The sequence below is a fragment of the Megascapheus bottae genome, chromosome 4 (assembly GCF_031878675.1).
Source record: "Megascapheus bottae isolate mThoBot1 chromosome 4, mThoBot2.hap1, whole genome shotgun sequence".
NCBI classification, from domain to species: Eukaryota; Metazoa; Chordata; class Mammalia; order Rodentia; family Geomyidae; genus Megascapheus; species Megascapheus bottae.
This window is the reverse complement of record NC_143512.1, coordinates 62827434-62970298: the sequence shown is the minus strand read 5'-3', so window position 1 is coordinate 62970298 and position 142865 is coordinate 62827434. Positions and strand designations below refer to the sequence as shown.

The 142865-nt window shown below is 38.6% G+C and overlaps 2 protein-coding genes across 6 annotated transcripts; both read right to left on the bottom strand.

The window, feature by feature from the left end:
• Positions 1–22561: 22561 nt before the first annotated feature.
• Positions 22562–58741, bottom strand: C9 (complement C9). The gene is made up of 10 exons (XM_090332018.1): positions 58573–58741; positions 43611–43719; positions 43072–43216; positions 42701–42848; positions 36511–36649; positions 32946–33206; positions 30518–30758; positions 28787–28924; positions 26078–26256; positions 22562–22937 (listed from the first exon to the last, which is right to left on the bottom strand). The coding sequence occupies exons 1-10, from the start codon at positions 58647–58649 to the stop codon at positions 22710–22712; spliced, it is 1665 nt and encodes a 554-aa protein (XP_090188144.1). The 5' UTR covers positions 58650–58741; the 3' UTR covers positions 22562–22709.
• A 7525-nt stretch (positions 58742–66266) lies between these two features.
• On the bottom strand, positions 66267–115461 carry Dab2 (DAB adaptor protein 2). Of its 5 annotated transcripts, XM_090332014.1 has the most exons (16): positions 115259–115459; positions 88120–88312; positions 87096–87235; positions 85934–86032; positions 83427–83558; positions 82818–82898; positions 82405–82431; positions 82105–82158; positions 81387–81449; positions 75410–76048; positions 74214–74376; positions 69572–70195; positions 68920–69029; positions 68399–68465; positions 67923–67958; positions 66267–67102 (listed from the first exon to the last, which is right to left on the bottom strand). In XM_090332014.1, coding segments are annotated over exons 2-15 (2292 nt in total). In that variant the 5' UTR covers positions 88211–88312; positions 115259–115459; the 3' UTR covers positions 66267–67102; positions 67923–67956. The 5 variants fall into 5 exon arrangements, with proteins under 5 accessions (XP_090188140.1, XP_090188139.1, XP_090188141.1 ...); XM_090332013.1 differs by having other exon boundaries at positions 66267–67958; XM_090332015.1 differs by having other exon boundaries at positions 66267–67958; positions 69572–70192.
• Between the last annotated feature and the right edge of the window lie 27404 nt (positions 115462–142865).

The following is a 142865-nucleotide window of genomic DNA, read 5'->3' as shown; positions in this document are numbered from 1 at the left end:
ATGCCCTCATTTCTATCTAGATTGGGAGAATTTTGCTGACATGGTTGGTCCCTTATTAGAAATATGGCTTTGCTTTAATCAAATTAACCTTTTGTAAAATTATGAGTCCCTCAGCAAACGTATTTTGGCCTACCAGATGCAAACTGGGAAAAATGAATTCAGCTTAAAAGTGCTTGATGAGAATTTCAGGGCATTAACCAGAGAAATGCTCAAGAGAGACTAGAGGAGGCCAGGAGCAGACAGAAGGGATTAAAGGAAAGCAGAGTGAGTGGTGAGTTCTATATACAGCAGGAAGTTGTAGCCAAGTATTAAAGGAAGTGTCTGACTTGCTCTACAGTAAGGAAGTAGAGAAGAACAAGAACAAATAAGGGTAGACACATAAAAGTTTTCTGTCTAGTGATGTCTAGAAAAACATTTACAAATTTCTGTTAGAGATTATTTTCAGATACTTGGATTTTACCTTTTCTATATTTTCCTTTTTTTTTTTTGCCAGTCACAGGCTTGAGCTCAGGGCCTGAACACTGTCCTTGGACTTTCTCAAGGTTAGAGAGCTCTACCACTTGAGCCTCAGCACCATTTCTGGCTTTTTTCTATGTATGTGGTACCGAGGAATCGAACCCGGGTCTTCATGCATGCTAGGCAAGCACTCTACCACTAGGCCAAACTCCAGGCCCCTTTCCTATATTTTTTGAAAAAAATTCATCCTCCTGCATCTCACTTGTACTAGAGAAGAAAATGATAAGGCCTTTTACATTGAAAGGGAACAGATTCAAAGTTCACCTTTCATTAAATGATAATTGACAGCTCTCTACACATACAAGTAAAGAATATAGAGCAATCAACAAATTCCCTTCACAGTCTATTAGACATATTCCCCTCTCTCACATTTTATTGCAAGAAATTTCAAGCATATACAAAGGTTGAAATTGAAGTTGAAAGGGAATCTCAATATATTCACATACAAACTCTACCATTGTTCACATTTCTGTACTTAATCACATCTATACATTTATCCATTCATCTTTTTCTTTTTGGAGGGGAGAGAGTATTTCAAAATTGGCTATAGGCCTCAATATCCTTTTAATGGCAAATTTTAATCACCTCAGAATTTCCTGTGTATGCACACACTCAAGACCAGGCCACAATGTTCTACAAGAAATGTACTCATTGCTTTACTTATGTAAGTGTAACCCCTTTGTACTCAACTTTACAATAAAATACATTAAAAAAAGACTAGCCCATTACTACCCATGAGATTGATATACCTTTATGTCTCATTATCTAGAGCAAATTCTACTTGTAATATAAGCATGCTTCCTATTAGCTGCCTATCTAGAAGAAAAAGTTCACCAAGCCTTATTCTTTTTGTTTGTTTGTTTGTTTTTGGTCTGACTTGGAGCTTGAACTCTGGGCCTGGGCGCTGCCCTTGAGCTCTTTATCTTAAGGCTAGTGCTTTACCACTGGAGCCATAGCCTTATTTACCCAAGCCTTATTCTGACTCTCTTGATCCACAACTGTGTATTTCTTTTGACCTTGAATATTAAAGTTGAAAAGGGAAGCTTTTGGGGTCATCAGTTCCAAAGTTTATAGGAAATAAACAGAGAACACAGAGTGACTTGTATAGGATGCTTGAATGAAATGATACAAAACACTGACTCAGCCTTCATTCTGAGGAAGCAAGAGGGGCTTGGGAAAGTTGAGAACTTACCAAGGCGGCAAAGTTCCCTCATTCAACCTGTAGTTCTAAGGAGCCCTGTATTGCCATCAGATCTCTTCCTCACTCTGTACTGAATAGCTAACACAGAACACTGTCAAATGAATTCTTCCTTCATAGATACTTTTCATCCTTAAAAATACTTTTATGGCCACTCGGTTCAAAATAGACCTCCTGAACTCTAGAAAAACAGTTTGAAATTATAGAAGTAATACTGAAAATAATAATATAAAATATTACAAACACAAAGACTGAATGATTTTTCATAGTGGTTTCTAGGTTTACCAGTCTCTTACCCAAGAAGGCATTTTCCCACAGTATCTGCATTAACCACCTGTCTATAATGAAGCCAAAGAAAAAAGAAGCCAGTTTCTTATGGATAAAAGCATCATTTCCTAGAAATGCTCGTTTGTGTGTGAGGGGAGGGGCTGTGTATGACATAAATTACACAGAAGGACTTCCCATATGGAATGAAGAATAGTGAGAAAAACAGAATTTAAAAGACTCAAGTAAGGAATAACATGCCAAACATGCTGTCAAAAATGCTTCTTTGTGCTACTTTTTGAAAATTCCTTTCCTTTCTCCTTGTTCTGCTTATCAAATTCAACAATATCTTGCTCTGATGGTTTAACTGAAACCATCTTAAAAATCAGAAGTTACCATTATTCCTTTTTTTTTTTTTGCCAGTCCTGGACTTGGGACTCAGGGCCTGAGCACTGTCCTTGGTCTTTTTCTCAAGGGTAGAGCTCTACCACTTGCGCCTCATCACCATTTCTGGCTTTTTTCTATGTATGTGGTACCGAATCTAACCCAGGTCTTCATGCGTGCTAGGCAAGCACTCTACCACTAGGCCAAACTCCCGGCCCTCCATTATTCCTTTTCTTTTTCTGCTTGTTAATTGATAGCTCCCGATGTCATCCTCCCTGACCTGCTTGGTGACTGATTTAAGCAGTGAATGTGTTTCACCCGTGGATACCTATGCTCTGTTACCAAAAAGCCCCTCCCAACTCTGAAATGCTATCTCATTCGATTGTGATAAAATTAGTTTCTTTTGGTTTAATGTCCTCTTGTGATAAAGTAAATTCATTCTATCTCTTTTCAAAGTTGTAGTCATCATATTTCTAGTAGGTTTTTTTTGGACTGTGTCCATACATTGACAAATCAAAATATATTCATGTGTACTCAAACTCCCAAATGTCTTATCGTCTTATCAAACTGTTTTTTTTACAAGATTTCTCTCTGAACTTTTTTCATAACAATGTCTGTTATAGATCAATTTCATTGGGTATTTATATCAACTCCACTTCTTTTAGTCTTTGCCAGGAATTTACATAACCATTGAATTTAGGGTTAGCGTATCAGTTTTTGTAGATCAAATCTGAGGACAGAATACATTATTGTGAATTCTGATTTTATATACTCCCTGAGTTTAAAAAGAAACATGTATAAAAACTCTGACAAAATTATGAATAAGGTCATGTTTTTAAAAAGTATATAGCATTTGGTCAGGTGTGGAAAGTATGACTTATAAAGCAAACATAAGGAGATTAAATGATATACTATTGAGAGTGCGTTGGGGAAGTCTACCTCCTTGTGGTATACAATGTCTGGAAGTGCTCTGTTATAGCAACTGAGGAAGAGCACGTGTCATTGATGTCTAGTCTGTAGAGCCCCCATAACGCTGGTAAACACCTTATAGTTCACAAAATGCTTACATTGAGAGACTCTGAATTCGATACAGCCCAGAGCCAAGATATAAGAACCAGACTAGATGCCAGTTGGCTTAATAATGTGCCAAGTACCCTACACTGTTGTGACTGGGAGATCACTTTCCCATCACCACAGCCCCAGCCTCAGGCAGGAGGCCTGAGAAAGAAGCCATGGAGCTCAGTATAGCGCTAGTAAAGGTGGAGCCAAGTCACTGGTAACACAGCAAATGAACATGAGCTTGAAGGGAGATGGTTAACCATTTAAACCCCTCACCAGAGCTCTGGGGTGAAGAAACCCAAAGCTAGCAACCTCTTTTCTCACCCATTCCAGTGTCATTTGTGAGATTCCAATGCAGTGAACAATCTGAAAAATTGCATGTGGCTGTGGCAGAAGCAGCTGTGATAGTTGATATCCAATTCAGCCAGAGATGACAATTTTCTTTTTTATTGTAATTAACAGAATGGTTACAGTTATATTCGCCAGATAGAAGAAGCATTATTTCACACACATTGATATCCCTTCTCATGTTTTTGTCCCCATTTTCCTCCCCCCACCCCACTACTCATCTTGTTTTCCCCCTTCCCTTTTCTATTTCAAATAAACAAATAAAAATGTATACATAATATAACAGATTACAAGGTAAGATACTGTAACAATATGAGGATAACCAAGGGACAACAAAAGAGATGAGAAATAACATAGTATACTAAGAACAACATTCACTCATTATATAACTCTTGTTTCTATATCCTGGAAGTCCTTTCATTTAGCCTCATCTTATATGTTCTTATGTACCTAGGTTTTGAGCTATTATAATGATCTACTAGGAGAGTCCAAGTTTTGTACTAATTATTACAAATGAGAGAAACTAGTGAGCCTATGTTACTTTGGGTCTGGCTTACTTCACTTAACATGATTTTTTCCAAGTCTTTCCATTTCCTTATAAATGGGGCGATGTCATCCTTTCTGATGGCGGCATAGAATTCCATTGTGTATAAATACTACATCTTATCGATCCAATCATCTACTGAGGGGCATCTGGATTGGTCAGAGATGACAATTTTCCACATAACTGCTCATTTCACTATGCAGAATAATGTAGGGAAGTGCAGATTTTGAGAACAGTCAGAACTGAGCTTAAACTTCAGTCCCACTGTTTAGTAGCTGTGTTTGTGGGAGCAAGTTCCACCTAGTCAGCTATAAAATGGGAGACGGCTGTGCATGTCTGTGGAGCTTAGGGGTCTTATTGGGAATGGTGTTTCTTAGATGCCAGTACTGACTGCCAAGATTATCTGCCTCTTGTGTTTTGTGGCAGTTCTATGGCTCCTTAAGAAGCTATACATTTGAGGTTGGAAGGAGACCAACATTCCTCAATACCTGCCCTGTTTTAGATGTTTTGTAGTTGCATCTTACTATGTACAATTTCTACCAACATCGGCATCCTTGGCTCTAAGGACACAAATCAGAGCTTAAGTGAAGTGGTTTTTTTTTTTTGTGTGGGTGGGGGTCATAGGGCTTGAATTTGGCTTGAATTTGGCCTTCAGCTCAAGGCTACCACTCTACCCTTGAGCCAAGCCCCATTTCCCATTTTCTAGAGGTTAATTGGAAATAAGAGTCTCAAGTCCTTTTGTGCCTCGGCTGGCTTTGAACCTTGATCCTCAGATCTTAGCCTTCTGAGTAACTAGGATTACAGGAGTGAGCCACCATGCCCAGCTTAAGTGACTTTTGAAAGAACACAATTGCTGCAGAAAAATCAATGTGTAAGAAACTAGAAAAGAGACCTTTTGATTACATTATGATATATTTAAGGGGAAAAGATGGTCTTTCACTAGTCGCAGAATGCCAAATACAATGTTGAAAAGAGAAAATAAAAAGAAAATATTTCATTTTAAGAAATAACCTTGGCCATCTTCCATATATCCATAAAGGTAAGTGTGTCTATGCCTCCATGCCGGTGATAATAAAAAACGTCACATGTGTTATCAAGAAGGTAACTTGTTTAAGGCCTAGCAGTGGCTTGTTAGAAGTCTTAGCATACCACTCATTGTGTTCACTTATGGGCATATTTATGGGCATATTTTACATATCACAAATGAGGGAAACCATGCAATCTATGTTTCTTTGGGTCTAGCTTATTTCACTTAATATTTTTCCAAGCCTTTCCATTTTCTTATGAATGATTCAATATCATTCTTTGTAACAGATGAGTAAAATTACACTGTTATACATTTTCTCCATCCATTTGTCCATGGAGGGGCATCTGGGCAGATCCCATATCTTAGCAATGGTGAGTAGTACTGCAATGAACATGACTGTGCTGGTAGTCTTACTGTAACCTTGTTTGTAATCAGGTATTTTTATAATAGTTCTATCAATGGTAAATTATCAGGCAATACATGTAAAAGAATTCTGGTGACAATCTTGTATATTAGAATATTCTTTATGCTACTTTAAAAAATAATAAAAATTGATATGTCCAAGTCTGTTACTATAAAAATCTTCAATACTATGGGAAATTTGCATAAACTATAAAATACTAGATATGTATTAAAATGGTTTATCATTAAGTGATATGCCAACAGTTTTCTTTCAGAATATTTGAATAAAAATCAGAAGAAGGAATGGTATAATAATAATGCTAAAACTCAAGTTTATAAAATATATATTCTAAGCTGGGCACTGGTGGTTCATGGCTATGATTGTAGCTATTCAGCAGACTAAGATCTAAGGATTGAAGTTCAAAGCCAGTGTGAGCAGACAAATTTAAATGGCTCTAGTTAACCAGCAAAGCTGAAACTGAAGATGTGGTTCAAGTGAGAAGATGCCAACTGTGAGCAAAAGAGCCAAATAAAGCAAGGGGGTCCTGAGTTCATGTACTAAGACACACACACACACACACACACACATACACACACACACACACACACACACACACACACGATGCAATTTTAGAAGAATATGAATCATTTTCCATCAGGTGGAAAGATTATAGACAAGGCTCATTTATTCATTTCTGTATATCTATATTTCTAAAATATTTTTCTTGGGAATATGTGTTACTTTCACAATAAGAAAAAAGTAACCAGTTAGGAAAAAGCATTACTAATCTATTATACTAACTCTCACTGCCCAGTTAAAGTTTCTTTTCTTCTACTGTCTTGTTTCCTTTTAGAAAATCCGTGTGCTATAGCTCTTTGTAAAGCACAATGCCACTCTGTGGAGGAGGATGTCAATAATTAAGGTCAAATTGTTTTCTAAGAATCCTATACCCAAATATTCTGTGGAAGAGACTACAGGAAATGATAAATTGTATCTCCTCTGGTGGTAGCTTCTTCTACAGGTGGACATAGGGAAGACTGTGTGCCACCATTTTCTCCACCACTGTGTATTTACTTTTCCTAGACACTGCAGCTCTAGCCCCATCTCTCGTCCTCCTCCATCTATCTCCCTGACAAGATAATATTCTCTGTATTTTCCCCAGCCGGGAAAAGAGCTTCCAGTCTACAAAGATGAACCCTTCTGCTCCTCTATTTCATTCTCTTATTTTTGCCTTCTTATTGAGCACCAGCAAAGGAAAAAAACCCTTTCTCTAATACAAGAATGGACAACACATCTGTAGTCTTTGGGGCTGCTGAGATGGGGTAAGAGAATGGTATGGGATTGGTTGTCTTCTAGACTCAAGAAGCATAAATTCACATACATTCTTGGAGCCAAGGTTGTATAGAAAAATAATGGGAAACTGTAAGGCTGAAAATGAGTCCTGTAGTTCAGTTGCTTTTTAGGTTAAAGTTGTGTTTATGGTGCATGGTAACCCATTCACTATTTTAACTACATTTTTTTGTCTTTTCTTTTTTGGTTACAGGTGATCAGACCCAGGATGTGACACTTACTGGGCAAGCACTTTCCCATTTACCTACATCCTAGCCCTCTACTCACTATTTTAATGTGTTTCAAATGACTTCCAATTGACTTTGGACATACAACCGTTCCCTCAGATTGGGACTACTTAGGCACTGTTTTCTTTCAGTAATCAAAATAATGAAATACCTTTTTCAAACAAAATAATTCTCTTTTTTTCTGCAACATCTCCTGTGCTATCTGAGTGGGAACCATCTACCGAACACTGCCCAGTATTTCTTACTGGAACCCTCTTCTGAAATTCAAAGTGATGGTCCTAGAAATGGGACTCTGTTACTGGACTGGCACCTAGCACTCCATAGAGGCAAAGACAGACAATGCAACATTTCTTTCTGTCAAACACTGTTCTTCCTCTTCTGACAGCTAGACATAGAAAAGGGAACTCCTTTCAACCCGTACAATAATGATACAGCAGTTTCCTGTGCCGAGGGAGAAACAATCAGACAAGTGAAAATTCCAGAGGCTCAGAAGACATGGACAAGAAGCATCCCATCCCCTCTTCTTTGCATAGAGAAGCTTAGCAAGTTCACCAGGAGACCAAAGTGAGTCATAAAATCTATAACTTACCATTGTTTTTATCGAACAGAGCAGAGGCGCCTGGCACACAGAGACCCTGAAGATGCTGTCACTCAGGCAGTGAATGTGCAACTTAGTCTGAAGAGTGTACTTCCTTTACTGCGCTGTGAGGTCTGCCCAGCCTTCACACATTGATATGTTAGGCTATATTTGCATGTTATCTCAGTCCTCAGCATTTGTATAACTGGCCAGGTTTATCTTGTTATTTTATTTTAATAACACAAGTACAGAAATAGTTGAAACTTTAAAGTCTGCGAGATAGACATAAAACTTCAATAGAAGTATCTGACTATTGAATTCTGTGTACATTTACTAAACTGTTTTATTTAAAAATCTATATTTTGGGATAGATGTGTGAGTTTGTATGTGTATGGGTATGTGTAGGAAGTTTTGTGTGTCTGTGTATATATGTATGTATGTATGTATGTATCTAATTTATCCATCTAGGACCTACACTAAAATAATAATGGTCTTTTTGGCCAGAGGTAGTATATACTTTTCTCAGATTCTCAAGTTTTCTATTTTAACATCATAGGAAATAATTACAATCTTTAAAAAGAATAAATGAACCATGATTATTTTAATAAACAATTCTAAATATATTAAAACCCATATTATATATAATATATAGATGGTTGACATATTCATAAGCTTTTGTGGAATGCCATTTATTTCATTCAGAAACTAGGTTATATAACAATCTGCATGTTAATTTGGAGATCATTTTTGTCAGCATTTAATGCTTCTATCTCTCATTTTGCTGAATTGGATATGCTTCAGTTAGGAGTTTTCTTACTATGTCTGAGCTGTCCTTTTTCCAAATAATTTATAGTACCTTTACACAATACATGGAATTAGTTCCTATGTTTTAAATACATAGCCTGATAATAAAGTAATTTCAAAGGCAAAGGTCATGATTTCCCTATAAAGAAAAGTAGGCTAGATGATTCCTTAGTTTTGGGTTAAAAATTTCTTGGTCTTTTTAAAATAATTGATTAATTTTACTTTTACTTATTCATTTTTGGAGGTGACGGGGCTTGAACTCAGGGCTTGGGCGCTGTCACTGAGCTTTTCAGCTCAAGGCTAGCACTCTTCCACTTGGAGCCACAGCTCTACTTCTGGTTTTGTAGTGGTTAATTAGAGATAAGAGTCTCATGGACTTTCATGCCCAGGCTGGCTTTGAACCATGATCCTCATTTCTCAGCCTCCTGAGTAGTTAGGATTACAGGTGTGAGTCATTGGCACCTGGCTTTCTAGATCAGGTTTTAAGTCTTTTAATGTGTCTCCAGAGATGACTGCCACATATTTGCACTTGGTGCTGACCTAATATTAATTACTACTGTTTATATAAACTTTTTCTTTGCAAAAGAGAAAAGGTCTACAGTGATGTATTTATTCCTTAAGATGAAACCATTTTCAAAATCAAGTGGGAATTAGAAATATAGACAGTGTCATTGTTGAATCCCTGGTAGGGAGCAAATTCTAAACACTTCAGATATTTTTAAAATTCAATTTTGTTTTTCTTTATTGTAAGAGTGATGGCAGAGCAGTTACAGGTACATAAGTAAGGTAATGAGTACATTTCATATCAATTATCGTTACCAACTCCCTTGTTTTTTTCCCACTTTTCCTCCTGTCCTCTCCCCGACTCCCTAACCACCCTAAGTTGTAAAGTTCATTTCCAACATAGTGTCTTGTGATTATTGCTGTTGCATTGGTTTACCTTTTGTCCTTCGTCTCACCATTTTGTTATTCTCCCTCCCTTTCCCATATCAGAGAAACATATATACAAGACACAGGGCACAAAAATAAAAAAATAATGACAACCGGGGGGAACAAACCAAAGGGGAGGAATGACAGAAAAAAGAAATAACTTCATACATTACATTAAAAACAAAAATAAAAACAAAGAAGAAACAACCTCTTTAGAAAGCTGCTACTTAGGGGCAGAGTCAGAATCTAGCTGGGTAGTCGGGAATCTGAAATTGCACCTTCTCTGGCTCATAATAACAATGAATATATAGGAAAGGAAGATGAAAGCAAGTCAAAAGTATGGAAGCCAAGCTTTAGCTAGAATACATTAGCAGATAATATCCTTGAAAGGGACCCAGGAGCTATTCTTGCACTAGGAATCACATGTTGGAACAGAGTTTAACTATGCAGGTCCAGCTGCAGATTGAAAGCATTGTCCTTAAACCAGCCGCACCTTCAAACCACCCGACATGCTTTTAAAATATCTCAGTTCCTATCCTTCCCCTTAGACTGTGGGATTAAAGTAGGTCCTCCACTTGATTTGGATGTACCTGCTTGATTGATAGCCTGTCCTAAAGTGAAAAGCAGGTGATGCATTAGTAAGTGATAACCAGGCCAGCCTTGCAGAAAGTTCAGGACACCTGATGGTTAACTAAGTTATCAATATGTTTTGATCATGTATCATCACATAATTGTTTATTTGCAGTGGTCCTATAATTATTTTCTCTACGCCAAACAGTGAATCAAAGTGAACACAATAGGGGCTGGGAGAATAGCATAGTGGTAGAATGCCTGCCTAGCAGGCACATATCCTTGGGTTTGATTCTTTGGTACCACATACACAGAAGTGGTGCTGTGGCTCAAGTGGTAGAAAGCTCAAGGACAGTGCCCAGGCCCTGAGTTCAAGTCCCAGTACTGGCCACAATAACTTAACACAATAATAAAAATGTTAGCCAGTACTAGGCAGTATAACCAACTAGATCAGTTTCGCTAGGAGTACTCTGAATTTCCATTCAGACCTCTGAATTCCGCCTAAATGTAAATTCATTGTTAAATGTTGCCAATTCTTTGTTACAGAAATAAATTTAAAAATCTCTCAAACACACTTAAGCAACATATTTTGCTAGAATAAGAAAGCTAGGCCTATTGTTTCCAACTCTTAAAAGTTAACCAGCCTATGTTTCTGTTTACTTTTTGTTTTCTAAATTTTCACCAATATACTTCCACATTTAGTTTTTGGAACATAATTGCTTCGTTTCAAAATCATATCAAATACTCCATATGTTAGTGCATTTCCTGTGAGATCAATTGAATACACGACTCCCCGAGCAGGAAGATGAAACCAGAAGTAGAACAGACATGATGAGTCACACTGAGATGTCAGGTACAGAGATAAAGCCAGCACTGAATGGATTCTGAAATAATTTTTGCTAGTGGAAGGGAGCGTAGTTCAGAAAATGCAAACTGTTTCTAATCCTCAAACAGTGGGGCACACATTCTCCCTTCATACATTTGCATTCCAGGAAAGTCTTTTTGTTCAGGCAATGGTGAAATGAGTCTGTCTCTTGGTGGTCATTCAGGATGCTGGGGGGGATGTAAAAATGGGGGAGGTCTAGACACATTGGTTGGTGACAGGAAACCAACATAATTTAAAAGAATTTATAAATAAAGGATTAACCACAAGTGAAGTTGAGGTAACACGAGTGATCATGACTTCAAAACGTCATCAGACAAGTCAACAACAAAAATTACACCTACAGAGCTAACATGGTAGTGGTCCTCCACTTTAACATTAATTCTAGACACAGAATGTGATTCAGCTTTTGAAAATGAGGCTAAATTCCGAAACTGCAATGATGCTTACTTTACAATTCATACAATTTAATGAAGCCAAGATTTTTATGTAAAAACCATGGACATAATCTCAAACTACTCTACCTATGCTAAGGTGACTTCTTTATAAGTTGAATATGCTTTCAAACCTCAGATAACAACTACACAACGATAACTTGATACTACCTACCTACCCTTCCAGATCCATAGCAGTAACTCTAAGAATTGTTAAAGCTAGGAGCACATACAAAGGCACGGTGTAAATTGCATGAATACTATAGCAACAACTTTCTTCTACTGATGACTGTTAAAAGTCAAGCTTGTATAACAGATCAGTCTTTCAACAGTCCCATATTTAATGTGAAGATGCAGAGGTTGAGAAATATATCTGGATGGTAAAAAGACACTGCAAAAATATTTGGTATTGGGAAAATATCATTCTGTTTTACTCTGGAAATTCTGACATTCATCAGATGTATCCCCGTTCATAGATTACAAAGAACAATGCTAGTTAAATGCCAACAAACTATTTTTACTCTTTTTATATGAAAAGTACAAATATCTGGGGTGATGGTGGCAGTGGAGCCTCTTGATACCTATAATAAAACACTCAAGCATTTTCATCAAGAGTACCATGGTTGTCCAGCAGTCTACTATATTTTCTCATTTGAGTGGAATGACAAAACAAATAAGCAATATTAAGTCTGAATTACAGAAAAAAACATGGTCAATGTTTTTTTTTTATCAGATATGCTTTCCAAGATACATGGTTAAAATCGCTACCATAGAAGGTTAGTAAGCTATTAGTTCTTACACAATTTTCTCTTTCTAACCCGAGTGATTTGCATTTGCAGGAAGAAGCAAGTGAGTGTCTTCCATATATCCCCAGCACATGTCCTCACAGGGAGAAGATAGGGTCTAGGAGAATCAGGGGATCTTGATGACACCACTCTCCAGAAGTCTATGCTGCTAGCCAGCTCCTCATTATTTTTGGACTTCTATAAACTAGTCCCTAAAACGGTAGTCTTCTAATGCATCTGTCTTTCATGACTCCCTGGTTGTATCTGATATGTTGGTTTTGTATCTCCTTCAGTGAGGGTTAATGTTCGTACTAGCTTCTGTTTGTTACCCTATCATCATACAGTAGCATCAACAAAATAAAACAAAACTCTTCTTTGTGCCTACGTTCTTTTTAGAATGTGATTAAAGCAATATGTAGTTTACATACATATATATACATGTAGTTTATCTATACATAGTTATATTGCATCATGCAGCCTCCCTTGAAGCCTGCATGAGAATCCTTGAGTATAACATTGCCAGATGTTGCGAGATATCCTTGGTCATGAAATTGAAACAGAAATGTTAAATGACCCTTTCAATTTTTCTGGCTAGACAGCATGATATCAGTTGAAGTCATTGTTCTATAAGTTTAACTATTTTTTAAAAATCAATGTGCATTTGAACAATGTCAACAAAACACAATTCAGACTGGAGAAGTGGACTTTTAGAAATACAAGGAAATTCTAGTGCTTGGCTAAATATGGAATACCCAAATGGAAGTAACAGGAAGAAAAAGCCACAACCAGAACAGTCATGGTTAAGCAGGCAGTGTGGAGATAACCAGGTACTTCCTTGGTTTGGCCTTTTTTCTTTCACTTTTTGTTCTAAAAACAAAGCTAACCTTCCTACTCCTTTATTTGCTATTGAGGCAAAAAAAAAGTCTTAAATCTTTAAGAGCATCGAAAATTTGGAAGACATAGCTTACTAATCAACTTAAGTGAAAAATTAACTTACCTTTCCTTCCCTTACTATATTTCAAACAGGATGAGCAAATTGCATTTAAACTCAAGACAGATGGTAACAATTTAAATCCCAACAAATGTCTACAAAACTCTCAAAGGACTTCTGAACTAGGACAATGGAAAAACAATCTTTTAGCAATCCAATGTCCACTCAACTTGGAGAGCAGAAACAAAGGTCACAGATTAAAGAATTCCATATTCTCAGTTACTTTTCTTGTTTCTTTTTGCTGTTTTAATCATAATTTCTGTCCTACTCTGTCTTTGGTTCTTTAAGAATGCAAAGCTTTGTGAGTCGTTGAGTCTTATTTTCTTCCCAGTGACTTAATTCTTCCATCTTTACATATTTTTCCCCCTCAGAAACAGAATCTAAATGTAATCCTTTTCTACTGTTGGGTCTCCAAGAAATAATTTAACTGCCACTTGGGAATTAAATAGTTAAGATTGATTATTATAATTTCGTAATGATAATTTATACCTTAATGAGTAGAAGAAAAAAAGTCTCTTTCATATTCTCTTTATTCCCTTCTCTTTTCCTTTTTCCCTGTCTTTCTTTTTACCTGCCCTTTCTGTTTCCTTTCTTCCTATTTTCTTGGTAGTGGGAAGGTTAGAACAGAGAGGTCGGACAATATCCAGGTGTGTATTAAGGTTTAAAAGATTCCGAGAAGGTGATAAAAGTAAAGTGGTCCTGTCTCAATGTCAATTAAGTACAGGTGCAAATAGGCTCAATTGTGCGTTCTTCAGTTAACATTTTAAAACATAATTTGTCAAATGACTCAGTGCCATACCAAGTCTATTTCCTCTAGCCTATTAGAAGTTGACTTTGTCAAGCTACCTCTTAATTTAAAAATCACTAATTGATGAATGATGTTGGAAGGTCTTGATATACAAAAGAATGAATTAGATATTTTTGCTATACCTATAAAAATTCAAAATGGGGCCGGGAGTTTGGCCTGTGGTTGAGTGCTTGCCTAGTATGCACGAAGACCTGGGTTCGATTCCTTGGTACCACATACTTAGAAAAAGCCAGAAGTGGTGCTGAGGCTCAAGTGGTAGAGCTCTAGTCTTGAGAAAAATCCAAGGACTTGCAAAAAAATTCAAAATGGATCCAAGATTTAAAATACGACTTAATAAAGCTATAAAACCCTTAGAGAAAACCTTGGGAAAACCTTGGGTCCAATGATATCTTAGATATAATACCAATAGCTTAGGCACTGCATAGTTAAATTAGACTACATCATATTAAAATATATTTATGCACTTGGTATATTGTATATATGTTTATATGTTTATTTGAAATAGGAAAGGGAAGGGGGGAAAAGATGAGGGGAAATAGTGGGGAGAGGGAAATGGGGACAAAAACATGAGAAGGGGTATCAATGTGTGAGAAGTAATGCACCTCCTGCCTGGCAAATATAACTGTAACCCTTCTACATTAAAATAAAAAAATGATTAACTGCTAACAAAAGATAAAATATATTTATAATCAATGATATTATTAAAATAGAAAAAACATGATATTTATATAAAACATGTGATATATATGATAAGGGACTAGTATCCAGAACATAGAAGAACTTATATAACTAAACATCAACATAACAAATTATTTAGCTTAAAACAGTGAAGAGACTTGAATATATATTATCCCAATAACCAAATGAAAAGATCCCCACTATCACTGATAATTTGGGAAATTTGGATTAATATCATATTAATGTACTACTTTACAACCAGTAGGGCTATCATTCCATACCCATTCATTTAAAAGAACTTAAAACAGAAAATTCCACTTAGCAAGTAAGATAAGAAAAAATTGGAAGCCTGGGGGTATTACTAGCAATAACATAAAGTGGTACACTACTGTTGAAAGAAGTATGGTATTCCTCAACAAACAAATTAAACAACAACTTCATTTCTGGATATATCAAATGGAAACATAAGCAGGTACTCAGAGATAATCCATACCCAGTGTCACAGCAGTATTATTCAGAGGAGAAAAAACAACTCAAGTGTCTTATGATAGATGAGAAAAACAAAACTGTGACTTATTACTATTTGGCTTCAAAAATAAATTACAATCTGATATATGCCACAGCATAGATTATCTTTGATACATTACACTGAATGGAATAGGTCAAATCATGCAAATGTTCTATGGTGCCACTTATTTGAGACACCTGAAATAGATAAATTCATAGAAAGAGATGATAGAGTAGTGGTAAATAGTGGTTCCTGGGATGGAAGGGTGGAGAACAGAGAGTTATTGCTTCACAGGTGGAGACTTTCAGTTTCAGAGTAAGAAAGCGCTCTGGAGGTGGTCACACAACGATGAAAGCATACTTGATGCCAGTGAACAGGACACTGACAAAATGCTTGAAACACTATTGCATTTATATTTCCAATGCTAAACATCAAATGTGTTTATATTTTCAGTGTTTTACATGCAATGTTTGTGGAGATAGAGTCTTACTGTACATATGCCAGGTTGGCCTCAGCGTTGTGATCCTCCTTCTGCGGCCTCGGAAGTCTGCAATTACAATATGTACCACCACCCTTCACCAGAGTAGTACATATTTATGTTATATGGCAGCATTATGTCATGACTTTCTTTCTTCCCCAAATTCATACACTGGAGATCTCATCTCTATGTGATGGGAGATGATGAGTTCCCAAGAGTGGAGGCCTTGTGAATGGAATTAATGCCTTCAGGAAAAGGGCACAAAGAAGCTTATTTGTGTGAGGACACAGCAGGGAGATGCTCTCTGTGAACCAAAGAGCCCTTAGCAGCCTTATTGCTTTTTTCTTGGAGACACAACAGTGACATAAATGATCTCAGTGAATCAACACATCAATTCCCTGGAAATACTGTGATCCTTGTACATGTCTAGGGCTTACAGTTTTAGTAACTTGTCTTTGCTAAATAGCCACACTACTCCCTTCTCATGTTCCATTCTGCTACTCTTAGCAGGATAATAGTTAATGAGAATAAGTTTGGAGTGAAGGGAAGCTCAGAAATATTTATACCATAAATCATGTGCATATATGAAAATCATTTAATTTATGAAAAACTAGACTGAGATAGCTTGCCTGTTTGTCATATATAACTGCTGGGGACTAGCTAAGAAGTTGCTGTTGTTAGATTCCACTGCAGTCAAAGGCCTTTGCCTACCACCTGAAATACTGGTGAGCCAACAGGCATATATCTGCCATCCATAGCAGGAATGAACAGCTTGAATCATGAGTAAAAAGGAGCTAGTTTAAAGAATCAGCAAGACTCTGACAACCTTAACCCTTCAAGTCTTAGGAATACTTCTTTAGCCTCTTTGGCCATTTTGATAATGGCCCCACATGGTAGCGGTTCAGGAGAATGGCTCAGACTGTGTGGTAGGAGTTTCTTCACATGCTTTCCCCTGTACTGGTAAAGTATCACTTCAAAAAGCACCAATGAATGAGGGCAACTCATTCACCTACATTAAGCAGCGTCTTCTTCCTCCACACAACGGATGGAGCACGGGAGCCCTTGTATCTAGGAGAAGCACATCTGTCCCAATTTCTGGTGATGCTCCCTCAGACTCAGTGACTTTGTGCCTTCTATTCATCACTGCTGGGTCCTTTCTGGCACCTCAATGGCGCCCCCTGCTGGAAAACTGCTTCACCGGCTACATGGCCTTTGCTAAGGAGTTGGGAGGATATTACAAATCGGTGAAGCTGAGAGTGGTGCAGCTCAGTGCACACAGCAGGCTCTGGTTTCAGTCATCAGCTTGTGCACTCCCTTCAAATACGTAGTAAAGAGCCTGGGGAGATTCCCCTCTCTACCGGTAGAGATCCTAGGGGTTTGGTCTCAACTCTGCTCTTTCTGCTTTGACCTGTGTAATTCACAGGAGTAAAGGCAATCCTCCATAGTTACCTTATCAACTGTCCCTGGACCCCGAGGTTCCTGTATAAAAACCACTTTCAACAGTGGATTAATGACAGAGTTCACATTTACATCCGTTTGCAAAAATCTTACTTTTTTCTAATTCATCCAGTATTTTGGTGGCAGAGTATTTGCTCTCTGGACTAATTTAATAACTAGGAAGGCTTGGCATTTCCATTTTAAAAAAGACCGTTTTAATATCATGTAACACATATACATGAAAACTATCTCATGTCTGAGCATCTTTCTCGTTTTTTTTTATCTTGAAAATAGTATTTCAGATTTTGCTCTTGAAATTAGTTGTCTGAGTATTTTATATACTGTGCAAACTCAGCGGCCATATGCATTCTTGAAAATTTCTGTGAACTAAAAAAAAATCTAACAAGGTTTATAGATGCATGAAATACTTTATGAGAATAACAGTGATTGATGTTGACTTGCATGTTGTTGGCATTTATTGTATATATATGTATATGTATAAATATGGTTTACTATTTTCCTTTTTGTATTACATGCTTCTTTATTTTTGTCAGTTATGGGACTTGAACTCTGGGCCTGGGCACTGTCCCTGAGTTCTTCAGCTCAAGGCTAACACCCTACCCCTTGAGCCACAGCACCACTTCCAGTTTTCTACTGGTTAAGTGGAGACAAGTCTCATGGACTTTAGTGCCCGGGCTGGTATTGAACTTCGATCCTCAGACCTCAGCCTCCTGAGTAGCTAGGATTACAGGCGTGAGCCACTGCACCCATTTTTTACATGTCTTTTTTCACTACTCATTCTTCCTTTCCCTTCCTGCCTCCCCCCTTCCTTCATATTTCCCTCTGTTTGTCCCTCCCTTTTTTCTTCCTTCTCTTCCATGTTCTCTTTTCTTTCTTTCATTCATACCTTTGATTTCTCTCTGTATGATTTTCTTTCTTTCTCCTCTTTCTTTAGAGTTCTCAGACTTCTTCAAAATTCCTCACGTCCTAAGTATTATGACATCTAATGAATAAGACTGCAGAGCCAATTTGAATCAGCTACTTAGTTGAGTAGCCTACTGTTATACAGTTCATGTGGCTAGGTATTCAATTTGAAGGTAGGTTTTATTTGTAATACAGAGGAAATTGATTTAGACAAACAATTTTTTTGCTCCAAAATAGCACACTTTTCTTCCTGGACATGTAGAGTTACATGGGATAGCTGAGCATAATGAGGACAGAGTGCTGGTCAGAACCTGTCAAGTGCATGTATCCACATACACATAAATCACCAAATGAAACAACTTTGTAAATAAGAGCTAAATCATATGGCATAGGCTTGGGAAGAGAGCTAGCAGAATATATTAATCATACAAAGCAGTCTGGCAATTACTTTAAGGTTGTTTAAACCAACGTTCTGTTTTTAATTTAATTTTGTTTTATTAGCAAGAGATTGGCATTGCCTGTGGGAAAAAAAGCGATCCTGGCATACTTGACTGCTGACTTTTCATGAGAGAATAAAAAATGAGAACATTATAAGAGTTTAAGAGGAGAAAAACAGGCATTGTAGACCTACAAAAGAGAAGACTGAAGAGGGTGGTAGAATTTTCATCAAATGTGTCACTTTTTACTTCCCAGCAAAGATGATATCTGGTGGTAAAACTTAACGTGGCAATTCCTGTTATTATTTTCCTACTCGGGGCCCAGGGAAGCCCACAGCTCCATTTTTTAAAACAAGGAATGACTGGTGATTCTAGAGAAGATAGAACTTTAATGATCAGTAGTACTTCAATTTTGGGTCATCCTCTCTGCCAGGTATCTATTCCTCCATCCTGTTGTACTAAACTTTATTTATCTTCCTGTCTAGATGCTGGGATTAGAATGATGAGGGTTAAAATGGCATCGTAGGTGTATTCCTAGGCTGGAAGTGATAGTCATCTTGAGAAGGGCGAATGTAAAGAGTTCTGGGATAAGCAAAGTGAATAGGTTCATACAGCATCACAAAGAGCTGGTTCTCAGAGAAATCAGTTAAAAATGGTATTTGGTTTGACTTAGGAGAGAAGTTGTTTTGTTTTTATCCCCTGGCTACAGATAATAATAACTAGTGGATGAATGAGGAATGAGAAAGAAGAAAGAAGTAAAAAGAAAGCTGAAGAAGTCAGACAAGTACTAATTTAATTGACTTGAGATGGACATTTGTTTTGCTTTGTGTTTTTCTTTGTTGTTTGTTTCCAGACAGGATCTCATCATATAGCCCAGATTGGTACCAAAAGGACACAATTGTCCTGTATTAGCCTTTTAGATTCTGAAATCGAAGGCATGTATTATCACACCCAGATGCTAACAGCCAGTTTAATAACCACTGATTTAAAACGAATAGAAATACACAAGATAAATGAAGAGTGAGGCTGGAGTAGTCAAGGGATGAGGAATTTATAATTATTTTAGGCTAAATAAGTGCTATGGAGAAAAATAGAAAATATGTTAGGGGTTGTAGTCTCATGATTGATAGAGACAGGCCTCTATTGTATTTTCTAGAGAAACATGGAAGCCTGGAAGGGGTTCTTTGTGGAAAAGAAAAACAAAGCAAGAAAGAGTTCATTGTGGTCTAAATACTTAGCAAGTAATGGATGGGCCATCTTTGGTTAGGTATAAAAAGTCAACTGGAAGACACTAGGACAGTAGTAAAATAACAAATATTGGAGGAGAGAATTCCATTTTTTTACTTAGGAAAACAAAATGTAGAATTTGAGCCAAGAAATTTATGTTAAGAATGAATATAATATCAATTAAATCAATCTGACATCCCAAGAAGCAAATTAATCCTACAAATGTCTTTACTACCCAGGGAAGATAGATTCCCATAAGAAATAATTCCCACCGCCGGGAGTTTGGCCTAGTGGTAGAGTGCTTGCCTAGCATGCACGAAGACCCGGGTTCGATTCCTCGGTACCACATACATAGAAAAAAGCTGGAAGTGGTGCTGAGGCTCAAGTGGTAGAGCTCTAGTCTTGAGAAAGTCCAAGGACAGTGTTCAGGTCCTGAGCTCAAGCCCAGGACTGGCAAAAAATAAAAATAAAAAAATAAATAATTCCCACCAATCACTAACCTTGTAAAAATTACTAAGTACTAAAGAAAAGAATACTTTGATATCAAGCTGATAGACTTAGAGAAATGCAGGACAGAAACATAAATACTGGAAGAATCTTAATGAGATTTCCATATGAATATATCCCACATGGTTGAAGTTACATAGAGGGTGAAAATGCTTGAAGTACATTAAATGAATATATGGAATTGACAGGGTAACAAATACCCTATTGTGTACAATTTAGTATAATCCATTAAATAAACAAAAGGCAGAGTCAGAAAAACCCCGTAGTCTTGGAAAATAAAATAGGATGAAAAAATAACATTTAAAAAAAGGGTTGAAAAAGGACCAAATAGAAACTGTAGAAATGTAATTTTAAAAGATTCTTAAAACTGGAAAATTAGAAGTTCAAACAGAACAAGCATTGAGAAACCATCAGACTCCCAATGGTCCAGAAACAAGGACATTCTAAATCCACTAGCACAACGATGTTCATTGCAGCACTATTTACCATAGCAAAAATATGGCACCAACCCAGATGCCCCTCAGTTGACGAATGGATGAACAAGATGTGGTATTTATACACAATGGAATTCTATGCTGCAGTCAGAAAGAACGACATTGCCCCATTTGTAAAGAAATGGAAAGACTTAGAAAAAGTCATATTAAGTGAAGTAAGCCAGACTCAAAGGAACATAGGCTTGTTTCCCTCATTTGTCATAATCAGTAGAAACCTTAGGCTCTCCTAGCAGAGATTTACAATAGAACAAAACCTAGATACATTAGGCCATATAGGATGACACTAAATGAAAGGACCTCCAGGATATAAAAACAAGCCATATAATGAGTGATTATTGTCTTTAATGTATTATTTATCTCTCATCTCTTTTGTTTTCCCTTGGTTATCACATATTGTTACAGTATTTCACTTTGTTATCTGATACATTGTATATATACATATTTGGTTATTTGATATAGGATAGGGAAGGGGGGAAAAACAAGATGAGGGGCAGGGGTGGGGGGAAGGAAATGGGGACCAAGACATGAATAAGGGTATCAATGTTTGTGAAGTAATGAACCTTCTATCTGGTGAATATAATGTAACCATTCTATTAATTACAACAAAAAATATATGGAAAAAAAGAACAAAGCCATCATGGGTGTATCAACCCAAATAAAGCATATATTTCTCCAAAAAAAACCCCAAAACCCAAACCATCATACTATTCCACATACAGAGAAAAGGAAAGAAAGAAAGAAAAAAACCTAGAGAACCAAAAAGTAGGGATTCTGGGCGAGTGTAAATGCGTCTGGAAATGCCATATGCTGGACTGAATAACACCTTAAGTAAATGAGAGACAGAGTTTACATATTTTGTAAATTAGTCATTTTGAAGCTTAAATTGTAAAAATTGTTCCATTATCAGAGTTTTGAATTGTGTTCACTAGGAAGTACAAAAGAAACTAAAAATTGGGACTGGGAGTTTGGCCTAGTGGCTGAGTGCTTGTCTAGTTCAATTCCTCCATACCATATACACAGAAAAAGCCAGAAATGGTGTGGCTCAAGTGGTAGAGGGTAAGCCTTGAGAAATTCCAAGTACAGTGCCCAGCCCCTGAGTTCAAGCCCCAGGACTGGCAAAAAAAATACTAAAAATTGTTCCATAAGAGATAAACATGTGATAGGTTGATAAATCTGAGGCTGCAAACCTTTATTTTAGGAAACCACATAAGTGTGTCAGACATTTTGTTACAGGAAGTTGTGTTTGCTTAACGATGGGAGTTGTGATGACCCTGGAATTTAAATCACACTAACTAATCTTGAGATGACTAGGGCTAAGTAATAATCATAGATAAATTCATATATCTATCAAGATCCTCTTGGAATGAGATAGCTTTAAAATTCAAGGCAGAATCTTAGCTTTCTTTAGCTGATGTTTAGTGAAGTTTGAAGTAGGGAATAACAACTAGCTTTTTTTTCCCTAGGAGAAAATAAGTGATACAAAGAACTCTTTGGATCAATTACTGCTTCCCTCAAAAACCAAAACAAAATGAGACAATTCTGAAGTACGTATGTATGTCTACTGCTTTGTATGTAACAAATGGGATATAATACCACATGAAGTATTGATGAACAGCTGACATTTCTTAATTCTAGAGACTGAGTAGCTGGATATTTACTTTCATAAGTGTCTTCTTTAAACATTTTACAAGTAGAAGATAATAATTATAATTTGCTTTTCCATACTCCTGTTCAAACATATAAAGACAGAGGTGAAAATGACACATAAGGGTTGATTTATTTATTTTTACCACTCAATTTTTATTTCTTATAGAGATAATCTAGTTTATTACAAATGAATTTCAGAACGAATCTTCAAATTCAATTAATCCAACATGACAATTTTTGTTCTTTATAACATCAAAATAAGTTGTCACCCTAAGACAATTGCTGCTTCCTGGTTTCACAGGCCAGTCCCTTGAAGGCAATTGTGCAGGAACACAGGCACTGTCCATTGAGCAGAATCGCCGTGCCTCCATTCCGGCATGGGACACATTTTCTTGGACTGAATTCATCAACATAGTCTCCAATGGCTCTTTCCAAATTTTGTTTCTTTTGATGTGCGTCTTTTATTTTCGGTGGAATCAGATTATACATAGGAGACAGCTACAAGAAAGCCAAATAGTATATTTGTAGACCTTTTTCTACTGCAGCCCTTGTAAAATGCTCTTTCTTCCATCATTTCCTCACCAACTCAACACAAGCTTATTGAATGCTTACTATTGGCAGATGTGGTATTAACATTTAAGATTATAATAGTCATTAAAACTAGTCATGAGCAGGTAGCTCGTGCCTGTAATCTATTCAGGAGGCTGAGGTTTGAAGAACACAATTTAAAGCCAGTCCAGGAAGACAAATATGAGAAGCTGTTATTTGAAATTATCAGGAAAAAAAAGCTGAATGTGAGGTGAAGCTCAACTGGTGGGGTATCAGCTTTGAGTGACCAAGCCAAGCAAGAGCTCAAGCCCATGAATTCAAACTTCAGGTCTGGCTCCCTCTCCCTCTCCCTCTCCCTCTCCCTCGCTCTTGCTCTCACTCTCTTTCTCTCTCACTCTCTGTCTCTCTCACACACACACAAATCGGAAATGCTGTCATGGAAGTCACACTTTAAAATCAAAGGGAGGGAGGGTCTGGAGCGAGGGAAATGGCGACAAAAACATGAGAAAGGGTGGCCATGTTTGTGAAGTAATGCACCTTCTATCTGGAGAATATAATGTAACCCTTCTATAAATTATAGTAATTATTAAAAATCAAATCAAAGGGATCAAAAGGGAGCAAGTGTTAGCCAAAAATATATCGTTTAAAGAATAAGAAGCTTGATGCTTTAAGCAGGCAAAGTCATGTACAACACTTTGTAGTGAGAATAGTCAACATCCAGGCATATCAAGAACATCTATACAGTTAGCACAACTATCCATGAGTGGAGTCTTCATCGATGAGTACACAGGATTCTGATTTCAACCATATTTCCCATGTCTCCCCAACATGGCCACATCAACAAGAACACCATAAGTGTCTGGTGGAGCTATTTTGATTTTGTGACAAAAGGAAATTATCTTGTTTTATCCTTCAAGGGAAAGTCAAGGCCAGATAATCTGAAATACGGGAATAGAGAGTTGCAGAGGAAACAGAGCTGGGAACATAAACGGCACTCAAAGAGATAAAGATGAAGGACACCCAGTAGCATCAGTAGAGCAGGCTCAAATTCTGAAAGCAAAAATCCCACACCCAAACAAAAGAGGACTAAAATGAATTTCTTGAAATTTTCCTGGGAACTCACATCTTTTTCTAATAAACTTTGGCTTTCTACTAAGAAAAACAGTTTTGAAGTAATGTTTTTGTTCCCTAAGGCTTTTATTGTTCTGCCATTTGTAGATGTTTCCATTGGAGTTAATCTATTATGAAACTTGCAAAAGCACAAATAAGCTGACATAGCTCCATATTGAGTATGTTTAGATTCCTTTCAGATATTCAAAATAATTATACTGTATGCCTCATCTGTAGCTTCTTCATAAAATAAATGCTATTTTTCATCCTCATAGACTGCTAAGGAGGAGGAAGAAGTAGGGAGAGGAGAAGGAGGAGGAAGACGTAATTCTCAACCGTATGGAATTTTTTTATAAGAATGTAAAAAATGGCCCATGGGACTCAGGTTTAATTTTTCACATCATTTCATTGATATGAAAAGGCCACTTTAAAGAAATTTATACCAATCGTATAGGAAAAATGTCTTCTTATCTAAAAATCTGAGGTATAAGCAGTTGCCTCAGAGTGCAAGTCCATCTAGCAGAATGGTGCCAGTTGAGTTGATAAAGTCTTTAAATAGCTTCAGTACATCTAAAACTATGCTTTATTTGCGTGAGATTGAAAATGTCAGCTCTGGACTATTATCATGACTTCCCTTGAGAACAGCCTTTGATGCATCTGGACAAGGACAGTTGGATTTGATTTGTAGAGAGGAGAAAATAAGTCACTTTTGAAATCCATCCAGATGTAAATGTCTACCTGAATCACTATTCCTTCCTTATGTTAAATCTCCCAGAATAGATTTAACTTACTGTGTTCAAGATAATGAATTTAAGGGTTGGAAATGTAGCTCAGAGCACTTGCCCTAATCAGTCCCCAGCTCTGCAAAACAAGGTTGTGAATTTAAATAAAGTTTAATAAGGTAAAAGAAACTTCTTCTGCTCTTACTTTTAATGTAAAGATCTACTAATCTGATCATTTGCTTTCTCCCTTTGTGTCTTACTTTGGGAATATATTTGAAGTCTATAATCTAAAAGAATTTAAGTTTTCATCTTCTGAGCTCTTTCCTCACATAAATGAGTGTTTTGGTGGCTTCACTTACTTCCTAAATAGATTGGATAAATAAGATACATTGGTACTAGCAAAAGTAACATTTCTGAAACTCAGGCCAATCAGACTGAAGTAATGGGTAAAGGTAAAGATTAACCCAGGGGGAAAAAATATGAAGTGGATGTGGAAAACTGAAAGCTACAAAGGGAAGTAGGAAAAAAACATTGTCTAACAATATCAGGGGTCAAAGACAAAATAAAGAAAAGCACACACTATTTGGTAAGATTGGTGAGAGAGATGAAGCTAAGTAACAATGGCATTCATGTCTTTACAATAATAACACACTTTTCTCCCTTAGAACTAAGCACAAGCTCAGGCTTTATAAGTTTAAGACTACTACATTTAGGATGGAAAAGTGGCATAGCTGTAGTTCCACCTACTTAGGTAGCTGAGACATGAGAATTACTTAAGCCCAAGAGTTTGAGACCAACCTGGAAAACATAGCTTAATCTTTAAAACAAGGAGAGAATGAGGAGAAAGAGGAGACGGATGAGGAGGAGGAAGAGAAGAATGAGAAAGCAAAGGAGAAGGAGATGGAGGAGGAAGAGAAGGAAGAGGAGGGGGAGGAGGAGGAGCAAGAGGAAACTTCTCATGATAAGAATGGCTTACTTTTCTTGCTTTCATAGCAACTTTATGAACATTCCTTTTTAAAACAATAAAGAAAAAGATCCTCTTCACTGAGCTTCTTCTGTATTAGAAGTGGTCATGTGATATGTATAGGAAACAAAGGGTAACCAAGGGAAGATATGGTAAACTACCTACTGTAGATTAGTTATAGGCTATAGGCTCTACACAAGCAATGCATTTGAATGTTCACATCTCTTTCATATCATGGTCAACTCTTCATGTGAACCAGTGGTGGCTCTGACAAGAAAATGAATCCTCCTTACCTTTTGACTAATGAGGACGGGAGCATCGCTTAAGGAAGAGGCCCAATTTACGAAGTCAGTCACATCAATTGCCTTGGCTCCTTTGAGAAGCTTTTGCTTCAGTTCAAATGCATATTTTCCCGTTCCTCCTTTTATGAGTGAGATCACATCATCAATGAAGTTACCACTGGTGATGTTTACTGAGAAGAGAAGGAAGACGGGTAGTTCTGTGATCAGTTGCCAAGATGACATTTGGAACACAGGTATTCAGCACTTTGGGTTTAAATTTAGTGCATTTACTGAATTTTAATTAAAAATATTAATCATGTAATTTTCTCTCTCAAGTCTTTTTCTCAGCTGCCAATTGTAGACTTCAATTACCTGTTCTTTTTTTTTTTTTTTTTTTTTGCCAGTATTGGGCTTGAGCTCAGGGCTTGAGTGTTGTAATTGGGTTTGTTCTCAAGGCTAGAGCGCTACCATTTGAGCCACAGCACCACTTCTGGCTTTTTCTATGTATGTGGTACTGAGGAATCGAACCTGGGTCTTCGTGGATGCTAGGCAAGCACTCTACCACTAGGCCAAACTCCCGGCCCCCCAACAAGAATACTATGAAAATAGCCTATTGTGTGAAGTTATTTCTTTTCTCTCTTTTTCTTCTTATGTTTTAGCTCATGTGATTACTGTATCTTACTTTGGTACCTGATTATATATACTTCTATTCATTTATTTGAAATAGGGAGGAAAAGGGGACAAATAAGATGATTGGAAAGGAGAGGGAGAAACTGGGAGAAAATCATAGGAAAGGGTATCAATGTTCAAGTAATGTACCCACTATCTGATGAATATAACTGTAACCTCTCTATACATCACCTTGACAATAAAATACAATTTTTTTTAAAAAAAGAAAATAGAGTGGTGGCACATACCTGTAATCTCAGCACTAAGATGGGCAGATCATAATTTTGAGATCTGCTCGGGCCACATATAAAAATGCTGTCTCAAAAATATGTGCAAATGATGTTCACTGCAGCACTATTTACCATAGCAAAGATATGGAAGCAACCCAGATGCCCCTCAGTAGATGCTTGGATCAAGAAGATGTGGTATTTATACACAATGGAATTCTATGCTGCCATCAGAAAGAATGGCATCACCCCGTTTGTAAGGAAGTAGAAAGGCTTGGAAAAAAACCATATTAAGTGAAGTAAGCCAGACTCAAAGGAACATAGGCCCAATGGTTTCCCTCATTTGTAATAATTAGTACACATCTAGGACTCTCCTAGCAGAGGATTACAATAGCGCAAAACCTAGGTACATAAGGTCATATAGGATGAGACTAAATGAAAGGATCTCTAGGATATGGAAACAAGAGCTTGTGTGATAGTTGTTCTTAATGTACTATGTTATTTCTCTTCTCTTTTTTTTGACCTTTGGTTAATCTCATATTACTACTGTATCTGACTTTGTTACCTGGTATATTGTATATACATTTATTTGTTTGAAATAGGAAAGGAAAGGGGGGAAACAAGATGATTGGGAGTGGGCCGGGGAGGAAAATGGGGACAAAAACATGAGAAGGGGGATCAATGTATGAGAAGTAATGCACCAACTACCTGATGAATGTAAATTTAACCCCTCTATCTATTACCCCAACAATCAAAAATAAAATTTAAAAAATATTTTTAAAAAAGAAGGGAAAAATATGTGCAGTTGCTGCGCGGTGGCTCACACCTGTAATCCTAGCTACTCATGAGGCTGAGATCTGAACATTGTGATTTGAAGCCAGCCTGGGCAGGAGAGACTGTGAGACTCTTAATCTCCAATTTACCATCAACAAGTTGGAGGTGGAGCTATGGCTTAAGTGACAGAGTGCTAGCTAGCTAGGACAAAAGCTTAGGAATAGCTAAAAGGTGCTGAGTTCAAGCCTCAGGACTGGCAACCATACAAAAAAACCCCCCAAATGTACAGTTGGCTTAGGTATGCTGATAATTCATCATTTACCATCATATGTATACATACATATGCATTTTACACCATATGTATACTTTGTGACTTGTAACTTTAGAAATGTATGCAGTAATTTGATATTAAGGAGAGTAGGCCTGTGAAGTCAAAAGAATGTTTGGGCTGAGTAGATGGCCTTGAACTTCTTTGTTAATAGATATGAAATTGCCACCAGGCCGTTTCAAACCCTGGTAAAAATTAAGGAGGAAATAGGAAACTTTTGTCAAGGTTACTTTTCTTCCTTATAATAAATATGTGAGTAAACAAAAACATCCATGCAATATACATTATAAGTACAATTTCCATAATAAACATTGGGATCCAAGATATGCTCCTTGTGAATGCCAGTCTTGAGAGCATTGCCCCACCAACCTGCATGATAATATTATACAAATATTATCTGTAGCTCTGACAAATATATATTTATGGTCTCTCTGTGTTTAGTGTGGTTCAGAAACAGCTGCAACGATAACTTTGGTCTGTTTTGTTGCTGCTTTTTGGACACAACGTCTTGCTATGGGTCCCAGGCTGGCCTTGAATTCTCCATGTTCCTGTCTCTACCTTCTTAATGCTGCGGTAACAGGCATGCATCACCATATACAGCTTCAAAGCAGTCCTTCAGTGCTTTGTCTACTAGAGTAGACAATACAAACACGGCAAGAGGGCTCAAGTGCCTTTTGCATTCATCTCCAGCATTACTAATCTCATAAGTCAGGCTATACTTACCCGTTTTACCCCTACCAGCCTTCATACAATCATTCTTATTCACTTTTCCGTTGACTTGAAGTCCATCAGAGTCTCCAGAATTGAGAGATACATCCAGATTGTACCCAAGACATCTTTTTATATCACTTACTTCAATACCTGTTTCAAGGCATTTATTTGAAAAGAATTAGACAATGTTCAGCAACCTCCCAAATCAATTCCAGTTTTAGCTGTGTTGTCACAAATACACTTGCAGGGATTGTAGACATCATTACTGACTGAATTCAAATGCAGCATTCATGTCTGCTCTGTTTTGTCTGCCTTTATAGAAGAATTTAGAGAACTTCCATTGTAAATTTAGTGGCAAAGATCATGTTAAATTTCTCATTTGATTTAAAAAGTTGTGGATCAGACCAGAGAAGATCACAATGGTGGCTAACTTATATTGAATAATAATTAGCCATATAGCATCACTCAAAGTATTTTGTATGCCTTAGTTAATCAAATCTTCACATCAGGTTTATGAAGCATGTATTATTGTTATTTTCAGTTTACACCTGTAACCTACTCAAGCTAATTACCCCATGGTCATAAGTCAAGTTGGATTTCATATTGCCCAAGTTAGCAAAGAACTTGCTCATTCATACCTCAACCTCCCAAGTCCTGAGAGTCCCAGCTACTTTGTTGTTTTTCACTTCCTGGTTAATTTTTTGTTTATTTGACTTTTTAGGGGATATGGTCTCCTGTGTTGCTCATGCTGGCCTTGAACTCCTGATCTCAAGAAATATTTTTGCCCCCAGGGCTGGTGGCAGGAAAGACCATGGTACTCTAACAGCCAATTAAACACCAAGAAGCTGTAAGAGGAGCTGTGGCTGAAGTAGTAAAATGTTGATCTGCACACACACACACACACACACACACACACACACACACACACACACACAAAGCCCCAGGGCAGTCATTCACATAAACAGACACACACACACACACACACCAGAAAATTCTTAAGATGAACTCCTTTACCCACCACCACATTGCAATTATCATCATATGAGATGCAAGTCATTTTCCACCATAGATTGAAGGTGTAAGATTCATATGATAACATTACCTCTTCTTTCCCTCCTAAGAAAAATGTTATCTAAACATTTTCCTTACAATGCTGAATACTTTCGAAGATAGCCATCATATATAAGTTGAATGAGGCTATTGTTTAAGAAACATGCTGTGTAAATTATAATTCTTGTACCTTCTTGCACCATTTTTTTTTTTTGCCAGTCCTGGGCTTGGGCTCAGGGCCTGAGCCCTGTCCTTGGACTTTCTCAAGGCTAGAGCTCTACCACTTGAGCCTCAGCACCACTTCCAGCTTTTTTCTATGTATGTGGTACCGAGGAATAGAACCCAGGTCTTCATGCATGCTAGACAAGCACTTTAACCACTAGGCCAAACTCCCGGCCCCCTTCTTGCACCTTTTAATATTATTTTGCTCATAGAAGCATCTTCACCTATCAGACGTTAAATTGTACTGCAATGTAGTCAAGTACTGATACTGCCGAGTCAATATACTCGTTCAAGGTAGACCTCAATGCTCTATTTGATTGGGTGATAGGCAACCAGGGACACCAAAAGCTTTTTTCAGAGAAGACATTTAGATTCTGTATTCTAAAGCCTTTAAATATTGGAAGATATGATCAAAGGAATAAAGTTTAGTCAAGACAGCTTTTGTAGTCAGAAGTTGGATTCAAAGCATACCGTTCTCTTTCATGGATGCTTTATCCAAAACATACACTAGTTCGTAGAGTCCTCCTACAGCCCCTGAGCTACTGTAGTGGGTTCCATAGGTTTCCAGAAATGCGAAGTATTCTCCCTTTTCATAGGTGGTTGGTAGAGCTTCTATATCATCCAGGAAAGTTTGTGTCAGCATAACATCACGATTCCTCATTAAAAATTTTCCCAGCTGAACAACTCCTTTCACATGCAGAAACTGTTTCCCCTTTGTTGGAGAAGAGTTGAAAAAGAGGGATGAAGATAATTATCATTATAGAACAACATTTATTTCCAGAGAAATATTCAGTCGTAACCCTGAGATACCACTTTCTCCCACAAGAGAGACTAACCACTCAATTTTGCCGAGGATTGCACAGCAAGTAGAACTCTCAGACATTGCTGGTCCAGTGTGGAAACTGATGTCACTTCTCTGAAGGGCTTCTTGGAAGTTTCTCATGGTGTAAAACACATTTACCCATGATTTCTTCCAGTTAGTAAAAACAAAGTCACAAAAAGACCCATAGAAGACTCAGCAATATTATACAGCATTATCTTAAAAGTGGATAGAGCTCAAATGCCCATCAGCAGGGCAGCTGGTAATACAATGACACACTAGCTAGCAATTAAAAAACAATTTAAACTGATACATGCAACAAAATAAATAAATCTCAGAAATATGCTGAGTGGCAGAAGTAATACACAAAGGGATATATAAAGCTCTAGAACAGGAGGAAAGAAGGGTTCCTCAGTCCTGCTAGAACCTTATTACTGAGTTTGGTCTACTCTTGATTCTCTTTATCACTCTACTTTTCATTTTTTTCCCATGGAAACAATTGCTTTTTAAATTGTTTTTATTGTTGGGATGATGTACATAGGGGATACAGTTATGTTTGTAGGTAATGGTTACATTACTTCTCACACATTGATACCTCTTCTTAGATTTTTGCCCTCTTCCTCTCCCCTACCTCCTCCCAATCATCTTATTTTTCCCTTCCCTTCCCTATTTCAAATACAAAATAAATATATATACAATATACCAGGTAACAAAGTCAGCTATAGTAACCACATGAAATTAACTATAAGGGGAAAAAAGAAAAGAAATAACTTCACAGCTTCTTTGCTACTTTATTCATTGTTTTTGTCTATTTCCCTCCACTGAGTGTTCACAAAGATCTTTGTTCATAGGACTTATAAAAGTATTCTAAATATCCATTGCAGGGCCTGTCTACCTAGTATGATTACAATTACTATTCATTCATTTAAGTGGATAAATAAATGTCTTTTTATTTACTTTACCATTGTGTGGCACTTAAAAAATTTCTTACCATACTGTTTGGGTAGATATGCATATTCATAAAGAAGTAATGCAGGGGTATTTTATTAATATGTTTATTACAAAATAATATTACTTAAAGATATTTGTAGAAATTAAATGATCATTACTTTATGGCCTTGAAATAAATAATCAGATCAGTTTAATTTATCATGATAATTGGGATGATTACATGATTTGAATGGTCTCTACAGTCCCAGTCAAAAGGAACCCATTGAATTCTTCTTTTTTGTGCTTTAAAACTGATATATTTTCAAAGCTTAAGAATCAGAAGTTATTAGTAGTAGCAATTTCTCATAAGCATAATTTGTACAATATGTAATAGAGTACAACAGTGTTTTAACATTATTTAAAGAAGCAATTCAATACATAAAAGTCAATACAGGGCTGGGAGTTTGGCCTAGTGGTAGAGTACTTGCCTAGCATGCACAAAGACCTGGGTTCGGTTCCTTGGTACCACATACATAGAAAAAGTCAGAAGTGGTGCTATGGCTCAAATGGTAGAGCTCTGGCTTTGAGAACACCCAAGGACAGTGCTCAGGCCTGGAGCTCAAGCCCAGGATTGGCAAAAAAAAAAAAAAAAAAAAGCAATACAGGTATATTACAGTATAAATACATTGGAAATAACAATAAACAATTCTTTCAGCACTAAAATACAATACCCATTGTATTGTACCATTCTTTGAAAACATTCTCTGCTCATTATTACTAAACATTATTTTCTAGTCCTAGGGCTTGAACTCAGGGCCTGGGCACTGTCCTTGAGCTTTTTCAAGGCTAGTGCTTCAGCACTTGTACCATAGAACCATTTCTGGTTTTTTTCTGTGTATGTGGAACCGAGGAATAAAAATCTAGGACTTCATGCATGCTAGGCAGGCACTCTACCACTAGGCCACATTCCTCAACCTACTAAATATCTTACTATATATTCTCTAGGATACCATCAGAGTTGTCTCCCTTTGCTCTTTTTCTTCCTGATGCTTGCTCTAGCTATCAACTTGCTCTAAACTACTAAAGAAAAAACTTGGGTAGTATGAAATATATTCCATTATATTCTCTCTATTACATTTTTGCTCTTACCTTCTGTGAAGAATATGACCACAATCGTTCATAAGTTGCATTTTTGAGATACGAAAATCGAAAATCACCGGAGAAATATTCAGAATTCGAGGACTGTGGTTTTGCAGTAGCTTCTTCACTTTTACTCTTTTTTTCTTCAGTGGGTGTTAATTTTATCGCTAAATTTGCATTGAAACTTGATATCTTCTCTTGGATGATACTAGTGAATATTGAAGTCTCTTTTTCATAATTTTCAGTCCTGAAATTTTTATCAACTCTAGTCTAAAAGAATATAATGCACCGTGTTAAACACAAACAAAAATCAGTTACTTAAGAGACAATAGAGTACAGGAATTAGGAATGGAGGTGAAGGCTACACATGTGCCTCAAGCCTATAACTCTTGCTACTTGGGAGAGGCAGAGATCAAGAAGTTTTTTTTTTGTTGTTGTTTGTTTGATTTTGTGAGGCTAGCCCAGGCAGGAAAGTTCATGGGACTTCCTTTCAACCAGTGGGTGGCTTTTGTGGCTACCAGCAGCTGTATTGTCCTAGTATTCCAGCTGTGGGAGATGCGCAATGGCTGGATACAGTGACACTAAATTGTCATCTTCAAAGAAAGCATAGGCAAGAGGATCCCAGCCAGAGCAAAAGGGAAATCCTACTCCGAATGTAAGGAAGAAGGAAAATGATCTCACTGAATCATCCTAAGAACCTAACTCCACACAGAGAGCTTATTAGACGAAGTTGTCAAAGTCACATGTCCTTTCAACCCTCGCAATCTAATTTGACTCCAGCACTTTAATTTATCCATGCAAATGGATGACGTATAATTCCATTTGCAAATCCATGCAAACGGAAAAAAGTAGAGCAGGGTTAGCCTTATTTATACCAGAGAAGGTAAACTTTAAGTCCAAAACTATAAAAGGAGAGAAGCATTCTACTCTATATTAATAGTCATCAATTCATAATCAAGGTTGTAAAAATGTATTTCCTCCAAGTCAGAGTACCTAATATAAAACAAATGTTCATAGATCTAAGGAAAATATAACACTATTGGCTATGCAATAATAGTTTGCTATTATATATACATACATACATATATACACACATATGGAAAGATATATATGGAAACTTAACCACATGTTCTTAAACAATCAAGATTCAGAGTATAAACTAAAAGAGAAACATAAAAATACCTTAACATAAGTAAAAATACAAACACATGTCTAAACTTACAGAATATACCAAATCCAGTTCTAAGAAGAACGTTTTCAGTAATAAATGCTTACATGAAAAGAACAAAGATCTCAAATATTACACCTCAAGAAAATAGTAGAGGAAAAATTAACTGAGCCTAAAGACATTAGAAAAAAGAAAGCCATAAAGAGAAGAAATAAATGAAATAGAAAAGATAAAGAAAACAAGGAGTTAATTTTGTAAAAAGACATATACAATTGCCAAGTGTCTAGCCAGACTCAGTATGAAAAAAAGAAAAAGACTCAAGTAAAATAAAACTGAAAGATGGGACATTACAACTAATATTAAGGAAGATAAAGGATTATAGATTGCTTTGAACAATTATTAGCCAACTAAGATATTCTGGAAGAGGTGAACAAATGTCTAAAAGTATATAACCTATTGAATGAAAAAGAAATAGAAAATCTGTTAGGTCAGTAATGGGTAAAGTAATTGAATTAGCAGTAACATAGAAAAGCCTCTAAGACCCTGGGGTCTCACTGTTAAGTTCTACAAAATATTGAAAGAACCAACACCTGTCTCCATAAATCTTTTCCAAAGAGAAACAGAAGTTTCTATGCAACCAGCATTACTCTCATATCAAGTTGAGGGAAGCATCAGCAGAAAAGATTACAGAGTAAGATTCATGATGGAAATGTGTATAGACACCCAGTAAATCACAAACAGATTCAATTCAGCACTGCAGTAAAAATAATCATTATCATTATCAAGAGGGATTTATTCCTAAGAAGTAAGAATGGTTCAGCATTTGCAAGTCAATAATTTTGTACCTTGATGAAATAAAAATTTTAAAAGTATATTATTATTTCAGTGTATGCAGAAGAAACATTTGACAGGAGTCAAATGTTTTATGATTAAAACCTTTTATGATTAAAAATAAAAACTTTCAACAGCTGAGTTTCAGAAGAAAAGTAGTCCAACAGAATAACATCATAGATAATAAAACCCAGTAAAAGTCATGCTCAAGAGTTAAAAGCAGAATATTTTCTTGTGAGAACATAATTGATGTAAGAATACCTACTTTTATCACTTCTTTTAAATACAGTAATCGGATTACTAGTGCCTCCTTTCTAGAATCTAAAACATTTTATGAAGTGCTAAAATGTATTTCCAGGGCTGTGATTATGCTTTCTCCAGGTCACGCCTGGGAGTTTCCTCAATCCTCACTCTGTGTATCACACTTTGTGTATCATTGTGTATGTAACACATTATCACATCTATGGAGCAGCTAAGAATCTGCTGCTATGATAGGGAAACTGTAGGATTCGAATATGAGAACTCAAGGTAAAAACAACAACCAATAACCTTTGTCTTATCAATGGTGGCCAGGATTATTTTTTCATATATTTTTATTGTAGTTAATAGAAGGGTTACATTATATTCTTCAGATAGAAGGTGTATTACTTCACATACATTGATACCTTTTCTCTTGGTCCCCATTTCCCTCCCCCCCACCCCTACCCCTCATCTTATTTTCCCCCTTCCCTATCCAATTTCAAATAACCAAATATGCATATATCCAATATATGAGATAACAAGGTAAAAGGCTGTAACAATATGAGATAACCACGGACAGCAAAAGAGATGAGAGATAACATAGTACATTAGGATAACAATCATACATTACATGGCTTTTGTTTCTATGTCCTGGAGGTCCTTTCATTTAGCGTCATACTGTATGGCCTTATATATCTAGGTTTTGCTCTATTGTAAATCTCTGCTAGGAAAGCCCAAGGTTTCTACTGATTATGACAAATGAGGGAAACCATTGAGCCTATGTTCCTTTGAGTCTGGCTTACTTCACTTAATATGATTTTTTCTAAGTCTTTCCATTTCTTTACAAATGGGGCAATGTCGTTCTTTCTGACAGCAGCATACAATTCCATTGTTTATAAATACCACAATTTGTTGATCCACTCATCAACTGAGGGACATCTGGGTTGGTTCCATATCTTTGCTATGGTAAATAGTGCTGCAATGAACATCATTGTGCTAGTGGATTTAGTATGTCCTTGTTTCTGGACCATTGGGTAAATGCCAAGTAGTGGAATTGCTGGGTCATAGGGGAGCTCTATGTTTAGTCTTTTGAGGAATCTCCTTACTGCTTTCCATAGTGGTTGAAGGAGTTTGCACTCCCACCAACAGGGTAGTAGTGATCCTTTCTGGTCACATCCCAGCCAGTATCTTTTGTTATTAGATTTCTTGATCATGGCCCTTCTTTAATGAGCTTTATTTTCACATTAACTTGTTACTTTGCATGTCCCCTTGTGTCTACCCTCAACTTTAGTTAAACTAAAAGCAGCTAAATGCAGAAGCAATGCCTTTGCTTACTTCATATGCCAGAAATGCCAAGTTCCAAGGTTTTCGGTAGTATGTCAAAGTGTTTCCATCTCGAACCCGCTCACAGAGCCCATTGTAGAACTCATTGTCAAATGGTGTGCCTAGGGGATCCATTCCCAAAATGTTGATCCTGAGAATGAACAGAGTAGGGTCAGCCAATGAAGTACCGCAGCTAAAGCCAGGCCGTCTTCTGTAGTTAGGCAAGGGGTGACCCTGTCACCATGTCACCATCACCCAGTATGTACCGGATATTTTCAGGAACAGTAGCATGGGCTGTCCAGTTGAGATCATTGTATCTGGTTGAAATTGTACCTTAGGAGGGCCTTAATGAACTTCAGGATATGGAAACAAGAGCTTGATCTTGCGTGATTGTTGTTCTCAATGTACTATGCTATTTCGCTTCTCTATTGTTGCCTCTTTTATTGTTACTATATCTGACTTTGTTAACCTGGTATGTTGTATGTACATTTATTTATTTATTTGAAATAGGGAGGAAAGGGGGAAAACAAGATGATTGGGAGGAGGTGGGGAGAGAAACAGGGACAAAATCATTAGAAGGGGTAGCAATGTGTGAGACGTAATGCACCTCCCACCTGACGAATGTAACTGTAACCCCGCTATATACCTAATCCAACAATAAAATTTAAAAAAATGAAAAAAAATTAAAAAATAAATGTTTCAGCTAAGAGGGCTTTGATTAGAATGTAAAGAAATGCAATAAGTAGGTACCTGGGCTGCCTTAGCTCGTGGAGTCTTACCTCCACTGCTGTAGCTCTTGTTTACCCTCTTAGTGAACCAACAGCCCATGATTTCAATTATCTTGAAAATAGAGCATCTCAGGGGAGCGGTAAAACATATGCATGTAATTTTTCATCTATGAATCAACATTGGGATTTTTTTCTCTCCCCTCCTCTTTAAACTTAAGCCTTTTCTTCCACTTGGCTCATTGCTTGTCAAAAACCTCATTCCCCTCAGGTTTATGTGATTCCTATTATGCTTTCCAAAAGGAATACAATAATTTCAGCATCTCAGCAAAGAAATCTCAGAAATTCTACTTTTTTCCCCTCCAGTAAAATCCTTCCATTTGGCAAGCTTTCAAAATGATACATACACAGAAAGTAGTTCTTTGTGAAGTATGCTTTTCTTAATTGGAAGAACAAGGTCACTGTGGGCTGGCTTTTTGCGGGATGAATGTTTTTGAAACAAGCAGACCAATATGCATCTTCACATCTGACACATACCTTGGCACAACAGCATCAAGCATTGTTTTAGACCATGTGTCTAACTCTTATGAGATGGATTATAAGAAATGTATTAAAGAGTGTAGATGGTTTACCAAATACTCATTTCTGATGCAAGAAAAATAATCAAAAGAGTATATTATTGTCAAAATTTAGCTTAAAATCACATATCCATACACATAGTATATTTTTAATAAATTTTGAATCCACAAATGAACTAAGCATTATGGCTGAACTTTAAAGGAAAGGAAGTGTCGTGACTATCTTTTTCAAGGGTGAGGTACACATCAGTGGTAACTTGAGGCAAATCTGTAGGTCTTATGAGCAACTAATCCTTATAGTTTCATTGAGGTTTTGATGCAATTCTTCTACTGTAAAGGCGTACATCATAGAACAAAAATAACATGTGAATTCTTCTTACACAAGAACTCAACTACATCTTTTAGTTTAGTAGTGAACTCTGTGTATTTACCTTGAAGAAACTGTATCTGTGAAATTTCACTGAATAGTGACATCAATTTTTTAAAAAAGTAAAGATTAGCTCTTAAATGATTACTATAGTTATGTGTTATATAGTATTTATAATATAGAGAATAATATGAAGAGAGTTGATATGCAATATCTGTTCTCTTGAAAACTACTTGGAAGTTAGGAATTTGGAAATATATTCAACAGGTTAAAAATAGTACAATGAGAATATACTTGTGTCAAATAAGGGATACATGGGAATGTGACATTAGCCTTCCAAGAGGAGAGGTCACTATGGAAAGATCATAAAAAGAGTTTTACTAGAAATACTGATGATGCCCATTGTTGAAAAGCTACCTGAGCAACTGGAATTCTCCTTTTGCTGAGGGGAACACACAATTCAACTGCTCTTTTGGAAAAGTGTTTTACAATTGTTTATATTGTTAAATATTCAGCCACTTACCATTGGCCCCAGCCACACTACTTTTCAGTATTTTAGCAAAGGAAATGGAATATTATACCTACACAAATACTTACAATCAAATGTTCATAGCAGTATTATTTATAATAGCTGAAAGTGGAAAATAACCAAAATGCCTACACAAATGCTTACACTTTGAAAAAGTAAATCATGACACATTCACAACATGGAATATGAAATATTCTAGAAGGAAATGGACTAGTGATATATCCAACATGTGAATGGACAGCAAAAATATTTGGGATATCATCAGCCACTCTTATACCATTAAAAAATCTCTGAGTGGGGGAAAAAGAGTTTTAGAAGAAGAAGATTCATCTTGGGCTTTGAGGGTGGGTCAACTTGGATGTGGATGGAAGGATGGAAGAATGGTGCAGATCAGAGCCTGAAATTAAAATGTATAGGATTTGTATTTGAGTAGTTTCTTCACAATTTTTTGCTTGTATACCTTACAATTGACTTTGATAAATTATGCATACTTGAGCATTTTTAGTATGATACCTATTATTTTTCATCTTAACCTTGAATAGCTGCAAAGGATGTAACTCCTCACCATACTATAAATCATACTTTAAAATCTAATTTTCCACTTTTTTAAAAAAGCAAATTTAATAAACATAAATACTATAGAGATGAAGGACACCAATCTCCTACAGGAAATCTAATCTGATATGATGTGGTTTATGTATTAATATGTTTATTTAAGTAGTTATTATTATGTAGTTCATTATTACTATCTATTTAAGGGTATAGGAAATTATCAAACAGATATTAATTTAAAGTACTAACTGTTTGATCAAGGTGTATTTTTTTTGTTATTTGCCAGCCCTGGGACTTGAACTGAGGATCTGGGCATTGTTCTTAGGTTTTCTCAAGGCTCGCACCCTGCCACTTGTGCCACAGCACCATTTCCGGCTTTCTTTTCCTTTTGTGTATGTGGTATGGAGGAAGCAAATCCAGGGCTTCATGTACAATAGGCAAGCACTCTACCAGTAGGCCGTGTTTCCAACCTCCAATGTGTGTTTTTTTTTTTAAGTCTTCATTATTAGGTTTCCATTTAAGACTGTTAATTTAAGAAATCGTTACTATACACAAGTAAAATTATATTTGAAAGGTATCCCAATGAAAAGCATGGGCTTATTTTCAAATTAGCAGATTACTTTCTGTATTCAGGGATGAGTATTACAGAATCTGGGAAGATCCAGAGTTCAACATCAATGCTATTCCTTCTTTTCATTTTTATAGGTGTGAATGATGATACTCTTTATTTAAAAATGAATAAGTAGGTACAAATAAAGGGATTCTATCATAAAATGCCAACAAGTTTCTAAGTTTCTCCAAGTTATATAGCAAAGAAGATGATGAGAGGGACGACAGTTGTCAAGATACATGGTACTTGTGCACTGATAGGTTGACTGATAATGCCTTTGTTTAAAATTTAAAGATAAAAATATAAAGATAAAAACATAATTTGCAAAATGATTGCACACATACTATTCTTTCATTTTCATTGTCCATTAATCCACTATGGATTAATATGCATTTGTTTGTTTGAGCTATTGTGGTGCCCGTCATGGAGCTAGTGCCATAAAAGCATTCTCACAGTGAGCCATGGCCTCATTCCATTAGATTAAGTCATTTGTTAATATTTAGGATTAACAAAAACATTAGAGATGGTTTAATTTCCAGAGCATCAGAGTACCAAGTTTTGGAGATGGGTTTGGTCTTTCCAGTCCTGCAGTAAAATCGGAGATTACGTTACTTATGAAGGGATATGTATAATATAGAAGAAAAGAGAATGGCTCAACAATTTGAATGCAGTTGAAGTCTTTCAATTTTCTGAGAAGAAAAGTACATGTAGAAGTTGAAATTTGCAGTTAAAGTTATAAATTGATAAACAGTTGTTTTAAACATACTGGTTTTCCCTTGTAGAAGTTCTCTCTACCCCAAAGCAAGCATATCTTAAATATAAGGTTATTATTGTATAGAATTGAAAATTCACTGGATTCATCTGGAAAATTAACAATGAAGCTGATCCACAGCCTAGAATACAACTAAGGAAGAGATATTTCAAAAACTCTTGACTCAATTCCACTACTGCAGAGACATCCAAGCTGATCTTGAATGAGCCAAGATTTTTCTGCCTAGAAATAGGAAAACTTCTCATGGACAGAAAGCAATCATCTGGAAAATAATTTTTTAAGTGTGTTATTTGGCATTGCCTAGAGGTTCTTGCTTCCACACCTGCATCTAGAACCACAAGCAGTTCCAATTTGCCAGGTGAACTGGCAAGAGAGCTCTTCACAGAGACATGGTGTTATGCTTAGATCATACAAAAAAAGTAATCCCTTGCATATTTTACATCATTTACAGCTGGTTTGGATTTACGGGTTTTTTTTGAGGAATTCAAGATGGATTGGAAGATTTCCCTGAGTACTTATTGAGGATTTCAGATGCCTGTAAGAGACTGAAAGATTTGTGATACAACTGAATCTTCCTGGCATAATACTTTGTGAGAGATATTTCTTTGAATACAAATAATGTAAGTTAATTACATAAAGCCCTTGCAATTTATTTTTATAGGAACTACAACCTTCCATGTTGCCTCTTCTTAAACATTAATTACCAATTTACGCTCGCCTATTCTAAATTCAAATATCTGGGTAATAAATTATTATTTCAGGAGTGTAATTTACTTAAAGCTAGCTTTGTTTTGCAGATAAGATGCTGACTTTTGGACTTGACAGTGGTGTGGAGGAAATATAGATGATAAAGGTTATATAGAGAGACAAATAAGGTAGTGTGGTAGAAAACTACAGTTTTAGATGAATTTCCACATATTAAAATAATGACTTCAGTTTTTGTTTGCAAAATGAATACAATGAAAAATGAAGGAATGTGTGATTTTGTGGGTGAAATGAATAGAAAACTTCTTTCAGTGACCTCACAAGATGATTAAAATCTATAGAGATGGAATGTGCAAGAAGGTTTAATGCAAAGAAAAGCTGTTATAGAATAATGGGCTCTACAAAGGCTAAATTTCTAACACAGTTTTGCTCATAGTAACAGGACATGTAACTTATAAAATGTTGATGGACGGAGTTCATCAGGACCACCTCCTCAGCTGCCTTTGTCTGTCATTGGGGCTCCTGCTCTCAGCTTGGAGGATCAGCCCTGAAATGTTCCTAACACCAACCCTGCCTGCGGTAGACCGTGAGGTATCGAAGGGTTCCTTGCCAGCATTCTGGGATGTCTCATTAGGAAATACCTTGGCAACTGCTCTCTAACCAATTTTTCTTTTCCCAACAAAGGAGGCCAATAGATTATGAATGATTGTTTTTTTCCCTGCAGAGTGGGCCAAAAGTTTTGTAGTCATTCTCCTATAGGACAAAATACAAATTTACACTGAGAATAAATAACAATCCTGTTTCAAGTTCCCTTGTTGAGATTGAAGACAAAACTGTTTTCTTGGGTCTCAAAGAAAGCAAAACACAATAGTAATGTAAACACACAGTATTTTTCTGAGAAAGCAGAAAAAGGAGTTGTGGCTCATTCAAGCCTGCAGTGATTCGGTTGTCAGGTTTTGGACAAGTCCATACCATTCATAGCCATTTAATAAGGAGCTCTGCCCAGGTCAAGACCCAGGAGAATCCATTCCAGTCAATTCTCATCTTTAGGCTAAAGACCTAAGGCATTTTAGGAAATACGTAAATGCTGCATCAAATGCTGGAAGAAAGTCATAGTACGTGGAAGTCAAGGACTTGGAAAAATTGAGAAATTCACAGGAGGCAGGAGTGAGAAATCAGATTAGAAAAAGTAACCCAAGATACTGACTTGCTTTGGGTTCAAATGTCATTCACAGAGAATCTGAACCCAAAGGTTATACAAGCTGAACCCATTGGACACATTCTTTCTCAGCTCTCAAAACGAGGGAGTTGGAGATCCCCCCTACCTCTCTATTTATCTTGAAAAGTGCTAGTGAAATACAAACCCAAAGCCTGCCGTTCGTGCCAGCTCAGACTCCTCTACCACTCGGTCACGGCAGGGTGGACGGGGGTCCCTGTCACATTCATCCTCATCTGAAAAGTCTCCGCAGTCATTGTCACCATTACACAGCAGTCTCCTCTTTATACACCTGCCTGTGATCAAAATGAGCGAAGACATGATGTCAAATATCAGCTTTTCTCTCTTTCTTTCATGGCATCTAATGTTGTTTAAGGTAGCAGGTGATGTATCAGCCAAACCCACTTGAAATTCCTTTACAGAATAGAATCTACAGATGCCCTTGCTGGGCACAGGAAATGTGTTCCTAGAGACATGATGTGGCTGGCTCATAGTGAGCAACTGGAGAGCCAGAGTTACCTGTACCACACTGGAAGTCATTTCCACAGCCGTCCTTGGCCTCCACACAAGGCTCAGCGGGCACGCATGCTTGTCTGTCTCCCAGAGAATCATGGCAACTTTTCCCTTTAAATTGCCCAAAGACTTCAATGCTTCTTGAGCGAAACTGCACAAAATCAGCTGGAAAGGTTAGACTGTTCAATGCCAAAGAAAGATTACCATCTAAAATAGCACTCACACCACGGTAGCCAACTTTCCCCTCCCATACCTAAAAATCACCCCAAATGAACCAATAGTTTTATAAGAGAAGTGACAGAGCAGCCATGAGAGTCACTTAAAGTAGAGGTTTTGAAAGTCTCTCTCACAGATGAGTTGTTGTGACACTCATTCAGTCTGTTGTATAACATTTGACATCGTTGGACCTGTTTTCCACAAGCATTTCAATAGGTATCTCTCTTTCTGGGTTGTAGGAGCGCCTGGCTGCATCATCATTTTCCTGGAGGTACCAGAAATCCAGTTTCCCTCTGAGGAAGTGAGGAGGGATGAGGACAAATACTTACCCTTTCCTTGAGGCAAGGATCACAAGGGGACCATTTACTCCAGGGGCTTATTCTACAGTCTATGGGGTCTACAGGCCATGGAGAGTCATCTTCTTGCCTTGACTCTGGGCTATAATGAAGAAAACAAAACACACCAGTTTGTAATAACCATCCTGGAAACCTGTTTCCAAGAAGTCTTCACAAACTACTCCAATTCATTTTACCTCTGTTCCCCTTTCCAAATCATGCTACAAATCCTTTTACTACAGATCCCAACTGACACCTAATTATGTGCTACTTTTGAATTGTAACTCATCTTTTTTCTTACTGTACTGTAATTTAATTCTTAACCCAATAATATCAATAGTAAAGAGGATGAGGAAAAATAACAATGTGTCCTGGCAGACACTGGACAGCAATTACTATTATATTTTCAGTTACATGATAAATCTGTTGAAGCTAAAAATTCTTTTCATTTTTTTTTTGCCAGTCCTGGGGCTTGAACTCAGGGCCTGAGCACCATCATTAGGCTTTCTCAAGGCAAGAGCTTTAACATTTGAACCACAGCACCACCTCTGGCTTTTTCTTTGTATGTGATACAAGGAATCGACTCCTGATCTTCAGGCATGCTAGGCAACCACTCTACCACTAGGCTAAACTCTCAGCCTGAAGCTAAAACTTCTTTTCTTTCTTTCTTTCTTTCTTTCTTTCTTTCTTTCTTTCTTTCTTTCTTTCTTTCCTTCCTTCCTTCCTTCCTTCCTTCCTTCCTTCTTTCTTTCTTTCTTTCTTTCTTTCTTTCTTTCTTTCTTTCTCTCTCTCTCTCTTTCATCTTTTCTTTCTTTCTTTTTTGTACATCTCCTTTGCCTGGGAGTCTGGAGAAGCTTGGAATTGCTTGGCTCTCTTGCTAATTTAAGCTGGCCAATTCAGCCAGTCCCTATTACCCAACACCTCATAAATTAAGTCCCCTCTTTCCAGGATTCTAGATGTATGCTGTAAAAGTGGACACACTACCACTTCACACTGCACTTCAGTCAGAGTCTGACTTTCTGACTCTGACTCTGACAAGTCAGGACTTTCTGAGTTTTGACGTCAGACTCTTTGGCATATTTAGCCTCGCCTCCCACTCCAGACATGGTGTCTAGTGGCATCTTTTCTGGCTTTGAACTTTTCTTTCTTAGCTCACCATCTGGGTTTTTCTAATCACAGCATCATCTTGAACAATAATTCTATTGACAGAAAAGAAACACCCTTGCCAAAAAAATACCCAAGAATCCTACAAACACCCTCATTCTATTCCCTTGACCTGGAACCCCACAGCCTCTTTGTACAAGAGAAATGACCAGATTTTGCCAGCCCCTCCATTTTGAGACTCTGGTCAGCTGAATACATTCTCTATGTTCAATTCTCCATCCTGAACAGTTCCTCTCCATTTGTAACACAATGTGTTCAAATCAGTGACTCTAAACAATTTAGCCAATTTACAGATAAACCTTCTCCCTAGTCACATTTACTTCCAGCTACCCTTCTCCCTCCTCTCCTCATAAGAACGCATCTTAAAGGAATTACTATAAATATATTAATACTTTCCTCTCATCGTCCCTAAGCCCTCATCCCCCTTCATACTTATTTGACTATTTCTAAATCCTCTGCATTTTAGCCTAGGGTCTTGAAAAATTAGTCTACAATCTGATCTGTCATTCCAACCTCCTGAGTACATCTCAACCTTCCTGCCCTGTGAATGCTTTTGCCCAAGTCGTTGATGGTTTCCTTGGGCTGTGACTTTCATACAGCGTTTGATGCAGTGACCACTCTTTATAGAATGACATGACACATCTTCTTTCTTTTCTGCTCAGTATGCTACTCTTGTATAAAGATTCCTGGAGTCTTTCAAGTGTTGTGTTTTCACAACACTTCTGTCATTGTCTTTGCCTCTCCTCGTTTTTTTTTTTTCTAACTTTCCCTCACTCGCTTCTCTTTCCTCCATGTGCTTTACCCAGAGCTTTGGAGTGTTCTAATGATATTCCATAGATAAACTTTTAGTCCAGACTTTTCTCTTGAAGCTTCAAGTTTTGAATATATTTTCTAACTGGACATCTGCACTTGGACGTCATCATGGACTATTGCACTCAATGTGTTCCATAAGGAAATCATTATTTTTCCTTTGCTTTCAAATCTGCTCCTTCATTTATTCAGTTATCCTAGTCAGAGACCTGGTTGTTATTTGTCTAATTCTGCATCCCCTCCGTCCTCATCTCTGAGATCTCACCCACCACTGAAACCTGTTGCTGGCAATCTTACAAAGAGGCATTCCAATCCATCCTTCCTTCTTCATGTCTTCCAGATGTTTTTTTCTGGTCTACACTCCTAGTAGTCTTTCCTACGTGAATGCTGTCAGTTTTTTTCTTAGTTTGTATAAGACTTCCAGAAGGATCATTTAGAAATACAAATATGATGTTATCATCCCCTTCTGAAAACTCTCTTGTAGAAATCAAGGTTTTACAATTGCTGGAATGCCCAACTTTTTCTAACACTGTGTAAGCAATGATTCCCAAAGGTATCCATAATCCATGGACTCTGTGACTACTTTGTGTGGCCAGAGACATCACACTTGTGATTAATGGAAGCTTAGCCAATGTTTAGGGTAGGGCTGGTTTGAATCACATATGCTCTTTAAAAGGCATTCAGTGAAGTGTAAAGACAAGACATGGAGAAATTGAAGACATGAAGAGTGACTCTACTCATTCATTAACACTGGCTCTGAAGAGGTCAGAATGGGTCTATGGGTCAAGAGATACAGACAGGTCAAATACCTGGGGATTCAAGGGAACTGATTCTTCTCTAGAGCATCCATGAAGGAATTCAGCCTTGCTGACACTTTGATTTGGTTCAATGAGACCCACTTCACATTTCTGACATCCAGAAATATGGGATGATAAACTTGTGTTTTAAGCCACTAAGTTTGGGGCCATATGTATAGTCGGAATATAAATCTAACAACACTTGACCTAGATAGCTCTACATACCTATTCCCTTCCCAACTTTCTATCTTCCCTTTTTTTCCCACCTAAGTTCTAGCAACATTAAATGTAACTTTAGGATGAGTTATGTTTCCACATCTTCAGGTCTTCAATTGTTCCATTTCTAATTCACCACACTAATTTACCTTGTAGTTTACTTTTCTGTATACTATTGCTAGAGCACCATCTTTTTCCCTATATCATAAGCACCTTGGCAAACACATATTTCATTTAACTAATCTATTCTCCCACTCATGCATTCAACAGCTATTTGCTAACTGTTTATGTCAAGCCAGGGGAGTACAACAATGTTCAAAACAACAAACCAAATGAAAATTTGTGATTCTCTGACCTAAAGGCATTATCTAAGAAACACAGTGAGAGAGAACTTTTAGGTTTTATTCAACTTGCTTATGGAATATACAGAACATAATTAGGTTCTTGGGAAGTGGTCTTTGAATGAGTAAGTAAAAGATAAAAATAAGGGTGTTCCTTTCCCATATAGTCTTGGACAGAGCTACATTTTTAATTCTCTCTGGTATGTTCTCCTGATGAATTACCCACATAGTTTTGTGCAATAATTGCCTGTTGCTAAGGAAGCCTATGAAATGGAGATGACATTTTTGTAGGCCTGGATTTTGTCTACACCATCCAGAATGTCAGGGGTCCTGATGAGATTTTTTATCTTCTTTTTTCATATATTTTTATTGTAGTTAATAGATGGGTTACATTATATTCACCAGATAGAAGGTGTATTACTTCACATACGTTGATACCCTTTCTCATATCTTGGTCCCCATTTCCCTCCCCCTCATCTTGTTTTCCTCCCTTCCCTATCCAACTTCAAATAACCAAATAACCAAATCTGATATATACAATATATATGATAACCAGGTGAAATACTGTAACAATATGAGATAACCAAGGGACAGCAAAAGAGATGAGAGGTAACATAGTACATTAAGGACAACAATCACTCATTATATGGATTTTGTTTCTATATCCCAAAGGTCCTTTCATTTAGCATCATTCTATATGGCCTTATGAATCTAGGTTTTGTTCTGTTGTAAATCTCTGCTAGAAGAGCCCAAGATTTCTACAGATTATGACAAATGAGGGAAGCCATTGAGCCTATGCTCCTTTGAGTCTGGCTTACTTCACTTAATATGATTTTTTTCTAAGTCTTTCCATCAAGAGACAGAATTTTATGGAAGTTAAATTCAATTTTTTGAGCTGTTGATATATTTTAGATATGAGGCCTTTGTCCATTGTATGGTTAGTGAAGATCTTCTCCCACTCCGTAGGCTTCCTAGTTAATTTGCTAGCTATGTCCTTTGCCATACAGAAACTCTGCAGTTTAATGCAGTCCCACTTATCCAGCCTTTCTCTGATTTGTTGTGTTTTTTTGTGCTCAAACAGTGCTGGGAAATGCCACTTGACAACACCTGGTACAAATCCAGGATAACCAAAGGGTGGGGGCTTGGCTCAAGGGTAGGGGAGTAGCCTTGAGCCGAAGAACTCAGGAACAGCTCCCAGGCCAAGTTCAAGCCACATTATCCACAAAAAATAAATAAATTATATATATATATATATATACACATTACACAAGATAGGTACTGTTAGTTTACACTACAAGCCTAGCTATTCAGGGAGCTGGGCTCTGAGAATCATGGTTCAAAGCCAGCATGGGCATGAAAGTCCATGAGACTCTTTATCTGAAAATAACTAGCAAAATGTTGTAGCTCAAAGTCAGAAAGTGTTAGCCTTGAGCTGAAAAAGGTCAGGAACAATGCTTAGACCCTGAGTTCAAACCCAGATTCAAGCTCCAGGTCCATCTGGTATCTATCTATCTATCTATCTATCTATCTATCTATCTATCTATCTATCTATTATATATATGTGTGTGTATATATGTATATCTATCTATCTACCTATCTATTATATGTGTGTGTGTGTGTGTGTGTATTGTCAAAGCTCTTAGAAGAATCTGCTTTCCTAGAAGAATTATTAATACATATCTGAATTCTGAGAAATTCTGTGTTAGGAAGTGTTGAGGGAATAAAAGCCTGTCTGGGAATGCTTGGTCTCAAGAGGTGATGAATGTTGCACATTATGTCTTCAAGCATTGAGACTCAGTGTACTGGTGGCATATTATAATCCTTAGATATTAGAAACAGGAACGTGGACTGGGAATGTTGCTCTACAACTGGGAGATTGCCTAGAATGCACATATTCTTGGGATCATTCCCTAAAATCAAATAAATAAGTAAATTAGTAAAATAAAATAAAATGGGAATAAATTGTGATTTCCATTTCATGCCAGCGAAATCCAATTAAGGATGGATTCTGTATATCACCAAGTGCTAAGGTGCTTTAGTGATTCTCGTGCTCAAACAGTGCTGGGAAATGCCGCTTGACAACACCTGGTACAAATCCAGGATAACCAAAGGGTGAAATTCATGTTGGTGTGGGGATCATCATGACAATGTTACCAAACTTGAAGCCACTATTGTCTTAAACATGTCATTGAGCTGAGCTCCATAGCTCCATCACAGGTTTCAGGGAATACATTAGATCGCATCTATTAACATCTCCATAGATCTTTTTATTATTTTCTTGTTGCTTTGGACTGGACTATCTGTTCTTAACTGCTATCACTTAGATGATCACATCAGAATTTTGTTTCAGTCTTTCTGTAGGGTGATCGCTATCTTGGTGGTTTCTGATCAATGTCACAGTATCTCTAGCTTTCTCACCTCTTCTGATCATCTTTTGTAAGTGAGAGTTCAGAGGATCCCATGCAGAGCCATTGGAAATACTGAAGAGTGAGTCACACACTGCTCTGTTGGATAAACCTAGCACCTAGCCTGTGATGGGGGCTCAGAAGAAGGGCTGGATATCTGCACACCAGGAAATGAGCAGACCCTACTTCAGGGACCTGGGCATTCTCTATTTCTCTTTGTATTAATAATAGCCACATGTTGACTGTGGAACATTTATTCACTTCTTCCTAACTTCCTACTTATGGACTCTTTTTCTTAAGGGGTTGACTTGTACATTGGACTTAATGAAAAAAACACAGTTATTCCCTTTGATTTTTTTATTGCCCTCTGGACAATGATGTGATTTCAGTCCCTGAATGATCTACTATTTCCCCGAAGAAAGTGCTTACCATAAATCTAAAATACACTGGAACAAGAAAAATTATACAGGACTCTAGACTCTAAGCATTCCCACACAAGGAGACCAAAGGAGGATATTTTTATGGGAGGAACACAAAGGCTCAATGCCTATGTGTATCTGATCATATAAAATAATATTTTATTGAAATGAACTTCAGGAAATGGAAACAGGTTTTTTTTTTACTTCATTGCTATTTTGTTTTCTTTTTGGATTGTTTCTTTCATTTATCCGTAAATGGGGGCATAGAAATGGAGGGACAATGGATGAACAAATGTAGAAGTGATACTCCCTAGACATTTCTGTTAAAAATGAAAATGAACTATATAACTTGTGGGTGTGAATGGAAGGGAAAAAGTGGGAGAGAGTGAGACATTGTCCAGGAAGAACTGTACTTATTATCTGATGTATATAACTGTAGCCCTTCTGTATATCACCTTTACGCTACAAAAAAAAGAAAGTGCTTACCAATCCTATCCATGCTCTGTACTTACATCCTTCATTATCTTATGCTCATCATATTATATTATATTGCTCATTACTTTGTTTGCAAGCTAAAACAACAGAAATCCACTTTTTCCTACAATTTGAGGCGTGAGATTAAGATGAGGTGGAGATAATCTGTTGTGCAGCCTCACACCTTGATTTATATGATGATCTTCTCTTAAGTCTTCTTTTCACATGTTTTCTCTTCACATGTGACTATTTCCTTTGTATGTAATCTCACTAGTTTTATTGAATTAAGGTTTATACTAATAAATTAATCTTCACTTAACTCTTTAGTACAATAACTACAATACAATTAAATTAACAGAAGGCTAGGACTTTAAAGTGTTGATTTTGTGAATACACAGTTCAACCATAGCACTCAGAAATATTTTTGATTAAATAGAACTTTGAATTTTTTAGTCTTACTGGGCAATTTTCTTAGCTCATTTCCCCATTAAAATTGTATCCCCTCTTTAAGGAATAACATTAAGAATAATTCATTTTGCTTTATAGATAGGAAATTATTCCAAGTTAGAGTGTTATATACATCTTTCTACTGTTAACTCAGCATAGTTTGGTCCTTTCCCCATTGTTGTAAGCAGTAATAGCTTCTTCAAGATTTTTGGGTGTGTACCTGCTTGATGACTTTTAGATATTTTGAGATCCAGTGAATTTGCAAAACTATATTTTATGTTTTTTATATGGCTTCCTCAGGTAAAATCCATCAATTGGATAACCTGATTCTTGCCTGGATCCATCTTAAGGTAAATGATGCCAAATGGTGCAGAAGTAAACTGAAAATTGTGTTGACACCTGGCTGGTTTGTATTTATTGTGTTAGCCGTCTGATACCTGCAGGCACAACAAAAGCAGAACTCAGGAATTGTTAGGAGACAATGACACACCACGCCCAAAGCACATGTTATTAAAATAAATATACTGCATAAATATTAGGAAAGTGATCTTGAATGGCTCCTTTTGTCTTTCGCATCATTTCTTCAACTTCTTTAAGTCACTCAGCAGATGCTTTACAGCTCAAGAACTGCCATGTGTACAGCATCACCACCTGCCCTTCATCCTGGCAAGTCATCAAGCTGAGCCAGTGTTTGCAAAACACTTCCTAGATTCTCAGATAAAACGTGCTTGTCAAGACAATGTATCTCCTGGTATTTCAACCTCAGTTTGAAAAACACTTCTTAGATCAAAGTAATCTACCTCAAGATGAATGGAGGTCTAACTCTGGGCTATAAAGAAAAAGCTGTCCTCCTGTCATGAAGAGAAGATTCCAGCTTTAAAACAAAATGAAACAACAACAACAAACAAAGCCTTAACAGCAACTCACATACCAGGGCACTGTGATCAACCAAAGAAGGAAAATAAATACTATATAAAAGAAGCCTTTCAACAATAAATTAGACAGCATTTCTCTTGAGTGGAGACATGTAAGCTAATATAAGACTGCATTCTTTACCCATATATTCTAAACCTTGTTTGTTTAACTCATGTAATTCATGCAAGTGAAAAGATACCATAACAGCAATGCCCAGTGCATTTTTTTTCAGGATGTTTCCTGATCTCCCAGTCTTAAGAGTTTCTTTTAGGTGTTCCCAGGGAGCCTGCATTCAACAGCCTCTAATAAGGCATCAGAAATTGTTCTGGGAGGGGACTGTCATAAAATATTCTTGCTATCCTGGAGAAATGGAAAGAACTATATCAATATATGGTATAGGGTAAGACATATGGATTCAGAAGGAGGGTAAGAGAGTACATTAGGGAAGAAGGGAGAGTGAGAGGGGGCTGTGGGGTAGTGAGATGATCCTCTCAGAGGAAGTGTGCAGCTTTAGACTAGTGAAAGATGATCTGTGTGTCCTTCTTTTGAAGATGGTTGGGCCGTTATGACTGATGAACTGAGCTGAGTGCAGAGGAAGTGACATTGCATAACTTTCAAGGCTAGATAAGAAAAGGCTATGAAGTTCTGCTAGATTATTTGAGATGTTGCTTCACAAGCAATATTTTAGCAATGTTTGTGGACCTACTCTGAATGTCACAAGGAGAAGGTGAGGGAGGGGGAAAAGGTAAAAGGAGGGAGAGGAGAGGGAGAGATAGGAGAGGGAAGATAGGGAGGGTAGAGGAGGAGTGTACAATCAAGAATTCTTCTTAAGTCGTTACATTTATTTTCTACTTACTTCTTTCATATGCCCTGTACAATATTTCTTGCAATGATTCTCACACTATAAGCTATGATCTGTGTGTGAGAGATGGCAGACAACACAGCAGCAACTCAGTGACAGAGCTGGGGTTCGAACCCGCATACGTAGCTGCTCTCTGCCTGCCTGTTTCCAAGACTAACTCCTGCTATTTGAGAAGTGAAAAAAATCTTTAATGAAACTGAATTTTAAAAAAGGGCAAGTCAGGGAGAGTACACACACATAAACACACACAAACACACACACACACATACAGGTGCGCAAGTGTGCTTTCACACACAGCTACATATGGCTTTCACATGTGCAACTTAATGCTGCCAAAAGACCAGTTTTTTTTTCACTTAAGAGATAAACACCCTAGCTCTTTTTGGCAAGGTTATAGGGAAACAAGCATCTCTTAGCCCAATGGAAATGAGGTTAACCCAAGCTCCACAGATCCACAGGGGGTATATCACTTCTGGAAATTAATCCTCAGATAAACATATGCTCTTACAAAATGATACACAAAGATATTCATTATAGCCTTGTATGTAGTACAAAGGAAAAATAATTATCCAAATATTCACTAAAAAGCGATGGGATTGCTTCAGCTGCTAAAACATAGTGGGGACTCAATCAGCTGTGAGGAGAATTTGGAAGTGCCTTGACCTTGATTTAGAAAGGTCCCAGGATTTTTCATAACACTCTTCAAAAGATTGGTGTAATATACCTTTTATGAAAAATAAAAAGGTGGGAGAATAAGATCGAATAGACCTCAGTGCTTAAATTAACATAAAAGATACACAACCAGTACACGTATATACCTCAAGGCTAGGGAGAAGAGAGAAGGGAGTGTTCTAAAAGTACTTTATATCTGATAACACAGAAGTTATAAATGGAGAAACAAGACTTTTCCATGTATACCCTGTTGTGTTTGATCTTTTAACCATGTAACTCTTTGTCATTTACAAATTCAAAAGAAAAGATAATAAGAACTTCATGCACAGAGCCCTTTACTTTGGGCCATGCTGAGTACACTGTTTATTATGTTAGGTATTCCTTACAGGAGGACTTATTCTAATTTTTTAAATTTAATTTTATTGTCAGGATGATGTACAGAGGGGTTTCAGTTACACACATAAGGTAGTGAGTACACAATTTGTTGGACATTGTTACCCCCTCTCATTCTAATTTGTTGGACATTGTTACCCCCTCTTATTCTGATTTCTATTGTGCTGGTGACAAACAGGCCCAGGGAAGTTCGAGAGTTTGCACAGAGCATAGCTTTACTAAACGGTGGAGACTGGAAACATCTCAAGTAACTGGCTCCAGAAGCCATGTATGACATATGGTTCTCTTCTCAGAGTGGTTCTTGGCCGGCTGGCAGCGAACCGGGTTTCCTGACCTTGGGGGTGAAGACTGGGAAAAGAAGAAGAAGACAAAAAGATGGGGTCGGGAGGACTACAGCCCAAGTCAGCAGCCCAAAACTCCAGCTTAAGGCGAGCTTAAGACTATAGCCTAAGGCCATGAGCTTAAGACTGTAGCTCCATTTATTTCAAGTTCATCCTTAAATACTTTTCTCAAAACCAGGACACTGCCAGGGGTTACATTTGTACAAAACAGCGATCAAGTCTCAGGTTAAATGAGAAGCAATTGACACAGCCCAAAATCATGATAACAGCTTACTTCCTTGTGTACTCAATTGTGCAGGTCCAAGGTCACTGACCCCATACTCGGTCCCCAACAGTTCTTAACATCCTCATTCTACTTTGAAAAAACAGAGATGAGGCTGGGAGCTTGGCTAGTGGTAGAGTGCTTGCCTAGCATATGCAAAGACCCAGGTTCGATTCCTAGGTACCAAATACATAGAAAAAAACAAAAATGGGGCTGTGGCTCAAGTGGTAGAACTCTAGCCTTGAGAAATCCAGGAACAGGACTTTGCTCAGACTCTGAGTTCAAGCCCCAGGATTGGCAAAAAAAAAAAAGCAGAGATGATACCCCTAGAACCCCCTCAGGGCCTGTTCTCAACAAGCACCTTCATTAAGCTAGAGAAGAGGAAGAGAAAGGAAGAGAAGAGAGGAGAAGAGGGGTACCTCAGAACGTGATCTTATTTTGAAATAGCCTCATTATAGAGATGATTGAGTTAAAATTAAATCCACATCACTGCTTTCCACATAAAACGACAAAGGTGGATCTTTGTGGGGTACAATGTTTGTCTGACATGTGAAAATTCCTGAATTGAATCCCCAGCACTGAATCATAAGTACCCATAATGAGGCAGAGAAGAGGAGAAGAGAGGAAAAGGAAGGGGAGGGGAGGGGAGGGGAGGGGAGGAGAGGAGAGGAGAGGAAAGGAGAGGAGAGGAGAGGAGAGGAGAGGAGAGGAGAGGAGAGGAGAGGAGAGGAGAGGAGAGGAGAGGAGAGGAGAGGAGAGGAGAGGAGAGGAGAGGATGTAGCTTTGAGGTAAGGTATACCACCAAGCACCAGTCACCACGAGGCATTAGCCTCCTTTCTGGTCTCCAGACTGGGCGATAATACATTTCTTGTGTTTGAAGCCATGTCGGGTACCAGTTTCAGTGCTCCCAACATGAACACAAACATTTCACAGATGAGGGGACCAAGGCACAAGAAAGGCCAAGGCTCTTGTTCCTGCTAGTACAGCTGTAAAGAAATGGCACCTTGTCCTGGCCTGATGAAGCCAGTTCCAGAAGAATGCTCTGTTCTACTTGAATATATATTTTTAGAAATCATTTACAGATTTGAATTCTTGAGCTATTCTTCAAGATACTTGTTTGTCTTCTCTCAAGGTGGAAATCTCTGAACACTCCACCTTGACCTCACCCTCTAGCAAAGAGCAGAGCACAGGGCGTTCAGAATGGGGCCACCCTGACTCATGAAGTCTCAGAGAACGGCCTGTACAGAGTCTGGGACAGCCAGAGCACTGCCTGGTCCTCCTGAAACAGCTGTGGGTGTTGGGGGGGGGGTGGCAAGACCCCTGGTGTGACAACTTCAAAGTGAATTGCAGCGGGCTCATAGCCTCTCATTTTCAGATCAGGGGAAGCCACATCTAGGAATGTCTGTTGCTTGAATATATATACTTTTTTTAAATTTAGTAAGGGTCAGGTTATACACAAGAAAGCTAAAGCAACCTTCAAGAATCCTTTCCAAGTACAAATTCCTTCTGTGCCCAGTTATCTACAAAGTGAAAATATTTTCCCAACAGAACAATGTTGCATAGATAATGTGAGAAGAGGAGGTAATGGATGAAGGGTTTGGGCCCAGAATTTGCCACAGGGCCTATGGGAATGTGGGTAGGTTCCTCTCTGCCAGCCCCTTCCGGTAAGATGGCAACCCTGTAAACAACCCACAGGTTTGGTAGGTGGAACCCATACTGAATGGTGGCCTCTACAGATGTTGGAATACAGACAAGTAAGGGCTGGAGATGGAAAGTAGAGTCCTCAAACCATTTTTGGTTTCAAGACTCAAATGACCCCACGAGAATCTGAATCCGGGCTTATTCACGGTAGAGAAGGTGTACAAGATGACGTTTTCCCTGAAGTAGAGTACTGCAGTCACGACTATTTCTGTATTTCTCTACTGTCTCCACACTGTACATTGAATCGCACAGTTTTTGTCTTTTCATGTGTCCATAAACTTCAGCATTCCTGAGAGCAACATACATGTTCATATCTGTCCAACTAATTTATTTCCTGGATGGCTTTGTTGGTTGCTATAACAAAATATTTGATGCACGGTGATATGCACAGAAAAGTTTATCCTTGTGCTGGTGGCTCACACCTGTAACATTAACTATTTAGGAGGATGAGACCTGAGGGCTGAGGTTGGAAGGTGACCCTGAAAGAAAAGCTTGAGATACTGTTCTCTCCCATCAACCAAACCAAAGCTGAAAGTGGAGATGTGATTCAAGCGGTAGATTTCCAGCCTCGAGGGAAAAAGCCAAGTGAGGGAATGGGGCCCTGAATTCAATCGTCAATACTGGCAAATAAATGAATAAGAGAGCAAGTAAGTAAGTAAGTAAATTAAAGAAAGAAAAGTTCATTTGCTGCACAGTTTTAGTGGCTGAAAAGCCCAAAAAACCTGATGCCAACATGCAGACAGGGCACCTTATAGGCTGTTTTTTCCCCATATATTTTTCATTGTAATTAATTTAGAAGGGTTACATTATATTCACCAGATAGAGGGTGCATTACTTCACATGCATTGATACCCTTTCTCATGTTCTGGTCCCCATTTCCCTCTCCCCATCCCCACCCCTCATCTTGTTTTCCCCCCTTCCCTACCCTATTTCAAATAATCCAATACGCATATATCCAATATATCAGATAACAAGGTGAAATACTGTACCGATATGAGATAACCAAGGGACAGCAAAAGAGATGAGAGATAACATAGTACATTAAGGCTTTTGTTTTTATATCCTGGAGGTCCTTTCATTTAGCGTTATACTATATAGCCTTATGTATCTATGTTTTGCTCTATTGTAAATCTCTTCTAGGAGAGCCCAAGGTTTCTACAGATTATGAGAAATGAGGGAAATCCTCATTCCTATGTTTCTTTGAGTCTGGCTTACTTCACTTAATATGATTTTTTCTAAGTCTTTCCATTTCTTTACAAATGGAGTGATGTCATTCTTTCTGACATCAGCATAGGATTCCATTGTGTATAAATACCACATCTTGTTGATCCACTCATCAACTGAGGGGCATCTGGGTTGGTGCCATATCTTTGCTATGGTAAATAGTGCTACAATGAACATCGTTGTGCTAGTGGATTTAGTATGTCCTTGTTTCTGGACCATTGGGTAAATGCCAAGTAGTGGAATTGCTGGGTCACAGGGGAGCTCCATGTTCAGTCTTTTGAGGAACTGCCATACTGCTTTCCATAGTGGTTGAATGAATTTGTACTCCCACCAACAGTGTAGTAGTGATCCCTTCTGGCCACATCCCCTCCAGCATCTGTTGTTATTAGATTTCTTGATCCTGGCCATTCTAACTGGAGTGAGGTGGAATCTTAGAGTTGTTTTGATTTGCATTTCTTTTATGGCCAGAGATGTGGAGCATTTCTTCATGTGTCTATAGGCCATTCTTATTTCTTCTTCAGAGAAGACTCTCTTTAAGTCTTTGTCCATCTTTTAATAGGATGGTTGTTTATTTGGAGATTAGTTTTGGAGTGAGCTGTTGATATATTTTAGATATGAGGCCTTTGTCTTAGGCTGTTTTATAACATGGCCAAGAAGAATCTAACAGAAAATGAGCCATGGATAACAGGTCACAAATGTGACAAGGACACCTGCAATTTATGAGAAGCCCCGCATCCTCCTTCCACTTTCCCTTTAGTGTAACTCAACCATTCCTGAGAACCTGACCCACCCCTGAGCACTGGCATTGATCCATTCACAGGTGTGGAGACTCCATGGCCTACCTTCTTTGTACTAGGTCCCACCTAGCCCTACCACAAACCTTGGGGGACACCATCAATCTTTATGCAAATCATAGCATATGAGCTTTGGAGTTCAGAGGAGGATAAGAGTAAAAGGAGACAAGGATCTTTTTCTGGAAATGTGGCCAGAGGAGTGGCACAAGTAATTCTTGGAAGGGGAAGAAATAATCTCTAAGTCTTAGGATATAGTTTGAAACACAAATAGAGTGCATCAAGGAAAAGAAGTCAAATGATTAACCTTTGTCTCATCGGAGACAAAGGGCAATATGACTCATAGTTAAAAAGTGTCAGGCATGGAGATAAAATGGGGACAAGATTAGTTTCTAGAATTTTAAACTTCTCAGATATCATGCACCGATAAACTTAGGTTTATCCTGTGTTGGTGACCATTGGCTTTATCTCATAATTGTAAACTTACGGAGTATTTCAATCAATGTTTGAATAATTTGTCAAGAGGAAAGCCTCTGCCCATCTCCAACAGCAGAAATCTTACAGACACAACCTCTGTCTTCTTTTCAATGTCTAAATTCGGAGGTTTTCTCTATTACTACTTGGCTTAGCATTTTTGTTTACATTGCTGATAAGAAACAAACCTTGAGATCGCAAATCTCGCAGTGACATTCCAGAGACAAATGGACAAGCTGTGGACTCACCTGGGAGTTGGTTGTACAAGCAGGGTGCTGATTTCTAAGATGTAGATTGCCAGCACGAGCCATTTGCCCAGGGCCATGCTGTTCCTGCTATACAGCTCCCAGAGTCCTCAAAACACTCATCTGCCCGAAGCCAGAGGACAGGGAACAATTCTTGCTTGTCAGTGCTCAGGGTTTTTGTTAATTTGGGCTGCCTGGTACCGAAGTCCAACTGAAGGAAAGTCGTTTTGTAATTCTTAGTCTCCTATTTTCCCATATTGACAAATATCTCTGGGCAATGAACCAAAATGTGGAAGTGGGCCAGACGGTCAGCTATGCTGTGTGGAAGTGAAACCAAACAGACCACCCATCAAACCAACAACAGCAACAGAACTCCCCAACAATTCTCACCTTGGGGGACTCTGGAAGAGAGAGGCTAAAGGAATGAAATAAAGGACTGTGGGTGATTCTCATGGAGGCCTAAGCTCAGTATAAGTGAAGGAACAGAAAGGAAGGCATGCTATCTGCATCACATGTGAAGAGCAGCTATGAAGATTGTTTCCATGTGGGGAATTTTCTTTGTAAAATTTACAAGCATATTCATTTGAGGAATGGGATGTGAAGTTCATAAAGACATTAAGGAGATCCTCTAAAATGACATGGCTCCCGTCTTTCAGTTATACGTGTCAGCAAGATAGACTCTGAGATGGAAAATTTTGCCCCACCCCCAAAAAAGAATGTGTGGCTTATATTTTTACATTTTCCAGGACTTAGGGAAAGAATAGGGCGTTTTGGAAATAGTTCAGAATATGGACTCTGCCCCCGGAGCTGTCTCCATGCTAACAAAAGTTGGAGTGCTTGAAAACTGGGTTCAAGTCTGTCAGCTGTAATGTTCCAACATGGAAGACTCACATATTCTCACAGACACTAATGAGATATCTATGAACATAAATTTGTATGGACCAGAATATGATATAAGAGCCCTGCTAAGAATCTCTCACTAATATTCTTTATAATCTAGAAGGAGAAAAGCAAGGAGGAGAGGTTTCAAACATCAGGCATTCTAAGATCTGGTACTCATAGTCCACAAAGTAAAGACTTGTGACGATCAGATTAAAGAAAGACAAAAAACAATGTGGACATATTTTTTACTGTGTTCAAGTGTAGCGTAAGCAAATTTTTGACCCCATATCTCAGTTCATTTGTCTTCTCCAGATTCATTTTGCTAATCCTTCTATACAAATAGAGCTAGTCAATAATTACAGGAGATTTTGGGCCAGGAACTTAATCCTGTCCTGGTCTTGCATTATCTCCTTTACTTTTTTCCCACTTTTCTGATTTGTACCTTGTCTTTGTCTTGCTTTCTGTTTATCTGCTTAGTTTCTAATCTCTACAGTTCAGGAGTTGGTGGTAGTTTTTAAATTAAAAGACAAAGAAAATGGTCATTACTGATAGGGTTTAAAACCCTGAAGGGCTTAGGAAGAGTTCATTTTGCTGTACAAAATCATCTATGTTTAACAAATAAAATCTATACACTGTTCAATGTATAGGTTTAATATAGTTCAGTAGGAACATGGCATTTGGTAAGATTTAATTTTGAGAAAAGTTTACATCAATATAACATAAAATGTATGTGTGTGTGTGTGTGTGTGTGTGTGTGTGTGTGTGTGTGAGAGAGAGAGAGAGAGAGAGAGAGAGAGAGAGAGAGAGAGAGAGAGAGAGAGAGAGAATGTGTATATGTGTGTGAACAGGCTTCCTCAAAGCAACATGCCTAATCTGACTGTAGATATAAGATGTTTTCCTATTTGTAATGCAGAAGAAATTAAGGGCATATTTCTTGCACCCTATCTCTTATCTTAAACAGCTTAAGACATACATATAAAAATTGACCAATATTGATGGTAAAGACCTAAATTAGCAATGGACAAGTTGTGATTAAGTGGATACAGTGCTTTTTATAACAACTAGACCAGATATTATACTTATAACCAACACTGAATTCATCCTGAAACTGAGCTGTGGAAGAATAAGTAAAGATCAACTCACCTAATCAAAAATGGCTAAAAGAATCTTAACTCAATCTTTGTTCTTCTAATAAGCATAAGAACATGCATGTGAAGAGAATAAAATCTAATAAATATAGAATCAAAGTATATTATATTCATGTTTGGAAGTATCAGACTGAAACTCCCATTCTACACAGTGTGCACTAATTTAAAAAGTGGAAAGATAACCATAAAAACCCAGAAAAACGTTTAAAAAATAATGAAGACCTGTGCATAAAAGTCATGCTGTCAGTGTTCGTGGTAATGGAGTGGGTTAGTTGAAGATGAAGTACAAAGACCCTGGCGCCTGGGTTGAGATTTCATTTTAGCCATTTAGTGGTTGGGTGACCTCTGGCAACCTTGAGCACTTTGTGCCATTCTATAACATGGAGGTGGGTAGGCGCCTGCCCAGAATGGATGAGTTATGCATCGTAAGGAAGTCAGGACAGGGATGCTTCTAGTGAACGGAAGGTGACTGCTTCCTATCGGGAGTCAATGACTTCTGCAGCCTGTCGTTGGGTCCATGTTTCTTAAAATGGGCCATGTGCTACTGGTAATGAGAGCAAGCTGAGAACTTAGAAACATCCAAGCACCAGTGTCTTATATGCGTCTTCCAATGACTTTACAACTGCAGTAGCACATCTTTTTGTGTTTAACTTAGTACTAAAGTTTATATGAAATGACACTGGCTCCTGTCTGTAAACCTTTATTACTTCAGGTAAGACACCTGATAATGCTGCATTACAGACCAATCCTCTGTATTCTATAGCTTCCATTCTCTAGTTCAGGTGCCTCACTGCTGGCTTTGCTGACTATTTTCTCCACAAGTATGCCTCTCACATGCTCCGAGGGAGCAGTGGAGCCAGATCTGCACTTGCAAATGGCCTGACTTTGCATTAAATTACCACTTGGGTTGATGACAGATGCAATGGCTTATCTAGTATCCATTCCCAAGACTTTCTCCTCAGTTCTCCTATCCTGGATAGTAGCACAGGCCCCACTGATAAAGATTTTGTATTTGAACTTCTGGAAAGAAGTCAAATGAGAGCAGTGGAGCATGCTATCAAGTAGAGAAAGATATGCAGTAGCTCCTCCTTCTGTGCATCTCACTTGCACATGTGTTGCCTATTAGCACAAAATTAAGATTTCTCATGAGAGGAGGGAGGTCCATATTTGAACGTGAGGTGAGTGTAAGTGTATTTATGCTTTTTAAGACTGATTAAGTAATTGGAGGGGGTTGGGGGCATATGCCAGCAGCTAGAAGGGGTGACACTTTCAGCTTGAAACAGAACTTGCTCCCAATGCCAAAAGGAACACAAGTGAGCAAGAAACACCGTCATAGCTTCCTTGCTGGCTTTATTTCCTTGTATTAGTTGCCACTTACAAGTAATAATACAGAAGAAAAAAATGCCAAAGCAAGCTAGCATTCTTTTTCTTCATCATTTGTTCACCAGTAATATGAAGAGAGAGAGCACTGGTAGCATGTACATGCATCAAGAAGCAAAAGAAAAGCAGTTGAATCAGTATCTACTCTTCTGGTAAGAGCAGAATACACACACACACACACACACACACACACACACACAAACACACACACACACACACACACACACACGTACAAGCATACACAAGTAGTAGGATACAAATAGTAGAATACACATTGGTTGACTTGAAGATTTTCACATAGGAGTTAAAATTTAGTGATAAAATTCATGCTATTACTGTAGCGTTTATGATTTGTTTTAGTTAATGTCATTAAATAACAAATCAAATGTATTATGGCAAATCTAGATAAAGAATACAAAACACAAAAGGCTTTGTTTATATTGTCCTATTTGGGGAGGCATTTCCTTTCCACTGTGAACAATGGTCCACATGTGTATTTGGCCCTCATCCTCACAAATTATGCGTCCATCCCTGCCTCTTCCTCAACTATCTTTACTACAGAGTTGCTAAAGATAAAAGCATGATTGCACAGCCTCTCTGCTACCTAGCAGTAGCCAGGTGACCAAATTCAGGCCAATGCAACATGGATGAAGCAGACTGGTGCAAGGAATAATCTTTGGTCATGGGACCTTTTCCTTCTGTCCACCTTGAATACCAACAACATATGCTTGAAGTTATGCAGCTATCTTGTAGCTACTAGGCAATCAACATGAAAACAGAAATTCAGCCTGTACACTGGTCAAAATGCAGAGCTGAATCTATATCTTGAAGAGCTGTTGAGCAACCACCAGTATCTATCAACCTGGACACACACAGACATAACACCAAAACCTTCACCTTAATGGGATGGTATTAGAGGTAATTAACTTTTCTGGGTAACTAGGTTTAAATGAGGTCAGGAAGGCTCGGTTCCCCATGATGGGATTCACATAATTATAAGAAAACTTGACTCTTCACTAGAAGGCTGACTGCAAACCACGACAAAGGCTTTCACTAAAAACTAGACCTGTGAGGGCCTTGATCTTGGATTCTCTTTGGCTTCTAAAAGTGGGAAAAATAAATACCTATTGTTTCTTTTTTTAAATTTCTTTGTATGTATGTGGTACTGCGGAATTGAACCCTGGTCTTCATGCATGCTAGGCAAACACACTACCACTAGGCCAAACTCCCAGCCCCAAATGCTTGTTGTTTAAACCAACTCTGCCTAATCTAGGGTGCTTACTAATTTTAACTACTGGGAGCCCTTCTGTTACTGTAGTAAAGATGTAGGCTGAGAACAGTCTTAGTTGAGCCCCAGAGTCTTCTATCTAAAAAAAGACAGCCTTCTGGCTCCCAGCCCTATCATTTCCTACTGTCAAGGTCCTAAACCAATCTGCTACGCCAGTTGACGGAAGCAGGAGGCAAATGTCATGTCAATCCTTCCATTCCCTTCCTTTCCTTCTCTCTGTTAGTTCCCGTGTCTAATACTTTCTTTTCAGCCGATTCCAAACAAAACTTTCATCATGATCAGTCAGAAGAAAGTACCAGAAAGAGACAACTTCCGACAACACAGAATTCCCTCTTTTATGACCCCAAGATAAAAATAATGACTGATATCAATCAAGAGGAAAAATATTGAGTAGAAAACTATATAATCAACTTCATGATGCAGAAACAACAGTGAAGACATTCGCAATTTCTTCCTCCTTTTTAAAAAATATAACAACCTTTTTTGGTCACAAACCGCCCATATTCTGTTCTCTCTAGAGACCACCCCTTATGTGATTTCAATACATAGTAGAGGTTTAGTAATTAAGCATGTAATTCCAACAATGCAAGGGCAGAAGAGGAGCTGGGTCATTAGGTGAGATGACAAATAGCTGGCCATGGCCCAGCAACATTGCCGTAATTAAGACATGTTAACAGAGCTACTCTTGATAGAGTCTTGTTCACATCCATGTTTGGCAGAACCACTCAGAACATGAGTTTTAGCTATATTTAGAAGAAGCGAATTAGTTAAAAACATGCCATTTCCCAGCAAGCTTTATTATTTAGCAATCTCTTCGAACGGGAATAGCTTAAATATTTACTAGGGACTTTTGCGCAGTGCTTATCTTTCACTGGAAGGCTTTGAATTAAGCCTGTTCCAGACATAAGGGTCAGAGTTCTCCATCATCAGGACATTCCAGGATCAACCAAACTCCTGAGTTAGCTACAATCTTCGTATTTCCTCCCCTTCTTGTTGTCAGTACGGGAAAGACACAGACTCACCTTGTGTTTGGCTTAATGGAAGAGTCAGCCATTGCTGGCTGAGAAGATCTCCCTAGTAACACAGAGAAAACGCTCCCTGGAAGTTGGAATGAATTGTGGTTGCCTTAAAGCTCTGAGAGCAACTCATCATGACTTATAATAGCAGTGAGTCCATGTCATAGAATTATGGCATCAATAGAAAGAAATGTTTTGTGGAAATGCAGGATTGTCTTAAGAAAGTCAACACCTTCTCCCTTCATATTGCCTTTGTGTGCATACTAGGGCTCCCATTAGACATTGCACTTCTAGCACGTGGTCTGAATACCACTGCTACTAAGTCTGTTCTCATTTTGCAGGACATTTCGGTGCATGCCTTAATGCTTAGCCAAAAGCCGGTTCTACTGCTGCACTGAAAAAAAAAAAAAGAAACTGTCTTTGGATGCATGAGATCAAGAGCCATCTGGCAAGCAAGGTCTCCAGCATTATCCACTGGGAAATAATGCACAAGCTCGGAACACTTGCACAGGCCCAATATAGGAGCTTTCTTGAGATCATCCTCAGTGGGATCACTTCCATGTCTTTGGGAAGCTATTTTGTATAGAGTCTCTTTTGCTGTGTTTTGCCTCACTGTTGTCAGAAACAGGCCAAAAATTTCAGTTCCTGGGAAGCCTGCAATAATGTGAAACATGGCACGACAATATGTACTGAAAGATGACTTCTTCCCCACAAGCATCTTAGTTCCACAAGAAGCCATGTAGAACACCAGCAAAGCCTGCCCTAGATTGTTCTGCTTAGAGGTCTGGAGGTTTTGTTGGTGTTTTGTCTTATTTGCAGTGCTGGGAATCAAACCCAGGGCCTTGTGCATGCTAGGAAGGAGTTTTACTATCACACTACAGCTTTCTTTGTTTGCTTGAAATGCCTGAGAACCTTGAACTTTTATAATGGTCAAGAATGTCTGCGTGTACTAATTTTAAATACCTGTGATCATTGACCTTCCTTCCTAACACTGTAGCTTAAATCAGTCCCTTAAAGGTCAAACATGAGTGAACAGGGGAAAGTAGTGGGTAAAAGACAGGGACTAATAGTGCAGTCATGAATGGTTTTCATATCTTGAGAGGTTTCTGAAGCAGTTCTTATCCATGGACTCCAATGAATTTTCAAGAAAGGCATACGCGTGGATTTGAGATAGGAGAACAAGCAATTGTATGGTAATTTGCTCATGGGTCTACTTCATGTATTTTCATATTCTGTTCATCTTTCTATCTTGAATACATTATAATTAACACTTCCTTACTTGTCTTGGCATGGGTACTATAAATTAAGCAGTTTATAATTTATTTAGATATATACATATATTTTAACCTATTATATGCACATGTAGAAAATACAGCTCAGTGCAGGACAATGTATGGCAAATATTCATCAGCTATTTGAGGAATCACTTGCTCAAAGTCACTCAGCACATCTATCCAGCATGAGCAGAATAATTCTCACTTGGCCAGGTGCCATTAGCATAACATTCTGTTCATGAACTCTGAGTCTTATACTAAAATAAGTTATTTTGATCTGTTAGATAAATGTTGCTGAGTACCTATTGTATGGGCGGAACAGTTGGCTTTGTTAAAGAACAAAAAATGAATGAATGAGTGAATGAATTATTTTTTGTGGGTCATAGGGCTTGAACTCGGCCTGGGTGTTGTCCCTGAGTTCTTCAGCTCAAGGCTACCACACTACCCTTGAGCCAAGCCCCACTTCCTGTGTTCTAGAGGTTAATTGGAGATAAGAGTCTCAGGTCCCTTTGTGCCCGGGCTGGCTTTGAAACTTGATCTTCAGATCTCAGCCTTCTGAGTAGCTAGGATTACAGGTGTGAACCACTGTGCCTGGCTTGAGTGAATGAAATTTTAAAAAGAATACTCCAAGTGTATTTTATGCCTTAAGCATAAGAATTAATTTATCACAGGTCAATTGTCAGAAAAAGCTGATAGCAACCACATGAGCTTTTGCCATTCCAGTTTATTGAAATGAGTAGAACTATAGCTTTCTTTGTATACAGAAAAGTGCACAAGAAAATAAGTATGTACAAAACAGTTGTGTGGCTGATCATCACTCTCAAAAAGTTCAACTACCTAGAAATAGTTACCTCCAGTTTAGTACTTTTAGGTATTTGGACTTTTAAAGGACTATTTCAAGTCTGTATTTCTAATGGACTGAGTAAGAATCCAGACAGAAAATTACGCCATAATAATCAAGTACTACAATTAAACATAAAACCACAGGACTTCAGCTTGGACTACTTAAGGGCAAATCAATACAGGCTCCCAAGGCCACCTTCATGTTCAAATCCGGAGCAGTCATTTTCTTTGACCAAAAGGTGGCATTGTATGGGGTCAATCAACACCCACAAGAAACAAAAACCTGAGCATTAAGAGATAACATTTAAAAACCCAACATAAACAAAACTCATTTTGGCAAGAACAAGCCCTTCACAATTGAGCTAACCATATAAGTGAAAATGAACTGGGGACATTTCCAAGGTTACAAGGAGAAAAATACGGCATATATTTGGATTTTCAATATTAACCCTAAATTACTTATTTAACTCTCATATGTCTTCTTCATACCAACTGTAGATTGGGGCTTTGAGAAAGTATTCTGGTTACTTTATAAAGGCCTAGTCTGACCCCAGGTGAGGATCTGATGATGTGTTTGGCACAGTCACATTTAGGCTCATAATGTCTTTGCTGTGTTGTTCTTCAGAATGTGATCCTCTATGGCTCAACGTCTTCTCCACATTAACTGCTCATCTAGGACTTCAGCTCAAAGAGGACGATCTCCTGGTCCGTGGGGGAGAGGAGGCAGAGTGAAGGTTGTAATCACTCACCATTTTAGTTTCTAGACTAGCAGTGAGATAGAAAGGAGGTTCCAGGTCTGTGAATCATTTCACTAATTTTTTTTGCCCCCATGTAAAAAGGGCCTCCTTGTAAAAAGGTAATAATGCTAGATGAATCAAGACCATTCAGAGGGAAAGATGAAGAGAAATGAACAATGCTTTCCCTCTTCTGCAATGTAATTAGCAGAATATTAGCTGCGGCCTTGGGAGGAATTAATCTTCAGAGAAGGAAAAATAACATATGGAAAAGGTCACCAGATGTATTAGATTGCAAAGTCTCTGAGGCAAAGCCGGACTTGCCGACATTCTTATTTTATAAAAATTCTCTGTAAGAGACTATAAGAAGTTTTGTTTAAAGATGGCACCTTGCTGTATTAGAATCTTTAGGTTTTGCTTTAAGCTGATTTTTGTCTCAAAATGATTGGGCCATTTATTCAAGGTAGAATGGTATGAGGAGTTGTGGTCACTGCTTTCCCAAGCAGAGGTCAAAGGAAGAACATTCTAGAAAGTTCAGGAATATAACAGCAAAGGTTCTTTCTGTAGGAAAGATACTTCATTTACATTTAAGCTAGAGAGTTTAGGGTTTTAATTTAGGTAAAGCCAAAGAATCAATTTAACGTTAGCTTACACGGAAAGTGAAAGGCATTTTAAAAGTGAAAGAGGCAACAAGAAATGAGGCAATGGATTATGTCTCAAAGCTGGACCAAGGACAGAGGTCAGGACAGGTTGGGCTATTAGCTTTGTCCATGGCTCCTAAGGCCAACCTTTGTGTTCCTCTGACTAATCAGCATTCCAAGTTCCTAAAGAGATATGGAGGGGGAAAAATGTGTGGTTAGAATTTTTGAATAAGAATGTATTAAATATCAAGTCATTATTGAAAATGCATCAGAGTTCTCAATGTATTAATTGAAAATGTCATTGCTATTATTATCTGTCTATATTATCAACTAAACAGTTATAGGCATGTATGTGCAAGAAAAAATACAGTGTACATAGGATTTGATATTGTCTAGCTTCAGGCATCTGTTACAGGGGATCCTGACTATATTATTTTTGATATACTTAAAAACACCCAATTTAGTCATTGAATTAGCTAAGTTATTCAGTCCCATATTGGTTACTCCAAAATTACAGATATTTAACCTCCCAATTTAAAAATAAGACCTCACCCTTTCTCCTCAGGACCTTTCTGAGGAGATGACCACCCCACAAGATAAACTCAGTAGGATCTTTTACTTACAGAAGGCAAAAGGATTTCCAAAACGGTCCCTACATACATCGGAAGATGCAGGTTGAAGAGAAGCCATCTATAAACATAAAATCATCCAATCAACAAAAAACAGAGCCATCGTACTAAAAACACCTTTATATCAAGACTCCACATTCCTTTAAAAACCACTACTCAGACATGTGTATCATTCTAACATGATCCATGTATATTATATATTCCAAATGGAGAGGAAGGCAAGGAAAGATCAGTCAGTTGAGGTATAGGATCATAGGAACTTAAGCTCAGAAGCCTGTAAGAGGGGTTTTAAGGTCGCATTTGAGGTCAGCTTTCTGCCTCAATGCTCTCACAAGCCATCTGAAATGAGCCATCGTGGATGTTTTCTGTAGCATCACTTCTCAGTTTCAGGAAGTCTACATGCATGGGTACCCGGGGATGGGAATCAAACAGGCTCCACAATTAAAAAGCTCTGATCCCAGCGAGGTGACTCGGGTCTTATCTCCGTGTGCCTCAGATTCCGGATCTCTACTTACGGAGGGCTGTGGTGAGCTGAAGAGACCTTTAGAGAAAGGGTTCTCGAATGCGTTCTCAGCAGATTTGGTAGTTGGCAGGGCACTTTGTCTGGGAGTTGGCTTTGGCGGTTCTAGAAGGTGACAGAACCAAGCCATCAGGAGATATTTTCCCCCCTCCAAACAGCACACATTGTCTTCCCATCAGCTTATAGCTTAAACAAAATTAATGCTATTCTGCTGAAATTTACACTGGTGTCAGAAAAACCACCACCACCACCACCACCACCACCACCTGGGAGGGTTCCCTGTGATTGTTACAGGGACACACCCTGGACCCCCTCACTCCCTTCCTTCTCGGCCCAGAGAGCTTGTATATGCAGATTTCCCTTGTTTATGGATGTAAAATGTATGGCTATCCAGCTCTCCGAGGTCAGGAACCTTAACATTTCAAACCTTGGGAGGCCCTTTTAAGAATGGTCGCTAGAGGGCAGCAATGTGCTAGCTCTAAGACTTAGCCAAGGGCAGTGGTGAAAGGGTGATGGTTAAGTTGCCCCCTAAGCCTATACCAACAGAAGCAAGAGGAGAAGAGAGTTCTTCTGAGGGACTTTCTGGGCCAATATGACATTGGACACATTTGCTGGCCCCATAAGGTAGAGAGCGTTCAGTGGCTTACCATTGATCTTGCTCAACAACTGATTGGCATCAAAATCATCACGGTCTGCGTTCTCCTGAGGAATGCCAACTTTACTGTTGAAATAACTGGAGAAGGCACTGGAAGTCCCCGCGGGCGGCTGCTCTCCTTTCCTCGCAGGTACGATGGGTGGCTGCCGCAGCTGGAAGTCTTTAAACATTTCTTTGACTTCTTTGACTTCTGTGTCCCCCAGTGGGTCTAAGGCAGTGAAGGCATCGCTGGGGATGTCTTTTGGAGGACCAGTTCTGGGAGGTGGCTGAGGAGGAGTGGCCAGAGGGGACAGCATAGAAGATGGCTGAGTGGAGATGGAAGTAGGGGGGAAAATATTGCTCTGAAAAGGATTCCCCAGAGGGCTTGTTGATGACCAGGCATTGGTTGCCACAGATGTAGAAGCTCCCCAGATGACAGGGGCTGGAGAAGTTGAGGCTACGAAAGATGAAGGCTGGCTCCAGCCTTGAATAGCTTGATTTGTACCAAACACCATCGGCTGACCGAAACCTGATGGTTGAGCACTGAGCATAGCTCCTGGGACTGTTGTGGAGGGCTGATTGAAGACCACAGGTGCATTCCAAGGTCCAGCTTGAGGGGGTGTAACTGGCATCCCTGCTGAAGGAAGAGGGAGACAACACTTACGGAGAGGTAATGAGTTGGGGGGGTTGTTTTTGCTTTGTTAATGAGCATATATCAATGGCCTTTCACTGTGACATTTTCACATATGTGTGTGGCGTGCTCTGATTCAGTAAGTTAGCTACTAGTTGCGTGTCAAAACTTCTTCTTACCACATCCTTTTGACTTTCAGCATTGGAAGGGCATATGATCCCTAATATGGGTGGTAAGGGAGGAAAAATGAGCTATTAGCACACATACATAGGCACACACACACACATGCATTCCCATTTACTGATGTACTTCAGATAACTTGAACAGACCCTCTCAATATCAGAAAACTGATTTGTTGGGCGAACCCATTTGTACATTCAAACCACACTGACTACAAAGTACTTCTGCAAGGTAATCCATTTGGCTCTTTACTCCTAGATTTGATCTTTTCATTTAGCAGCTGGCTTCCGTCAAGAGGCTTATGGAAAATAGCTATTACGCATGTACAGGAAGCCTCAACATGCTTCTACCCCAAAGAAACTATTTCAAAGTTCTCTTGCTTTCTAATGCTGCCAAAATTGACACAGCTATATAAAGAGAAGATAAAATTCAGTCGATGCCAAGATAGTTTTAGACCTTTATAAATAAAAATGGAGTAAAGGCTGTTTCCCTCTGGGAGAGCTGTTTCATATAAAAGTGTTTCCTGCCTGTGTCACTCACTATCCCTTGCCAGAAGTTGCAACAGAATATTGAAATGAGAAAGGAGGAGAGAGAAGACAAAGAGAAATAAATATCCTTCTCAGGTAACTAGCCCATGATCTCTCTGGGTGAATGGCTGCTTTGTCAACATCATTGTCATGTTCATTTGGAATTCAAAAAAATCCAAATCTCTTTAGCTGACTGCTTCTCAGGAGAGAATTGTTGCCTGGATCTTGTTCTAATATAGAGGACATTTTCTTTCCTGCCTCTTCCCAAGTGTATTAATGAACCAGTAAAACTGTCACCACGAACAAAATAAACCTAAATTTAGTTTCATATTTATTTGTGGTATTCATGTTCTGCCCTGAAAACCTACTTGTTTTGAGGTCTGGAGTATATTCTTTCAGTAAGAGTTTTCTAACTGACATGATGAAGGGAAACAAATCCCTTTGTATAACTACATCAAGATCTTGGGACTTACTTTTGCTTCTAGAATGACAAACATTTTGAAAATGTAAGTCAAAGGCTAGGTGGGCAGAATTCCTGTGTTGGCTCTAGGTAGTACTTGAATTCTCTGCTGTCACGAATGCTGTTCATCGGACCGGAAATAGATTTGTGGCATTCACAAACAGTGGCAGATTTTAGAAAAGGTTACCTTCCTTCATCAATATGCTTATTTTCAAGGTATCCTAGATGAGCTAAAGAATATACTTACAGGTGGAAAGGTCATAATAATGCTATGAGCAACTCCAGTCCCAGAATATTCCCCTCCCATTCTATTTCTCAACAAGGCACAGGGTTAATGGTATCTTAATTAAATACTGATTTCACAGTCAGAAATTAGTCTTTGTTTACATTAAAGAATATATTTATATTTTCAAAAGACTAATTCTCCTACATTATACATACAGGTCCTAAAAGTGGGTTGAAGCAAAATTATTGTTAATATTTTTTAAAGTTTATTAACCACAGACAGTTACTCACTAATGATTTCTACCAATTAGATGACTAAAGTAAAATTAAGTAAAAGGCTAGGAGCTAGTGGCTCATGTCTGTAATCTTAGCTATCCAGGAGGATGAAATCAGAGGATTGTGGTTCAATGCCAGCCCAGGCAGGAAAATCCATGAAATTCTTATTTCCATTTAACCCCCAAAATCCAGAAGTGTAACTGTGGGTCATGTAGCATAGTCCTAGACTTGAGTGAAAAAGCTGAGGGATAGCATCCAACCTCTAAGTTCAAGGCTTGGTACCAGAACAAAGAGGGAGGAGGAAGAGGAGGAGGAGGAGGAGGAGGAGGAGGAGGAGGAGGAGGAGGAGGAGGAGGAGGAGGAGGAGGAGGAGGAAATTTCTTTTATATTTGACTACTTGCCTTGGGAAAGTGTACATCTTTGGTTTTCAATCATATCAATGAGAGTATTATTTGTGAGCAAGACAAATATATTTTCTAGGAATTAAAGGCTTTCCCAGTGTGTATTTATTGTCAGCCTTCATTGCCACCCAACAGATTGTAGCTGTTGTTGTATTTCTAAGACATTTATGACCCAGCTGGAGAAAACAGGGCAAGGATTAAGAAAAAAGGGAGTGTGGCATAAAGCATTACTTTTATTACCTTCTGAAGCTAGATCAAAACACAGGATAACAAGTCAAAGCTGAGAGCTCAGCTTTCTGCAATACCCACTCTTCACCCCCCCCACACACACACAAGATTTGCAAAGGAGACAGTCTCCCAGCTGGGTCTAGCGGAAGCCAGACCTGCAACCTTCCATGGTTGGCTGAGGGTCCCTGCTAGTGGACAGGGGATATACTGTGGGGCTCAGTTTGAGTTCCATGTCCAAACTTGGAAAGATCATCAGTATTCTGCACTTGTATACCCCAAGGCCTCAACAGGGGCACCTAGCCAACAAGCTTCACTTAGTCTGAATAAATTAACAGTTATAGGGTCCAGCTGTATTTTCAAGCTGACTTGTTAAATATTGGCTGTAAAAATTCTTCAGGGCATTGATATTAGACTACAAAGGTCTGTGATGTGATCCAGTCTCTGACAGTGCACGCAAATTCTCTGTCTCTTTCTGTGAAAGGAAAGCACCAACTTGCCTCATGGGAGGTGCAGAAAAAAAGAACAATGCAGAGAGTGGAAACTCAGAGACACATGAAGTATTGCAGGAAAGTCTCTTGGTGGTAAACTCTCAGAATATGCCCTGAACACACTGGCTTATCACACTCACCTAGATTTCAGCCACTCAGAAGTTAGGGGATTATCCCCCCCCCTTTTTTTGCTCCCTACTTCTAAGATGACTAAATAAGCTCATTGTGACAGACTACAATATTTCCTTTGCACAAAAAGGAGAGAGAGAGAGAGAGAGAGAGAGAGAGAGAGAGAGAGAGAGAGAAGATATCCACACACACAGAGAGACAGAGACAGAGAGAAGGTCTTGATGACCATCTCTGTAGGAGACAGGAAAGCCAAGATCTCTAGTCACTTTTACCAAGGAAGAAAGAGAGTTGTTCTTCATCTATGGTCCCACCACCTCCCAAGCCAGATTCTATTTTGAGTCTGTAGGGATGCCAAGATGCATAAAAACAAAGACAGTGGCCAGCGAGACACCAAAGGCTATTGTTGAGATTTCTGAAAAGTGTACCATAGAATGTGAAAAGAACTGAAAGTTGTGGACTGAGTAGCAGGACGAGCCTTCAGACAAAGTCCCTTCACCATTGGCCGCAGGAAGAGGCTCTGGGACACAGGAACCAGAGACTCATTTATCAAGGAGAATCTTAGCACATCCTGGATATCCGATCAAACTCTATTACTTCCCATAACTTGGTGTTCTTTCCAAGAGGCTTACGCTATACCCCTCTTGGGGCATAGATATACTCCTCTTGGGGCATAAAGGCTTCAAAAGGGGATGGAGACACTGAGAGGAGGTAGACCTCCAATCTATCATGGCAGATCACATGGAAAGTATGAACAGTACTGCTTTTCCAACACAAACAATGCAGTAGGCTTTCCCACCTCATCTCTGTTTTGCCATTGAAACTAGTCTTGAGTTCCGAATTCCTGACAACCCTCACCCAGGATGGGAAGCCATTGCTAGTTTTTCAGATACATGCAATACTGAAAAACGAACCAGGACTTCTCATCATGTAGCAACTCAGAAGCCAAATTCCAATTACATTACAGAAGTACACATTTGAAAAAAAGTGCTTGCGATCTCCAGTGTTGCACTCTTGGGAACTTCTATAGAAAGGAAGTCTCTGCTTTCCGAACACAGTCATTTTCCAGTGAACACAGTGGAGCCATTCCTCACTGTACCTCTTGGAACCTACCTAGACCTGCAAGGGCCCCCACTGGGGCAGGAACACTTGTTTTGAAGAGATCCAGAGGGTTGGTCTGTGGGGTTGCAGACTGTCCAGTGGGCGGCGTCTGGCCTGGAGGTTCTGAGGCAGGAGGAGCAAAGATGTCTGATGCAAGCAAGTCATTTGCTGAAGACTGACCAGACAGGGGGAGGGGAAGGGGAGGGAAAAGAGTTACTCAGCAGCAATGAAATACAGCTTTGAGCTGTCTCTTAGTCTTTATCCCAAACTTGAGATCCACATAAAAGGACTTTTTTCTATTACTAATAATCAATTACTTTTTACCAAATCAACAACAGAAAAAGGCCAAGGGGGAAATAAAAAACACAAATCACCTCACTGGTTAACCACTATTCGGAATCAGTGATTGAAAGGCACTTTGGACTCAGCAAACCTACGCTTTGTTCTTTTTACATTTTTATGGGTCAGGTGTTCTTATTGGCTAAAAGCTTGAAGCTAGGAAAGAAAGGACTACTATAAATTAGAATCTTAAGAAATTTTGATCATTCCATTGGGTTTAAATTAGTCCACATGGAGTTGATATACTTTAAATCATTACACAGGCCTGTATATTTCTACATGAGCTTCTTTAAAAAAAAAAAAACCCAGACAACTCTATATCCATAAAAACTACATTTTGAATTGCTTTTGGGTGAAGCTGGTGAGAGTAGAGGTCATTTATATTAGTAAGTTTCTTCAGAACCACTGGGTTATTAAGTCAATATTGAAAAGATGATACAGGCTAGAGAATGTTATACCAGCCTCTTGGCATTCATTAATAGAGTACAACGACTGTGCAGGGTAGGTGTTAGTGTGGGGATGGGAAAAGGGAATCACAAGAACTCTTGCCCCTCCCAGCCCAGAACATGACGATCAAACTTACCAGCAGTATAGAAGCATAGCAGCATTAAAAATGAAACGAAACAACTTGTGTTTAGTATTAAGTGACAAGGCATGCAAACAGAAAGCAGCGAGAGACACTACTGCAAAGCTCAGAAAGAATGGCGATGAAAAAGAAGCAGTCCTGGAGAACCACAGTGCCTCCTCCACCCTCTAGTTCACAGCCACACCAGAAGCCACAAGCGCAGCAGGGAAGAGAGCTCGCATCACACCACCCTCTGGTACACAGCATGCGCTCTGCTAATGGATATGTGGAGAAGACAATTCACCTTAGCAGTCCTTCTGCCTCTTCCTGGTTTGGTACTTTGTGGAGGTGGGATAATGGCTATGGAGTCATGTGGAGAGGACTGCACAGGGCTTTCCAAGTCCTGCTTTATGCCATTCGAAACGGACAGTCCTTTGAGAGGGCTTCCCACAAAAGGGTTCGGGGAAGATTTGGTGTGGAAGCCGTTCTGTTCTCTTTCAGATACCCCATTTTGAGTTCTCCCTGCTGGCTGGCTTTGCCACGGGCCAGCCTGAGATTCCTGTTTGCCAGTCCGGTTAGAGATCTGGTCAAATTGTTGACCAAAGTAATCAACATCACCATTCAGGGGACCATTACTCAGGGGAGTAGACAAGCTACTCAAATTCTCTTTCTTCTGATCTGGAGATTTGAGAGAATCAAACGAAGAGGGTGTCGATTGGTCTGGTTGTGCAAAAGGATCGTCACGGAAAGGATCAGGATTAGGGGTGGGAAAGAAGTTGAGATTGGCAGAAAAGGCATTTTCAGGCAAGAAGGCTGCCTGAGGCTTTGGTCGAGGAAGAGAGCAGGAGGTGATGCCGTTTGTTAAGAATGGATTTTCTTTTAAAGAATTCTGATTGGTGTCGATTTCAGAGTTTAGATCCACTAACAGGATATCTTTGCTTTCCTAGCACATTTGGGAAGAAAAACAAAACAAAACAGAAAAAGAACAAAGCACGTGTTAGTCCATGTTATGACTTCAAATGAGAAAACTATATACAAATGACCAGAATTATCAAAATTCCCATTAGATTTGGTCTTGAGAACCTGGGGGGCTGTTAACCCCTCCCTGTCATCAATGGCTCCCTGAAAGTGTTTACTAGCTGTGGACAAGTTTGCCTCGCCCCTCCCTCCCAACCTCCCTCCACACCTTTTGATTTAAGTCTCAGAGTTGTTAGCCCTTGGTTAAGTGAAATCTTACTGTTCTTGACTCCATGTCCTGCTCACCTTACTTCCTGGACACGGATGGAGAGCATTATCCGCATCCTTTCCATTCTTACCTTTGAAAGTCTTAAGAGAATCGACTGTGTTGATACACAACATCATTGTGTTGGCTACTCAAGATCTATTTCTTGGTGGGGCTGGGAATTTGGCCTAGTGGTAGAATGCCTCCCTAGCGTGCACAAAGACCCGGGTTTGATTCCTCAGTACCACATACATAGAAAAAGCCAGAAATGGTACAGTGGCTCAGGGTAGAACACTAGCCTTGAGGAAAGCCCAAGGACAGTGCTCAGGCCTTGAGCTCAAGCCCAGGACTGGCAAAAAAAAAAAAAAAAAAAAAAAGATCTATTCCTTGATGTGCTGGACTTGGATGTGTGAAGTAACTTTGTGACTTGGTCTTCTTACCTGATGGGCTCTTAGGGCTATTATTATCACCTTCTTCGGTGAATGAATTTATTATTCTATTTTTTCATATTTTATAGTTTTATTTGCAATGCTGAAAATTGAACTCAGGGATTCATGCATGCCACACGAACATTTTGCCATGCTGCTATATCCCTAGCCTCATCGTTCATACTTATGAATACTTATGTGATATGCTTTTGTCAAGTACACTTCTCTATAATTGACCCATCCTTCACACATATCTCCTTAAATGTTTATGGCTGTTGTTGAAGGTGTTACCCAAGTTGGACTATTCATCTCACCATCCCATTTCTTTCTTGGCCCCATTCTATCTATATTTCCCTGTGAGACCAATTCAGATGGCACACAATTATCTTTTGTACATTATGCATAGCATGGCTTAGAGTCGCCTGTGTCGCAGACAATAATCTCAATTATTTAGCATTAGAGTCAATTTATCATTTTTAACGTGAATGTAACAGAGATGTGAGTTTAAGATGTAATATTAATATATGTGAGGCACAGTGATTTGTGGCTCATAATGGTAATCCCAGCTCTACTGTAGACAGGCGCTGGAAGGGTCATGGTTTAAAGATCACCTAAATGAAAAGAGCAAGATTCTATCTGAGCCATAACTATTGCACAAAAGGCCAGGGATATGACTCAAGTGGTAAAGCACCTGTCTAGCAAACTTAGGATCCTAAGTTTAAAACTAGAACTGGAAAAATAATCATCTGGAAACTATAACCAAGACCTAATTCTATTTTCTCTCTATCATACCATAAAAAGATTAAATTTTAGTTACTTGTTATTTTCATTATTATACAAATTTGGGGGCAGATAAAAAAATAACAAACCTATGCCAGGCATCAGTAGCTCATATCTGTAATCCTAGCTACTGAGCAGGCTGAGATCTGAGGAGTGGGGTTTGAGGAGAGAATGGGTAGGAAAGTTCCCAAGAGACTGTCACCTCCAATTAACTACTGAAAAGCTGGAAGTGGTGCTGTGGCTCAAGTGGTAGAGTGCTAGCCTAGAGCACAAAGAGGCTGGACAGTGCCCAGGCACTGAGTTCAAGCCCCATGACTACAAAAAAAAAAGTAAATCTGTTAATCCTAGAACATTCTTCATTTTAATTAGTGACAAAATTGTCATTTCCCCTGGGATAGGAAGAATCACACTGAGAGACCTTTCTGACTGACTCTGGTTCATGAAATTCTAAATTATGCTAGTCATAGAAGATATAAACACTGCCCAGCTAAACGGGAGTAAGGAAGATGTCTGGCATTATTTGATCACGGAGATCAACAACTTTAAAGGGATATTAACCTTTCAAACTAGTAAGTGCAAAAAGTTTCCTTGTTGTTTAGAGAAAAGAGCAACTTTGAAAACAGCAAAACAAAGTATACATCCTATTTTATATCCATAGAAGAGACAACAAAATCAGACTTAAAAATCTTTTATCTTTCCTACTTTGAATCATAAAAGCACATTTTAAAGCCAGATTTCCTCTTTATAACTGGAAGAGTCAATCAAAAGAAAGAGTTTGTAATTAAAAAAATTGATTTAGTTAAAAAGATGGATTGAATAGCCTATCAATAAAGGGATATTTAAACAATCGAAATGTAGGGCACAGAATCACTAAAATAAATCACAAAATCACAAAAGCTTGTGATTTTAGCATTCATGAATTTGCTCTGTGCCACCTCTAGGTTAGGACAGATGGTTGTTCACGGCTGGAAGAACTCTCCTTTTCAACACTTCCGAAGAAGTTCATAGGACACCAAACAGGAGCCACAATGTTAGACTTCGGAACAGTCACCCTATAAGTAAAATGTATAAAGCTCTCCTCAGGTGGATGTGGTTAATCTGAGATCAAGCGTCTACATCACAGGCCATGGTGGATGACACCCCTCATCCACATCTTCTTCAGAACTTCCTGGCTTCTTTGCTTGGCTGCCAACAGACCTACTTCACCACCATTTGAGGACACAGGCCCTGAAGACATATCACTGAATTACAGTCACTGTTTTGTTAAGGAACTCCAGGAAAGGGAGCATAAAGCCAATTGGAGAGGTGTCTGAACAAAGACAAGGCATTAAAAGCTGAGTTCTGTAGCTCTTCCTGGGTTGGTTAATCTCCTGTCCCCATTTCAGCTGCCAAACTGAGGACTTCTCGCCCCAAACCTTTCTGCGTCATCCTGCTATTTCTCACATGTTTTAGCATAAATTTCGTTAGGCTAACTGTCAAAGTGACCCACACTAAGCATCCAACTTCTATCCATTTCCATACACACTTCAGAGACCCAACTCAAATTCAGGTTCCTTACCAAACCCTTTTCCTATTTATTTTTCTATATCAGTTTTGGGTATATACAAGTGTGGACATGATGGCTGAACTTGGTTCTCTGATTCTATCCCTTCGACTGGATTTAATTTCCTTGATATTAGATCATGTCTTACACACTTCTCACACTAACAGTGATTTCAAATCGTCAAATCTTTAAAAGTCAAAAGCACCCACATCCCTGCCCTTCTTTCTTTGTGAAGCATGGTGTTCAAGAACATTTCCAAAAGAAAAAGGTCTAAGTCTCAAGTATACCACTTAAGTTTACAACATGAGTATTATTTAAAATGCACAAAAAGCTTGTGCATCAAATAATATCGCTCTAAATTTGGATAATTTTATGTCTTTTTTTAACTTCAGAAGCATCTTCTAGACCAATTACGGGAAGCACTGAATATTTTCAACCATATCAATTTTATCACATGGAGAGAAATCTATTTCATGACATGAATATGGAGTCAATATGTATGAACACATTGTCGGAGTCTAACCAGCACATAATTATCCCTATTAAGTTTTCTCCTACTTATCAAAATACCATCTACTTTGAATTTCTACATATCAAAATTTCTTAGACTAAAAGTTGAAGACATCTATATGTGGATCATTCATACTGTCTTTCTATTTCCTTTTGCAGAATATTTCAGACATCTTCACAAGCAGGTTAATCAGGCAGCTCTTCCATGCCTCTTCCCTGTAATTCCATTCCATGTCTTTGGTGATTGTCCTCTCTTTACAGGAGTGCTATCCTTAGGAGATACATGGCTCAGATATTGATTTCCTTTGGGGAAATGGCTACTAATACACGAGGGGGTAAAGTTCAGAAATCAAAACTAGGGTGGCTCTTTCATGGCCATCTACGCTAGTATTTCAGTTGACCCAAAGGCTAGAGATCTGACTCAGAAATTATTAGTGTCTGTCCAACAACATAAGTTCCAGAGTTCAAACCTCAGTACTTCAAAAAAAAAAAAAAAAAAAAGGAAGAAAGAAAGAAAAAGCTTTCTCCTAAAACAGTTAACAGACATTATAAAGAATGGATGTTTCAATAGAAAGTTAGTCAGGATTCAATGTGCATTAAACATCTTCTCTAAGACAGGCTTGATAATTCCTCTATATGCCACCATGGTAGTGTGATTCTCACATGGCGAAGCAGCAAAGACTGTGTAGAGCTGACCTAGATGTTTATGCAGTGAGGTTTCACACCCTTGGCATTCTGTGCAGGATTCTGGGGAGTGAGACTCTTCCTCCATCTTTGATCTGCTGCTCAAATCCTGTGACCTTCTGGGTCTTGCAGACTTGGTATTTTCCTGTCTCAACAGACCCTTAGCTAGGTATTTTCTAGAGCAATTATCTGTTTGTCTTGTGATCACTTTTTTACCCTTCATGTTCAAGTCTATAAAATCTCTTCTTTGGGCATTATCTGAACCTGCAGACTAGATGATACTCTGTAACTGATTGACATCAATTAATAAGCTTTGTGGTTAGTTTTAACATCAATTTCCGCTACATGGTAAATTCCTCGACCACAATATGTCATGCATCTTAATTACTGCTGTGCTTGCCAATAAAAAATACTCAAAACAATGGTAAGTATACAAGTTGCCAGATGTTATTCAAAATTATATGAATAATCTCATTTGTAGCCTGTTTTAGTAGATCTGAAGACTGAGGGGTAAGTCTTGTTCTTGGGTAAAGGAAGGATTTTGTCTGAATCAACACTTTCTTGCCTATAAAAGAAAATTCTGGCCCATTCTCACACAGCCAATCTACAAGGTTGAGAAGATCCTACATACTATAATGTGTTATCAAAAATAACCATTTTTTAACAAGGACAGACTTTAATTGAATGCAACTGAACCTCTTCTATAAGTCATACTTTATGCCAAGCTTATACCACCAAATATCAGTAAGAGAATGAAAAACATTAAAAAAGGCCAAGTAGCTTCATGATTAATATACTTCCTTCTAGTAGGCTATGCCAGGGTTATTGCTCAGTTGTTTCTTCCCATCTCAAGTAATACCAAGAAGGACTACATTGCCTGATCTTTTGCTCAGATTTAACCTCTAAGCACAATTATTGTTTCTGAATGAGTGCTGATAACTTTCTATGGTGATTTAAGATTAGTATGTGTTCTAGAAGCGATTTACACTTTTAGTGGAAAAATCAGCAGTGATCTTCCAATTTCCAATGTGATGTTCAAGATTTGTGGTTAATTTCCAATTTGAGTTAGAGATGTCATTGCCATTACATTGCAAATTTAAAAACAAACACTTACTGTTGGACTATTTAGGTCAGGAGGTGTAGACATGTCCCCAAACAAATCCATCTGGTCAATACCCTTAAAAAAGTATTTGGATTAGATTCAGATGTGTCTACCAAAAAAAGGATTACTTTGTATATTGTTGTCATTGATGTTTTCCTAAACTAAGGAAAATAGTTGTCAAGATTGGATTTGCATTCAACTCATTCAAAGTTGATATTGAGACATTTAGATCAAGAAGTATATACATGTCTCCAAATATATACATCTGGTTCAGATTGTCTGCTTAAACGAGTATTCTGTATATCAACATACATGTGGCACTTATGTATAGGAAAATAACTGTCATGATTGGATTTTCATATGGATTCAGAACACAGCTGTTATTAGTAACATCCATATGAAGGAGAATCCGTGATAGATGAATAAGAGACATAAAACGTCTCATATAAGCTAGATGCTGGTGGCTTAAGCCTATAATCCTAGCTACACAGGTGGCCAAGATTTGAAAATTTTGGGTCAGAGTCTGTCCAGGCAGATCAATCTAAAAGACTCTGAGCTCCCATAGACCATCAGAAAAGCTAGAGCTGCAGATGTAGCTCAAGTGTAGATTGTCAGCTATAAGCACAAGAGCCAAGCAAGAGTGAAAGGTTCTGAGTTCAGGCCCTAGGACCAGCACACACACACACACACACACACACACACACACACACACACACAATCACAAACATACCAATTTCAGTTTGTTGGTTTGATCGTCAACAGTCATTAGGGACTCGCTTCCATTCTGATGAAAAAAAATAAGGCAAACATTTCAGTATTTTGTTGACAAATTTTCTCTACAATTTAATTGCCTTCTACCTTGGCCTATTAAGCAGTTATGATTTTTATATTCATTGTTTAACTATATACTTTTCATGACTGAAGAGATTATAACAGAGCTCAGCTGGGGTGAAGAAGGGTCTGGGCCTGTAGCAAGCATGGGTTTATACACATCACACACAATTCATAGGAAGTAAAGATGAAGTTTTACCTCTAATGCTTTGTTGGCTTCTTCAGCCTGAAAAAGAAAGATAAAGATATATATATAGAGAGAGGTTTTTAGGCATAAGGGAAGAAGAATCTCGTACATTTTTTTTCCTTATAAATCCCAGACTTGCAGAGAATTTCTAGATTTAAGCAAGGTTGACCTACAAGGCAGTCCTCAATGAATATAAAGCTTATAGAGAGAAAAGAGTAGAGCCAGGGTCCAGAGACCTAAAGTATCTACTACACATTGCCCTATTAGATTTCCAAAAGAAAAATCATTAGAACAAACAATTATATACTTAGAAGAATACTATAGAATTCAACTCTCTGGGCAGGGCAAATGTTGTAGTTACAACATTAAAAGTAGTCCTGAATATAATGTTCATCTCAGTAAACTTTATATCCAGTAGTACTTACCTTTTTCTTTTCTTCTTCCTTCTTCTTTACATTATAGATAACTTGGAAAAGGTCTTTCAGATCGACAACTAATGGCTCAGCCTATGGTAAGAGAAAGCATTACTAGATAATGTTTTATCCTCGATATTTGGTTCCTTTGTCTCCCATCAATTCTCAGGAGTAATTTCTATTTTCTCTTAAACCTCCTTCTATCTTCAGCTATTAAAGATCTCCTTATCCCTACCTTTACCTTCAGATACATAAAGAATAGCAATGTTGATAAATATAGTCTGTAAATATTCAGGAAAACGGATTTCACAATTGGATTTTCCAGATATTTAAACAAAACATGACTGTTTTTGAAATACTTTCAAGGTTTCTGGAAATACTTCACTATTTTTCTAAATTCAGCATTGACCTCAGAAAATACTCCATCCTCAAGCTTCTTGAGATACACTCCTGTGTAAAAGGGACATCTTTCAAACTCTTTTTAGGCTGTTAGCCATTCTCTGAATTATTATTGGCTCATGGAAACATTATTAGCCTAAGGAACTGTTTTCTAGTTGAGTGACAGACATTCCTACACTCACCAGAGGACGGATCTCCAAGGGGCCCACATTTAGAGCTTACCTGTTGCCCTGTTTTTATGGCAAAAAACTGGTGCTGTCCTTCTCCTCCACACACATAACCAAATGCCCGGTTGTCTGTCACATCCCGAGCAATGAAAGAAATTTTATTTACTGGATGTTCATGCTCTATTACCTTTAAAAGGAACACAAAGAAGGGCTTATTGAGGAGAATAGAATCTATTGACAGGTTAGCATAGTTAGGCATCAGATTCACTTATAGAGGCATATACAAAGAGGTGAAAACGCTCAAAGAAAGATATTTTAGTATGTGGTTGAAGGCACATTTACTCTTGCTAGGAAGGTTTCCAAAAAGGATATAGGTTGGAAAAAAAAACCCCACTGTATCAAAGGATTTCTTTATCTAGAAAAGTATACAGAATGATTCTCTGATGATGCTTCCAAGTGGAAGCATGTGTAGCATGTATAGCGTGTGTGTGTGTGTGTGTGTGTGTGTGTGTGTGTTACCAAATGCTGTCATCAAGTATTTTTCTACTATCCTAAAAGATCCATCTTATTACCTAGGAGTTGGCTGTGGCAAGGACTTCCATGTCTTTGTAGTGTCCCTTCCCCTTGTTTCTTCTCCCTCTTATTTCCTACCCTTGGTTTTGTTGTTTTTCCCACCCCCAAACTTATATTGATGTTCACTTCTTCAGAGTTATTCGTAGAAACAAATACTGTTTGTTTCTAAATGTTTCTGACCACTGAAAAGATCATATTCATATTTTGAGGAGAGAGAGAATGCTTGTGAGGGTAAACACCACTATTCTCTGATAAGCCTGGAAAATGAAAGCTAAGAGTTCAAGGATGATGAGGATGAGAGTAATGCCTGCAGGAGAGGGGGGGGAAGAGAGGGAGAGAGAGAGACAGACAGACAGACAGAGACAGAGAGAGACATGAAGAGAGAGGCAGAGACAGAGAAAGAAAGAACACACACACCTGGAGGTCCTGGTCCTGACTGGTCCAAGTTAGAGATGAGTATCTTTACAGAGGGATGAATAGTAACTAAAGATCACACACTTTCTTGACAGGAACTAACTTTCTTATTTTATTTATATTTTTATTGTAATTAATAGAAGGGTTACATTATATTCACCAGAGAGAAGGTGTATTACTTCACAAACATTGATATCCTTTCTCATGACATGGTCCCCATTTCCCTCCCTCCTCTCATCGCTCTTTTTGATTTCCCCCCATTCCCTATCCAATTTCAAATAACCAATTAAACACATATAAAATATATCAGATAACAAGGCGAAATATTGTAACAATATGATATAACCAAGGGATAGCAGAAGAGATAAGCAATCACTCATTATATGGCTTTTGTTTCTTTATCCTGGAGGTCCTTACATTTAGTATCATACTATTTGGCCTTATGTCTCTAGATTTTGTTCTATTGTAAATCTCTGCTAGGAGAGCCCAAGGTTTCTACTGAATTTCACAAATGAGAGATACTCTTGGGCCTATGTTCCTTTGAGTCCGGCTTACTTCACTTAATATGATTTTTTCTAAGTCTTTCCATTTCCTAACAAATGGGGCAATGTCATTCTTTCTGACAGCAGCATAGAATTCCATTGTGTACAAATACCACATCTTGAGGAACTAAATTTTTTCATTGTTTTGAGATAGGGTCTTACTAGGTAGATCATGCCGGCCTAGAACTTGTGAACCTCCTGTTTTAAGAATAGAGTATGTCACAACAGTGCAAACATGTTTTACAAACAAGATTTTAAGTGATCAATATTACAATGTTATATTGAGCAGAAGAAAAAAAACTATTCTAAAAGACTTGACCAATGGATAAGGATCAGAAACCAGCAAAAGAAAACAAGAAGGTATAAGGTATATTGATATGTGAATAGAACAATAACAACTACAATATAAACAAGATTGCATTCACGGGTAAAGAGGCAAGGAAAAAAGCTATTTAAAAAAGCAAGATGTCACAAAATAGCTGCTAAGTTCAGGTGCTCAATATATTCAAATAAAAAAAGATCTCATGCATATCCCATGGAAGCAGGAATACCCATTGGTTAAGCATATACCCATTGGTAAGCTGGAATTATCCGTGATCCCTGTGCACTTGTATATCTCATAGGAAGTGAATTTCAAAACAGCATGTCAACAGTATGTCTTTTTTTTTTTTTTGCCAGTCCTGGGCTTGAGCTCAGGGCCTGAGCACTGTCCTTGGACTTTCTCAAGGCTAGAGCTCTACCACTTGAGCCTCAGCACCACTTCCGGCTTTTTTCTATGTATGTGGTACGGAGGAATCGAACCCGGGTATTCATGCATGCTAGGCACGCACTTTAACCACTAGGCCAAACTCCCGGCCCAACAGTATGTCTTGACTCTTGACTGTCTATTTTACTTACTGCCTATTACTACTGGAGAAGTAAATATAAGCTGCTATTATTATTATTATCACAAAACTTAAAGAAAAAAAATATCTGATACTCAAGTAGTCAGACTCCGCTGGTCAGAGAAGTGCCAGTGAATGCAAATTCTTACCCCAGTCTTTTCATCAATTATTTTTATCCCAGAAAGAGAAATGTTGACCCAAATCCTTTGCTTGTGCTGTCCCTGAGATCGACCAGCTGCTGCCATTCCCTGGGTAGGCAAATAAGAAAAGATATCTCATTTAAATTATATCCTATAATGTACTAATTTCTAATAATAACCATTTTAAAAGACGATTATCAACTTCATTTTCTGCTTGTTTGTCATTGAAGAAAGAACCAGTAATCAGAATAACAGGATGAAATAGAAGACATTAGGCAGATCATTCTTTCCTTAGCAATGTGAACCTGAAATAAAAAAAAAATCACTCCTAGTCTGTGACATCTGAAGAGTCATTGGTAAACAAGTATAAGGGGCTTGGGCAGGCATTGGTGGCTCATGCCTGTAATCCTCATGACTGAGGAGGCATGACTCAACTGGTAAAGTGCCAGTGTTGAAAATGCTAAAGGATAGCACCCAGGCTCTGAGTTCAAGTCCAAGTGCTGGGAGCAATAACAGCAACAAAAATCTATCTGTCTGTCTGTCTATCTGTCTATGGGACATGGACCAGTAGTAGATCTGTTAAGGAGAGCCCATATTAAAATAGTAAAGAGATTTAAAAATTCAAAACAGTCAAGGTGCTAACTCAAAAGAACACTAGTCTCCAGGTCAAATTCTGATTTTTTTCAACACCTCTTGCATAAAAAATACAGTATTCCATTATGTTCTGTGCAAAGTAAGATAAAAACAAATAAAACCTCCATTTGTAACTAATTAGTGAAGGAATGTGGGAGACTGTTAGGATAGGTTTGGTTTGTCCAAGGGCTGTATCTGCCAAGTGAAAAAAGCATCTATAGTCTAGCTATCTTTGATTAAATCAGATCTACAAGACAGTTATGTAAATGTACACAGTAACTCAGTTTCAGGAAATGAGACACTGAGGGCCAGGGATGTAGCTCCATGGTTGAAAACTGGGTTTGATCCTTACTAACACTCTCTATCAATCGGTCTGTCTATCATCAGCACACACACATACATACACAAAGAAATAGAGATATCATTAGATCAATTGTTCAATTAGAAAACTTTAGTAACTAAGACAGGTAAGAAAGATTTCAAATAAGACTTCCTATGAGTGCTTGCTTAAGACGCAAACAAACCATTTCCCCTTTACCTTGAGTTTCATCATAGAGTCTTGGCTCATTTTATCTCCCCTCGCATCTGGAACATCATCTATACCAATTAGCTTGGCCTTATATTTTACACCATCACCTTTGAACCTGGCCAGCAGATACTCATCAGTCTTTTCAGAGCCTGAAAAAAAATACAAGAGGAAGGTTATATTTAAGTGCCTCTTGTAGGTGTGACTAAATGTGTTCCAAAGTCCCAAAACTGGGATCAACTGCACTACAATTGATCATACATAGGATATTCTACCTGACTTATTTTTCCTTTTTTTTTTTTTTAAATCACGGTTTGGACATTGAAAATGGAGTTGGGGTTGGGAGAAAATAAAGTCTTAAAAATGAGAAGCTCATGGGAACCAAGGAGAAGGTTCGTGAAAGAATTATCACAATTTTGAAATGTAAAGAGGATACATTTGTTTTTAAGAGAAGGTAAATAATCTGCTAAGAAGTGACTAACATTATGAACTGAAGGACAAAGGAATTGTGAGTAAACCCTAGACAATAACTGACATTGTAATCCCACGTTTTCAACTTCTTTTACTCCCTTTAAAAGGTTATGTGTTCTCATTTCCAGAACTAAAGGGCAGTAGTGGAAAGCCTGCAAGTCTCCAGCTCTGAGTCATTAAGGGCTCTGACACTGTATACGAGGTCATATATAAGATCAAAAGAAGACACTCAAATAAAATTAGGATCTTGATATATGTATTTTTTAAATGATGGCTTCAATAAATAAATGAGCAAATATACTTCTGAAAGATAAAACACAGAATGGATAATTGCACTAATAATTGAAGAAGACCTTATGAAAGCTTGTCATTTAGATCTAAGTTGGTACACAGATTCAATGATAATCCTGTCACACACAGGGTGCACCTATCATTGTACCTGTTGAACTTGAGCTAATGTGGTTATCAGGCAAGCGCCAGCTCTTCCTCTACCCAGATTTTCACATTTCTTTGGAGGGAACCACATCTACCTCCCCTTGCTGGCCTCCAGAAGCTTTTTGCATACCTTTCTTCTTCTCCTTCTTCGATGGAGCTTTAGGTGCAGCCTGTTGGTCAGGCTGACCATTGCTTGCACTGGTTTCTACTTCGTTAGACATGGCAAGAAGGCAAGCAGCAAACACAAGCACCAACAGACACGCAGTGACACCAGGCGATTCCCAATGAGCAGGTCTCAAAAGAACATAACCTATGACACACACCTGTGGGCAGAGTTGAGAGGCACAATGAGAGCAGAGCATGGCATACTCAGGCTTTACGCCACTAAGATCTACAGCTAGTGATTGTCTGCCATAGTTCTGTGGGTTTAAGGTTCTTCTCTAGCAGAGATCCTCAGTACCTCAAAAGAAAAGTATGAGGGTGAGTTATTAATTTTATCTTGGTCATACTGATTAATACTTTTTAAATACACATACACACACACACACACACACACACACACACACACACACACACACACACACACACACACTGTCTCCAGAACTATACAAACAACATGCCTTAAAAGATCTGCTTTTGACATTCATACCCTGTACCAGGATTAATTTCTCATTATCTGTTGTGTGACTTGTTCAGTATAAATACTTTTATGTTCTACTTTAGTACTGCCATCTCCAACATAGTTGTGTTATACATTCTCAAGTAGCTCTCCCCGGTCAGAGTATCACAGACATGAACCACTAAGCCAGGTGCTTGTAGCTCACACCTGTAATCTTAGTTACACACTGAGCTCTGAGGATCACAGTTCAAAGCTAGTCTTTGGTCAGACTCTTACCTCCAATTAACCACTAGAAAACCAGAAGTGGAGCTGTGGCTCCAAGAGGCAGAGCACTGGCCTTAAGCACAAAAGCTCAGGGACAGTGCCCAGGCCCTGACCTCAAGCCACGAAACATTAAAGAATAAATAAATAAATGGAAACCTCTGTTTCAAAAGGCTAGAATGAAAGGGTGGAATGTCTATGCCTGGAGTCCTAAACCAAAGAACTTTACAACTCTTCCATATGACTGCCTCTGAGCTATAGCACTCCTCCAGCAGGAAAGTCCTTTCCATTCTGTGCCATACCAGACCATTCCTATGTGAGTGTTTTAACTGAAGGACTACATCCATCTCTTCAAAGGTTTGCTGTTTGTTAGATATCTAGGATAAAAACCAAGTCTTGAGTTTTCACTTAAGTTAAATTGCACTTAGTCTGATTCATGTCAACATAGTTCCTTGAATGTTGTGGTCAGTTCCTTTCATTTCCAGTTCTAATAGTCTTTCTAGTCTTAGCAGCCTTTAAATGCACAGGCACATACGCATTGCCATGTGTACACACACCTCCCCCGCCCCAACACACACATCTATGCAGATCAATATTACCCAGATGATCTAATTTAGAGTAGTTAAGTTTGCTCAGTTTCCTGATGGCAGGCAGTCAGAGAGGTAGTCTGTCAGTCACCCATGCAAGACTTAGGAGGGGCTATACACTATTAACCTTGTACTTGAATTAACTATCCACAGTAGACCCATGAATATTATGATGTAGCCTTTTTAAAAAAAATTCTAAGGGTAAAACCCAAAGCATAAAAATTTCACTATCTCTGAGTGGCAGAACCAGGGTTCTGTTCCACATTGTCTGGTTCAAAACCAGACTTTCTTGCTATTGGGTGAGTGTCACCTTTGAAGACACATTCTAACTACAGAGGTGCTCTACTATACATCTATTATGGTGCCAAAAAGACATATCCAAGTCCTGATTCCCTGAACTTTTGAATATGACTGTATTTGGGAAAGGAGTCTTCACTATTATAAACAAATTACATGTCTTGAAACAGATAGTTCTGATTTTTTTTTTTTTTTTTGTCGAGGGACTTGAACTCTGGGTCTGGGTCCCTGAGCTCTTCAGCTCAAGGCCTACCCCAGTACCACTTGCAGTTTTCTGGTGGTTAATTGGAGATAAAAGTCTCACAGACTTTTTAGTGGCCAGGCTGGCTTTGAACCTTGATCCTCAGATCTCAGCCTCCTGAGTAGCTAGGATTACAGGTGTGAGCCATGGTGCCTGGCAGATTGTTCCTATTTTGAGAGGGGCCTTCAATCTAACGACAAATGTCCGTATTTTTAAAAGGCAGTGGAGACTGAGACACAGAGATACACAGAAGAGAAGGCAATGTGGAGACAATTTGAGCCAGTGGAGACAATTTGAGCCAATGGAGACAAACTGGATTGATCCATCTATAAACAAAAAGAACCAAGTACTCCCAACACAACCAGAAGCAAGGCCTTACACCTGGAATCAATTCTCTCAGTGATTCTAGGAAGCATCAACTCTGTCATGGCCAGGTGCTGGACTCTTGCCTTCATGGCTATAAGAGAATAAGTCTTTCTTTGTCTAAGCCACTCACTCAATTGGTAATTTGTTACCACAGCCTTGGAGAGCGAGTACTTCTCCACTCTGTATGTCTACATTAGCTTTAGTGGCTCCTAAATGTATTCCCTGGTGCCAACTTTTTAAAAAATCTTCTGCGACAACCTTGAAACCTCAGTCTATGACTTGTGTTTACTAAATGGGGATGATAACAGATTTATGTTGAATGATTAATTTTCTCCAAATATTAGAGTAACAGAAGTTTTCCTGTTAAATGCTAAAATGATTCCCCTTTTAATTTATGACAAAAAAAATTGTACTTCCATGATGAATGTGAGACACTTGAGACTATTTGGTTCCACCTTATCTTCAGCCTCATTTCCTTTCACTACTATGTACCAATCCCAAATTCCTTGTTTCTTTCGGAATGCTGTGGGGTTTTCATTCCTTACATTCTCACAGTTGCTAGCGGCATCTGGCCCACATCCTTTCCCCCAGTTACCTGTTTGTTCCTGAAGGACTGCACTGAAGCTCTTCCTTCTGCCTATAACTACATATGACCATCACATGGTGTTCATCTGACCTCTGGCCTACACTCTCAGTGAACTGGGAAAACTCCACTATTTCCATATAGAAGCCATTCGTGTGGATGGTGATCTGGACCAGTGTGGATATGAAGTTTCTTTTTTGTTTGCTCTGGGTATAAATTGGCATGTGTTATTTATTTGGGATGTGAGTTCTGCCAATACTGGATTCTGGAGCAAGATTGATAAACCGGACATGGGAATTGCACATTTCTGCTTGAATCACAAAAGCTACTCTTTCCTTGAAGCTCTGGGGAAGAAAACCCTCAACTCCAACAGCGGATCATCACACAAGCAGCAAGAATTTCTTCTTAGAACAGCCAGCACATGTGGACCTGTAGACCTGGCCTTCTCATACTCCCCGTAGAAAATGCCACCATCTGTCCAGCCTCAAGGCCCAGGTCTTCAGGAGGACATCAACTCCAGCATTAGCCCAGCGGCACTAAGCCATGCATTGATGACTTTTTCCTTTCTTCCCCTTGGATCTAGAGTAAAAGTTGTTTCCTGTTCATCTTCTCCCCTTCCTTACCCTACATCTTTCCTCCTTTCCTTTCCATTCTCACTACTCATCTTTAGTCTCCTTCTTACATAGGCTCTCACTATGTACCCAGGCAGGTCTCTTAACTCATGATCCTCCTTTCTCATGACAGGCATGACAGGCAGGTGCCACCACACCTGGGGTAGTTTCTTCTGTAGTTTTATTTTTCCCTCCACACATGAATTGGTATGGTATCTCTTAACCATATCAGTTATCCTGATAACAACTTTATATCCAGTGAAGGCTTAATATTGAGGCTGGACTGGACTTCAAGAAAAATAATGGTAATACCCATCTGTTTTCATTTTATAGTCTACAGAATTATGCATTAAAGATAACCCAAATATGACAAGTCCAGCAGTTTAAGCATCCATCTTTGTATGTCTTAAAAGGTATAAATTTTGGGGGGCACTCAGAGCATCACTAATTTCTTAGTCCAAGAACACAAACTATATGAATGTGTAACCAGATAGAATACATTCTATTCTCCATGCAGAAAGCACCTTCAAGTCTGCCTTGCTTAAATCAATACTACTGCGAGCTCAACAATGTAGAAAGAAGATGAGAGAAATCATGGGAGGATAAAAGCAACCTACTGTTAGAGTTTGTTGTCTATCTTGGAGGCCTAAAGTCATACTTTCCTCTAGGACATTATAACTGACAAGAAATGTCTTAGCTCATTAACTGTCGTGATTTCTTTTTATTCAAAGTGCTATTATAAAAAATGGAAAGGTTTCACAAAGCACTTTGACAGTCTGAGATCTCTTGATAGAGACTTACATTCAAAACTCAAAGTCATAATCCTTCCAACTATGTTACATAATTATCATTTGAGTCCATAAAACATTTACAAGGTTTTACAATGAACTCAGTTTTGGAAAGAGACCAACTTGGAAAAGAGATCCTGACAATTTCTTTTGATTGCTTTCTCAAACTAGGGAATTAGTGAAGGAAACATATAAGTTGCATTAAGCTATGCAGCATGTTTCAAAGTTCTAGTGTGATAAGCATTTTCTTACAAAAGGGAACACGTGAGCATAGGACAAGGGGGGATACTAATCTTTCAATCTGTTGGATTGATTCCCAGTCCCGTCCCTTTGGCTGAAGGAACATAAAGTTAGAAACCATACACTGGGGGTGGTGGAGCAGGGGCAGGGGGTGTGTCATTATAAGACAGGGATTACAAATGAAAGGTTAAAAATATACAGAATTCACAGGAGCAGTTCCTCATCTAAACACAGCTGGACTGTTATTCTAGTTCTCTCGGGCCAGTAGTTCCCTTCATTAGAAGGCTGAAAATAAATTAAGTAGTGTATCTGGAAACAAATGAAAATGTAAAATTATTCTATAACCTGACTCTCCTTAAGGACCCATATGGAACACAAAGCTACCAATGAAGCCTTGATATTTTTTTCATATATTTTTATTGTAATTAATAGAAGGGTCACATGATATTTGCCAGATAGAAGGTGCATTAATTCACATACATTGATACCCTTTCACATGTCTTGGTCCGCATTTCCCTCCCCCCCACCCCCAAAACATGATATTTTTTTAAAAAAGGCTACCCTTTGCGAATGATGGCATCTAGCTGAGGAATGTGAGAATGTCTTCCTTTCATGAATTGATAGACGACTCAGAGAGAGAGAGAGGTTTGGAGTTTGCAACCTTTCTTTCTTTTCTTTCTTTCTTTCTTTCTTTCTTTCTTTCTTTCTTTCTTTCTCTTTTCCTTCCTTCCTTTCTTCTTTCTTTCCCTTCCTCTCCCTCCCTCTCTTCCTTCCTTCCTTTCCTTCTTTTAGAGTTTACTAGAGGATGTACATGGTAGGTTTTAGAATTTTATCTTACAAAGACCAAGTTCTTTCCACTAGTTAAAAGTCAGCTAAAGTTTAGTCCTTAAAGTCCTAGTATTTTCCAAATTGGAAAACCCACTGTAGTGGATAATGGTCAGCTGAGACTTTCTGGAGACATATTTGGCTGACACCTGCTCATACCTGCTTGTCCTTCTCACTAGTAGGTCTGTCATTGCTCTCAGCAATGATTCCAAGAATCTGAAGCAAGTTTGCCAGTCCCACCCCTCCACCCTCTCGGCATGCCTTTGTACCTTAATTATTCAGAGAAGGCAGGGAGTTCTTGACCAGTGTCAAAATTCCAGCAAAAGAAATAATGGAATTAAGGAATTAATGGTGACCCCATTCTACCAACAGTAGATTATGGGACTTTAAAATTAAGAGGAATGGTATGAACACTAGATATAGTCAGCCAATGCTGGAGGTGTGATTCAAACAGAGTAACCACCTGCACTATCAAGTAGAAGGCCCTGAGTTTAAATCACAGTGAAGCCCAAATAAGACAGGAAGACCTCCACATCCGTGAGTTCTCTAAACATAAGTGCAGAATACTGCAGATCAAAAATTATTATTATTATTATTGCCAGTTCTGGGCTTGAGCTCAGGGCCTGAGCACTGTCCTTGGACTTTCTCAAGGCTTAGCACTCTACCACTTGAGCCTCACACCACTTCCATCTTTTTCCTATGTATGTGGTACCGAGGAATCGAACCCGGGTCTTCATTCATGCTAGGCAAGCACTCTGCCACTAGGCCAAACTCGCGGCCCCTCAAAAATTATTTTTATGAACGTGTATATGAAAATAGAACAATGAAAGTCGTGGAAATGATTTTAAGACAGGAAAAAGGGGACTCAAAAAAGAGTGACAGATGAAACAAGGCTGGTGGGTTATCTTGTTTACATGTGTAGAAGTGTCGCAATGAAGCCCCTTTGTGAAACTAATGTATGTTAAAAAATCTTAATAAAAATATTTTTTAAAATACCACCTTATATTGAACATGTACATTTTTTCTTATATCTCATAAGCAATACAGCAAGTATTCCCATAGCTTTGCATTATTAGGTATTATGAATTGTCCAGAAATTATTTGGAATAAGTATGAGAATTGTGAGGGTTTGTATATAAGAATATTGAACGTTCATGGGCCAGGAGTTTGGCCTAGTGGTAGAGTGCTTGCCTAGCATGCACAAAGACCCGGGTTCGATTCTTCGGTACCACATACATAGAAAAGAGCCAGAAGTGGTGCTGAGGCTCAAGTGGTAGAGCTCTAGCCTTGAGAAAGTCCAAGGACAGTGCTCAGGCCCTGAGCTCAAGCCCAGGCCTGGCCAAAAAATCAACAACAACAACAAAAAAAAGAATATTGAACATTCAAAGATTTGGAATTGGAGCGGCCCACATACATACAGAGCATTTAAAACATTTATCCTGGAAACCTGAAAAGCAGATTGTGTCTCCATTTTATGTTAATAAAATATAGTCAACAAACAAGATCCATCCCTAAGTAAGCTGCCAAATTCAAAACTGAATCTTAGCATATGTTTGTTTTGCTTTAATAATAAATGTTTCTCTCGACTTTTTTATTTTCTTAAATTCCACTCATGTTGACATGTATTTTTTGAAAACTCATGCTTATTTTAGCTTTAACATCTCATTTAAGTTTTTAGAGAGAACCATATAAAATAGAGCAAGGAAAGAGAATTAAGAAGACCCAAGAACAAAGCAACATAGCTATGTTTTCTGTGTGCCCAGTACTTTGTACTGGACAGGGGACTTGTTTCCTTATCCTGTGGAATCTGCTGCATGTCTCAGCTGAAGTGCTGAATAGGGCATGTGAAATATTAAACAATAAGACAGACCTTGGGTCCAGAAGGGCAGCAAAAGGCTGGCCACTGTCTCCAAAGTAGCCATTTGAGAGCAAGACACTACGTGAGATGCTGCAGCAAGGTTAGGATAAGGGTCAGAGACAAAACAAGAGGCGAGGAACACTGGGGATATAGGTCAGTGGGAATACACTTGCTTAACATGTTTGAGATTCTGGGTACTATGTTCAACGTGGTGAATAAATAAAACTCTTCAAAGAAAAGACAGGAAACAGAAAGCAGTAAAGGGTGTATGGGTCATCTGATTGTTAAGTGGCTGATTAGGTTAAATCTGTTCCCAGCAAACTCTAGACCTCAGAATAGGACTCTGCTGTCCTATTGTGAGATTGTTCAGTCTACTAATCTATACAAAACTCATCCCAGGGAGACTGAACCAAGAATATCCTCTGGGCTTGGGGATATAACAGAGTGGTAAAGTACTTGCCTAGCATACATGAGTCAGTACCAGCAGAAACAACAAAAGAATGCTACGTGGTCAAATTCTATATTGTTACTGGATTCCTTTTTTTTTTTTTTTGTCCCATATAAGATTTGTACTTGGTTAAACTGCCCTATCCATTTAGCTGCTTTGGCTAGATCTAAGACACAACTGACAGATCAAAGGACTTACATTGAGTTCAGTACATTCTCTACCATGCAGTGCCTATCTGCTCTTCCCCTTTCCTCCTTCCCTCCTCTCCCTCTTTTTCTTCTTTATCCATTTTTCTTTTTCTTTCCCTTGATTATTTTCTTCCACTCTCCCTTCCTCCTACTCATCTATCCTTCTTCTCTTCTGTCTCTGCCTTGTTTCTAGCTCTTTTTCATTTTTGTGTCTGTCTAACTGTCTGTCTCTCCCCTTCATAACATGAAAGACCACTTCATTGGAGTTCTGTGTACAGACGAATAGTCACTGTATTGAAACAGCTGAGTAAAAAATGTCTGCAAAACAAATCCTAATCTTCCTACCTCAGTTAATAATCAGAGCCTTGGTGAAAAAGGCTGCTGTGCCCTTCCTCTCAGCCTTCCATATTTCCACAGTGTTAGGGAGCACAGCAGCGCTTTGGCCCCTGAGCTCTCTCCTTAGGGACTAAAATCCACCAGGTGTTAGGGTTATCTGTAGAATCATCTACACTCAGTGGCGGCCCTATATCCAGAGTCAGTACACAGTGACAAGGCAAAAAGGGGTCCATAGGCCTCATGTGTGTAGTTTTGCAATGATAGTCATAAAGCAGACAGAAATGCACTTTAAAGAAAAGTTTTCCAGTGTTCTTCAGTAACTGGAGTGGGCAAATACAATGGATTATTTTTAAATATGAATTTAGGAGAACTTTACTGTGTAATGTATTGCCTGTGATTCTAGCATGCAAGAGGCTGAGGCAAGACAATAAAACTGATGCCCAAAACAAACACAAACAAGAAGGAACTCTGGGATGTGTACGGGAAAATGTGAACCATAGGGTTTAAGGGGCAGTGAGCAGGGCAGAGGTAATGTGGATTGGAAATAAAACCTAGTGAATACCTAAGGTTTACTTTACAGGTGACACATGTACAATAATGGTCTGCTTGCTCACGGCAGGAAGGGTTAGTTAAGAGGTTAATGAGTCAGATAAAGGAAAAGGATGCAGTCTCTAAACTGTTAATTTCCAGCTTAACACACTGACATTATTCATACCTTTTCCAATAAACTCCCCTTATCTTCTTATATTAAGGCAAATTATGTCAGCAAGCAATTTTTAATGGCTATTCTTCCTAATCTAGAAAGATAACTCTACACAAACTAACTCCTTTGCCAAACTCCAAGCTAGTTTTTTTTTTTTATTGAAATCACAGAAAACCTACCAGTCAGTGCACAAGAATACTCCAATTGTGCTTTCTGGTTCCCATATGAAATGACCCTAAGTGTGTACAGGGATGGTGTCTGTATGTAGTTTGTGGATCTCGGGGTGTGGCTACTTATTCATCTCAGCCTTGCTGGGACTTCACTGTGATATGTTTGCACGTGCTTCCTATTATACCTGCTCCATTTTTACCCACTGATGATTACAGTCATTGCCTTTCAAGTCTAACAGATAATATAAGAATTAAAGCATGCTATTTAGAAGAATGAGCTTATTAAACATTTAGCTGTAAATAAGGGGCCATATGCACTAGTCAAAATACTTTATGAAATATACCATATCCTCGGGAACTTTAAAAAGCAAGCAGGTAATCTTAAACTTTCCTCTTTCCAGAAACCAGCGTAAGAAATACTGCCTGAGATTTGCTTTCTTCTTTAATAGCCTAGCTGAATTATATAAAATCCCGATGCGGTTTTTCTTTCCAGGCAGAGCCTCAGATTTATATAATCCTCAAAGCCACCGCTTGAGTGTTGCCCTACCTTTTATAACTCATGTTTCAGAGATGTGCTGAGCTTTGAAGAATTTGAAGGAAGAATCAGCTGCCCTAGTAACATCAGTGTAGAGCAGTCAGTCTGTAATGACTGCAGTAATTGTATACAGAAAGGTGGAACTCTGTGTTGTTACATTTCTATATGTAGACCTAAATTCTGTAATATTTCCTGCAGTTATATAGACTCGACACAAGATACATTTAAATTATCTTGTTTTGGCATGTGGTGTTTAGATTCCAGGTAACGTTCTGGTAGAAAATACTCTTTGTTTCATTGCTCAACCTACTTATAAGATTGATATTAACCTTCCAGGAGAAATTTTGTCATTGGCTTGCGTTTTCTGATATGATCTATTCTAGTGGGGAAAGATTTTGCAGCCAATATGGTATTTGGATTTCATCATCAAGAATATTGGTGGCCCTGCTAACTCCAGTGTTTGATAATAACTTTTTCTTAGAAACTACTTATTGTGGATTATGGTTACTGCCATCTTTTTTGCTTAGTATATTTATTATCACTTTAAGAATGATTCTTTGTGATTTAGTTTATTTCTCTTACAGAAGACTTGGTTATTTTAAAATATGACAAAGAAAATAAGAGTCCTTTAAAAATATCTGAGGAGACTGGATGTGCTTATAAAATAAGAATTCAAAAGAACTATGTTGTGTAGTGCAATATCTACCTATGATTCTAGTACTCAAAAGGATGAGGCAAGAGAATCATAAAACTATAGTTTTCAGCTACTATTCAAGAAGTCTATGAATCAGGAGACCTGATCTCTAAACAAACAAACAAGAGATTTTTTTCTTCGTAAGATTCTAGGTTTATAGAGAAGCAGCAGTCTGAAATCCTTTCTCTTCTTACTACAAGTATGCTAGTAGGCTAAAGTTTAAGATACTTCCAGAATGATACTGAAAAGGCCAGGAAATATCTTTCCAATATATAAAGACACTAAGCTCATTTGTTAACTTTTTACTTCCTGGCCAAATTAGATGGGTTAACAAGTAAGAAATTCCTACCAAACCTCTGTTTTTGATTTAAAACTTACTTTGTTCCTTGAGATGTTATTAGCATTACCTTAATTTTGAAAATTTACAACACAAAATCCCAAAACAATCTTGAAATGACTAACTTACCTACCTTGGAATTTTGCTTTGTCACTAAAAACAATACAAATCTCCAAGAAACTACTGCAGAGTGAGCACTAGAGCAACTGAGTTGGAAGAAATGCCCAATCATGACGTTTGAAAAGGTTATTTCAGGTCCTCCGTGTGTGAAGAGATTTCAGGACAGGACCATTCCTGTGTGATACCAAACATTACAGAATGTGTCTAATCCACAAAAGAAAAACCTTTCAGGAAGTCAATTCCTATTATATTTCTGACAATTCCTTAAAGTGACCTTTCCAAGTCAGAGGGAAATGGAAAGCGTTGTTTCAAAGAACTAAGAATTCTTGGGGGGAAAGTATCACACACACACACACACACACACACACACACACACACACACACACTGAACTGACTGCTCTTCTTTTGTATCTTTTGTGGTTATACAGCTCTCAGAACTCAAGAAAAGACCTGAAAGATTACCTTAATGTGTGAAAATTTTAATACTTTGTTTTCTAGATTTTGAAAATTCATACATACACCTATGACTTCATATATAAATGAAAATAATATAATAAAACCATTAAAAACTATTAAACTGAGAGGTGCAGAGAAAAGAGTTAAGAAAGAATAGTATAGGTGCATTTGATTAAAGTACAATACATATATGTATGAAGATGCCATAGTGAAACCCCTTTGTACAATACATTTATGCAAATAAAATAAGATATTCATAAAAACTATCCCACTTGTATTATTGGACAACATATACTTTTCAAAAGCTCAAGTTCTTCAATATCAATTTACTTTTTTCAAATATATTTTATTGTAATTAATAGAAGGGTTACATTATATTCACCAGATAGAAGGTGCATTACTTCACAAACACTGATACCCTTTCTCATATCTTAGTCCCCATTTCCTTCCCCCAACCACCTCCATCTTGTTTTCCCCCTTCCACAAACTCCTAAGATGGCATTAACTAATGCCTTTAATCCTAGAAAAATATTAGTTTTCTTTCCCTTCTTATCCAACATATCACTTTCATTGTAAATCTAGGCATTGTTCTACAAGATCAATCAATTCATACCTTAACTTTATATGAACATGCAATATACTATTTTTGCATAAAACTTATGCTATAAGCTTAATAACTTAGGTTGGATATTTTAAAGGGCCCTTGATTAATCAATATGGCATCAATGAACTGCCAGAGACAAGGGTCTTAAATTATTTTAAATGCAAATTTTAAATATGTCTACTTTTCCTAGTTTTTAGACTACAAAGACTCATTTACTGAACTTACATGCTGTTTAAAAATGTGTTACTCAAAATAACCTTCACTTCAGATAATTTTAGAGTGAATACACTATGAGGTAACCCCCATTCTTTTCTTTCCAAGTAAGTCTGGTGGATGTTGACAGTGATATTACTGTATTGCCTAAGAGTTGAGCTAAAAGTACTCTTTATAAGTAGTATTCTGCCTTGTAGCTATTCAAATAATGGCTAGAAACTGGGTTGAGGATTTGTTCTTTATACTAAGTTACTATTTCCAAATCTGCCTAATACTTGGTGTCACACAAATCACTTCAATTGTAAAGGATTGATTTTAGGGCAAACAACTAGTTTAAACAAACAAAGAAATCTGGCTTAGCAATGAGACACCTTCCCAGAGGCAGAAACTGGCATGAGTGTTCTCTCTTCTCCAGATCTGCTGAATGAAAAACTAGCCTAGTTCAGTTTCACAAGCCTTGTCATCAAGCAGGGAACTCAGCATGGCAGTGGCAGTCCATAATCCTGTTTCAACAGGAGGAGAACCGACAGGGATGATTTCTTATTGAATGTCACTTGGCTAGGTTTCAGATGAGACTTTCTGGCCCTGTATGAGATTTTACTATTTATATTAAACTGCAAAAGAAGTCTTCTGGTTAGAATACACAGGAATGTTAACATCTATGAGTCACTATAAAGGAAGTTTCCATGGTTTGTAAAAATGTAATATTTAAGCAAGATGTTTCATGTTCTTTCAGAGAGGCTTCGCTGTCCTCTGAACTATGAATAATCCACTGCAAGATTCTGCACCTGCTAAGCAAATAACACCTCAAATACAGCATGAGATAGGCATAGGCGATTAGATAGGAGCTCAGTCAGCCTCTGTTTTATTTTATTTTATTTTTAAGCAGAAACTTTTTTATTGTAATTAATAAAAGGGTTACATGATATTTGCCAGATAGAAGGTGCATTAATTCACATACATTGATACCCTTTCACATGTCTTGGTTCCCATTACCCTCCCCCCCACCACCCACACACCCCCCCCCCGTGCTGGTTTTCCCCCCTTCCCTATCAAATTTCAAATAACCAAATACAAATAAATTCAATATATCAGATAACAAAGTGAGATCCTGTAACAATATGAGATATTTTTTTTTTTTGGCCAATCCTGGGCTTGAGCTCAGGGTGTGAACACTGTCCTTGGACTTTCTCAAGGCTAGAGCTCTATCACTCGAGCCTCAGCACCACTTCCAGCTTTTTATTTTCTATGTGTGTGGTACCAAGGAATCAAACCCGGGTCATTGTGCATGCTAAGCAAGAACTCTACCACTCGGCCAAACTCCCCACCCCTTTCTAACTCTGTTTTATAATCCCTACTATGCTCATTAAATAAAAGTAACTTGAGTTGGTCCTTGAAGCATGAGGCAGAAGCATCCCACAATAGCATTTATTTTGGATTCCTATTATGTAGACATTTTTAGGATCAAAGAATGCAATTACATAATTTGTTTCCTTAGCTGAACTCTATAGCTATAAGCAAAGACAAGTCTTCTTTGAAAGCCATTATTAAACCCTTAATCCAATCTTTATTAAAATGACTCAAAATTGCAGGCAACGAGGTTAATGCAAATCCTCAGAAGGTTCTGGTCCAGCTCTTCCACACGCCATGGAAGTTTTATAGTGCAATAAAATATGAAATTAGAAAGTGTTTATAGTTGCAATGTTTTGTTAACTAGCAATGTCTCGGATAACATACTATATAAACATGTAATTAGTTGCTTCATGGAAAACAGTAAAAACATAAGCACACCAACACTCTGCTTTGTCCCATTAGGTGGGGCAAAGTTCTACATTTAAGATTAATTATTAGACATGGGTACAAATAAAATTTCTTTCTCAGTTTCCACAGTGTTCAAATTGCTTACTCTAAATTCCATTTTATACCTAAACCCTCCAAATAAGGAGGAAAAAAGCCAAGGCCATCATCTGGAAACTTCTTCATACTGTGCCCAGTCAGCCTCAATATGCAAAGGCTCAGTCAACAGCTTATCATCAAAGGTGACCATCAGATTCTACTCTGAGGCTATGAGTATTAAAAAAAAAACCAAAAACAAACACCTTGAAGGCCTTCAAATACAGACTTTTGTGTTCCAAGTATGAGGAATCCAGAACCTAGTCTCAAAGCTTTTACAATTAGAAACTGGAAATACAGCTTCACCCTGAAAACCAGTGAGGTATGCCAGCAAATCAATTAACATAATGAAGCTGTATCCCTACTGTGCACCAATTATTTGTCTAGAGCTTGGGCTCCATCTGTGAACACAAAGCTCTATTCCCTTACAGTGTTACAAGGATGGATGACAGGCTTTCAGAAAGAAGAAACAGTGAGCCCAGTGAGGTAATGTGGAAGAGCAGGAAACGGGGCTGGGGTAGCTTTGATGGATTCTTTAGAAATGCGAAATGAATTGTATATTTTCTAAACATTTATGTTTAGGTATTTGTACAAAGAGGTTCCAATTCCCTAAGTCAGGGCATGATTACAATGCATCTTAATCAATGTCAGCCCTCCCTTTGTCCCTACCTCCTCCATTTTGAGCGTTATATTTTTTAAAGTTAAGTTTACCGAATGTTTATTCTATACCAGGGAGTCTCTCCTTTAAATCTGTGGGGAAGGTATTATCTTTTTTCTTTGGCTGGAGAAGAAGCCAAAAAGCAGAAGGAAAATAACCTTCTGAAAGTCACATGGTTCTGATGCTGATGCTGCAACCAACAACTCAAAGAGGGAGACATAAAGCTTGTTCTTTAAAAATAGGTGCAATTTGCATTAGCCAGAAAATCCACTTTAGAGAGAGGATTTCCTAGCAATATGCAAAGATATTCATGTCAGCTTAGCTCTTATATTGGTTTGGTGTTGGGTGATGCCAGGGAAAAAGATTGAAAGGTGGATCAGCTGGATTAGGGTGGGTTTACAGCACTATGTTTCATCTAGACTGCAGTGGAGGTTTGGAATGGTGATGTGGAGGCTGGAGTGGTGACAAATCTGAGTGCAGAGCGCATCAAAGAGTAAAGTAGCTTTGTAGTATGACAGCTGCATAGATTGTCCCTTGGCGTGAATCAGTGTTGCTAGTTCCTTTTATTTAAATACTTGGCTTATCTTCTGGAAACAAAGCCTTTCCACAAAAAGGTTAAGGTCTAACAATATCAAATGTCAGATTCAAGGTTATCACTTCATGGCATGCTCAGTAACCCTCAGACTTCAAATATATTGCATCCTACAAGTGACTTTAAAAATAATCAAAGGCCATTGCCTTGGATAAGATCCATGTCTCCTAAAAAAGAGAGAGAGAGAAAGGATCCTTCTAATATTAATATTATAAGCATTTTATAAGTGAAATTATAGTTTGAAGCATGAGTGCCCTAAAATTTAATAAAAGAACATCTTTTGTTTAAGGGAGTTTTCACAAAACCTTGCGGTTACCTGTAAACAGAATTATACCATTTTCCATTTCCCACAGATTTTTCATATAACTACTGAAAATCTGAATAGATCAGTGCTAAGGAAAGGCGGGTTAATGACAATTGACAGATATGAAATACAATATGACAGAATAAATAAAGTAAGTGATATTAGGGTGTCATGTGCCTTTATCTTTATAATGAAATTTCTCAGATACTTGCTAATTTATTAGGCATCAATGTTTAAAATGTAGATGGTGTTGGAGATATTACTCTATGGCAGAGAACTTGCTGGGACCCTAGGTAAATAGGTAAATCCGTTCTCTATGTTTTAGGGTCCAGTAACATTCAATGTAACTGCAAAGCTAAGAAACTCAACAGTAAGTTCTAAATCAAGTGACAACTACATGAAAAAAAACTCTAATGATAGAATTTTGTTGGCCAAAGTAGGAACTATTGGTTTCCAGTCTGGGATTCTTGGAAATACTACAGGCTATGCAGTCAGTAAAGGGTTGGTAATCAATTATCAGCAGTTTGAAGAATCTAACACATATCACATCTTAGCCTACAATACAGCTGTACTTGACTTAAAAAAAAAATCAAGTGTCTTTAATTTGGGAAGAAACTGTTAAGTCAAAGCTGAGCCAAAAGTTTTATCTCTACTGAACTAGTTATTTAATAAACAGTTTTATGGTGGCCACATTTTAAAAGCAGAATAAAGTGTTATCTTCAGGTACAATATCAGCTTAAAAATGTTTCACTGCAATTGTATTAGCTAGGTGCTTCCATCCAGCACGCCTGATAGACATATGCGTGAAAATAAGTCCTTCATTGGTAGAAGTTAAACCATGACGTGGAAAAAACCATACCATGTGGAGAATTTCAGTAACAGCTGTCTGCCATTCTCAGGCTCTAAGTAGATATAAACTAGAAAACTCACGGATATTGCTCATTATTAATTAACTTAACATTTTTTTTTAAAAAAGGGGATTCAGAAATGTTTTTACTTACTACAAGTGATAAAACAAGCTAAAGCTTTCCATTTTCCACATTCTATAATACATTATGCATATTTTTTTAAGTGAAGGTAGCTTAAGTTACTCATTCACCTTGCTATCTGGCTATTGTTTTTAAATGCCTACTATGTTCAAAGCACTGTATTATGCTCTGTATTCAGTGTCAAGGGAGGTATGATCTCTGCTCTCAGTGGGTAGAAATACTCAGATATAGACAGGAAAAAAGAGCAACCAAGTAATCATTAGTATCAGTTGATGCTAAGTGTTCTGAAAGAAGAGTTTCTAATTAGAGCAGAAAGCTTCTTTCTTATGTTTGTAAGAAAAAGCAAAATAAGAACTCCAGGAATGTGGGGCACGTCACATCAGGGAAATGGATACCTATGCTGTAGAAAAGGAGGCCTACCTTGTGGCACAGTGCGCATTTCCTGGTTTTGCGACCCAACCTGCCTGTCACCTGGTTGGAAGGCTTGGCTGTGGTTTGTGATGTAAAGTAAGGCTACCTCTGGGATTGGCCCCAACACTTCCGCCCTCTCAGACAGCACCTGATTCCCCTTCTTTACCTACCTCTCACTGCCCTGCCCAGCTTGGTGCTGATTGGCTCCTGCATCCTATATTAGCTAAATGTACTTCCTCAGTAAAGGAGTTCCTGCCTTGACGGGTCTCCCTGATGCGATTGATTGTCCTCTGGACGAGGAAGGGCTGGGGGCCACCAGTCGACCCTTTCCTTTCTCAGCTCATCCTGGTCGGGGGGCATGTTCTCCCTATCCCTCTTGCAGGTGGGGAGGGAGGAAGGACTAAAAACCCGACACAGGAAATTCATTACAAATATCTTATTGATATTAACCATGAACATTTATCACTTTCATCTTATTCTTCTTCAACAGTTTATAAATTATAGATTGAAGGCATTAAATGGGGGATATTTGCATTTCATGTTTGCTGAGTCTCCTGTAGCCATTTTGCTGCCTATAGGCACACCTTTCTGACAGTGCTGAAGAAGGATAGTTGTATGATACACAGGTCATTAGAGAGTATCACGTGCAAAATTACCTGAAAATCCCAAATTCTGAATCATCATCATCATCTCAACACAAGAAAGAAGTCCTATATTCATTTAGCATTCAGTGTTCCCACTGCAGAAGTGCAGATAGTTCAGAGGTGATGCAAATGTGTATGTGCTCAAACCAAACATATTTTTAACTGCCGCATTTTCTGAGAATACAAAAGTCACTTTCAGAGGCGGTCCAAACATCACATTTAAATGAAACAATGTCATGAAAATGTAATCAGGGATTCCCGAGGCTCATGTTAGCTAAAATGTGCTACCTAATTCCGAGAGAATTAGGAATATACGATCACACTAAGTTATGTCACTTTTATCAAGAGAATGATCTTGGCAAGTTTCTATAAGTATTGGCTGTATGCATGAAGTGTAAGAGTCCAGAATCTAAAATAGAACATAGTTACATGCATTGTTGCTGTACAAGAGTCCTTGTCTAGAAAGCTGAGTGTTTGCTTTGCTGTACACTAACTGGGAATGGGCTTCCAGAATTTATTTTGTATACTGTTGTGTCTAAGAGGTCTACAGTAGTATAGGCTGGAGCTCACCATGAATTTAAGACTTTGCTAAGGATTATTTATACATCTGCTCAAGCGAGCAAGTCCTCAATAGTCATTTTTCATAATGACTATTTACATGCTTCTCTTTATCCCTACCACAAGTTTCTTTTAAAATAGTGTCAGCATAATTTCTCCAACTTGGCCTAAGGAGAGTAAGCACCACTCCAAATTCCTCCTCCCCAAAAAGATGTGCCACCTTGTATCGTGTACCCCACCTTTCACTTTCCATCTGACTCATACTGCAGTCCATTTTTACCTTTTGCATAACACAGCACAGATATTCCTTACCACACTTGAAATACCTGAGGCTGAAAAAGTAAACTTTGGAGGATACATTTTCTTTCAGGTTTTCAAAAGGATTCCAATAAGAATATAAGTTATAAGAAAGTCATATTGACCCTAAATTTTGTGCTCTGTTGGTCAATATTTCCTGATATTGTATTAAGCAGGTGTCACTGAAAATTCTACTATGCCCACTTTGGATTTTAGAGGCCTTTCCGAACAGGCTACAGATTGTATAATGCACAGCTACCTTCTCCTTTCCCTAAAGAGAGACAGGAATATACCCTATTCTCTGTTACTGCCTCCCTAACTTGTAACACTGACTTTTCCTAACTTACTTAAATATCTGTCCTTTAAAGTTTACAAAATGTGTAGTCTCAGGAAATTCTGATCTCTTATACGACACACCACTTTTCCCACACTGGCTGTGACTTATTATTGCTCTCTGCTTCATGTAAAATTTTTCTCTCAATTAGGTAAAGCTTCTGAGGGTAGAGAATTATCTGTCAACTTTTCTAAAGTCTACACAGTCTGCTAGAGAGGAGTGTACATTAAAATATTGAGAAGTACACAGTCAAGTGTGGTGGAACATACCTGTAATCATAGCACTCAGGAGACTGAAGCAGGAAGGTTCAAGATGAGCCTTGGTTACATATTAAATTTTGTGCAAAAAAAAACCCCAAACAACCAAAAATAAAAATAAGCAAGGAAACAAAAAAGACTAATATTCTTTTGTTCATTAATGATTCAAAAACTTATACTTTGTTATCATTTAATGGAATATACTTTTTAGTTGTTAACCAGTCTGTGCATGGAATTTATCCATGCACATAGCCAGGTCAACTTCTCTGAGTCAACATGTTACTTTTCTGCATAAACAAGGGGATCCACTTAATAAATAAGAATCTAAATTCTTGATCTGACATCTGTGGCTGGCTGTAGCCATCTCTTCTTTCCATACAATATGGTGTCATAGATTTTTGCCACCTGTGCTCTCATTTGGCCAAACTGACCAAGGGTAATCTTTGGTCAAAACCTATACTTGTTCTTCTGCATAATTTCTTTATGTGTCACTTCCTACACTACATCTTACCTTTGCTTTATCTGACGTCCATCTTTTCCTTAAAGACCAACCTGAGTGCTTCTTCCTCTTAAGCCAGGTAGCACCCATTATCACTTAGTTATAATAAAATTCTGCCAGGGGTTGGTGCCTCACACCTATAAGCTTAGCTACTCAGCAGGCTGAGATCTACTAATTATGGTCAGAACTAGCCCATATCTGTGAGACTCTTAGTGAAGCTATTCCTCAAGTGACAGAATGCCAGCCTTAAAAAAGCCAAGCAAGAGCACAAGGCCCTGAGTTCAAGCAAATACTGACATAAAAAATTAAAAGTAGGGGCAGGAAGTTTGGCCTAGTGGTAGAGTGCTTGCCTAGCATGTACAAAGACCTGGGTTCGATTCCTTGGTACCACATACATAGAAAAAAAAGCTGGAAGTGGTGCTGTGACTCAAGTGGTAGAGCTCTAGCCTTGAGAAAGCCCAAGGACAGTGTTCAGGCCTGAGTTCAAGTCCCAGGACTGGCAAAAAAATTAAAAAAATAATAAGCTATTTAAGCATTTACAATTTTCTATAACAAGTAAGGTCAATATTTTCATTCAATTTTCAATAAAACCATTTTTTTATCATTGAGAACTTCAAAGAGGTAGATAACTCAGAAATCTATCCCCCTTTAAAAACAAACAAGTTATCTGGCAATTAAGCAAACAGCTCTACATCAAATAAACCTCTGGAGATAACTTGGACATGAAATAAAATTTTAAAATAGCTATTTTAATTTAAACTATTAAGTGTGTCTTCTGAAGGGTCTTACCTACACTTGAACTTTGATCCAGATAGAAATAAAATTTTATCCTCAGTATCAATGAACTATTGATGGATGAGCCTGTCCCATGAGCTATACATTTGCTTCCTACTTCAAAAGTGAGAATGAATAGAATAAACACTAAAACAAGTAAGAACAGCAATAATTTAAAAAAAAGTAACTTCAATAGAATTCAATGCAAATGTAATTGAAGAATAACCATGACTTTGACTTTCCTTAAAGCATATATGTCTGTGTACCTTCTATATATATCATTGATATTTCTGATCCTCTGACCTGCAGAACAATTGTATAGTTTAACACTGCAGCCAAAAGCCCACCTGGTTCAGTGTTTTTCATGTAACTATGTTAACATCTTGTATATATTCAAACATACTTGGTTTATTTTCTATTGTACTAAAGGTACACACACACACACACACACACACACACACACACTTTGCATTGACATAGATGAAATGTGCTTATAAACTGATTTGTTGAATTGAAACCCTTTGTAAAACTATATAAAAAGAATAAAATAAAAATAGTACTTTAACCTCCGAATTACATATCACAAGAGATCAAAACAGAATTTAGTCCTAATCAAATATTTTAAAATATGAAAAATAAAAGTTGAATGTGGTAGTGTGCATCTGTAATCTCAGTATATAGTGACTATCTCAAAATTAAGAAGATAAGGAAAAGGAGTAGGAGAGGGAAGACTAAGAGGGAATAAGGAAGGAAGGAAGGAAGGAAGGAAGGAAGGAAGGAAGGAAGGAAGGAAGGAAGGAAGGAAGGAAGGAGAGAAAGCCAAGGGAGAGGGGGAGGAAGAAATTGAAATTACTTTGGAGGACAGGTGAGTTCAATTTAGAGCTAGGAAAGGAAAGGCGTATTCCTCAATTTCCAATTTAGGGGTTATAGATTGACTCTAAGCGGATTTGATTGTTTTGCCTAGATTATAGTGGCAATTAGAAGTTAATGTTCATCTCTATTGGTTTATGAATGAAGTTTTGCAGTATTCTGTTGGAACTCACTTTTAATAGTTTCAAGTTTTAAAGGAAAAGTGGTTGAATGTTCAGCCTAAATTCTTAAGAAATTAGCTCGTCAAAAGTCACCAAGAAATGAGAAAAACATTTTCTAATGTCAGCTTAGCAAGTGTTTTGAGAATTGTAGTTTTATAATAGGTTCAGGTTCCTGGGGACAGTTGCTCTAAGGATGTCTTGTTTTGTTTTCCCTTATTTTTTTTAACTTCCAGGCAACTCATTTTACTGATGGAGAAAGTGAAACTCAAATGTTATCCATCTTCTCTTATATGCCAAAGCTGGCTTGTGGACATGTCATTTGTAGTTCAGAATCCATGCTCTTAACCACTAACCTTTCTCCTCAAAACCAGAGTTCCAATTTGCTACTCCTAGATTGCACCCTTGCAGTTTTCAGCCTGAAGCATGCTCTCTGCCAAACATCAGTCTGTGTAACACTAACCATTCTTAGGAAGGTTTTGCAAGGTGGGTGTGGGACGTAAGGATCAGAAACACTGAGTCGCATTTCTGAAAAATAAGAGAGCTGTAATTTCAGTGAAGGTCTGCTTATGTATAGGCTCTCTGGACATTGCTTCATATGATTTCTTCTATGATTTTTCACACTGTCAGTGTAGCACAATCCTTATTATTCAGAGAAACATGGGGATTCCATTTGTAAAGTTTCAAGCTTGAATCCTAGCCCTACCACTTAGTAGAGCTAAACATATTAACACTAAGAAATGGGGATTCTTTTTCTATCCTGTTATTTAAAGTCAAATCAAACATAAGGCTCCATAAAAATTAAATGTAATAGCTTCATTTGTGGGTGGGGCCTTCATCTGCATTTCTGGACAGAGCATGAAAAACAAAACAAAGAATTTTATGGGTTAGAGAAAACCATCTGGTTCAAGGGTAGTGATTTGGTTTACTGGAGTTAAAAAAAAAAGGAACTGAGATGAGACAGTCTTCCAATAAATGGAGATTAATTATACTCTTTAAAAACCTCAGCAGAGAAGAAAGAATTTAGAAGTGGAGTGATAAGATAAAACAAAGACCTATATTGGGATTATTTGGATAGAGCAAGCAATATTTGAAATACTGAGAAAAATGACCAACTTAGATAATTATACTTTTTCATCTTTCTACATCCTAAGATTCATCCATGGTTTTTAAATGACTTTGCTTCATTATTTCCTTGAGTACGTGAAAGTATTATTTCAAATACTTTCTTACACTTTTCACTGAATGACTGAATCATAAAACTGATTTATAGAAGTGACTTTTAGGTCACAGGAGAGCTTGTTGAAATACAGCTGGCTGTGCCTTCCTATGAGGTGGGTTCAGTAGAGCTGGCATGAGGACCACATCGTGAGAACCACTGCCTTAGAAGTGTTTTATCTTGGAAACACACACTGAGCTAAATGTCCAATCTTGAGAGATTGACTTAACTTGATACATGTAAATTTACATATAGTATAAACCACATAAAATCTGTTGTATGAGGACTCAAGCCAATTCCAAAATGACACCGCATCAGATTGCTAAGCAAAAGTAGAGGCACGTTTTATTAAGAATAAAATGCTAAAACCACTCTACTACCCAAATGCATTCCAAGTGTAACAATATTTTAAAATTTTGGTTTTAGTCTTGGTGGTGTTGAGGACTGAACCCGGCACCTTCTTCATGGTAGGCAAGAACCCTGCGCTTAGCTACTGGACAGTATTTCAAGCTCAAATTTCTCAAATCATCACTTCCTGTTTTACCCTCTCCATTCATTCTGTGGCTACCTGAAAATCTAAATCACATTTGTCATCCATTCTGCTTCCTGGTAACTTCCCTATAATTTAACATGCAGTTCCACTCTTCCATTACTCAGAATTCTTACCAGCTGATGTCAATTAGAGGTTCCTTTCCCCCAGATAGCCTGTGTAAGTTGTGATAGTAGACAGGAATTGTCAGGTGGCTTCTCTATTGAGGCAATAATTTAACTGTATAAGCCTCCATATTTTGCTATCTAGATGATGGAAGAGCTAGCAAAGATGACAAAGTCCTGAGGTTCAATTAAGTGTGAGGGATGGAAAAAGGGTAATGTGAGTAGAGAGGAGATTCTACTTCATTTGGTCATTTCCATTTTTAAACCAGGAAGCAATCTGTTCCCACTCTGCTTGGTCTAGAGGCAAGCTTCCTTCCAGGGTTGGAGAAGGATGAGGAAAGGGGAGTAACCATGGCAACCTGCCCAGCTATGTGGGCAAGGATATGATGGGACCCTGCGTGTCCTGGGAAAAATGGTCAGTTCTAGTTTAGTCCGGATGGTCCTTCGCTTCCCACTTCCTTGGCAAGACTGCTGACTTCAGTGGAAGGATTGCGCCTTCTCTGTTGGGAGTCTGAGAGGGTGTAGGGAAGACTTAAATAAGACCACAGGTCATTTTGACCAAACCAAACAGCAGGCTTCCAGGCTGAGAACAGAGAGTAACTCTCTGTCTGTTCTAGCGTGAACACAAGCAAACATGTTGGCTTTGTGAATATTAAATGCTTGAAAGCTTAACATGTTTTCAGGTAGGTAGGTGGTATCCTATGTCTGATAAACACATTCTCCATTTGCCTTCAGTATCACAAAGACATATAATTTAATTGATCAAAGGGCCAAAATGAATAACCTAAGATCTATTAACTAAGGTATTCTAGGAAGATAAGATAATCTCATCTTCTCAACAATCCAGGAGTAGGCACTATTGTTCTTCCACAGATTAGAAAAGTTACAGTTGATCTTAGTCGAGGAGATGGTGTTTGGACCTATGGAATGAGGTCAAAATTCTGGCCTTCAGCCACTGAACAATTTGTGCTAAGTAGTAGGCAACAATTCCAATATGAATGCTAGCCCTCTGTGTCTACAGCAGAATGATTAGTTCTCCCCAGCCATTTGAGTTTTACCTCCAAAAGGAAACGTGGTAGCCAACTCTCTTTCGGAGTCACATGAGTAATCTATCAGGATACTATGACTTAGGATTCTCAGACACACTTAGAGTGTGTCAAAGCTAGTTTATCTTAATGTAATGTTGGCTGACCTCTCCAAAATTTCAGTGGCTTTGCTTCAACTTTAAAATTACACAGCCATGCTATCGAGAATTTCACAATACCACAGTCTGTTATTAAGGTGTTTCATACTGTCAATCTGACCCCTATCTGGTACTACTGCCTGTGGGGTAGGAACTCTTTGTGTTTGGTCAGTTCCTAAACCTTCCTTGCCAGCGACCTGGAAAACTCTCCATCTAGCTAGGAAGGCATGAAATCTGGCTAGCCTGTGGACAATTTAAACCCCTGGGGTGCTCAGGGCTCAGTCAGTATTGTCCCACATATTTGAGCATCTTAGCTTTGTCTTTAAGAATACTAATAATTAAAGTCCACCACTGAAAGAATGAGAGAGAAACACATACACACACACACACACACACACACACACACACACGCACGCACAATACTTCTAAAACCAACCAGGTCAAGGTATAGTTAGTTGCACACTTGGGCCTATAGATAACACAAGAATAGACAAGCAATGAAACAGCAATATATTTATTATCTATTTTTCTCCAAAGACTCCTGCTGGACATGAGCTACTCAGCAAATCATACATTCCTCTGCTTTCTTATAATTCAGGCATGAGTATGCAGGCCATGAAATATCACCCTGATCATCCAGTCAGCAGCTTCCAGAAGCCCTAGACCATTGTCACACCAACCAGGAGCCTTAAAAGCAAAACTCTTCCACACTAGTAAGAGGACTGAAATCCCTCTAGCCTTCAGAGCAAGGCAACAAATAGGTTTAATGTGCAGGAATTTGGACTTTCAGTTTAATCCTAAACCCATAAAGTCTGGAGTAGAAGTGCAAACTTTGGATTTTGTCCTTCATGTATCAGGAATGTCTTTTCATGAATGCTGTCTTCCTTCCTTTACCTGGCTCATATTCTCAGGTGAAGATCAACTGCATGTGCTTAGCATCCCACAGAATCATCACAGAATGGCAAATACATACATTCTAGAGCTCAAAGGCAGAAGACATTTCTCCACTTTTCTGCAGGATCATTTAAGAATAATCCATTTCTAGGGCAGTGATTGGATAAGAAGGGACAGGGCTGGGAATAGGAGGAAAAGAAGAAAGTTATGCACCAAACCCAGAAGGAAAGAATCCAGTTAGCCTTAGGAAGAAATGATCTGCTCCTGAAATATGGTTTGGAAAAGACCATGAAACCTTCTGTGTGCTTTCTTCTGGAGACTTGGGGCATTGTAGTCTCCAAAGTTCATGTAATGCAGGGTTGCTTTTTTTCAGATACTCAGTACTTTACCCCCCCCCCAAAAAAAAAAAAAAAAAAAAGACTTTTCTTCAAACACTAAGGAAAGCCCAAACAGAAAAGCCAAAAGGAAACAAACTCACAATGTTGCTGAGGCTTATTTCCCTTCATGGAGGGAAGACATAGAACTGGACTGGGTGGGGCACTTGGTCAGGGAAGGGCGGCCTAAACAAGGGGAAGAGACCTCAGAGTATGGGGACATAACCATCTGTAGACACCAAGGCTCCCCCAGGCCCAGCTCCTCCCTCCTTCTCTAACAGCCTGTAAGCCCTTCTGTGTGGGGAGCTGACCTCAAGACTGGAGGAAAGATCAAATTATATATCCCATCAAAGCCAGGAGCCTTATCAGACTTCAGACATCTCCAAGATCTCCAAGGCGTTCTATTTGTAGCAGCCTTCGGTTCTCTGGCCATTATTTCAATTTGAGTTATGTCTTGCCTCCTTCTCCCCCACTCTCCTACTTTGCCTGATTAGGGTCAGAAATTCTTTCATTAAGCCACTTTATAGAGCAACAGCAACATTTACTATTCACGAAGTCGCCCCTCCATAATTTTTAAGTCTTTCCATGTGTCTGGAGGCTTGTTCCTGTTCTTCGCATTTCATAGAGCAGATCTCTTCCTTCCAAATACAAAGTTGAGAGAGAGAGAGAGAGAGAGAGAGAGAGAGAGAGAGAGAGAGAGAGAGAGAGAGAGAGAGAGAGAGAGAGAGAGAGAGAAGAAAGAGGGGGTAGAGAAGCGGGGTGAGGGAGGAAGGTGGTGGGGGTGGCTGGACTGGAGATAACATCGAGGTTCCTTAAGTGTTTCAAATCCAGTAAGATTTCTCTTTGGATTCCAATAGTCCCCTGCGGAATCCCACTGAGGACTGGAATTCCACGCCAAGGATGAAGTCAAGAAGGAAAGACAAGTAACAGAGCCTGAGCGACGCGAGGGAACCCATGAAACCGCTAGCTTGACTGCGACTCCAAGGATTTAACCCCTGCATTCACCCCCTTCTCCACAATTCTTATTTAATCCCCCCCCCCTCCCGCCCGCCCTTCCCAGCCAGTTTCTGGCAGCCCAGCAAGCGCCATCTAACACCTTCAGGGATTTAGAGCAAGTTCCCCAAGTCCCTGGGGCAGATTCTTCCTTAGGAATGTCCTTGGAAGACAAAGTTCACATTCTAGGACTACATGTTGTCAACTCGGCACAAACCAGGTCCCCAGCCTAATAATGACTTCATTAAAATAAAATAAACACCTTTCAGGAGTTAATATGGGGTCAGCAGCCACGCCGGCGTCTCACCAAGACTGCCCTCACAGCACACACACACACACACACACACACACACACACACACACACACACACACACGCGAGCGCGCGCGCCGCTGGGGAAATGTCACACATCTGGAATCAGACCTCCAAGGTAAAGGCGTTCCTTGGGAGACTTTCACCCGTTTCCACCACACGGTCTTATTTCTAAAATCTGCCCCCCCCCAACCCCCATCGCCCAAGTCCTGCGCCCAAGGTGGAGGGGGAGGGGAGAAGTTAGCCAAAGAGAGAGCAGGGGGTCGCCCTCCCCTCCCCCCCAAGACGGAGCCCCCGGGAGGAAGGGGCGCCCAGCGACTCACCAGCTAGCTTAGCGCCGGGGCGAAGCGAGCATGACGGTCCCGCGCCCGGGCGCGCGGAGCCTCCTGGCTGCAGCGCCGCCGCCTCGGTGGGCTCCGCTTAAATAGCCGGCGGCCGGGAGCCTCGGAGCCGCGCGGCCACTCCCGGCGCGCGCGAGATATGGTTCTAATCAGATGCTGGCAGCCGAGGACTCCCCAGGAATGCGCCGGGATGTTTTTGCTGCCGGGTTTGGTAACTCCCCCTCAACGTGTCTGCCCCGGCTTCCAAACTTAACTGTTTATTAACTCGCGCTGCAGCCGCCGCCCGCGCGCGCGCGCACACAACACACACGCACGCACGCCGGACCGGCTCCCCCGGCTGGCCCAGCTCCGCCAGCGGGGGGCGATCGTGTGGGGACCCCGGGCGTTCCCGAGCCCGGGGCGGGGGGCGAGGGCGGGGGCACGTGAGGACAGGAAAGGGAAGGCGGGCGGGGAGGGCTGGGATCCGGGGAACCGCGCTGGGCGCATCGCTTCTCCGTCTGGAGGCGCCGCTCCAGGAAGGCCGGGCACGCGAGCTGCCTTCCCTCCGGACTTGGGGCGCGGGGACGCGGCCGTCCCTAGCCCGGTCCCCTTTAGATAAAGCCGAGGCGGGTGCGCGTCACTAGGAGGGGAAACTGTGTGTGTGTGCGTGTGCGCGCGCGCGTGAAACCAGCGTGCCCTACTGACGCGTGAAATCCAATCCTGCAAACGCACGGAAAGCCGGTGCTGCCCACGAGACTGATGCCGTCTCCGGGAGCCCTGTCCTGGCCTTCCCGTATTTTCAGGTCTAGAAAACCTATCTTAAATGAGCTCCCCCCACCCCTTCGCTCCCTCTCCCTCCGTCTTCCTTTCTTTCTGCTGCTCAAATCTGTCACTTGAGCCACAAGGACATTTTCAGCTTTCTGATGATTCCTTGGAGAGGAGAGTCTTTTAAAAGCGCTTTCTGCTCGGGATGGCTTCGAACTGTGATCCTTGCAGCTTAGCCTCTTGAGTAGCTAGCCAGGACCACAGGCGTGAGCCGCCAGCACCCAGCTCAATAAATGATAATTCTGACATACCCAAAGATGATGGGCTCCCTTCGCAGTGCATAGACATGCACGTGTAAACTGAAAACAGGACTTCATGTGCACAGATTTCCATGGGGTTTTCTGTGCCATCGGGAAACCTATGAGATGTGAGTAATAAAGCATTATCAAGCCTCAACAAAGGTCTTGCAAAACAATATTTTAGCAGAAATTCAGAAACTAGGAAATAATTTCCTCCGTATTTTGAAATCAAGAGCAATTATAAAACATTCACAGAAGTTCTGGTGCTTCTCAAGAATTATGAAATTATTGTTGTGAAAGGTGTATCTGTCTTTTATTTTTTAAGTTGGTGGCAGAGTACACTGACCTTACAAAATGCCAAATTGTGTTTTGCGTGGGAAGGGGTTTTTCTCTTATTGTGTAAGCCACACAATGGACTTGCATCGTACTGCTGGAAACTGAGGGTTCAAATCGGGCTTATGGCACACCAAGCATGTATTTTGTGGTCCACGCTGGGCCTGGGCTGCAAAGCCACTGTGTAATTTGGGGTAGCTCAATGTGAGTGGCAGTCCCAGCTTACAAGTAGGTCAGGCTGGGAAAAGCCAGTGTGTAGAGCAGCAGTGGCAGCTGCCCCTTCTTGGCCTCTGCTGTTCCTGCCACAAACCCACCCCCCACACACACCTGGATATGCGAGAGGCCAAAGAGTTCTGCCAGTCTTCCAAATTTCTCTGAGGTAATTTGCTATGATTTTAAAATATATATATACATATATATATGTGACTGTGTGAATGAATAAAAAAGTATATAAAATCTAGTCCTATGAAGGAATTCATAATGTTTAGGTGAAAACTTTAATTCTGATAGCTCTAGGGATGGGGTGCTTAACTGCTAAAATCTAGATGTGTAGAGGGATGGTTTTTATTTCTAAAGTCTACATAACTTGAGGGATTAAAAATAAAAAGGGCATCTGATTTTCAGGCAAATAAGGGATTTTGACCGTATCCAAAAAAAATTGAATCCTTTTGAACCATAATATGTAATATTTTCTCAACTCAGAAGTGCTTGCCTAAAACTATTTCTTAAATTCAAAGACTTAGCAGGAAATATTAACTTATGTTTACTCTACCCACCAAATGGAATAGATTTGTCTACGACGCCAGAGAAGGAAAATGATTTCATCTGCTTTGAGCTAAAGTTTGAAGAGCAGACTGGTGAACACAGCTCGTTTGTGAGAAGTGGACATACACATACAGCACAAAATGGACACCTCGTGGTTTACACAGGAATCTTTAAAGTTGACAGAGGAGAACTCTGGTTCCAAGTGTATTTTTATATCTCTAGGGTGCTGATATTGCTTCTGGCAGTAATTCAATTTCCTGTTCACATTAAGAGAAAAGGGGAGGGCAGGAATGAAAATAAATTTATCTCTTTTTTTCCCCCCAGGAAACATTGTTTCCTGCACATGGAAGTTGTTCACTGTTTAGTAGGGTTAAAATGAGCCTCCTTATATCTGAAGAATCACACCAGAAGCCCACCCAGTCATTCACCTGCCGAAACATGATGTTTTCTTATCACCATTAAAATTAAGATGAAGCAAATCAAATTCAATGTGTTAAAAATTAAAATCTCCAAAGGACAATTATTCTTTGCCTAAAACCTGCTGTGAGAGAGAAGGGGAGGGACTGGAAACAACTAAAAAACTAGACTGTGCTCCCAGCCTAGGAAAGGGGTAGTTAATCCCGTGACAGTTTGCTGAAGAATGCATGGTTTATTATTAAAGTAATCTCTTAAGATTTTCTTGGAATGTGCTTCCACAGCAACTCTGCCTGTGCAAGCTACCCTATGTGTGTGTCTTCTCTTCCATGATTAAGCTGTTCTCCTTCCGTCACAGCTCTGATACTTCCCCTCCTACACATCTCCTTTATCTTCTTTTCTACTTTCTTGTCTTCCTCCAGCTTCTCATTTCCAATCCTACTTTTTCCTCAAACAATAGGTGGCACATGGGACTTGGACACAAAGCAAATGGTGTATTGTGATGTCCTGCTGGAAACTTAGGTAAAGTGTCCTATCTGCTCAGTAGCCTGAGGCAGAAGGACAATTGGACCTAGGAGTTCAGGGTCAGCTGGGATAATTTAGTGAGACCCTAGTGAGACATACACACATACACACACCAAAGGAAATGAATATCGTCTGGTTAAAGGTGTCTAACAAGGTCACCATTCCATATCATTAAAAAGAAAAAGTAAGAGAATGGCTTGGACCAACAAGAAAATGTTCTTTGTCATTGATTGATCTTGAGTATTTAACATGGTAGAGAAACGGATCATAGTAGATTTTTTCTTTTTATCTATCTAATATTTGCTAAATAGTTGGAGAATAGACTTTTATTTTGTTGGTTGTTTTCACTTATTTATGTGCATACACACCTGTCAGTACCTCATAACTCAATCCTTTTTACCTTGTGCTTTACAAGATTAGATACTCTGGTGCCAGAGCAAGCTACCTATAAAAATTATAAAATTATAAAATTAAGTGTACTTAAAATTAAAAATTACAGATTTATTTAGCCAATTACACTTTGCTACTTGAGCATGTGTGTGTATGCATGTGTGAGTGTGTGTGTACTTAAATATCTACACCTGTGCATGAAAATTTTTCTTTGTTGCTGGCACCAAGGCTTGAACACAGTGCCTCCTGCTCATTCTGCTTTCTTGTTCAAGGACAGTGATCTGTAACTTAAAAGCATGCCTTAAGAGAAGTTGTAAAGGGAAAAAATACATTATGTGAATAACTCTTATTTTGGAAAGCAAATTATTATCTTCTTGTTATTGTTGTCATTGTCTCATTTGGAAATAAAATACACTGTAAATAAAATTATATATACATATATATACATAGCCATGCAAGAATACTAACATAATTGCTGTTATAACCAAGTGTTATGCTGTTCTCTTTCTTATTAATAAGAACCTATGCACTGGAAATGTAGCAATTATTTAACACTCAGGCCTGTATAATCGCAGAATTGTTCACATTAGTAGGAGCCCAGGAACGAAATGTGCCTATCAATTGGGAATGACTGAATAAGTTATGATTCATTCACAATGTGAGATCTTCTTCAGCTGTTTAAAGAATAAGCTGGAGTTAAACCTTGTAATATAGAAGTATTTTTATTAGGTTTTGTTGAATGATCAAAAGAATACAGAAAGGAATTTAAAATATGCTCGTAATTCAGTAGCAACACCTACAACATGTTTTGTGTGTTTATGGGTACATATGTGTGCACATGTATATGTGTGTGTGCGTTTGTTTAAAAGGGAGACTGGAGACTAAATTGAAACAGATTACTAGTGTCCTAGTAGAGGTAAGAGCATATGAAGAGAAAGAAAAGAATGAGAGGCAAAAAAAGAAACTGAAATAGTTTCTATGGTGATATACATTTACTGATGTATCACAGTGAAACTATCTATGCCCAGATTTGTGCAGCCTTAAAAACTTATGGTATATGATTTTTAAAATAAGGAAAAAAGAGATGTGAAAGAAATTCCAACTTCCACAAGTATCTGTCTTTAGATCTTTCAAAAGCAAGTATTCATTAGTTTTCCTATAGTCCATGCTAGCTTCTGGAGCAAGAGTTCTCAAGTTTCATAATTTATAATACTCGCCTTGGGAGTTGACTGTAAGGTTTCATCTCCTAGAGACACCTGTGATCATATGTGAGTGAGTGTGAGTATAACACCTGGGAATTTGTGTGTTCCCTTACACTTTGAAGGTCCTGATGCTTTGAAGTTTCTCATGTCTCCTGGGGTAAAGAGGACATTCATTTTGTGATTTTAGGTGGAATGGACATGCAATGAAAAAGGAATCTTCCTGTACAGTCAGAGGTCGGCTAGGGAGAGGCAGGTAACCACTGTCATTAGCCACCAGCCTTTGTCTCTTGAGCCCTCAGATAGGATCCTGGCTCTGAGGAGGATGCCCCTCCCTGCTTCCTAATTAGTTGAGTTTGTTTTCCAAGATCCATCTGATAGCGGCCATGCATAGACATCTTTGCAGATACCTGGATTTACAATCCTCTCCCTCCATGAAGTGAGAGATACCGCATACTGTGAAAGAGACCTGAGGCATTTTTGTAAAAGCATAGAGAGATTCCCTGTGTTTGAACAGATGGAGGCAATTCCTCAACTCTGCCCTGCATCCAGTTTAAAGTCATGCGGACAAAGAGAAGTTTATAATTCTTGAGACAAGGCTGTATGTACTATCCATGAAGTCATATTGCATCATAATTTGGCCCTTTAAAATGGACATTGGTCATTGGGTACCTAATAGCTTTTATGATGGCCTAACAAAAGAGGGTGGGATTTAGGACTTAAAGTCCAGGCTCCATATCTTACTAATGATGAGATAGGCTAGCCATCTGGTTCTCAAGGACTGTCTTTATCTCTAAAATAGGTACCCTCTCTATCTTCTCCCGGTTTTGCATTCAGTGAGCAAGTTAATGAATTCTAATTCACAAAAGAAGTTTGGGAAGTTTGAAATTCTACATGAAGCAACTTAGAGGGAATGCAAACATAATTTTTTTTTTGTAAAACTATTTTTTTGGTCAAATTCTTTCTACCACTCAAATCAGAAATTCCATCATTTCTAAGTCATGTGTTTAGCTAGCTATGCTCCTCAGGCTGTAGATCTGCTATGGTAATTCTTTAGATGGGCAGATCCCAAACCTGATTTTCTAAATGAGGGACTAAGTATTTTATTGAGTCAACTTTATTATCTGCTGAAATGGAGACACTGAAAAGAATGGAAAATGAAAGAATTACCAGCAAATCTCAACTTTATTTACTCCTATTTCTGTGATTGAGAAAGGGGCCTGGTAACTAACAGACGTTCAGTTTAATCTAAATCTCTACTCCAATCCATACAAGTGATTCCCTGAGGTTCTGGGACTGGCATAGCAACTTCAGCTGTCAGGTGGAGCATTCATTTGTGAATTAGGAGGAAATATCATCTGTTCTGTGCACTCAACAGTCAGGCTCAAAGTCACTTGTTATTTGCTTGTTTGTTTTTGAGGAGATCTTTATATTGCTCAGAATGATCTTGATGGAACTTCTGGCCTCAGGAATCTTCCTATCGCAGTCTTCTGTGTAGCTGCTCCCAGCAATAAGTTACTTTCTTTAATTGGGGACTAGGAAAAAAATTCATTTTCTAGACCATGACTAATATGTCTACATATCATTTAATATATAGTCTTATGCACATGTGGATCCTTCTAGAAAGGTCCCTGTTCATTTCATCTGGCTCCCCAAAGATCCTATAGTATAAAAAGAAAATTAAATTCCACTGTACATTTCTCCTATTCATTTTTTATCTGGAGATTTTTACTTGAGTCTTTTATACCAATTTGATATTTATTCTCTCAACATTGTCAAACTGCTTATCTGGGGAAAAATGTTAATTAAGAACTCTTCATTTCCTATGTTTTACAGCATTACAGAAAGAGCTAGGATTATGACCGAGTTGCTTGATCTAGAATACTTTGGCTCTTGAGCCAAGGTCTAGTGGTTACTGGAAGCTTTTATGGTTCACTGTATCTTGTGTTAGTGGTCTATGCCTGGAAAATACTTTTCTCTTCCGGATACCCTTTCATGGCAAAGACATTGGCTAGTGGAGGGGCCTTCGAGCAGGGCTATGATGCAGTGAGATGACTGTCCCAGCAACAAGTCCTTCCAAGTAAGCCTCAACACTATTTTACTTCAGACCTAACACTGGGCCTTAAGCTGGGAAGAGAGATGAGTGAATAACAGAACTATTCAACTAGCAGAAGACTCATAATGCATAAGTGGATACCACTTCTTCCTTTGGCCATGGACAGTAAGAAGAGATCATTCGACCGGGAGTTTGGCCTAGTGGTAGAGTGCTTGCCTAGCATGCACGAAGACCCGGGTTCGATTCCTTGGTACCACATACACAGAAAAAAGCTGGAAGTGGTGCTGAGGCTCAAGTGGTAGAGCTCTAGCCTTGAGAAAGTCCAAGAACAGGGCTCAGACTCTGAGCTCACGCCCAGGACTGGCAAAAAAGAAAAAAAAGAAGAGATCATTCCCACTTGGCGTCTCAGGATATGCCTTATATGGAAATAGCATCTTTGTGGATCTTGTTCTTTTAGATGAGATTATACTGGATTATATGAACTCTTGTTCCCTTTAAGAACTTTTTTTTTTCTAGTCCTGGGGCTTGAACTCAGGGCCTGGGTACTGTCCTTGGGGTTTCTCATAGCTAGGTCTCTACTGCTTGAGCCACAGCACCACTTGTAGCTTTTTCTGTGTATGTGATACTGAGGAACCGAACCCAGGGCTTCATACATGCTAAGCAAGCACTGTATCACTAAACCACATTCCCAGTCTTTGAGGACATTTTAAAATCTGCTTTTGGGTGAGAGTATCCTGGCTTCCTGTTGCATTCTCTTTTTCATGTAGTACAACTTAGGACACAGTGTGTCTAGGTAGGACTGGCTCCATGGTGTAATCATTGTGTGATGTGAAGAATGTTGCTGAACTTTTAGAAAGTGAGGGAAATAAAAGGACTTCCCTAAGAGTGCTGTTAAGTAGAATTATGCAGGTTAATGTGTCTAAAGTTTTATAGTAGTATCTGTCAAGTTGTGATGATGCTGCTCTTGTGAATTTACCTAAACATCTGCACAATTACACCATTTTGAAATAGGTTCTCATTCTGCAGCTCAGGTCCAGCTTGCACCGTCTCAGTTTCCTTAGTACAAACATTGCTGAAAATTATATTTGCTTCTTTATTACCCTAAAACTTAGAAATTAGGTTTCTGAAACAGGCTTAGGGGAACTTTTACTCATTTCCCTAGAAATATATTTAACATTTCTTAGCGCTGAAAAAGCACAATAAAGACAGCTTAAATGTCTATCAATAAAAATGAATCATAGTATGTAAATCCATTGGGAATATGATAATATCAAGAAGGCTGTAGATGGATGGCCCAGAGTTGCTTGTGTCAATATGCTGGACCATTAGTAGAAAAAGTGAGGAAGAAGACATGAAGTTTGATGACATTTATATGTGGTTTAACATACAAATGAAAGTATTTACTGCTTACTTATTGAAATGGTCATAGAATTGTATATAAAATGGGTGTGATAAATCATAAATTCCAAATGGTAGTTGCTTTTGGAAAAAAGGGTCAGAAATAAACAAAAGGAAGCTCCAATTATATTAATATTGTTTGTATGTGTATGTGTATGTGCTTATAAGCATCTCTGTGTTACTCTAAAGTGAACTCTAAAATGGGGCTTTTGTTTTTTAGACTATTTACTGGTAAGAGACTGGTAGAAAATAATCCAAAATAGCCAGTAGGCCTCAGCAAATTCTCACCTGGTTTTCAAACCTAACACAACCCAAATAGAGCTATCTTGGTTTCTTTTCTCCCACTGTTGAAGAAATTAGTCACTTCGGTTCATATCTAGACTGATTAAACTCTTAGGCTCTCCTGATATAAGGCTATTCCTCAGACAGGTTCAGCAAAGGAAACTTCACCACTTACCCTTGATGGTAGAGGAAACAAAATGCTGTAAACTCACAGAACAGGACACTACTGGGTGACTGTTTCACCCATCTGTGTAAGAGAACAGAGCTCACTACAATTATATCTGTTGTAGCAGCTCTGTCTGGGAATACTATGCCAGGTGTGGTTTAGAAAGGAGAGAAATCCAAGGTCTAGCAATACAGAAGATATGACTGAAATTATAAATCTTGTAGTCATTTTGCTGAGGTCAACCAGGGAACAGTCAATCACAAACTTTGAAAATATATTTATCTGAGAATTAGAGATTTTCTGTTACTGTGGCTTAAAAGGAATATTAGACAGTTTGAAAAGCTCATGCTAGATACTGCTCACATCTAGCATGTTGAGAATGCCATGCTGTCTATCTGTGTGTCACACACACACGCACACACATTCGTTATGTATTTTTGCCACCAAGTTTCAATTATAAGCAATAGTAGGCTGACACTGAGATTTCAGAGTTTAAAAAGCCCCGATTTGTTGTACTTTGGAGTTTGTGATAAAACTTCTATTACTGACTGTGGAGTTAGGAAGGGGTGAGTACATGGCTCACTGAACACCAAAGGGGTTCACACCTGGCTATGAGACAGGGAGTAGCCTCTAGTCCTACAAATACATATTTTGCCTACTGAAGAGTCTCATTTCATTGTATTTCTGGCCAATAACAGTTGAAGTCATTAACTGTATACTGATAAAGTGAAGTCTATGTGGAACATGGCCAAAGGGTCTGGATCAAGGAGCTCTGACTTGAATAGAGATGGACCTTCCCTTGGATCATTCACTTTGAAACACAATGAGAGTAGCAGGGGGTTAAAAGCAGCAAACATGGATTAGCATTCTGGCTCTCTCATTAACTATTTCTATACCTTTAGGTAAATTTGCTTAGCTCTCTGTAACTTAAATATCATCTTTGTAGAAGAGGAAATGACTTGTGTTACTGATGCATTGTGACTGTGAAATAGAGAATAATAGATGAAAAAAAACAATCTCTGGAAAATTCCAGGCCCTATGGAAGCTACTCCTACTAACTGCAGATTAAAAAGGAAACCTTGAGGTTCTCATATTTTGCAATTGTCACCAAAAAAAAGTTAAGATGAGATCATATAGGATTAGGATTAGTCTAAATTCACTGATGTCCTTAGAAGAAGGTTTGGACTCTGGCAGGGAAGAAGGTAAAGTGAAGGTAAAGGCAGAAGTTGAAGCAATATAGTTTGTAGCCCAATGGATGGCACTAGGATTGCAAAACAAAACAAAACAAAACAGCCCCCAAACCTCCACCAGACAAGTCGAGAATCATGGACCAGCCTCTTCCCTATAGTGTTTGTAAAGAAATTATTTTGATAAAATTTTGATTTTAAGCTGTAGCCTCTAGAGCTGATTTTTTTTTAAAAAAAATCATTCCATTTTGAGTAATTTTGGTGGCAGCCCTAGAAAACTAATAGAACCAATCTCAAATTTATTTTTTCATATAATTTTTATTGTAATTAATAAAAGGGTTACATTATATTCACCAGATAAAAGGTGCATTACAAACATTGATACCCTTTCTCATGTTTTGGTCCCTATTTCCCTCCCCCCACCCCTGCACCTCATCTTGTTTTCCCCCCTTCTCTATCCAGTTTGAAATAACCAGATAAACATATATACAATATATCAGATAACAAGGCCAAAGGCTGTAACAATATGAGATAACCAAGGGACAGCAAAAGAGATGAGAGATAACATAGTACATTAAGGACAATGATCACTCTTTTTATAGCTTTTGTTTCTATATTCTGGAGGTCCTTTCATTTAGTATCATCCTATATGGCCTTATGTATCTAGGTTTGATCTATTGTAAATCTCTGCTAGGAGAGCCCAAGGTTTCTACTGATTATGACAAATGAGGGAAACCATTGAGCCTATGTTCCTTTGAGTCTGCCTTACTTCACTTAATATGATTTTTTCTAAGTCTTTCCATCTCCTTACAAATGGAGCAATGTCATTCTTTCTGACAGCAGCATAGAATTCCATTGTGTATAAATACCGCATCTTGATCCAATCAACTGAGGGGCATCTTGGTTGGCTCCATATCTTCACTATGGTAAATAGTGCTGCCCATTCTCAAATTTCTGCCCTACTTCTTGAACTCTCCTGACTTAGACTAACTATATCCATACTGCAAAGCTAACGAGCCCTGAGGTTCCTAAAGCAGTGCATCTACTTATCAGGAAAATATGTCCTCCTCAAACACAGTGTAAATTTCTCTCCTCACCTACTCTTCCAAATAGCTCACACCCGAATTTACATCCTTCTTTGAAAAAGATGAGTACCAGCTAAACTTGTTCAACTTGGACTGCTCTCATTCCTATTTGATAAAATAGCAGCACATAATTGTGCTATTGGAACATTATAAATCTGCTAAAACAAATAAGAAATGGGGGAGGGAGAGTGTAAGACAGGAGAGAAAATAGTATTGACTAGTTAGAGGGAATAATTTCTAATAAGTATAGAATATTCTAATAAGTATGGAATGTATTTCTTTTATCAATTTATTTTATTTAAAATGTAGGGAATCAAACTCATACAATAGAGATGTACTAATAAGCTACATAAGTATGTTCTATACTTGGCAGAAAGACATCCAGATTGGTTCTTTCCACTTGACACTTGAAAAGAAATCACTTTGAAGTTATCTATGAATTTAACTTGAGCTATATTGAATATATTCAAATCTCTAGATGTTTCTACCAGTCTAGAGAAAGCATACAGAGGATCAAATTAAATCCTGATTCAATGGTTACCCAGAATGTCAGCCAGATTCAGCATGTGGTACATTTTTCACAATACATTATTTCCTTTCTCCAACTCAATGCATTAACAAAAGGGTGTGGAGTAGAAAAGATATAGACAAGAGGCACAATAAAATGTGCAATTCTGTGACATGGAAGATTTGAATCCTAACCAGGTTTTACAAGGTACTATGGGAACAGGGATCTTGAGTTATTGAGAATGCCAATAAAATTATTTTTAATTCTTTACATACATGAATATGTCATTTTTAGCATACTAATAGAATTGTGTAGTAAAGGATTTGCAGGTGAAATGTATGATATATTGACTTTTTCTTCAGAACAAACTACCTTACATCCCCAACTGAAGAGAAATCAAACAAAGTTGGTAAAGCAAGGTGATTGGATTCAACATACAATTTTGATGTATCTTTGAAACTGTGCATAATAAAATAAAGGTCACTGGTCCCATTCCATTTTTCATTAAGTCCTTTGATGACTCATTCTCTTGTGGTTTTCCATGTACTAATTGGATTCTGGGAAAAACAAGTTAAAATTTCATTCTCTAAGATTTCCTTGATTTCAGAGAACTTTATATGTTGAATCATTTTATAGGAAAAAAACAAAACTAACAACTGAGAGAATGTTGGGTTTTATGTACCCAACTGCTCTCCGCAGGTGGACCCAGACATCTGTGTGTGCTGGGTTCAAGGATCAGTGGAGTCCTTTTAACCAAGGGGCCCAACCTAACAAATCTGTTCTGCTTTATCAGAAAGTACAGCTTAGGGGCCCTTGGAGGCCCCACTGCCTCTCTGGTTCTTGTTTCTCTGGGTTACTGATTTAGTTTTAGTTTGAAGTCAGATGATTTACTAAATGACCCAGTTTTTCCTGTCTGCTTCACACCACAAAGGGCAAGAAGAACAAATAGGTGCAAAGTCTGCACCTATTTTTCTAGGGCTTCTGAATCCTAGAAATACTCCTGTCTTGCTGTCATGTGATTGTGTGATGAGTCTTGTTTTGCTTCTCCCTGGATTCAGGAAGTCAGGCTACTGATGTACACAGTCGCAGGTAGATTAAGACATGGCTGCAGAAGCAAGTCTACCTCATGATGGTACTGCTGAAATTTGCCAGGAGCAAGCTTCTCTTTATCTTCCTTGTAGCTTAAAGGTTACCAACCCCTCCACCGAGGGCAGAGACCAGACAGGACTAGAACTCAGCCACAATGCTGCTCTTGACCAAGATGGTGTTACTATCAAGCTGTATAACACTCCAATGTGGAATAAACTTCAAAAATATTATAACTTGATTCTCAAATCCCTCTTGCAGATTAGATCATTGTGTCTGTTTATGTCGTGCAGGTGATAAAATTGGATGATAAAACAGCCTAATGGGCAATAACTTCATATAATCGTCTGCTACATTGTATAATTATAATAATGCATTTTGCCTAAAACATTTTAAGTGGATCAGAAAATTACTTTGGTACCATTTGAAATGAGTGGTAAAACTTTGTCATTTTAGGAATCATCTTTCAGTAGTTTTACAAAGGGTGTCAAATCGACCTGTGACTCTATTTGTCTTCTTTCTTTAGAGGACTTTCTATTTTTATAGGATCCAAGGTGGAACTTTTTGGCTTTTATCTGGAGTTGACTTTTGTTTCTGGGGTTAGTATAAGTTTTAGAGTGGAGTAAAGCCAGCACAGTTACACTCTGAAAAAGACTTGCCCAGAGGAGACATGCAGGGGAGCAGGAGCATTTCTTCACAGCCATCTGGATCTCCTTAGCTGAGGAATGCCCAGGAGTCATTGTAGTGTTGAGCAAAACTCAGAGAGAGATACAGACTTCAATCCAAGCAAGGAGAAAAATGTGAGGGAACAGAGGTAGGCCAACAGGAAAGTCTTGTTTACAAAAAAGTAAAGCCTGTTATAAATCAAGTAGAAAGCTTACCCTTCGCATTGGAAAACCTTATGGTTGAAATAGTCTTTTTGGAGAGTTGGTACATTTCATTTTTATTGCATAGTCTCCAGGCTGAACTACCGTAGAGAAGTCTAAGACGGCTAAAAACGTGAGGTAATTTATTCATAATAAGCTAGGTTCAAAGTTGATACTCATCGGTGGAAAACTTATTTTTTTTTTCAGTCTTAAAGAGGAAATGTAGTTGACCTGGAGTCTAATGCTGGCACAATCATAGCCAGCCCTGAGGCAGATGACTAATCATTAATCTCAAATTTTTAGTGACACATTAAAATAATATTTGTCCTCCTAATTTAAAAAACAAATTGTATCTGTTACAGAAATAAAAACCAATCACCATAGAAATGTTACCTTAAGCAATTGTATTTTAAAGTAATATTATGCAATTTTGTTGTAAAAATAGTATTAAACATGTCAAATCTTTGTTTTCAATTATTTATTTGAAAATCCTAAATATTTTTAGGTAGGAATTAGATTTAAGACAAAGGCCTTATTAATGACAGACATGAGTTATACCAATGAGCTATACCCATCATTTCTGACTTAAATCATCTTATATTTTAAGGTGTTTAGTATAGTTAGTTTCTTAACTGTATCCCAAATTGCAAATGAAAGGCCAGCTAGAAACACCTGTTTTATTTGGTTGATAATAAATCATTTCTATAGAGTTGGAATACATGCAATCCTAAAAACTGGCATTGTGCAAGCAAATTACTTTCAAAGCAAATTTGAAAGCAGGTTATAACCCATTTAATAATAATCTTTGATGTTAAGATTATTTCTTAGCAGCTAGATAATATGGTAGGTAAGAAAATGTTCTAATATCAGTTTAACAAATGGTATTGTGGTGTTTAAACACTGTGTTCACATATAATCTGCTTTCAGTTATAATATAAATATTCTACAAACCCAACTGCTAGATCATAAAACATTGATGCCTGATAGTCCTATCAAGCCTTCTGGGAAATGAGTTTTCTTTTATTAAATCTACAAGTATTTATTGAAGATTAAATAGATGTTTTATTTTTCTAATGTCTATAGAAGATTTCATAAAATTTGTTCTGGCTTGAATTCCAATTTTAGCTTTTTATATTTTCCTCTTTACAGAATCAGGAGATGTTTCATTTTGTAGTAAGAAAGAATAGTGTTTATCTTAAAGTTGTTATTTTTTTCAAATACTGTCATGCATACAGCTGGTTTAATAGAAGAAAAAACATTACATTTCTTACTACTGGTTTTGGGAACTTACTAAATCCACTTAGTGTGTTGGGAATTTTTGGTTTAAACACCAGAGTTTTCTTTCTCTTCATCTTTATGTCTTTTAGGAAGTGGACTGGGGCTGGTAAAAGATATTTCTATAAAGATCACTAAGTCAATATGACTTTCTACTAAAATGGTCAATATTAATGATGGTTTGCCTGGAAAGTGACACCCTGCAGACCTGCATAAGACCTAAAACAACATTTTTACAAATCTCAACCTTGGATGAAAGCAGGAGAACTGGGCTTGCAAACAATGCTGCCTCTATTAGGAGGTAAGCCTGAAATGAGATGGAAATTATGGATACTTTCATTTCCCTCCCTTTACACTCTTAGGAATGGAGAGAGTAGAGAAAGGGGTGGGGGGGAATCAAGCAAGCAAGCTAGCTGATTGAAACTAAACTATGCCATATTTTAGGAATGCTACATGCAAATGTATGTGTTTCTGATTGTTTGAATGTGTGTGCTGGATTTCAGCTAGGGAGTATTTTCTCCTTTTCCACTATTTCTACACCAGCGTGAAACCAAATAATATTTAATTACTTCCATAAAAATGCCAGAATTACAAAAACATGCATGAAAAAGATGGCAATAAGAAGAAAGTATGCTATATATGTTGTAGCTGACCACAACATCATTCACAAAACAACTAAACAGCCCAGCCAGGAATTTTTCAAATGCTTTTTTATTGGGGGGTGGGGGTGGGGCAAGGGACTTAACTTCCATAGAGACAGCTTCAAATTAGAAGAGGAAAAGGACAGGTTAGGATGAATCCATTTTACTAATTTATTCTTAAAGACTGTCTCTTGAATTGACATGCAAATTCCCAGGGGCTGATTATAAGAGAGCATCATAAATACAAATATTAACTCATGATGCAGACTCTTTTCACAGAGGAGAAGCCTGTTTTCATCCTCTAGGTACTGGCAGACTAAGCTGTTCCAAACTGGCTCGATTTCCCTCGTTTTGAAAGGTTTTCCACATTGGACCCAGTACACTCCTCCTCTCAGTGTGCTGGAGGAAATGGACGGAGTTTATCCAACAGGAAATACTGGAATAGATTTTGCAAGACTTCCATTTCCCCATCACTGGCTGGAATAGGAACTTTGAGTCACTAGACATTCAGTCAGGTTAACTTGAACTACATCTGGGGCAAATTGAAATGGATAGAATCTTAATAACTCCTGGAACCACAATCTCTCAGAATCTTAAAGAATTCAGGCTTCTCCAGATCAAGGAGGCTTTACCATTGCTTCTGTAGTATTTCTCCCTGCCACAAGGGGTGTTTCCATAGGAGGTATTTTCTGAGGCTTTGTGTTTCTAAATATTCAACCTTTGGTTAACTATCTTTACAATTTCCTTCTCATCAAATGGAGATACCTATAGAATTAATTTCTGCTAGCCAGCTATAAGATTTGTTTACATTTTTAAAAGTTTGGGGATACTGCATAAAACTAACCCATATGTGAGCTGATGTTTTTCAATTTGGAGAACTTCAAGTTTCCTTCCTGGCTCTCTGAAAATATGAAAGGGAGATGACATACAGGACCCATCATCCTTCCCTGTCAGCCCAGTAGGAAACCCACCCAGATGCCTGTGTGACGCTTTCTGACAGAGTAGAAATCAGCACTATTTATTTTAACACACACATATTTCATAACATATCATATTTCAATATATATATTAAGCAAGTATATATGTATATATACTTCTATTGGCATTTCTTCGAATATTACAAACTTAGAGTCAAAGTCATGTGTCATTTTATGTTGGTAGACATAAAATCAACTATGTAACAGTGAGCCCATAAGATTATATATATATATTTTTCATTTTTCTGTTTTTCTTTTTTTCACCATAAGAGTGTAGGGATGACAAAAATGGAGAGACAAGGAGTGAATCAGTGCAGCAGTGGTGCTCATTCCATACTTTGTTTGCTTTTTTTTCTATTTTCCATACCTTTTGTATGGAAGGGCGGGTAAGGGGGAGTACAGTAATGTCTAACAAAGAGTGAACAAATCCTGCAGTGCTACTCACCAGAACTCTGTTGGAAATGAACTAGAGAACTTGTAGGGGAGGGAATTTGGAGGGAAAACCTGGGAGGAAAGGTGGGAAGAGGTGACATTGCTCAAAAAGAAATAAACCCATATGTAACTTATGTAACTGTAACCCCTCTGTACATCATCTTTACAATAAAAATAAATAAACTTTAAAAATGAACTAAACAATTTGTGGGTGGGGATGGGAGGGGAAAAGCTGGGAAGGGATCACATAGTTCAAAAGGAAATGACCTCTTTATCTGGCTTACATAACTGTAACTCCTTTGTGCATCACCTATATAATAAAAAGCTTAAGCTAAACAAAGAAGATAGTGATGGAGAAAAATTTCTGCTATCCTGGGATGCCTGTGTTTTTGGAGATGAGCAGTGACGTAAACAAACCTACTCTACCACGGCTTGTATAAAAACATATTATACAATAAAATAACCATAAGAAGTATATTAGGCCATAAGTCGGTAACTGTGCCTGAAATCCTAGCTACTCAGGAAGCTGAGATCTGAGGATTGTGGTTTGAAGCCAGCTCAGGCAGAAAAATCCTCATAAGAGTCTTCTCTCCAATCAACCACTCAAAATCCAGTAGTAGAGCTGTGGCTTAAGGGGCAAAGCACTTGCCTTGAGCAAAAATAGCTCAGGAACGGTGCTGAGGCCCCGAGTTCAAGCCCCATGAACAATAACAGAATGCATAGTATTAGCAAATATTTAAACCAAGTAACATAGCTGCTTATTATCATTTTCAATCATCGTTATATACAGCATGTAGCCTTATATGCTATTCTTTTTATTGAAAACAATTTACTGTATGCCATGCTATGTTATGTGACAGCAGCTTCATATCTCATGTTGACCATGTAACTAGCTGGCCTTGTTTTCTCCTGTGCTGTGTTTATACTGTGTGGCTTTGTTCCTTATGGCAACAGGAGCAATAGACTATATGAACACATATAAATATTTTACACACACACACACACACACACACACGCACCCCTAAATTCTTATATTCTACAGCACTCATTTCATCCTCACATTCTTGATCTTCCATGTCTAGTCAGATAGAAATGTATGGGTTTCTCCTTCTTGTCTCTGTCAGTAACTAAATCCTTGCTGGTATCCTGCTGATGTCTTTGTCACTTTTCCTTAGTCTTTTCCATGTCCTCAGGTTCTTAAGGTCTACCCCAAAGCTTCTATCAAGACATCTTACATAAAATATTTTTCTTCTTTGGGGACAAAGCATACATATACACACGGATATTTGATTTTTAATTTGATAGTCTTTCCAGGTGCAGTCCCATTTAAAGTTCACTTATTGAGAAAGTGACAAGGAAAAAGGAAGAATTCAAACAATGCACTAAAGAAAAGGAAGGACTGTAAGCAAGCAATGCTTCCCACAAACTAAAGATGCTGTGACATAGGCTGGCTCAGAGTTCAGTGGTGCAATGGCAAATACAAAGATAATGTGCCCTTCTGAGCCTAGAATGGAAAAGTTAGGCTTCATCTAACTGTCTGAAACCTAATGAATAAGTCATTTGAAATACTGGTGAAAATACTTTGAGGCAATTGAGTAAGAAAGTTGGAGTGGACGTGAACATTGCTTAGGTTCAAGTATTCCTGGAACTTTTCCATTTTATTCAGGGACTAGAGATATTAATTAGGATCCCAGATACAAAAAGCAAAGTGCTGTCTAGGAATTATGGCTGTGTACTCTAAAGTTTATAACATGACTTTGACTTCAAGTTTGTGTCTTTATATCTCTCATGTGTTTGAATATTTTATTAATTTATAGTTCCAAAAATACATTTAATATATTAGAGAAAATGTCCATTTCATGTATGAGCCAGAGAAATGATGAGCTAACTAGCAAATAATGTTTAATTGAAAAGGAAAATTAGACTCAGTTATTTGCCCTCTGTCTTTCTCTAGTTACCTTTAAATTGATATTAAGTGACTTACAACCTATAAACGGAGAAGGACAAAGAATAAGAAAAGGCCTTCATGGGTAAGTGACTTGGATGGCCAAGAATTGCCCTTGCTTTTATTAATACAGAGGAATTCAGTGCTCACACAAAGGCAGCACAGTCACCTTAGCAGAAGCCTGTATTCAGCCCAAGTAGAGAAGCAGTTGAGGGTTATAGATGAAGGGATACGCTAGATAACATGCTACATCAGTAAACCAAGGAATGGGATACTGATAACCTAATCCTTCCAAACACTCAGTGCCCATGAACAGAAAGCTTGCAAGTTCACAGATCCTCTGACTTTCTCTGCCATTGCTGCCAGAGATAGGGAAATTGGGTCTTATTGACTAGATAAAATGATTGAATGGATAATGATACAAAAACATTAGTCATGGAGAACAGTAGTGCCAAGATTTATTAGAAACTGCTAGAATAATTGGATATAGCTTCTCCCCTCCCAGTTTGTGTTCTTCTTCAGGCACAGAAAACGCACAACCAGGAAGATTCCCACAAGACTACAGGTAAGAAGACTTCTCAGATGATTAACATTCTGTAATAAATTATGTTAATAAACTGTTGTAGGGGTTTCTTGGATTTTCTAAGTCATTCCTAACTATCTAACGGTATTGAAATGTGGATGCTTTGTGAAATGCTCCCATTCCATAAAAGTGACAACTGAGTAAACTTCCATATATTAAAAAAAGATATGAGATGAGGTATAGAAAATAATGCTATTTGTACAAAATAGGGGATTTCATTTTGCCACTTTCATACATGTCCATGATGTTCTATAATACTTTTGATACTTTAATTTTTTAACTTTTGGCCCTGGTTTTGTTTTAATTACTACTAAATTTTATTTGTAACACATCTTTCCATCCCTTCTCGAACTGTCCAAAGGGAAACCTAAAAGACTTTAATTTTTATTTATTTTCTTCACATTTTAAGAATAGCAACCATTAGTTGTTCATTTCTACTAGCTTCTAACAGTTACATATGGAATGATTCCATTGTACATTTCCACGTGTTTACCCTGTATTCCAATCAGTTTCACACCCTGTACCACACTCTGACAGGATTTCATTTTAATATGTCTGTTGTATCTTGATCAGATGCAACCCCTCCCCTTCTACTCATCAACTCTTTAAAGGGTTAATTATGTCCAAAAAGGATTGTTTTTTAAAGTCTTAAAAACCAACGAACTCCGGAACAAATACAAGAATTAAATATGATTTCTTTTTGGGGAGTAGAAATGAAAAGTGAGCAGGAAATTAATTTTTCATGATCAGCCTTTCTACTCAATTATTATTGAACATTTAAGATTTTCTTCTTAAAGGGTAAATGTAAAACAAATTGCAAAAGAACTAAACTTACCTTGTCATGTCATCCTTAAGCATTTCCCTGTTATAAATTTCCTGGGAATCAGTTCTGAGCACCTTTGTACAAAATACAAGGCCATTCATAGGCTGGTCCTAGTTCACCTTACTCTTTCCTCTCCCGCAGGCTCATGCCACCCTTTGCATTTGCCAGAACATGCTGCTAAAATTTCTCTTATGGCCTGCTGTTTCCTCTGTTCGGATCGTCCGCCTTTCTATTCCTTTTCTGACTTGTCCTCATAAAAGGCTACTTCTATTTTCTCATCATCTAGATCTTGGCTTAGTTATTCCCTTTCTGGACAACTTTCCATGGCCAATTCAAAAACCAAGTCAGGCCACTTTCTCCTGTGCTCCCATGGAATTATGGACTTTTTTTGCTTGGTTTAATGACAGTCACACTATTGTGATTCAGTCACACTATTGTGATTCTATCCTCAGTTTTGGAAGCACTCCAAAAGGAATGCTCCCCAGCACAAAAGCTGCCTCTTGTTTATTTCAAATCTCCAGAAAGAAAGTTGCTGGTCTTAAATATGTAAAAATATTTAAGATAACTATCATTTCTTCTTGTTCCAATTGGCATGATTCATCAGTTTAATATATTCTTCTGTTCTTTATTTGTTGTTGTTGAGGTACTAAGAATCGAGGCTAGGATTTTACTTATGTGATGTCAAACTCCACCTTAGAATATGTCATATGCTTGATGACATGATATCATGACATAGGGTTTTGGGTTTTTTTTGCAGCTTTGACTTTCTTTCATGAATTACTTACTATGCCAAAAATGAAAAGGAGTCTGGGATACATTAATTCTGATGAATACTGAAATCTAAGTTGTGTACATTTTAAAAATGGGAACCTTTTTGCTGTTTCTTAGAGAATCTTAGTGCACCTTACAATAGAGAAAGTATTGGGAAGTCAAGTTTGGTGGTGTACCCCTGTAATTCCAGCACTAGAGAGGCCGAGCAAAGAAGAGTCTGAGAATAAATCTGGACTGGACTTATGTAATCCAATAAACCAAAAGCAAACAACAAGAAAAAGTGTCTAAGAGTTAGTAATCTTGATACATTTAAGTGAAGCATAGACATAACCTTTGTTCTAAGTAGGTGCAAGATCAGAATGAATTTGTCATTCTGAGTTGGACATACATAATATGAAGATTAAGAACTATGGGCTATTAAAGCTTTTGGGCTGTTTGAGATAGAGGAGGGAGGCAGGGTGGACAAAAGATAGGTGTGTTTCTTTTTTTCAAGTTGGTAAAACCAATCCTTTCCTCTAATACACTCCTTCGAGGTTATGATAAAGTCAGCTGTTGTGGCAAGAGGCTTGTTTGACTCATCTTTGGTAGCAATGAAACAACATGCTTTAGCTAGGTTCACAGGCTACCAGGCATGGAGGAAAAATTACTGAGAAGACAAACAAGGAATCTAGTTTCAGGAAGTACCACCAATCAGGTAAGAAAACTTGGAAAGTAGAATTTCTCCATGTTCTTACAGGCCACCACACCAAACCTCAAACCCAAATGAACAATTGTTGGCTAAAACTCCTGAAATAGCAAAACCCAGTCCCAAACCAGGTTTGGCTGGTAGAATCAAGCAAGGGACAACATTTAGGAATTGCAGGCTGTTCAATGCAAAAGCGGGGAAGGGGGACCTTTGCTATTGAATCACCAGTGAATATTCTAACAGCTTTTATTTCAGAGTTGGGTGGAAAAAATGGGCAGTTTGTGAGCAAATTAATAGGAAATAATTTCAGATAAGGGTACACAGGGAAGAGTGCAAAATGAATACCCTCAATGAGTAACCAAGGTTCAATCCCCAAATAGAATTTAATTGCTACCTCAATTGTATTATATTGCATTAAGATTTCTAAATTTTAATTTGGTTTTGGTTCTGATGATTCTAAGTTTCATTCTTCTTTGTTTAATACTTTCTCTGGGTTTGTTCATTTCTATCTGGACAGCTATTAGTATAAGAAGCACTTTGAAAACAGACAAGTGGCTTCTTTTTAAAAACATAAATTGTAGAAAGGACTGGATAATAATGGCTCCTTCCTTCCTTCCTTCCTTCCTTCCTTCCTTCCTTCCTTCCTTCCTTCCTTCCTTCCTCCCTCCCTCCCTCCCTCCCTCCCTCCCTCTCCCTCTCTCTCTCTCTTTCTTTCTTTTTGTTTTTGGTCCGTTGTGGGGCTTGCACTCTGGACCTGGGAGCTGTCCCCGAGCTCTTCAGCTCAAGGCTAAAGTTCTACCACAGTGAAACTTCCAGTTTTTGGTGATAAGAGTCTCATGGACTTCCATGCCCTGGCTAGCTTTGAACCGAGATCCTCAGATCTCAGTCTCCTGAGTAGCTAGGATTATAGGCCTGGGCCACTGGTGCCTGGCAATACTGGCTCTTTCTAATGCTGAGTAAACTGATCTTTGGCATGAAACTGCTCACTCCCAGGAGCTGGAATAAGTGCTTCCAGAAAATCCCATTTAAGTTCATGAAAAGAAGACCTTAGCTTGCTGTTGTTTTGGTTGCAGAGATATATGGTTACTGTTCCCACATATTGGCTAACCATTACCATGTTGTCAAAAGCTAGTCATGGCCACTAGTAAAGGTAAAAATTATATATACATATATATATATTAACCATAAGTAATTGGAGGACTTTACAAATTCTCCTCTCTAAACTATTTTCAGGCCTTAATTTTCAAGGGAAATGTTCTTTATAGAGAAACGTTCTCCTTTATGTCTACAAAGAAGGAAATGAGTCGGGTTGGGCCTCCACTTTTCAGAGCCACTTCTCTGTACAATTGGGGGGGGGGAGGCAGAATTGCATAGAAAGAAACTGAGGTCACTTTGTCTTCTTAAAACTTCATTTCTGGACTACATTGAGCCTGACTTTCTGACTCTTAAAAGTGCAGGAGATTCATGGTTCCCCTTTCCGACACAACTTTTGGGGGCTTCATATTTCATAAGGCCATCATTGTTGTGATCAGGTATAATGAGTGTTGTGTGCATTCGTATAGCAAGCAAACATGTGTCTACAAATTGAGACCTTCTCAGACAAAGATGGTCATTGTAGCCTCAAACATGCCTATTTGTTTGGGCGAAGAGAGTGTTTTGTGAAGAAATGACAGGCTGACATATATTTATTAATGTCTCTCATACTGTGTGGCAAAATCTGGCCGAGTAACTGTGAATGGAACAATTTGTCACATTTTTATGGAACCTTTTCATACACAGAATCCATGCCTTTGTTCAGCTGAATAGAGCAGTTAAGTTTTCTAAATGATTTCTTGGGCAACATTGCCATAAAGTTTCCCCTGTAATTTTCAAAGCTTTCAGTTCTTATTTATACATGAAATAGACTGTCTTAAGTTTTCCTTTCCAGCAGAAATAATTTCATTTGGAACATTCTGGAAAAAATACACTTGAAACTTAAAAGTTGTGGAATTTATATTTATATTGGTGCTGTTTTATTTTAAAACAGAAATGCCAGTCAAATTATATGAGAAGCATTTTCTTGTGGCAAACGCATTTTCTTCCGAATCAATGCAAACAAGAATGTAGATGTTTTTTAAGCATGGGTGATTACTGTCACTTAATGCCTGTGACGTCAGTTGTGACATCAGTTTGACCTCTGTTGGCCCTGTTACTTTTCCTTAAGCTGGTTGATATTCACTGCCAAGACCTAGTTATGTTATAATTACTACTCAGTTAAAATAGAGTCCAAAAGATGTCCCTGAATGTGTGTACGTGTTAGTGTTATAACTGCATAGATTTATGTAATACATAATATATATGTACATGTGTTATATATAATATAGTGTATAAAATATTTTATACACTGTATATACTATATACTACATGTACTATAGGCTATATATACCATATAATATATGCTATATAATGTAGTATATACTGTATATAATATACAATATGTATGTAATTTTACAAAGTGTGGCTGGCTGACTGAAGACAAAATAGTAAACATTTTGAGGAGGTACTAGGAGGCTCTATATACTACCTTATACTGAAAGAGTTGCTCTAGGGGTCAGGGGATTTTGTGCTTAAGTAGAGACTGAACCTCTTGCTAGAGATAATAAAATGTTAAAATGCTGAAGTCATGTGCTGAGAAGTCTCAAAGAACCCTTCCTAATATCACTCTATGAAACAACATGATGATCTCAGGGAAATTATACTTTAAATTCATGCTATTTTGAATCAAAAGGAAACCATTCTGAATGGAGAAGGAAAGATGATTCAAAATAATTGAATGTCCAATGTTCAGTCTAGAATTAGCATTTTATAGAACATGGTATTTGTTCTGCAAATGTCTATACTCAATGGGATCAAGACCTTAAACAACACTTAATCATGCCTAGATTACTTAACCTGAAAGACCCTCCCCCTGAAAAGATAAACAAATTAAAAGCATATCATATACTTAGCAGCTTAGCATTAGTAACGCCATTTTGCAAGGCCTGAACTAAGAAATAAAAGTGTAGTCTTAGGATAAAAATAGGGGGGGCAATAAGAGGAACAATGTATGGGCCAACATCTGACCCGGGTCCAGGAAACAAGAGGAACAGATGTTTGGTAAAAAGAATGGAGTGACACCAGGGCGGCAGTTGGGCCAGGCCTGTGGTTAGAGAAATGTGTTAAAATAGAAAGTCGCCAGTATATCAATAAGAGGAACTTGTTAAACCAATCAGAACCCTGTAACTATGCTGCCTCTGCTTCTGTAAGCCTGCTTCAGCTGTCTATAAAAATATACCCCTCTCCCCAGCCTGGCGCGCAAAGTCTTCTAGGAGGCTTTGCTGCCCGGGCGCCCGATACCCTAAATAAAAAACCTCTTGCTGCTTGCATCCGATTGAGTGGTCTCGCTGTTCCTTGGGGAAGGCCTCCCACTTGAGTGACCTCCTCTTAGGAGGGTGGTCTTTCATTTGGTGCATTGGCCGGGAAAGGAGACCTCTACCCAGGGACCACCGACCCACCTCCGGGAGGTAAGCTGGCCAGCGATTTCTATGTTGTAACGTGTTCTGTGTTCTCTGTTGAATGCGCCTGCGTCTGTAGCCCGGCCGCCGTGGCAATCTGTATTTTGCGGTCTTGGGGAGGAGCTGACGGGCTCAGACTCCCAGCCGTAGCCCCTGGGAGACGTCCCAGGGGTGAGAGAGACTCGAGAGGGTCTCCGTCTGTTTGGTGGGACGCTTGGTGTCCCTTCTGAAGTGAGTATCCCGCTCACGGTCTGTAGGGGAGGAGGATTGGCCATCCTCAGACTCCCATCTGGAAACTTACTTTCGGTTTGATACCGAATCGCGCTGCGATAAGAATTTGTTGTTTGTTGTTTTTGTGGCTGTCTTGTGTTGTCCATTTGGTTTTTAATTGATTGAAGTTTTTATTGGATATAGGGAGTGGTTATCAGCTTAATGTCTGGAGTTAGATTTCTGACTCGTCCAATTTCCCCTTTTGGAGCCGTGCCTCAACCTGAAGACTCTACAGTCCAGTTGTTAAGAGAAACTTCTGGACCTCCCCCAAGCTCTAGTTCACTTTCACTTTTAGAAAAAAGCCGTGTTGTTAAGCTTTTTATTTTCTGTGTATTTTTGGTGTTCGTGTTAATAGTGTTAGGACTGGAACTGACTGCTAACATGGGACAGACAGAGACTACCCCCTTAAGTTTGACCTTGCAGCACTGGAAGGAGGTTCGAGCAGCCGCCCACAACCTGTCAGTGGAAATACACAAGAATAAGTGGATCACTTACTGCTCCTCTGAATGGCCAATGTTTAGGGAGGGGTGGCCCCCCGGGGGTAGTTTTTACCCCTCGGTGATCCAGCAGGTAAAATCTAAAATCTTGGATCCTGGTCATGGGCACCCGGACCAGGTGGCCTATATCTTCACCTGGGAGTCGCTTGCCCTTGATCCCCCTACCTGGGTTAGGCCGTTCCTTCCCCCCGAAACTCCTCTCCAGGCTACTGCACCTCCAGCCCTTACTTCCTCTCCGAGAACTTCATCCCTCTACCCGGCTCTCGTTCCTCCCCAGAAACAAGTCAAAACCCGAGTTAAAATCGAAACCACCCCCGCCGTTCTTCCACCCGACGATAACCTGATTGACCTTTTTCAGGAGGATCCTCCACCATATCCCCGGAATGGAGGTGCTGAAGCTGAAGCAGCAGCAGCACCTCCGCCGAATCCCCCTCCGGCCCCAATCCCACCTCCGGGGCCACCCCCACCATCCCCGATGGTCGCTCGCCTCAGACGACGCGAGCCTCCTGCAGCTGATTCCACCTCACAAGCCTTCCCCCTTAGGATCGGGACGGACGGTAGATGGCAGTATTGGCCTTTTTCAGCTTCAGACTTGTACAACTGGAAAAATAATAACCCTTCCTTTTCAAAGGACCCCTCAAAACTTACTGCCTTAATTGAGTCTATCTTAGTGACCCATCAGCCCACCTGGGATGATTGCCAGCAGCTCTTACAGACCCTCTTAAACTCGGAAGAGCGTCAGCGGGTTCTGCTGGAAGCTCGGAAAAATGTCAGGGGAGCTGATGGACACCTGACCCAGCTGCCCAATGAAATTGATGCCGCCTTTCCTTTGGAGAGGCCCGCATGGGACTACACTACGGTGGAAGGTAGGAATCACCTACATCTCTATCGCCAGTTGCTCGTAGCGGGTCTCCAAGGGGCAGCAAGGCGCCCCACGAATTTGGCTCAGGTTAAGCAAGTTGTGCAGGGAGCGAGTGAGAGTCCATCCGCCTTTTTAGAGAGATTAAAAGAGGCTTTCAGAATCTACACTCCCTTTGATCCTGAGGACCCCGCTGTGGAAACTAACATAGCCATGTCCTTCATTTGGCAGGCGGCTCCTGACATAAGAAAGAAATTGGAGCGCCTTGAGAATTTGAGAGCAAGTACACTTCTTGACTTATTAAAAGAAGCTGAAAAGATTTTTAATAAGCGGGAAACTCAGGAGGAAAGGGATGAAAGATTAAAAAGGGAGGCAGAAGAAAGAGATGAAAGATTAAAAAGGGAGGCAGAAGAAAGAGATGAAAGGTTAAGAAAAGAAGCGGAAGAGAGAGAGGAAACAAGGGACAGAAGGAGAACCAGAGAAATTAGTAAGTTACTGGCCACCGTAGTGTCTGATAGAAATGAGAACAGAAAGAGACAAGATAGAAGTAAGGAAAGAGGGCGTGGGCCACGAGTGGATAAGGACCAATGTGCCTATTGCAGAGAAAAAGGGCACTGGGCCAGAGACTGCCCCAGAAAGAAAGGATTTCAAAGGCCTAAGACTCCCACCAGCTCCTTACTCAATTTGGAAGATTAGGATTGTCAGGGCCAGGAGCCCCCCCCTGAGCCCAGGGTAACTCTTAATGTTGGGGGGCAGCCAGTGACTTTTCTAGTAGACACAGGTGCGCAGCATTCAGTCCTCACCCAGAACCCTGGACCGCTTAGTGACCGGACTGTGTGGGTGCAGGGTGCCACCGGAGGAAAAAGCTATCGATGGACCACCGAACGGAGAGTGCATCTGGCTACTGGTAAAGTGACTCACTCCTTTTTGCATGTGCCTGATTGTCCTTACCCATTATTAGGCCGGGACTTGCTACAAAAGTTGAAAGCTCAGAT

Excerpts from the sequence above, each read along its gene's own strand:
- C9 (XM_090332018.1), bottom strand. The coding sequence starts at position 58,649 with ATGGCCCTGGGCAAATGGCTCGTGCTGGCAATCTACATCTTAGAAATC. Across the intron at positions 42,849-43,071 it reads TGACTTCCAGTGTGGTACAG|GCAGGTGTATAAAGAGGAGA; the intron begins GTAACTCTGGCT and ends TTTTGATCACAG. Across the intron at positions 28,925-30,517 it reads AGCATCCATGAAAGAGAACG|GTATTGAAGTAAGTGATATA; the intron begins GTATGCTTTGAA and ends GCCTTGAAACAG.
- Dab2 (XM_090332013.1), bottom strand. The coding sequence starts at position 88,210 with ATGTCTAACGAAGTAGAAACCAGTGCAAGCAATGGTCAGCCTGACCAA. Across the intron at positions 81,450-82,104 it reads AAACCAACAAACTGAAATTG|GGTATTGACCAGATGGATTT; the intron begins GTATGTTTGTGA and ends TACTTTTTTAAG. Across the intron at positions 76,049-81,386 it reads CTGACCTAAATAGTCCAACA|GAAAGCAAAGATATCCTGTT; the intron begins GTAAGTGTTTGT and ends CAAATGTGCTAG.